We start from the raw sequence: 143,580 nt of genomic DNA, 5'->3' as shown, positions 1-143,580 counted from the left end.
TAGCTGTTGCCTCAGTTGTAGCTGTTCTGGCCTGAGCAGCCAGATCCCGGAATCCGGGGCAACCACAGCCTCTGAAAAGTGAGGGAGGAATCCAAAAGGGGGGCCTTCAAACTCGGCCCCAACCCCCACCAGCCCCTGCAGAGGCAAGTGCAAGGCTCAGAGCAGCCCCACCGAGGATGAGCTCCTGAACTGGGTTCGGAGCTGCCACCCCTGGGGCAGGGTTTGTAGTCTGAGGTCAACCCTTGAGCTGCTGCTGAAACCAATGAACAGGAACATGAAACCCAGAGTCTCCGGCTGGGCGGGCACCTGGCCGGCCTTCGTGAGGTCCTCCACCACGAGGAAGCAGCAGGGGTGACACTGGAGGCCACGTGACTTCTGCCTGCTCCTCTGCCTCACGTGGTCACCCACAGACCCAGTCACTGTGTGTGCGGGGGTCCAGGCCACGGGAGCCCACGCATGGGTGACACGCCATTCGCCCATCCAGACCCCGGCCCACAGCCATCACTGCTGGCCAGGCGTGCGGGGAAGGCATCTCAGATCAGTCCAGCCTCCGTCTTCCAGCTGAAGCGCCGGACGCCATGGAGAGAGGCAAGTGGTCCCCGCAGTACCCTGTGTAAACTGCTCACCCACAGAAACCGTGCAGACATAATAACTCACTACAATTATTGTGGTTTTTCAATTGAAGTGTAGCTGATTTACAATGTTGTGTTAGTTTCAGGTGTACAGCAAAGTGATTCAGTTATACATATACACGTATATATATTCTTTTTCAGATTCTTCTCCATTATAGGTTATTACAAGGCATTGAATATAGTCCCCTGTGCTGTACAGTAGTTTATCTATTTTATATACAGTAGTGTGTATATGTTAATCCCAAACTCCTAAGGTATCCCTCCCCCGTTGTTTTAATCTATCAATACCACATTTGGGGGTGATTTGTCATGAGGAAGAAGAAAATGACAAAGAACCTCAGGAACCTGCAAGACCATATCACAGGGTCAAACATTCATGCGATTGGAGTGCCAGACAAAGAGGAGAGAGACAAGGGGGCAAAAAATATTTGAAGATCAATAGTAAAAAGATTCCAAAATTTGATGAAAGACATAATTTTACAGTTTCAAGAAACTCAAGGAGCCCCAAGCTGGACAAATGCAAAGAAGAACTTGACCGGGTGAATTACAGTCAACCTGCCGAAATACCTTGAACATGTCTAGTGAGAATGACCCACTCTGGAGAGGGAAGCGGGTTCAACCTGCCACCTCCTTGCAGCCCCACTGCTGCTGTGGGTCCCAGGGACCCGGACGGTCACAGGCACTTTGAGGGCCAGGCCTGGAAGTGGCCTCCAGGACTTGGGTCCGCCTTCTAGAGGCCAGAGGTCAGGGCCGGGCCCCACCCAAAGCCCTGGGGAGGCGGGGGAGGCGGGAGGCTGTGGGAAGATGTGGGCTCCCTGAGCGCCCAGAGCAGGACCCGGCGGTGAACTCAGCTGAGAAGAGGCATCCTTTGCTGGCTGTCTCTACAGCCACAACTTCCTAATCACACCTGCCCTTCTGATCTGACCTCTGCACTCAGGGAAATCTCCGTCCACACGAGTTGCTCCATTTCATTCTCCCCTTTCATCCCCTTTGAAAATTAAAAACCTCTCTAATTTTTGCTGAAAAGCTAAAGATTATTTACACAGAGCAGAGTTAAGCCATAAATCTGAAGGTGCGCCAGGCTTGTCCATGGTTCGGGGACTTGCCCCTCAAAAGCCCTTTGCTTCCAGACTGCCCTGCAGCATTGCCCAGCCCTCGCCCCGCAGACCCCTAACCCAACATCCTTCCTTTGCCCACCAGGGATCAAAATAATTTTTAAAAATCTCATGCTACACCGCGGGTTTTGGCTTTGTCCAATTCCTGATATCTCAGCAGTGTTGTTTTCTGCCACTAAAGGTGTTTTCGAGCCAGCAACACCATAGGTGACATTGAAGGAAATACATTCTGAATTTCAAACAACTGACTTATTAAGACATTTGCGGTTTGGAAATAAGGCACCAGCTGCATTTTAACTCTTTGGAGACTTGTGCTCCACGTATAGTAAATGCAGTAACTTCCAGGTCCCCAAGCTGTTCATTTCACCAAAACGACCCATTTCCTGACCATTTCACTCAATAGAAGCTACTGCTGCCAAGGCCTCCAGGCCTCCAAGGCAGAGGTGTGAAGCCATGAGGTAGCAACTTGCAGGTGTCCTCCATCGCCTGGCACCGTCTCAGGCCCCACGGCTCCCTCGGAAGTCACAGCCTGGGGTCAGAAGCAGCCAAGTCAGTAAATGACCGAATTATGGGGAAGTCCCTGTAAACCACACAGTGCGGAACCGATGCGAGGCCACTGATAGTAAACAACTTGCCATGATCATCACATGTTGGTCCCAAAGCAACAGCAGGACCAAGGCTGCGGCAGCTTTTAAAAATAGAATCCGAGGGCCTAGCAGTCGCCAGATGCCGTCCGCTGGAATGAAGGAAGCACATTTGCCAAGGCCACCGGAGGGCATCTTGCAACTGGCATACACACGTGTGCACACTGGTGCACAAATACATACGCACTGCGCACACACACGTCTACATACGTGTATTCACATATAGGCATGTACTTTCATGTGCACACACACACCCATACATGCACCATGAGGCGCATGCACACACGTCACACGCACACGAGGACATAGGGCCCAAAGGGACTGCATGAGTTCCTAGGTTAAAGCATAGGCAACATCTGGGAAAAGAGAGAGAACATTTCTAGAAATACGTTAGAATCCCGTAGTCTTTGACTTCATACGATTTCTCACTTGGCCTGCAGCTCCCTTTCCCAACATGGAAGCTCCCCAGGAGGAGGGCTGGCGGGTCAATGACATGTCTACACAGGAGAGAGTCAGCTGTCAATTCTGCGGTGAAATCAGCTGTATGGGCCAGCCAGTGGGAGCGACTCTGACCCTGCGAGGCCCCCAGACGGCCTGTGGGGCCAGTCACCGCTCAGGAGAGGTTGGGACGTCCACCGGACACAGAGGAAGCGGCTCTCATTCTGCACACGCAGGGTCCGCCGTGCAGTGCACCCTGCATTTCTCCCACGGCCACGGCAGGCGGAGGCTCCGACAGGCGGGTGCAGGCCCTGCCCCGTCACAGAGGTGGCCAAGCACACACCACGGCTGGACCCAGGCGCGCCCGCTTCAGAGCCTGCTGCTGGTGACCTGATGCTGGGAGGAGCAGAGATCTGGGTGGCTCCCCGGATCACTTCCGGCTACATCTCTGCACCAGGTGCTGAGTCACAGCTAGTCTGCCCCACGTGCATTGACTCGGTAAAAGCATTTTTATCCAGATCCCTCCGGCTCCCAGGCCTTGTAGACAGAGCCAGCGACGAAGGCTGTGTAGACTGACCCAGGCAGGCCGTGGTCTCCTGGCCCAGCACAACCACACTGGGGGCCGGGTCTTTTCCTTTAGGGGAAGCTCACAGGTGCCTCGTTTGCTCACGTCCTCAGGGGGCTTGGTCTGATTTTGTGCAGAATCAAACCTCCAGGACTTCTGAGGGCCTAAGGCTTCTGCTGTCCCAGGACACGGAAAATCTGACCTGGAGCCTGGCCACACTTGCTCTTCTGTCAGAAAGAAAACTAGGAACGTCGGCCTCCATTTCCAGGAGCCCGAGGACACCAGCGTGTGGAGCCGCCCCTGCTCACCCTCAGCCCGGATCACACACGGACCAAGGCCAAGGCCACCATGTCCCCCCGCTGTGCCAGCTCACACTGCACAGGAATTCCATTCTGCTGGGTGTCAGCTGCTGGAAGCCTCCCCCATTGGACTCTGAGGGTCACTTCCAGCGGAGGTCCAGGAGGACCCCAGCCATTACTAATATTCTATGCAGTTTTTTTTGTTTTTCTGCTGCGGTTTTGCATGGATCTGGTCAGGCCAGGGCTGGGGGCCGAGCCAGGGTGGGCACGGCTGCAAGAGTGACCTCTGCACTCCCCGAGTCTGGGTTCTCTGGCAGGTGAGTCAGACGTGATGGTTTTCAACGGCCACTGATCTTTCCTAATTCTATAGACTGTTTTGGGTTCATACAGGCCAGTGATTGCTCTCAGGGTCAAAGATGCGAGTCGATACCATAAACTGTGCCCATGAGGGATTCTCCCCCCTTCCCCCCAACCCTCCCCACAGACCCCGTGTGGACCTCCCTTCTGTTTTCCCAACAGCATAAACAGCGAGCAAGGGGACACTGCCGCCAGTATTTTCTGAGCTGCAAAGGCGCTTTCCAAGCGCAAGCCTGGGAGCCGCTGGGAGCCGGGCCTCTGGAGAGGCTGGGAAGAACCCCGGGGCTCACTCAGGCCGCCAAACCCTGGCTGGGTTGAGGGGTGCAGATACGCCCGCAGGAGGGAGGAGTTCATCCTGTCGGGTGGAGAAGACATCCCTCTCCCAGCCCCTGCCCTGCCCGCGGAGCCCGCCAGCCAGTCCTCATTAGTACACCCATCTCTCATCCAAGCTTCTGGGTGTGATAAAGAATTAGGGTTAGCAAACTAGGTGAGGAGAGGGCGTTTGGAAGTGACACCATGGTGATTGATGCTGCTAATAAGCCTTCAGCCGGGAGAGTTCCAGCCCCCGTCCAACGCATCCCTCCCGCACCCGCCGGCAGCTGCAAGGCCCACCTACCTGCATTCCTTCCCCAGCCCAGGCAGGGGGCACCCAGCCCGGCCTGTGCCCAGAGGCAGCGTGGCCCCGTGTCTCTTGAGGGCAGCTGCAGGCTGCCTTCCAAGACTGGGTCTTTCTCCTCCCATCCTTCCCTCGTCCCTCCTTCTCCCCAAACACTCACACATCCTTAAATCAAAGGAAAAGGAGTGCAACTGCCCCTCATGCAAACCTCTCGAACGCGACCCCATCTGCCTCCGTCTGCGGCTGCGGGGTTTCCTTTCCACTTTTCCTTCCCCTCTGGGAACCGCAGAAGGCGCGTCCATGGCGGTAGATGGCGGGGCAGTGGTGGCGTGGCCCCGCTGAGGCTGCTCCGCGGTGCAGACCCAGCGGCCACGCTGCTCGTGACTCGGTCCCCATTTGTCCCGTGAGCGTCGGTAAAAGCCGCCCCACTTTAGAGTCGTTCCCGTTAAGACACAGCACATTTCATTCTAGGAGGGAAATGTGTCCAAACGGCTAAAGGGTTTTTTCTTTTTAATTCATTGTAGGTAAAGCACCTTCTCAGAGCAAAACTCTGGCCTGGGTGTCGTGAGAACTCAAAGTGAAACAAACAGTTCCTGCCTTGCAGAAAGTGACGGCAGAGGCCACAGAGCAGGTCACCCAAGTGTCCTAAAGAGTAAGGTGGGGGTTGGGCAGCGAAAGCGCAGGAGTCCAGCCAGGGCGGTGCTCACCTGGGGACAGGTTCAAGCTGTTCCGGCAGCAGGGACACGGGGGATGTGGGCAGACCTGTGGGTCAGAGCAGGGCACCGGCTCCAACAGGGAACAGGCTGGAGGGGAGCTTGAACCCGCGTGCAGGCTTGGCATCAGGCAAAGGACTTAGAGTTTTCCTGGAGGCATCGGGAGCGGTTAAGGGGTCTACCCAGAGACAACTAAGACAGTAAACAGAGCGGCCTTGTTGGGCTGAGCCATCGTGACGAAGAAGAAGCAACGCGGGTGGCCAGGTGGCCCACAGCTGGAAGGCTGGCGTGTCCCTCCCGCGAGCCACCGGCCCCCCAAGCTGGGCAGTCCTCTCTTGACTGCCTCCCTCTGGGCCACCGAGACCCCCAAAGCCTTCACACGTCTACCCTGCCTGGGATGCCCTTGATGTCTACTGACTTATCTTCCTTTGCTCCAACATCGTTCCGGATAACAGCACAAACGGAATTATTTCACTGTACTGACAGCCTCTGCTCCCGGACTCACAGCAAGGCATCTACCCCTGGTTCCTGGAAGGGTGGTCGAGTCTTGGGAAGCTCCTGGGGATCCAGGCAGGGAGACTCATCTTCACTCGTGTGAGAAGTCTTGTCAAGTGTGGTCCTTTCACGCAGAGGGGCTGGTGGGAGATGGATGGATCGTGCTACGGGAAAGACGCAAACACATCTGTCGATCGAATTACAACGACAAATAAAACAATGTGTGCGGGACCCTGTGCAGAGTGAACAGCGTTACCTGCGTCTACGGGGTGTTGTGAGGTGGCTAGAGATTCTGGGAACAGCTTCAGGCATCCAACACAGGCACCGTTTCCCTTTCCAAATTGGCTACGTTTTACCCAGAAAGCCTCCGCATCAGCTTCTGACCCTACACACACGCTGGCCGAGCGTCCGGCCTCGCCCGAACTTGCCCCCAACTGGCAGCCACACATGACTTTTCCCCCTAAAACCCCCCACACCCCCGACTCTATGTGGCAAAACTGAGCATCTTCCCCGTGAGCCCCCTGTTTGCCTCCAAAGTGGAGGACACCCACAGAAAGTCTTCCTGGACTTTCCTCTCTGTCCCCACATCCTCTTCATTGCCCCCCATCCTAGATTCCTCCAGACCCCCTCCCTCCATCCGCACGCCGTCTCCTGGGGCCACCCTCTCGCTGCTTCTCCTGTGTTTACGGGACAGCCCACCCCTCACCGTCTCCCTCGGCCCCTCATCCACGTCCATGCCGCCATGGCTCCATCTTTCCAAGGGCAAATCTGATGGTGTCACTTCAGCCGTCAGCGGCTCCCCGTCCCCTGATAAATGCATCCAAGGCCCTCCACACCCTTCCCGCCAGCCTTCTGCCAGCCCTCCCCCCTCCCCGGTGCAGGCTGTGCTCTGGTCGCGCTCCACTCCTGCAGCTCACGGACCCCCGCTTCTTCCACACTGCTTCCACGACGGCAGCGCACCCCGCTCCCTCCAGGAACCCCTTGCTGATCCTTAAAGATGGGCTCAGTGTGGGGACTTCAGCCCCCCAGCCCCTGACGCTCGCCAGCCGACCACTCGTGCATCCCTCCCCACAGCACTGTCCCGGGATTTCTTTACACCTCTCCCCACATGAGACTGTAAACTGCCTCATGGCAGGATTTTCCCGTTCTTCTTGGCATCCTCAGAGCCTTCACGTGTGTCAGGCTGTTAGTGAATGTCTGTTGAATGGGGGAACCACGAGCTCCTCCTCTTCCCCTGGCTCTGACATCCACCGTCTTTACAATTCTTATTATTTCTATCCTGCCTTGTTCCAGAGGGATCTAAGGATACTTTGATCAACTTCACAAAGAACCATTTCCCAGGACTCCTGGATTAGCTAAGAGATCCAGAGGCTTAAAATTATAAATTCATCCATTCAACCAACAAATAGGTATTCAGCTCTAAGTGCTGGGAATGCATTCAGCTCCACGTCCAGCTTCACCCAAGACATCCTCAGGAAGCTCAGGTTTTCTCATTGATTATGGGAGGTTTGGGTATGAGCAAAAACTACCCACGGTTTATACATGATCCCAGGAGGAAGGTGGCAAGAAGTCTCTTATCCGTTCCTTGAAGAAGAGCTGCTGAAGACACCAGTTCTGTTTATCCCCACCTTGAACCCTGAGAACGCTGTCCAAGGAGTTAGTCCATCCCAGACGGCAAACTTCCACAGAGACTTCAGCAACTCCAGCCAAGCGGGAGTGATGGGAGGGTCCTGGCGACCACCCGCCAGCTCCAGCATCCAGGACTCAGATTTATCCCCAGTGAAAAGAAGACCTGGATGTGATGCCATCAAAGATCTTCCCATCTCTGGAATTCCAGGATTCTGAAACTCTGTTCCACAGGAGAGGGCAGGGGAGCCCATTTGGGTGGAGCTGCTTGTCTTAAATTTAGAAAACCAGCTAAGCGGGATGGGCGTGGCCTCTTTGAAGAGATCGCCGAACAGGAGGGTCCAGGGAGAGGGTTGTGGAAGCAGAGGTCTCGAAGGACCCCGCTGACAGTTTCTGCTTCGTCCGTCCACTCATTCAGCAAGCGTTTGTTGGGATCCTTACTTGAAAGACACTGTATGGACAGGGGGGCACAGCAGCCGTCAGCAAGGTGGGCAAAATCCTGCCGTGTCACACTCAAGCACGGGGCAGGAGTCCTTTACGAGGCTGTGACGAAGCTGTGGAGGGGCCGAAGCGGGTGGGGAGGCTGGTGCGATGGTGGACGAGGAGGAAGGATGCGGCCAAGCCCACCTGGGGAACAGGGACAGCTTCTCAGACGGAGGACGGGCCAGGTGTCAGGACCCAGAGGTGGGACGGGAGGTGGCCCCTGAAGGGGACGGTGCAGGTGCTGGGAAGTGGTCAGGCCCAGGACCACCCTGACCGTGGAGCTGCCGGCCAGGCGGTGGACGCGGTGAGCAGGGCTGTGGCTCGCGGTGGGAGAGCGACGAGCAGGAGATTCCACATGAATGTCAGTGTCCTGGCTTCAGCAGCTCAGCGGACGGGGTGGGGCTGCTGCGGGGTGCCAGGTCCTAGAACAGTCTAGGAGGCGACTTATCTCAGAGACAAAGAGCCTCCTCAGGCGCTTTATGTGTTTTCATTTTAAAGACAACCCAATTTTAAAAAAAATATTTATTTGTTTATTTGCCTGCGCCGGGTGTCAGTTGCGGCATGTGGGCTCCAGTTCCCTGAGCAGGGATGGAAACCCGGGCCCCCTGCATTGGGAGCGCAGTGTCTCACCCACTGGACCAGCAGGGAAGTCCCCCCAGGGTCTTTTCCCACGAAAAGGCTGCCATATTCCCAGCTTTTTTCTCTGTGTGGGATCCACCCTCGAGGAGAAAATCAGGCAAGGTTGGTGTTGGGTGGCCACCTCTTCCTCCTGTGCTGGATGTACAGACAACACAGGGAAGGCAGGAAGCCGGGACAAGCTGGAACCAGTCAGCCAGTCCTGCTCGCCCCGTCTCGTCCCAGGTTGCACCCTGCGTCCCGGGTTCTCCACCGTCAGGACCCTGGAGGCTCTGGCTCCAGCGTGTCCCTGCAGCTGCTTGGCCTTTTCCTAACAGGGTTGTGGTTGCACCTGGAGGGACGCCCACATGGGACCAGCCCTGACAGGAGAGAAACAGGGCATCTCTGGGCTGGAGCACCGTGAGCAGGCAGCACGTTCCCGTGGACCCGAGGCCGCCCCCACGAGCAGGGGCGAGCCAGGACCACAGAGCCAGGGGGGGCCCGCAGTCCCACACCGGGCGCCCTCTCAGGTGGACCATTTCTGCCGTGAGACATCAGCTGACCATTGCCTTAACACACCTCCAGGACACCTCCAAGCTCATCTTCTGACCCCGGTCCCAAGACTGGAGGCTCAGCAACTGCAGTACTAGCAAATTTCATGTTGATCCTTAGCAAACTTCTAAAGCACGTTATTAAATGACAGACTGGGAGTATTCATGTTATTGAAGAATATGCAGCATTTTATGAGCCCAGTGTTGCCTGACACCAGAACCAGGCAAAGACACCACAAGACAAGAAAACTACACAGCAATGTCTCGTGTGAATATGGACGCACAAATTCTGAACAGAACACCAGCAGACTGAAACCAGCAACATATAAGAATTATGCACCATGACCAAGTGGGATTTATCCCAGGGACGCAAGAGTGGTTGAAATCTGAAAATCAATTAAGGTAATACATCAAATCAATAGAATAAAAAGTAAAAACGACACGATCATCTCAACACATACAGAAGGAGCACTTGACAGACCCAAGATCTTTTCATGATAAAAACACTCAGCAAACCAGGAATAGAAGGGAAATCCCTCAACCTGACAAAGGGCATCTAAAGGAAAACCCACAGCTAATGTCACACTTCATCGTGCAAGTCTGAATGCTTTCCCCATAAGATCATGAAGACATAAATGTCGACTCTCACCTGCCCATTCATAAATGTGCTGGGAGTTCTACCCAGGGCAGTAAGGCAGGAAAAGGAAATAAAAGACGTCCACGTGGGAAAGGTGACATGATACGGTATGTACCAAATCCCAAGGAATCTGCTAAAAAACTATCACACTTAATAAGTTAGTTCAGCAAAAGAGTAGGATACAGATCAATGTATAAAAATCAATTATATTTCTATACACTTGCAATGAGCAATCTAAAACATGAAATTATGAAAACAGTTACATTCACAATAACATCAAGAAAAGTAAATTACTTATAATAAATTTAACAGATGAAACATAGACTCTGAAAACAACAAAGTATTGTTGAGAGAAATGAAGCTCTAAATAAATGGAAAGACATCCCATGTTCATGAATTGGAAGACATAACACCGGTAAGACGGAAGTATTCCCCAGGCTGATCGGCAGATTCACCTCAATCCCTACCAGAATCCCAGCTGACTTCCTTACGGATATTGAGATCCTGCTGTAGCAAGGGTTGTACTGGGGTGCACACAGAGTCCCGCACAGCTCTGAGGCCAGAAGTCTGCGGTCGGGTGGGTGAGTCGCACTCCCTCTGCAGCTCTGAGGGGAGAGGCTTCCTTGCCTCTGTGGTCATGGCGGGCTCACAGATGCATCTCCCCGGTCCCTGCCCCCATTGCCAGGTGTCCCCTACAGGTCTGCATCTCCACTTTCCTCTATGGATGACTGTATCGGACTGGGTCCCTCCTGGGCCCCTCCTCCAGGATGCCCCCCTCTTAAGTCAGTGATAACTGCAGGGACCCTGCTTCCCAGTACAGGGTCAGGACTTTAACATATATTGGGGGGGGCACAAAATTCAGCCCCCAACTGGCCACAGGAATTTACCTTTACAATGCGTTTTACTGAATTCTCCTCCTTTGTCCTCGCAGGCACCAGTGGGATGGAGGCTGCGTCACCACTAAGCGCCCGCCCTTCCACTGGCTGTGGTCCTGCCGTGTCCTGCTTTGTTTGCTTTGCCTTTGCGGATCTCTTTGTCCTTAACTTTTCAAGTTTTTCTTTTTTTTTTTTTCGTCAAACAATGTTCATTGTACCAACATCGAGCATCACACATGCATTCTGAAGGGTCTACTCCCTACTTTGTATTGGAACTTGGACCTGGAATGTGCCCTAGGACAGATGTTTCAAGAATTAAGTGCCACCCTAAGGTGGAGGGAAGACGCCACTCCTCCCGCCGTGGCCAGAGCAGCGAGGGCGTCAGGAGCACCCGGGTGTTTGGATAAGCGCGGGGATGCTCAGTTCTATCAGCCCTCTGGGAGGTCTTCAGTAGAGGCGGTGCCTCCCCACTCTGGTCACCTCGTTTTGCTGCCTTTATTGCTCTGTCTGCTGTCCTGGGGAGGGGGGACCCTGCCCACATCACCTGCGCACTTCCTGCCCCCAGCACACACCAGGAACATTTATAGATGCTCCATAAAAGTATCTGTGGACTGAGAGCTCTCAGTGGGCTCTCCGCCCCCCCACCGAGAACCTGTGCTTCTCCAGAAGCCGGTTCAGCCCCACCCCTCCTGGCATTCACCTTGCCCCGGTAGGGGGTGGGGTGAGCTTCGGGTTCCTCTCAGGCTCCAGAGCAGCTGAGACTGACCTCCGTGAGCTCCTCTCTGGTTCGCAGGCAGCTGCGAGCTCTCCCCAGGGAGAGTCTAGAATGGGCCTTCCCCCCCCCACACCGTGTCCCGAGATGCTGGGACCACAGGTGACACCGGTTTGGGCCCTGAGAACAGCCAGCCCCAGGGAACAGAAGGGGACAGCCCTCCAGGACTGTCCACCCTGGAGCTCGGACAGGAGGGTGTGGTGGGGAAAATGGGGCAAAAGGACCTATGACAAAGGCTAGGACGCTGGCCCCAAATGTGGAGGGGACGTGAGCCCCCAGCTCGACTAGGGAGCTACATAGAACAGGAGCTTTAAGAGTGAAAAGGTTTAAAGGTCATTATGCGTATATATCAGTAAAAAGCGATAGGAATTTGTAAGCAGCCACAGCTGGAAGGAGCAGAAAAAACCCTCCTCAATCACCATGGAAATCTCTGCTCACCACACACCATCGTATTTAGTTATTAATAGACGTCGGCTAGGCTGACATTTTGCACATTCATCCCAATATGCATCGGGGCCACTTCTGGCATTTAGTTTATCATTTTCATCAGTGTCTTCCACGGATTGACCGGCCCGACCCCAAAATCTCACACTGTCACTCATCATAAGTGAATTTATCAACATGTACAGAATCAGAATACACATGAGAGTTTTGACTGTTTGCATATGAAATTACTTCATTCTCCACGCTTCAAAAAATTCAATTTTGCATAATAAATGATGATAAGGGCCAGTTGACAATTATATAGGTGGGAAGAGTAGGAAGGAGTGATTGGAATTTCAATGGGTCCGCGGATGCATCTGGGGCTTGGCTAAGTAATCAGCACCCAGGCTGACTCTCCATTGTTGGGGGTTAGTACAAAGCCTTCAGCTCCTATTAGAGGCACCCTTTACTTAAACTGCAAATTGGCACAAAGCCTGTTAGTGCTTTCCTCTTGAGACACATCTCCAACTGACTTAGATGCACCGTCAGCCGGATATTAAAATTAATCAGGCTAGTATCTGAATGCAGAGAAACAGCAGCCTGTCTCAGGAAAATCTTGCAGGGACACACACACACACACACAGACACACACACACACTCCACGGCCAGCCTTGCACAAAACACAAAGTCTGCCGTCACCTGCCGGTAGACCCTGCCCATAACACCCTGAGTGATCGGATGTGGACGCATCACATCAAAGGAGGAGGACCAGAGCTCGTTCTGGGTTTTTCCGGGGCAGCCAGTCTCCCACCACAGGACACGGTTGTGCTCAGAGGAAATGGGATTTTACATCTGATCACAACGGTTTCGGGACAGTATTGCAATTTGGTTCATTAGGTAGGTGTATCCCTCGTGTTCTAACCTAGTTATTGTATCCGTCGAAGGGCCCACAAAAAGTTCGCTGTCCCCCTGCTGCGCTGCACCCCCTCCGCCCACGTCAGGATGAGGCACAAACACGGTAGATCCTCAACAGCCGCCAGAGGTTCCCATCCTGACGGCGGGCGTCTGCCTGCTGGTCCCTTGGACCACGGGGCACATGCAACATCCACAGCTGTCGTACGGAGAGGGCTTTGGGAAAAAACTAGCTTCAACTGCGATTAAAAAACAAATCCAGGGCCTCCCTTGTGGTGCAGTGGTTGGGAGTCCGCCTGCTGATGCAGGGGACACGGGTTTGTGCCCCGGTCCGGGAAGATCCCACATGCCGCGGAGCGGCTGGGCCCGTGAGCCATGGCAGCTCAGCATGTTCGGAGCCTGTCCTCCGCAACGGGAGAGACCACAACAGTGAGAGGCCCGCGTACCGCAAAAAAAAAACAAAAAACAAATCCACACACACCATATGTGACCCTAAGCTGTCCTTCCCACTGAACGCGTGTCGTCTGCAGAATTGAGTTGTATGTTCTTGCCTAAAAAAATTCCTGTGTTTTTCCCACTGATGCGTCTGCACATTGCAGCCCCTCAAAATGTGTGGCACTTTCTCAGCCGTGATGTTGCAGAGAGCGCTGGGTGTCTATGCACCGTGCATGACCTCAACCCCACCATCGGAGGGCCTCTTCCCTTTGGGTCTGCGCTCTGGCATCCGTGCTTGATGCCTGCCCTCCTGATTCCTCCCACATCCTGTGTGGAGTGACCGCCACTGTCATTCTCCACCGAGGGAAGTGGGAAATGAAGATTCTGGGAGAGGAAGCCCCCCACCGCCATCCCCTGATGGTCCGCGTGAACCTGCCACCGTCACCCCTCCCACCTCCGGGCGCTCGAGAGACTCCATCCCGAAGGGCGCACCCACCTGGCACACCTGCAACCTTGGTTTAAAAGGGGGCAAGGCTGGTTTAAACCACCTGCATCTCCTTGGATGTGGGCGGATCGTCACCAAGCTCGCCTGATCCGAAAATCTCCCCGGAGAAGGGGGGGGACACACCCACCTTCAGGATTTGGCTCTAGATTCATGAAAAAGAAAATGCTACCATTTAAACCCTAAAGAACAAGATGGAATTTATTGGAAACATGGATGACTTCTTAACAACTGGGTGTAATTCCAGGAACATGGCACAGAACGAGGTGAGGCAAACACAGAACATGATGGAACGTCTCAGGGGGCTTGGGTCTAATCCAGCCTGAGGAAGGGGGTCCCATCTCCAGGCACCTGTCAAACCCGAAGGGGCTGAGATAGTCCCGGTGGCCCTGCAGCAGCTGTCCCACCCTGCACACCAGCCTGGGAAAGGGCGGGCCCCGGCCCCACTGCTGGACAGCCGAGAATCTGGGTAAACCCAAGTTCCTGCTCCGGGGGAAGACCGGTCCCAAGACACTGGACTCCACTGTGACCCCCTCCCTGCCACCCCTGCCCTGTGAGCCCCTCCCAGTTACCCCCTGCGACCCCCTCCCAGGGACCACTCCCGGTGACCCCTTGGGCACAAGCCCGGAGTCTGGGGCTGTGTCTCCAGGGTGAACGCCGCTATCCGTCTCCCACCCGTGTCCGTCTACACAGCACCAAACACCACAACAACCGGAGAGTCTCGCCTTCCATCCTGCACCGCCCTCAGTTGTGGGTTGCAGTGCCCGGCACCCCTAGTTCCCAAACCTCATGACCCTCAAAGTTACCCGGGGTGAATTGTGGTGAATTCTGGAGAAACGTGAATTGGGTAACTCAGGACAGCACTGGAAGAGCACTAGGGCTCTTGTAAGGGTTTAATCCAGGAGGAGAGGAGAAGACAATTGGACACAGAGGAGGAGGAACTTCTGGAAGCTGGAAAGCTCATCCACTCGTCCGAATGGACTCATCAGAGCAATGCCTGCAGAAGGCGACTCCCTCAGTGGGTGCAGTTGGTACAGAGGGGTGCATTGGGTGTCAGGGTCTCTGGTGGGGTGCAGGGGTGCAGTGGGTGCAGTGCAGTTGTTTTCAAATCACAGACACTGGAAGTCTCGGGACTGAAGGCTGGGGGAAGGGCTGGAAGGCGGGGGCAGGGTGCTGCCCACTGGATTCCCCAGGGAGCCGAGCAGGCAGGACATGTACGGGGGTGACCGTGGGGCCAGTGACCCTGAAAGGCAAGGGAGAGGCCGGCTACGTGCAGTCTCACTGGAGCCCCCGCCGGCCCAGCAGAGACCGATGGAGCCAGATGGCCCTGCAGAGCTGACGGGCTGGGCCGAGAGGGCGGGGCCGCACACACACGTGTGCACACACACACGCACACAGCTGCGGCCCTGAGGGACTGAGAACATTCCAGATGGGGCTGGGACACGCCTGCCTTCCCCAGCGCTTCCTGGGCAGCAGCCCTCCACTCAGTAGGGGATCCCCGCAGCCCCCCGGTCCAGCTGCACAGCTAAGAGCCCACCCTCCCCGACCCAGCTCAAGACAGCGTCACCCCGGGGAGGGCTACCCAGAGGTCTCTGGCCTGAGACATCAGGACCAGCTGAGGGCAGGGGCCAGCCCTGATGAAGGGGGCCGTCCACAAAAGCCTGCACACTGAGATATGAAAGGCCTGGCCCTCAGCATCCAGACACAGAGCAGCAAGGCTCATACACCGAGCAAGACCAGGGCCCCTCTGCAAGGGCGCCGGCCTCCCGAGAAGGAGTTTGTAGGGATGGAGGCGGAGGCCCCGCTGTGAGATGGCCGGGACCTGCCCAAGTCAGCTGCGAAGAGCCTGACTCTAAAAACCAACGCACATCCAGAGATGCCCAAGCTTGGGGGATTTATTTATGGAACAAAAACTACAGGCAAAAGAAAACTTCATAGAAAATATAATTAGAGTGTCCAGAGAGATAAGGGAAAATATCACAGCCATGGGGGGAAAAAGAGCAAGATGCTATTTAAAACAAAAAAGAACAAAGAGTCGAAAAGAACTCCTGTGAAATAAAAATTTTAATAGAATGTTTGGAAGAAAAAGCTGAGGAAGTAAAACTAAGAGCTGAGAACAGGCGGAAAGGGGTAGGCAGAGCACAGCCTCAGTCGGGGTCTCAGGCGTGAGGAGGGAGGGCCGCTGCGGAATGAGGCCCTGGGGCCCCAGAGCAGGTCCCCCCCCCGCTCCACCACGGGGCTGCACCCCTGCCCGCACCAGGCGCCACCTGAGCGAGACCCACGACAAAGTCATTGTCTGAGCCTCCCTCCGAGACGGCAGGTGTGCAGTGGACTCGGAGGGTGTTCTCGGCAGGGCCAAGCAGCCTTCCTCTTGCTTCTTTGTGCTCCAGTGCGCGGTGGTAGAGGTCGTGACAAACGAACCCTGAGTTAGCAGTGGTTGCACGCGGCAGCTGAGGACACTTGTGACATCATGTCACTCTCAGCTTTGAATACGTGTGCAGTTCTAGACCTACCGTGTGTGAACTGCCAGGTCCCTCACGCTGGTAGCCAGACGGCCGTCGGGCAAAAATCGAGAAGAGCCGTATCTTTACAACAATGTTGAATGACATTTAATTGATTGAAGTGTTTTAAAATTAAATAAAATTCGAGATTTTTAAAAATAATTTTGATTTAAAGTTTTTTATATTTATTAATTCTAGTTTGCATGGAGCCTTTCAGATTTAAGAGAGAATTTTAACACTCTGGAACAAAAAGCTTTTTAGAAAACATGTATAATCTTAATACTTTAATTTTTACATTTACTTTCATTTACACTTTTAATTCAAATTTTATACACTGAACTATAACTACATTTTATGTTTCAGTTCTTTAAATCATAACTGTCAATAGACTGTAAGCACTGTGAAAAATATTATGAAATGATAATTCCTTATTCTGCTGAAATAAAGGGAAGAAAAATAACTCTGTGGAATAAATATGTAACAATTTATAAATGATACTTGCCTCCTAAGTCTCACCTAGAGAGCTCTGGCCCATCAACAGATCATCAGACACACTAAGTAGTAACGATTCATCCCTGACGTTTGCAAACTTCAGTTACAAAAAGCTGAACTGTTGATGTACCCCTTTGGTTTCGGCCAAGATGAAGGTGCATCTGTCAGGCGGGAGGAGGGAGGATGCTCGGGTCTGTCGGTGTGTGTGGGTCCCCCTCCCTGGCACCCACCCGAATCCCACACTCGGGAGGGGCAGGTCTCAGCTCTGGGCCTGCAGAGGCACAGCCGGGCAGCGGCTGCCCCGTCTCCTTGGAGACCCTGGGGAGGCCTCGCCCACCAGAGGTCCGGCCTCGGGTCTCAGACACCACCCACGTGTTCCTATTTCTCCCCTTCCCTCCTTCCTGCTTTTGTGACACCTGCAGACGCCAAGGGAGCCGACCCAGGGCCTCTGCAAAGCCCTCCAGGAAATGCTCCCTCAGGGGCTCTTGGGGGCCACAGAAGTGTCAGGAGCCTCGGCTACTCCTGTCGGACCTTGGGGGCACTCCCAGCGGGGTCGTGGGCCCTGCCCTCCCCCACCCCAAGCCTCAGGTGGAGATGGCCTGGAAGTCACCTCCTGGGGGTCAGTGCGCTGACCGCTGCGTCCTGGGGGAGGGGAAGGGGAGGGGCAGGCTGCTCTTCCGGCTAAAGCAGCAGAAGGGCCCAGGCGCTTCCCTGGACAAACGCGGGGCTGGGACTTGTGTTTCTCTATAGAACCGGCGATCCACCAGCTGGCGGGGGGGTGCCGGAGACGCCAGCCCTCCCCGACCCCCGGCAGGCGCGGGGCTGCGGGGTATCCGCGTCCGTGATGAAGCGGCAGCGGCCTCCGCAGCCAGGCTGCCCAAGTCGGCTCCCTGCGTCCACAGGAGGGCACGGCCCCGCCAGGCGGGCTCCCTAGGGGGAAGGAGGGTGCTCCGCTCCGAAGCCGCCCTTGGGCCTCAGGAGGCCCGGCACCCAGGGAAGCTGTGGGGGCGGGGGGCGGAGATGCGAGAGCCCCACCCGGCGGCGTGGCCGCTGGAAACCCCGGAGGGCTGAGGGGAGGAGCGGGGAGGCTTGTGCCCGTTAGAGGCTGAGCTGTGTCCCCTCGGAGTCGCGTGCTGGGGTCCTGACCCCAGGACCTCAGGATGTGACTGCGTTCGGAGACGGGGGTCTTTAAAGAGGTGATTAAGGTAAAACCGCGGGTCATGGGTGGGCCCTGATCCCATACGATGGGCGCCCTTATAAGGAGATCAAGACGCAGGCGCGCACAGGGGGACGGCGGGGTGAGGACCCGGGGAGAAGACGGCGCCTACACGGCAAGGAGAGAGGCTCAGGGTGGCACCCGGCGTCCCCTGCAGTCACAGGCCAGTGTGAGAGCAGCACAGGGCTGACCCGGGGCCTGGACGTCACTGCCTGGTCCCAGCGGAAAAGGACTTGGACGGGGACCCAGGCCAGGTACCCCGGTCCTGGCGAGAACAGGACTTACACCAGGGAGTCTCACAAAACCAATTGAGTTTAACTCCCATTTTGTGAAAACAGAAGTTCTGGAAAGCTCTTCTGCTAACAAATGCCTAGAAAGGTGTTTAAAATGATACAAGCAGGGCTTCCCTGGTGGCGCAGTGGTTGAGAGTCTGCCTGCCAGTGCAGGGGACACAGGTTCGTGCCCCTGTCGGGGAAGATCCCACATGCTGCGGAGCAGCTGGGCCCGTGAGCCATGGCCGTTGAGCCTGCGCGTCCGGAGCCTGTGCTCCGCAACGGGAGAGGCCACAGCAGTGAGAGGCCCGCGTACCACACACACAAAAAAAGATACAAGCATTACTCAGTGTTCTGCTGAGACACGAATGAGGTGAGGACACCCGCAGCGGAGGGAGAGCAATGCAGGAGGTGAGCCGCGCTGAGCCGAGTGCACCTGCCAGCCGGGCCCCTCCTGCACCGGCCACTCCCGGCCAGAACACGGGCCCGGGCCCTGAAAGACGGAGAGGCCAGGGCGTGAGGTCAAGTTGAGGGGATGCTCTAGAAAACGTGCCTGAGCCTCTCCAAATGTAACTGTCATCGAAGGCAGGAAAACAAGCCTGAATGAACTGTTCCAGAAGAAAGGAACCAAAGTGCTGATTAGGCGTGAAAACTAAGCAAGGATTCATTGAATCTTTGATTTTAAACAGAACTGCAAGGAAGTTATTGAGATAATTGCACAACTTAAGCTGTGGCTGGATGGCAAGTGTGTTGTAAAATTTTAGATTTCCTGCACGCGATAATTTTATTGCAGTTCCGCAGCACCTTGTCTTAAGAGATACATATTCCAGTATTTAGAAGTGTCATAATGTCCACATCTCACGAATGGTTTAGCCAATTAAAAACTACACACCTAAAAAAATGGTACAAATGAACATATTTACAAAAGAAATAGAGTCACAGATGTAGAAAACAAAGTTATGGTTACCGGGGTGGGGGGGGAACGGATGGAGGGATAAATTGGGAGATTGAGATTGACACATACACACGACTACATATAAAATAGATAACTAATAGGACCTGCTGTACAGCACAGGGAACTCTGCTCAATGCTCTGTAGTGACCTATATGGGAAAAGAATTAAAAAAAAAAAAAGAGTGGACATATGTATGTGTATTACTGATTCACTTTGATGAACACTTGAAACTATTATAACTCAACATTGTAAATCAACTATACTCCAACACAAATTTAAAAAATAAAGACAAATGAGAGTTAAGCATAAAAAAATAATAAAATATAGGGCATCTTTTATAATTCTTTAAAAACTACACACCTGTGAGTAAACACACACATTAGGAAGCCAGAGAATGGAGAGAGAGGTGAAACCAACAGAGTTAGAGCCCAGGCGAAGGTCATGGTCTCTCTGCTATCGGGCAGCTTCCCTGTGGGTCTGCAATGTTTCCAAGTTAAAAAATGGAATAAGAGAATACAAACAAATAAATAAGATTTAAAAGGAAGAAAGCACTTCGGTAGGAGACAGTGAAAAGCCAAAGAGACAGAGAAGCAGAAGCCACGGGAACCTTGGTAAAAACCAGGAGGAACTCAGAGAGACTTGACTGTAAAAAGCAATGATCATAATGACCAACTTTTAGGGTTAAGCTTGTAAACAAAACGGAATTAAAATGTCAGATGAACATAACATGGGAGAAGGGCAGGGGCCGTCAAAGTGAAGCATCCCGAGGCCTGTGCGTTCAGAGGAGGGGGGCGTCACAGCAGGCGTGTGGGTCAGGCGTCCTATTACCATGAAGGTAGCTCCGGAAGAACAGGAGTCCCGGAGGGGATAAAAAGAATAAAGGAACTTGATGGATCCAACAGCAAATAGTGCGGGAGGGGGAAAAAGCAATGAAAGAAACATGATAAATAACACAAAATAAGATTGTAGGGAGAAATCCCAAATCTCAAATTGGAGCTTAAAGAAAACAGATACAGTTTATAAGAACATGTCTAAAATGAAATGGTTTGAAAACCGAAAGTAAAGAAACGCAAACACTAAACCAGGCATGTCCTGCACAGTGAAGACCAGGGATAAGAACCCCAAGTTTAGAACACGTGTTGCCCAGTCCCCCAAAAAGCACAGAGCCAGAGGGAGATCAGGGCCATTCCCAGAAGAGAGTAAGTTACTAAATCCCCCAAGACCACAGATGGGGGATCGGGTCGTAAACGCTGACAGCACCCACTCCACGAGGGATGGAAAGGGGACGGAGGAAGGGACCCCATCTGCACAGACACCAGCTCTCGTCCCTCCGTCCACACTGCACTCCTCTGCCAGCTTTGTCCACCCACCGCAGGGACTGCAGGCCGGATGCCAGGCCTTCCTCCTGGTGCAGCAGTGGGACGTCCCCCCCCCAGCTGGGTGTGTCCCGGGCCCTTCTCAACACGCGCAGGACCGGCTCTTGTGTCCCCCGCCAAGGCCACGGCAGCCACCGAGCTGCTCAGAGCCTGGCCCATGTCTTGGTCCCCGCGGCCCCGGGGGCGCTGGGCTGGGCCCGCCTGCAGTCGGACAGGAACCCACGTTCTACGAGAACATCCACAGCAGCTCCACACCTTCAACCACCGGGTCTGACGCTGGCTCCTGAAACTTGCATGGAGGGGGTGTCAGCCCCGGGGGCCTCCACTCTCCATGGCGTCCATGCCTCGCCTCCAGCCTGCAGTCTGTGCTCTGCATGGCCAGAGGCAGCAAGGCGAGCATCACTTCTCCAGGCCACAGAGCAGAGAGGCTAACACAAGACCGACCACACACTTCCCACCCTCGTCTCCATGGTGGCCTACGACACCCACTGGCTGCTCAGGCACCGGGACGTCCCCTTGACCCCCTCCACCCTCAGAGGCCGCTTGCCTGGCCCGGGGCCGGCAGCTCCCACGGCAGCCCCCCACTGCCCCCGGACACTAGCTCCACCACCAGGGCCCTGTAACCCCCCCGAGGCTGGAGGTGCAGGTAGCGTGAGCACTGGGCTGCACGCCCCACAGACGGGGCACAGCCGTCCAGCTTTCACGGATGAACACCTGCCTCCTAAACATCCTGGGGGCTCTGGGGGCGAGAACTTCTGTCCTGGAATTTGGACTGAGGTGGACAAGCCAGTGGGAAGCAGGAGACCGAGAACCCGAACCACAGTGGATGGTCCCAGGGGCAGCTGTCCCCGGAGGGGTCGTCACCCCGCACCCCGTGTTCTGAGAGCAGCTCCACTCCAGCCGCGACGGAGGGACGGGGAGGCGAGAAGCCACCGCGGGCTCTTCCATCGGGGTTTTGCACGGCCGTCTGTCTTCTGGTCTGGAGAATTTCTGAGGATCCTGTAGACATCCTTCTATTGAAAATCTTCTGTGACACGCAGAGGTGACTCCGTGTTGAGGGGGGAAGAGGAAAGAGTGCCGCCTGCGTGTCAGGGCGGAAAACGCCGAGAAGGAGACGAAGGTGAGTGGTGTGGAGGACGTTCTCCTGGCCCCGCGGCTCCGGAGGGGAACTCGGCGGGACGGCCCACAGGGGACGTGGCGGGGGTAGCACGCGCCTGCCGGCCCTACTCCCACGGGGTCTTCGGTCCAAGTGGAGGGCGAGACACACCCTGCTCAGAAAGACCACCCCCCGGGGAAGAGAAGTGACAGGACACGCCCTGGGGGTCAGAGAAGGGACCACAGACTGAGAGGAGTCATGCTGAAGATGGAGAGTCCGGCGGGTCCTAGAAGATGAGCAGGGTTGGGGTCAACGAAGACAAGGCCAAGGCGCTAAACAGAGCGTGGGCAGGAGGAAGGGGCCTTCAGGAAGGCAGGAAGTGAGCCTGTGAGCTGGTGGGAGAGAGAGCCGGGCAAGTCAGGCCGGACGTCCCAGGACTTCAGCATGGCCGCTCCCCACAAGGGCCAGGCCGGCCTCTGGGAACGATGGCGCCGTGTCAGGGGGCTCAGCTTTGCTGTCGGTAGTGGCCAGACGGCCTTGGCTATTTGGAGTCCACGCTGTGAGACCCGTGGACACTTCATTCACATACCCATCCCCGTGGGCACTTCATTCACATACCCATCCCCGTGGGCACTTCACATACCCACCCCCGTGGGCACTTCATTCACATACCCACCCCCGTGGGCACTTCATGCACATACCCATCCCCGCGGGCACTTCATGCACATACCCATCCCCGCGGGCACTTCATTCACATACCCATCCCCGCGGGCACTTCATTCACATACCCACCCCCGCGGGCACTTCATTCACATACCCACCCCCGCGGGCACTTCATTCACATACCCACCCCCGTGGGCACTTCATGCACATACCCATCCCCGCGGGCACTTCATTCACATACCCACCCCCGCGGGCACTTCATTCACATACCCACCCCCGCGGGCACTTCATTCACATACCCACCCCCGCGGGCACTTCATTCACATACCCACCCCCGCGGGCACTTCATTCACATACCCACCCCCGCGGGCACTTCATTCCAGGGCCCACTGTGCGGGCGACTCTCAGAGGCCACTGCTGGCAGGTCGTCTGGGCTGCTTGGTCCTCCTCCCTTGGGGGATGCTGTCCAGCGGCTGTTCCTCTGTGGCAGGGGGATCACACCTGCGGTCCACTCACACGTGTCCAGCCACCTTCCCAGCCCAGACTCCTTTCCCAATTTCCTGACCTGCCGCCCGTGGTCTCCGCACATTCAAACCTTAGGCTGCCTCCCCAGCAGATGCTAACAGGTGCACGGGGGAAGCTCTACCGTCGGCAGGAGTTCTCCTCCAGGTGGTCTCTGGAGGCCACCTCTGAGTCGGGCTGTTTGCAGATGTCCCTTTGGGGCCGGGACCCACAAGCCACGCAGAAGCATCCAGAACACGCCCACTTTTTCTTCCTCCTACCAGACAAGAGCCTACGCTGGACCTTGGCCTGTGTGGCTGAGACCCACTGTGTGTGTGGGGTCGGGGTAGAGGGCAGCCTCTGAAGCCAGCAGGAGTCGAGAGCAAGGTCAGTGCAAGGGGGTAGGTCAGCACCACCCTCGAGATCAAGGGGCAAGTCGGTCCCCACCCTCTCTCCCCGGGTTCCCAGTCTGGCCCCTACTAGAAGCAGAGGGGCTCTGGACAGGGACGGTCAGCAGTGCGCACGGTCGCTCAGGAAGCGCAGAGCAGGCTGGGGCTTCCGGACTTCAATTTCCTTTGCTCGTTTGTGTCTGTGCTCTCATGCAGGGGCCACGCGGCCCGTCTCCGCTCGGCCCACTCCCCTTTAAGACACTCCCCTTTAGGACACTCCCCTTTAAGACACTCCCCTTTAAGACGTGCTTGCGAGTCCTTGCTCTTCCCTGATGGAGGCAACGCAGCCGAGCAGGCGGGATGCAGGTCCTGGAGCTTCCCTGGTGACCATCTGTGTGTCCTTGGGCAAGTTACTCCACCTCTCTGTGCTTCAGTTCCTCATGGGCAAAATGGGGATAAGGGTGCTGGGAAGATTAAATAAAATATGCAAGTAACGCGGCAGTCAGGGCTCGACTCCAGGTGTCTGTGTCGAACTCTCAGCTGTCCTGAGCCCCCCTGACGGAGGGCTGTCCTGGGAGATGACAAAGCACCGTGTCACTAGTAGGGCCGCGTCCTGTGAGAACAGGAAGGGTGGGCTCAGCAAGAGCTGGCTGAGGACACGCCCCGGGGCTGAGCCCCTCGGAGGGACGAGGTGAAACCCAGGTGACCCTCGAGGGCGCCCCAGTGCGGAGAGTGGACCCAGAGAGCCGGAGCGTGGACGGGGCTGAGGGAAGCAGGGGCCGGCGTGGAAAATTAGACCAAGTAATTGTCCCGTCGTGTCCTGAAAGCTGGGCATCTTCGTGACTCCAGCCTCCAGGCAGAACCTCGGCGGCCGCGGGGGCTCTGGCCTCCCCTCCGCTAACCCTGTTCCTCGAACACACTTCCTCGACGTGAAACGCCCACACAGGTGGCTACCTCGGGTCCCCAGGTGTCCAGAAGTCCCTGTGAACAGCATGTGGGTAGCTGGCAAATATCTCAGTCATCACTTGGATGTTTAGCTTCATCGATTCAACCAGAAGTGGCCCCGGATGCAGGCTCCTCTGCAGCCAGCCAGAGTCTCTGTCCGAAAGCCTCCCTTTCCTTGTGTCATCAGCTCTGCTAAGAAGACCCTTGGCTGTTCGGGCCACATGCATAAGCCCGCCACACCCAGCCCGTCCTCATCCTCCGGGCGTTTCCTGCGTGCTCCCCTCGTCTGGGTTGTGACGTGAGGTGCGATGACCCCGCCCTCTCGGCAATTACCCCGCTGCTCAGTGGCCCCGACAAGCCAGAGTGTCCACGGAATCAATAAAGCATTAAAAACCACTAGGATCTGGTCAACCAAAGAGAATCACTAGTTCCTGGAAGTGGCATTGAGTTCACGTCATACAGAAGTGGAGGCACTTCTGGCTTTGTTTCTGTTTCAGCTGAAGTGTCACCTCTCTGCTAGCAGATGGCTCGAGTCTCCGTCCTGGGTGAATTCTCCTTGGCATTTGTTTATTTGTCTGGTTTTTTGGGGTTTTTTTTCTTGTAAAGAAACTGGATGGCACAAAACGTATTCTTTAAAACACCATTTCCCTACAAGCCGCATCTGCATTAAATGTCCCCAAATAGAACCCTTGACGTTCCTCCAGCTCCGGGTGCTGTCAGCCCATCACACAAGCTCTGTGAGCTGCAGGAACCCCTGGAGACTTCTGTCCTGCCTCCACCTTCCTGGGGGGAGGCCAGGCCGGCTGCACACGCACAGCGAAGGGAACTGGTTGGAGGATTCGGTGGGGGAGGGGAAGCCACCTGCACGTTTGCCTCCGTCACCTGGGATTTTGCTGGCGTCTTCTGATTAACCGCCTCCGTTTTCCCACCATCTCTGTAGGTGGACGGGGGTGAGATCCAAGTCCCCCTGGCTTTTCTACTTTGCTGTCTTTTCAATTCTTAGACAATTGCTATTACCAGTGATTGTCTCTAGGTGACCCTGAACAGAATAGGTGACCCATGGCTCTTCATTAAAACCGTCCCCGAAATTCTGAAAACCACACACACACACCATTCGCTCAACAAGAAGACAGAACAGATCAAACTTCAGACACACGACGTTCGGGAAGGGGTCTCAGTCGATGGTGCCGCTGGTCTTCGGGGCCCTGCATCTCTTGGAAATTCCTGGGCCGAGCCAGGCCTCGCTCAATAAACACTAATACGGGGGTGACGAATGTAATTTTCACCTAAACCGCTTTTCCATCACTCTGGAATAAAGGCTTTGCCTCTTGGAAATAAAGTTCTTTCTCTCTCCTTTCTTCCTTGTAATAATTGTGGGTCTCTCTGCGGTGGTGAGAGATGACCTGCTGGCCGAGGCAGGTAATAACAGGTATTTTCGCTGAGTTCAGTGCCTCTCCAGAAAATTGGCTTCTTGTTTTCAGTGCTGAGCCCCGACGCCCGCATGCCTCGCCTCCTGTGTCTGTGAGTCCATCTGTCCTCGAGGGCCTCACCTCCCGCCTCCGAGGAAGAGCCTGGGCAGGGGAGCCGTGGGAACGTGGCGGGAACGTGAGTCTGGAGCGCAGGGTTCCCGGTGGACCCGTCCCTCCCCGGGCAGGAGGGGTATCTAACCCTGAGGTGTTTACTCTGGAACACTCCCCTTCTTTATCATGGAGCGCGCGGCCTCTAGATGCTGCTCAGAGCACCAGTGCCTGAGCGGGGCGGCAGGAAGGGGGCAGGCGGGGCCCCAGCCCTCTGTCCACTACAGGCCAGGCCGTGGGCAGCACAGAGACCACCAAGCAGACAGCATCTCAGCAACACAGGCCCCTGTGAAGGCAACAGCCTCCGAAAAGGGCGCGAGGACCCTCTCCAACCCAAGCGGATGGAGGGCGGGCCACGACAGAGGCGTTCACCATGCACGCCCTGCGGAGAAGAGAAAGGCCTGGGTCTCCTCTGACTCTGGGGCGGGGGTCCAGCGAGAGGGCTGGGGCGGGGGGGGGGGAGATGAGTCTTAACTGCTCTGCCAGTCCCGGCACCGCAGGCCCAGAGGAAAAGTGTCTCATATTCAGAAAATGCCACTTCTGGTGTTTATATCCCATTTTTGTCTCTGATCACACACACACAAAAGGATGCCCCCAAAGGGTCACAGAGTTCAGTGAAAATCCTACAAGCTTTTCCAGAACAAATAACAGACACTGACCCCTGGCCCTCTCTTTGCATAAGAATTAACATCGGCAGCCCAGCCTCTCTAGTGGCAACTGGGACTTCGTGAAAGCCAGCTTCTGATTTAAAACGCTGATTTCTTTTTTTCCTTAAGAAGCCAGAAGAAAAGGGGTGACTTGGAGCTCATCTGCATTACAGATCAGGCCTCTCCGAGAAAACCAACCATCCATAATTCATTACGTGTTCCCTGCAGGCCTGGAGGCTGCACCATCCTAGCAACGGAGTCATGGCAACGCGGGTGCAGCCAATCCGGGCCGGGCTCCCCGCCCGCGGGAGAAGGGGACACTGACAGGACGTGGGCCTGCGACTGGCACACGTCTGCATCGGCTTTTTATGAACTATTACTCGGGAGGGAGCAGCACGGGCTCGGGCTCAAGCAGAATTGGAGCTGCATAAAATATCAGCGAAAATCCGGGCAAGACCTGGGCTTTCCGAAGAGCCGCGGTAGCTGCCACTCTAGCTGGTGGACGCGAAAGCCCGCGTTGCTAAATTTAAAACAACACCATCTCTCACTAGCAAGCAGTTTTCACGAAAATAATGTGACTTGCGACAAAGGCTCCCGAGTGCCGATCTGAGAGAGAGCTCTGTTGGCACCGGGGGACTACTGTGGGAAAATAGCTTAGTTTGACCCTCCGTCTTTATCTTCAAATCACAGTCTGGTTTCAGAACACTGCTGAGAAGTGCTCTTGGCCCCTTAACTGTTTGATACCCACCCCCAAGCCAGAACCACTCAATGCTGACCCCTCATCTGGGCTGGGCCTGCACCAACACACGATGTGGTACTACGCGCTCCCTGGGCCAGGAGAAACGCAGGTAAGGAGCCCCCACTAAATCCAGAAGGTGGGAGTCTCGCCGTGGAGGTGATGGGCTCGTTTTGTCTTTTAGGCCGACGCCCTCGCCGCAGCAGTGACTGTCTGGTGTCTAGCCGGCTCGCGGTGGAGTACCAACTAAGCTCACACCATGCAGTCCGCAATGGTTCTCTGGAAAGCAGGAAGGGTTCTGTTTCAGCGTCAGCTCCGGACCTGGCAGCAGAACCTGGCTGTCGAGTCTTGCAGCTCCGAGCTTCCGAATCACATGCACGGACACCTTTTCTTCCTTCCCCTCGAAGGCATTACGAGGATGTGTTGTCTACCATGGCGGAGCATTCAGTGTGCCCGTCCCACGTGAAGACACCCAAAGAAGCTGACCCAGCAGCCTCATGCCATAAACACCACTTTTCCAAGGGGCCCATCTGATGCCCTCCAGACGGGCATGCTGGCCGTAGAATAGGCTCAGGGGAAACCTTCTGCGTTTATCTTCCACCTGAATGAAGAGCTCATTGATCTGCACCGGATCTGGGGACAGCCCAGAGCCCCTCACCGGCAGGCCTCTGTGTCCCGTGGGCCTGTGTGCATAGCTCAGGTGCTGGGAGCGACGAAAAAATCTCTTGCGGATGCTCCAAGCCGTATCTGGGGACCCCTTGCCCTACGTTGAACTCTAGTGAATTGAATAAATTAGCAAGAGCCTGGGCAATCTGCCAGGAACAAGGAACCCGCAAGATGCTCAAAGAGTCCACGTCCCACTAGAAAGCCCCTCTGGAAGGTGGGAGGGTCTCTCCTTTGAAACTGTCCTGAGAGTAGATCTCATGAGAGGTGATCCCCTCCCTCAATTCATGCCGATGGGTCTTCGAATATTACTGCAAAAATTATTCATCTCTGAAAAATGAGTGGTATTTTTTTCTTTGTTGAAATGGGTGGTTTCCCATCAAGTCAAATGAAAACGTCACCTTCAGTAATGATTTAGATTTAAAGCCACACTTACATTTCTGCAGAGTTCAAGTGGGCTCCACGAAGCTCATCACGCTTTAAAGAAAAAAGCACACAAACACACTCAGAGACATTCATTGCAGTGGAAACGCAAGAGGCTGCAGGGGACATCGGTATACGGGACATGTAGCTATCTTTTCTGCCCTGCAATTAGTCACAAAGGAAGGAAGATTGTGTACAGCAGATCTGACCTTTTATTAACGTAACCCCAGGACCCTCTGGTCCGCGTGGCTGGAGGAGACACCGGCTTCCAAGGATTCTCTCACCGCACCTGCTTCCCGCAGGCGTCCTCTGGGGAAAAGCACCGGCTTTTAAAGAGCCGCTAGGAGCTCAAAATTCAAGTTAGGCCATTTGTTTTCCTCTCATATTGGTAAAAACTTATAGTAGGAATCCAAAGATACCTGTTATTTTAAATAACTTTACACACTTCTCATTAATCACAATGTGTTCCCTAAAAAAGAAACAAAGACCCTGAAAGTTGGGCAGCAACATAATGCTCACCAGCCACCTGTCATTATGAGATCATACAGTGAGCAGAGAGTTCAGACGTGCTTAGTCCGTGACAAAACGTGGTGAAGGCAACCATTCAAAGACAGGCCACAGCTCCCCAGAAAGGGTGAGCCTCACACTGGAAACTGCTCGCAGCCAAAGTCGCCACTGCCCCCTTCCACCCGGTGATGGCAAACGGCAAACAGCAGGGCTCCTGCTGCCCAGTTCGTGTTTCTCATCCACGGTCTGCAGGCGTGGCAGCCATGGCACGGCCCCCGGCCCTTCCCAGCTCAGCCGCGCCCGGTGACCTCCATCCCAAGGGGACTCTGTGGCCCACGTGTATCACCTCCGTCGGCTTTTAGTGGCTGTGACGTGTGTCCAGACAAGCCTGGACCCTCCTGCCCCCAGAGAGAACCAGGCAAGGACTTCTGTGTCACCAGCTCTGCGCCCGCGTCTGATCTCAGGCACGCGAGCACATGCACACACGCACACACACCACGTACAGGCACACACACGCAGATACACACACGCATGCACACACATCTAGTGCCTCGAGATGATCACGTCTGCAGCCTCATGGGCCAGAGAGGGGCCAACAGGGCATGTAGCTCCTGTCTTGGAAGTACGTTGCCGGGAGAACTGGCCATGTTCAGAGTTGTTTCCATGTTGAGCCTTAACAAGAGCAAAAGCACAAATGAACTTACATACAAACAAGGGGCAGAGTCACAGATAGAAAACAAACGTGGTTACCAAAGGGGAAGCGGGGGAGGGGTAAACCTGGCGTTTGGAATTAACAGATACACACTCCTATATATAAAATAGATAACCAGCAAGGTCCTACTGTATAACACAAGGAACTATACTCAATATTTAGTAATAACCTATAAGGGCGAAGAATCTGAAAAAGTATTTATATGTATGTATCTGTATATGTATAACTGAATCACTGTGCTGTACACCTGAAACTAACACATTGTAAATCAACTATCCTCAAATATAAAAATTTTAAAATAAAAAAAACAAGAACCAAGCACACTGTGACACCTCCAAAGGATGAAAGGCTCGATAGCTATTTCAATGATGTCTTGAAAAGTGTTGACGATGTGAAAAATGACCAGGACACATACTATTAAGTGGGAAGGAGGGACTCAAAACTGTGCCTATGTGAGGATTTCACTTTTGTTTCTAATGAAAGCCGTACGCACTCAAAATCCGTGAACTAGTCAGAGAACAGGAAGGAAATATTCTAAAGCTTTTACGACGCTGATCTCTCAGTGATGGGAGATTAATGATCCTTACAGCCTTCCTCCAACTTTCCTGCGCTTTCCAGCTTCTCCTGAACGAGCATTTGTGTGATGGGGGGTGTGCCATTAACCAAGGGGTGGGTGTGAGGGAACTTGCCTCGGTCAGAAAGTTCCAGAGATTATGGCCTGGTAGGGGGGTGGCGAGAGCAGCTCTGGCGGATGCTGGGACTTGCAGAAGGACTGGGGACCAGCGGGGCGGGGGCTGTGGCAGAAGGAGGAAAGCGGGCCACCGGGGCCTGGATCTCGGCACGGGCCCTCCAAGCACCCCGCGGCCTTACCACCCCTCAGATTTTGCTAAGGAACAGCAGCCTTGGGGTAATATCCCTGTCGGAGAAAGAGGCTGGTGGTGACCCCCCATCAGCGCCTCCCCCAGAAGGAGAGGAAAAGGGTGTCAGACAACACCGTCCCCCCACCCGAGAGGAGGAGTGACCCTCGCTGACCCTGCTCACGGGCGGCAATGTGACCGGTGATGCAGACACTGATTTCTTCCTTCAAAGGCACAAAGGGGGAAGCACCGCCCAGGACAGTCCGGGGTCTTGTCCTCTCTCTCCTCCCGCTTCCCTCAGAGCTGACCCCGGGGGCACAGGAGGAAGACTTCCTGCATCAGGACTGGAGGCCCCAGGAGCCTTTCCTCCCAAGACAGGCGGATGCTGGGATCCTAGACCCCACTTCCCACAGCCGCCTGGGACAGTGCCGTGTAAAGGACCTCCCAGCATCCTGGGTGAGCCTGGCTGGGCCAGGGAAGCTGAGAACATGACCCCTAGCCCTTGGCTTGGCAGGGGTTAGGGTTCAAGAGAGGTCAAGGAGGGACTTCCCTGGTGGCGCAGTGGTTAAGAATCCGCCTGCCAATGCAGGGGACGCGGGTTCGAGCCCTGGTCCGGGAGGATTCCACATGCCGTGGAGCAACTAAGCCCGTGTGCCGCAACTGCTGAGTCTGCGCTCTGGAGCCCTCAAGCCACAGCTACCAAGCCCACGTGCCACAACTACTGAGCCCGCGCGCCTAAAGCCCGTGCTCCACAAGAGAAGCCACGGCAGTGAGAAGCCCACGCATCGCAATGAAGAGTAGCCCCCGCTCGCCGCAACTAGAGAAAGCCCACGCACAGCAACAAAGACCCAACGCAGCCAAAAATAAAAATACATAAATTTATTTAAAAAAAGAGAGAGAGAGGTCAAGGAGGACAGCGCCTGGGCCCCTGGCCTGCGCTGCAGGGGCCGCCCACTGCCCCTCTGGACACCTCCGTCCCCCACCCTCATGAACAAGCTCATGCCGGGCAGAATCGCCAAGCCCACTTGAAGCAAGAATGAGTCTCAAAGTCTCTGACCTAGAAATCAGAACGAAGAGTGGGAAAAAATTAAATAAAAAATCAAGGATGAGGCAGGGAATCAGGGGTGCCCGCAGGAGAGGCGTAATCAAGATGGAGCTGCAAATTGTGATGGTTTTGATTAAAGAACAAATTGCCAAGGAAGCCTCAGTAGCATCCGTGCTTCCTCCTCCTTAAGGGACATGGTCGTCCTCCGGCGGCTCAGAGCTCTGAGCAGAGCAGGCAGAGGGGTGAGTGATGAGGGTGGAGACGGGGGCAGCTGTGGGCCAGCCCCAGCTGAGTGCAGACCATCCAGCATGTCTCCCCCAACCCGATGTCACAGGGGCGGTGGCAGGTCACCTGCCATCTCCAGTTTCCTTGTCCAGAAAACGGAGGCAGTGAAAGTGCGCCTGCAGAGGTTTTTGTGAAGATCAAATGAGGTCACGTGTGCAAGACGTTTACAGGCAGCAAGTGCTGAGTGACCACGAGGCATTAGTAGTAGCACTAAAAGCGTGAAAAACAGGCATCTAGCAGACACGGAATTTCAGTTTGGGAGAAGTCCCAAAAAGTTGGGAGAGTGAATGGAGTTCTGACCACCCTGGAATTTGCAGAGGAGGGTAGGGAGCTCGTTCATTCATTAATTAAATATTTCACTGGACATGAGGTGAACTGTAGCACCTCCAACGGTCAAAGTTCTAATATTTCAGTCTAAATTCACTCTGGAAGTCTTTGCAAGGTGACAAAGCTAATCTGCAAATCGAAACTCAAAGCCAAAAAGCTGGCTTGAAGATTCTAGGACCTGCACACTTCATGTCGACCCCCCAGCAAAATTCTAGACACTTCACAGATTGGGAGACTTATTTTATGAGTATGCCTCATTTTATGAAGTCAGTATTACCCTGATACCAAAACCAGACAAAGATATCACGAGAAAACTACAAATCAATATCTCTTCTGAATATGGACAACAAAATCCTCAACAAAATACTAGTAAACCACAACCAGGAACATAGAAAAAGAATCATATCCCATGACCATGTGGAGTTTATCCCAGGAACACAGGATTGGTTTAACATCCGAAAATCAATTAATGTAACACATCAGAATTAAAAACAAAAATCACATGATCATCTTATTTACTGAAAAAGCATTTGACAAAAATCAACACCCTTTCATGATAAAAATACGCAAAAAAACAACAACAACAACAACTAGGAATGCAAGGGAACTTCCTCCACTTGATTAAGGGCATCTAGAAAAAACCCACAGCTGATATCACACATGGTGAAAGGCTGCAGGCTCCCCTCCTAAGATCAGGATGAAACGTGGGAGTCTGCTCTCACCACCACTACTGAATGTCCTGCTGGAGGGTCAGGCCAGGGCAATATGACAAGAAAAGAAATAAGAGGCATCCAAACTGGAAAGGAAGAAATAAAACTCTATTTGCAAATGACATAATCTTGAACATAGAAAACCCTAAGGAATCACTCAAAAAGTATGACAACTAATGAATGAGTTCAACAAGGTTGTAGGATGCAAGATCAATATGCAAAAATCAATTGTATTTCTGTACAACTGCAATGAGCAATCTGAAAATGAAATTAAGAAAACGATTCCATTCATAATAGCATTAAAAGAATAAAATACTTAGGAATACATTTAACAAAAAAATTCAAAACTTACACTCTGAAACTACAAAACATTGTTGCAGGAAACTAAAGGTCTAAATAAATGGAAAGCATCCCACGTTCATGGATCAGAAGACATAATATTGTTATAATGACAATTCTCCCCAAACTCATCTACAGATTTGATGCAAAATCCCTGTAAGAGGGCTTCCCTGGTGGTGCAGTGGTTGAGAGTCCGCCTGCCGATGCGGGGGACGTGGGTTCGTGCCCCGGTCCGGGAGGATCCCACATGCCACGGAGTAGCTGGGCCCGTGGGCCATGGCCACTGAGCCTGTGCATCTGGAGCCTGTGCTCCGCAACGGGAGAGGCCACAGTGGTGAGAGGCCCGCGTACCGCAAAAAAAAAAAAAATCCCTGTAAGAATCCCAGCTGATATCTTTGTAGAAAATGAGAAGCTGACTTAATATTCATATGAAATTTCAAGAGACCCAAAATAGCCAAAACAGTTTCATTCCTCCCACTAGAACACAAGCAGCAGGGGATGAGCTTTCCCTGTGTGCCAGCACGGGCAGGGGTGCCCAAACCAGCAGGAACCAGCAGGAACCAGCGCCCTTTTGTCACATGACTGGGAAGCCTCAGGCTTGGTTGGACTCACCTCTGCCTTCCTGGCAGGTGGAGCTAGATTGGATTTATGGGCAGGGACAACGTGCCCTGTAGCCAACGTCCTGCTCATCTAAACTGTCAGGGACTTCGAAGGAGGTACGAGGTGTGTGGACGTGGAGAGACCGAGGCCCGAAAGGACAGAGGAGGCCTCAGCAGAAAGGCTGGGCTCCAGGCCAAGAGGTCGGCCTTCGGTCTGGACACACCGAGGTTGGATCAAGTGGCCATCCAGATTCCACCTGCTTTGGGGAATTCCCGGCAGTCCAGGGGTTGGGAATCCGCGCTTCCAAGGCAGGGTCCTAGCTTCGATCCCTGGTCAGGGAGCTAAGATCCCGCAAGCCACGCGGCGCTGCCAGAAAAAGAAAAAGATTCCATCTGCTTTACCTCTGGTGTGGACACAAGGGCAGGTCTCTGGTGTCCAAACACTCATTAAAACCCCTGCTCTGGGCCAGCTCCGTGCCAGATGCTGAAATGAGTGGTCGGCCGTCAGCAGGGAGCTGCCAGCTACTGATCTCCATGTGCCCGGGGGCTTTCTCTGCTTCCCCGAGGGCCAACCCCCACCCCACCCCCGGCTAGAGCCCTGCAATCTGAGGTCTGGGTGTGAAGGCACAAGGTCCAGGCGGCGCAACCTGGGCAGAGCACGTCCAGGGCAGGTGTCCACCCAGAGTGGATGTCCCAGGGGACCAGGGCCTGGGACCCGATGGGGGAGCCTCGCTCGGGTCACATGGAGGGGGCTCGCTGGATGGGTCTCATTGTTGCTGATTTTGCTTTCTTTTCAACACTTTTTTTGGCCTCTAATTTTCCATGTAGGAAACAGCGGGATCTAGATAAAGTTAATTATTGAACAGCATCAGCTTTTAAAAAGAAAATTTTAAATAATTAGAAATACTCTAATCTCTCCTGGGGCTTCAGCATAAGAAGTGGGAAGAACCCAGATGGAGTCAAAGTTTGAACTAGTTCCTTCCGACAGCACCTGCCGGGGCCTCAGCCACGGCCCCGGGCTCTTACATCAGCCGGCAAGGGCTGCCCTAATGCACCCCATGGGCCAGGCGGCCGGAAGGACAGGACCGGCATCTCCCGTCTAGTGCCCGGCTGCCCCCCGAGGGCTCTCCCTTGGGCTCGCAGACGGCCACCCTCCCTGGTCCCCATGTGGTCATCCCTGCGTGCACACAGTGGCGTCTCTCTTCTCAGGAGGACACCAACTCTGTGGGATCAGGCCCCAGCCTACAAGCCCACTTCACCTTCATTACCTCCCTACAGGCCCGCTGGGGGTCAGGGCCTCGACACAGAAACTGGGGGACGTGGTACAGCCAGAGCACTCTCCAGGCCCCCCTGCTTAGAACCCGCTCACGGGGATGGCTGTGCTGGCCCGTGTCCTCGGGTGGGTTCCAGGGGCCCGGTCTCCTCACAGACGTACCCTGCTGGCTTCACCAACGACCAGGTCACCTTCATCTGAAGTTCGGGACAGCCTCCTTCAAGCTCTGACCTGTGTGCAAGCTCTCGCTCTCAGGGCACCCATGAATCCAGGGGAAGGCAGCACCCGTGGAAAGGGGGCTGCCAGCGGGCGCACCCCTACAGGACACCTGCTGATGACACTGCTCCCCGAAAGGTGTGGGTATCTCCACCAGGGGATGCTGGGTGCCCCCTTGGTGGCATCCACAGTTCATGAGCAAAGAGGGGTGCAGAGGCTTCTTCCCTGCCACCGGACCCACCAAGCCCAGCCTCGGGTCCTGCAGTCACCCCTCTCTGCCCCCCCCACTCTCCCCCCACCTCCATCTCCCTCTCTCTCCCTCCCTCTCTCCCTCCCTCTCTTCCTCTGTCTCTGTCTCTGTCTCTGTCTCTGTCTCTGTCTCTCTCATTACTCTTTCCAAAGTGTCAGAAGGAGAGTGCAGGGCTGCCCCCAGGCAGGTGACGAAGGCCACACGTGGGTCCCTCAGGAACCCGGCTGTGGCCACAGGCCTGGCCCCCCGCCCCCCGCCCCTCTGCCTCACCCGTCCGGCACCCACGCTGCTCCCTCCGGGCTCCCCACTTCCCCACTGAAGTGACTGCCCAGGACGGGGGACGGGCCGCCCACCCCCAGGCGACGCCCGGCAGGAGTCCCGTCTCCACCAAGTGACACCTGGGAACGTGTGCAGCGCCCACTGGCGGTGACCGAACACGGGGACATAGCGGTGGGGATGGAATAGCGCCCCCAGGGACGTCCACCCCTGAGCGCTGGAGCCTGCGGACCCCAGACCAAGGGCCTCTGCTCTGCGGACGGGAGGGGCCGCGGACGCTGCCCTGGAAGGCCGACGGCCTCCTCGGGCTAAGGTGGGGGGACGCAGGAGTAAAGGCCGGGAGGTTGAGGCCAGCTTGCTGGGGGCCGCGGGGAAGCGCTAGGAGGAACCGGGCAGCCTCTGGGGGCAAAGTGGGACCCCCGTTCTGGGGCTGCGGGACGGGGCCAGCCACAGCCTTGGCGTCCTCCTCCTGGAGACCTAGACTCCACGCGCCCGGGGGGCCAGCCGAGCCCCGACCCCTCACCCACAGGCCTGCGTGGGGCACACGTGTGGGTGTGAGCGCGAGCTTCACGCAGCAAAGGGCGCGGGCAGACGTCAGAAGGCAGTCCCACGGGAGCCGGGCAGCGTGGCCGGGTGCTGGCTGTGCGGGCGTGAAAAGTCACCGTAACACCCTTGCTGAGGGCGCTTCTGGTGTGGGCATCGCTCCTCCATGAACAGGGTTTTAAACCCCTGGGCCAAGCCCCGCTCCAAGGCCAGCCAGCGGCCACCTGGTTTCCCAGCTGCCGTGAGCCTGGGGCGCCCGGGGCGCTGGCCGCTGGCCATGGCACCCCACCTGTCCCCCCCACCAGGGTCTGGAGGCCTGGCCAGCATCCAGCCCTGCAGTCACTTCCCCCGGGGGGCCCTGCCGGGGGCTCTTCTCACCTGTCTTTGGCCCGGACCGTCTGTGAAGGTAAATGAGGACTCAGGAAGGTTGGGACGAGTGAAGCTGAGCTGGTCTCCGGACAGGATGCTGTGATGGGGGTTCCCTGGTGGGCAGCGCTGCTCCAGACCCTGTACGGGGAGAAGATTCAGAGTCACCAGGAGTGAGAGCACGTGTGTGTGTGTGTGTGTGCGCACAAGCGTGTGGCTGAACTTTTGAGCCACGACTGTGACACATCAAGTGAACGTCTGACCCCTGTTGGTGCTCACCAGGATGTGCTCTCCTGCACAAGTGGCCCCTCGTGGCGGATGGTGGACACGGGACACAAGGCCCTTGTGGGCTCCCACTTCAGGGACCATCTTGGAGAAGCCAGTGTCGTGGCTGATCAGGTCGGGTCAGATCTCTGCTTCCCCCTCACGCGTCCCCCTAACCGAGCGCCCACGGCATCAGCAGCTCAACCGGACGTGATACCCCAGCCACTTCCCAGACGTGATCCGGCCGCACCCTCCCCTCCACATGCCAGGCTCCCCTGATGAGCTCCTGGCTGTTCCCAGGACCAAACACTCTCAGCAAAGCACAGAGACCCCCCCATGTCATCCCAAAGCATTTTCCCTGATGCATCATCGGGTAAACATCCCCTCCCAAGGTGGCGGCTTTGAGAGCAGCACGTCTGGATGTGTAACATGTGTGACTGCGTGTGCGTGCATGAGACATGCGCACATGGGCTGGGACCGGCAGGAGCTGTGGGCGCCTCTCGTCCAGGCAGCAGCGCAGCGAAAGATGCCGCAGTAAACCCAGGGCATCCTGCTGCTCCATCTGAGAGAGAAGCCTCCGGAAGCATCCAGCAGTGACCGCACCGGGACCACGGCTCCCTATGGCAACGGCGTGTTGTCTGCACTGCGTTTCCCCCACCTGCTCACGTCACGCAGCCAAAGGCCAGTGTCGGGTTGACCCCCGAGGAGCGTGAGAACTTCGTACGTGAAAGTGGACTGAGGGCTTCCCTGGTGGCGCAGTGGTTAAGCATCCGCCTGCCAATGCAGGGGACATGGGTTCGAGCCCTGGTTCGGGAAGATCCTATATGCCGCAGAGCAACTAAGCCCGTGCGCCACAACTACTGAGCCTGCGCTCTAGAACCCGCGAGCCACAACTGCTGAGCCTGTGTGCCACAACTACTGAGCCTGTGTGCCACAACTACTGAAGCCTGCGTGCCACAACTACTGAAGCCTGTGCACAACTACTGAGCCCACGTGCCACAACTACTGAAGCCCACGTGCCACAACTACTGAAGCCCACGCACCTAGAGCCCATGCTCCGCAACAAGAGAAGCCACCGCAGTGAGGAGCCCGTGCACCACAACGAAGAGTAGCCCCTGCTCGCCACAACTAGAGAAAGCCCGCGTGGAAACAACGAAGACCCAATGCAGCCCAAAATAAATAAATAAATACATAATTTAAAAAAAGAAAGAAAGAAAGTGGACTGATTTCAGCTGCGGCCGTCGGCTCGGACCAACCAGACAGAATTGATCACAGACATGATTGCACACCAGGGCTTTACGGTCTCCACGTAGAAGTCTTCATGCTGTCCCCCAGGGACAGAAGTTCTCCCTCTGACCGTGAGGAGGGTTTCTTGGCTTCAGCCTCGTCTGTCTGCATTTCTGTGAAAAGCCTCGGGGCCCCTGCCACCCCCGGACCGTGTGCACCCTCCAGCAAACATTCACGTCCTGGCTCCCGGCCTCAAGAGCAGCAGACGCTTTTACAGATGCTGTGGCTGTTCGTACCTCCTTACCAGCTCCTTCCACACTGAAAAAAATAAGTGTTTTCAACAAAAACAACCAGAAAAAAAAGAGAAAAATCGTGAGTGCTCCCCGACAGACTCATTTGTCACAGCTTGTTCGCTGTGAGTAACATCAACTCATCGAAACAGAAACTGTTTCTGTGTCATCAGAACCACATTTAGGAAGGAGACAAGATTCTCAGTTTGGGGGAATTTCTGAAGTTGTTGGTACCCGTGGTCCTCATTAGTCACCACAGATGGCATGTGACAAAGGCGAGGCAGCCGGTGTACAGGCAGCGTCCCTCCTGCTGAACGCCCCAGGTCCCCTCCCAGCAGCTTGATCATTTGTTTCAAAGAAGATTCCTGTATTTGTTAACTTCAGCTGTCAATATTTTCTACGTTATCTATCATTCTGAGCGCTTTGTAAATGACTTTTAAAATGCAAAGAACAACCGGCAGGTGCCCCCCCCCACGCACACACACCCTTAACTACGCCACGTCTTGATTGAATACGTCCTCAAGTCTCTGGTGATGTCGTGGCAGCTATAATACATCACTATTCGTATCAAATGTAAAACTCTCGGATTGTTGATCCGTGTCCCTAAAAGTGGTGATAAAACTATATATTTCAGAGCAATGGCCGTTTCATTCCAGGGATCTTATTTTATGAAATACTTGCTTGCCAAAGAGCACAATTTACTTTTTACAGTTTCATTTAACGATTTAACATTTGAAACATTCCCTGATTAATTCCAACTCTTTCTAAACTGGCTGTGATATAGAAACGGTGCTGAGGAGATCATAATGTTAGTTCTGGCAAACCCAGAGCACAGCCGAGGGTTAGACCCACACGCGAGGAAACTCACTTCCACAGGGTAATCAGCACCGGGTCAGTCCTGTTATTCTGGTCTGACAACAGACACTGCATTAAAACCATGTAAGCGGTGGAGGTTGTATATAAAACGTAGACTTCCAGAAATCTGCAGGCAGCCTCTTACTCTGAAACGAAATTGCTTGCCTGGCTCTAATGAGAGGTATTTAGCTGGCAGATCTGACTAATATTTATATTCTCCCAAGAAGCTTGGACTTCCAGTGAAGTATTTGTCAATGCAGCTAAAAATGAAAAGAAAGTAGATTTAAGAGCACATAAAAGGGGCGGAGAGATGAATTTTTCTAGACCATGCCTGTATTTCCTAGTTCCTAGATCTGGACGATAGGGCAGTGTAACTGTTACAGCCGCCCTCTAAACGTCTGATTGGAGCCTCAGCTGGGGTGTGGTGTCCGTAAAGTCTCCCAGCCCCCGACTGACGCGAGGTTTTTTACAGCTACACGGAAGGACACTTGAAAGCCCACGCTTACTGTCATACGCCGTCCTTCCAACGCAAACAATAAACCCTTTAAGCCTAAGACTGAAGCTCACAAAGGAGTCACATAAATCAATTGACTTGCATCAAAATGGAAGCCAGACTATTAGAAGGATGTCGTTTCCTAGACTGGCTGGTGACCCCGGAGGTTTTCTTAGGTCCGAGGTTGGATCACGGGGGTCGTTTTGAGGAAGACGCTGCAGCAGGCATGTCAGAGCACCCCACGTATTTCAAATTCCCCCCTGTGCGATTTAAATGGGGACCGACGGGGAGGGGCGATGACTTCTCATGGGTATTAGGACTGGGGCAGTTCGGGTTTGGCCGCTGCCTTCTTCCTCTTTATTTCTTCCGTCAGCTTGTTTTTCACCTCGGTTTCAATAATAGTCTGGTAGGGAGTAGAGGACGAGAGACACTAGATGTCACCCTCTTTGACGTCACAAAGTGTTACATCACACTTAGGGGACAGGAAGACTTCCACTAGATATTAGAAAGTTAAACCACAACTTGGAGAAATGACTCATTGTAAAAGTCAGGATTAATGAAACAGCTGCATGTTTGCACCAAGAGCTTCAAAAACAATTCTCCATCATCAAAAAATCTATGAACAATAAATGCTGGAGAGGGCGTGGAGAAAAGGGAACCCTCCTGCACTGTTGGTGGGAATGTAAATTGATACAGCCACTCTGGAGAACAGCATGGAGGTTCCTTAAAAAACTAAAAATAGAACTACCATACGACCCAGCAATCCCACTCCTGGGCATATACCCTGAGAAAACCATAATTCAAAAAGACACATGCACCCCAGTGTTCATTGCAGCACTATTTACAATAGCCAGGACATGGAAGCAACCTAAATGTCCATCGACAGATGAATGGATAAAGAAGATGTGGTACGTATATACAATGGAATACTACTCAGCTATAAAAAGGAACGAAAGTGGGTCATTTGTAGAGACCTGGATAGACCTAGAGACTGTCATACAGAGTGAAGTAAGTCAGAAAGAGAAAAACAAATATCGTATATGAACACATATATGTGGAATCTGAAAAAATTGGATAAACGATCTTATTTACAAAGCAGAAACAGAGACACAGAGAGAACAAACGTATGGATACCAAGTGGGAAGGGGGGGTGGGATGAATTGGGAGATTGGGATTGACATATATACACTATGTACATATATATTATGTATAAAATAGATTAACTAATGAGAACCTATTGCATAGCTCAGGGAACTCTACTCAATACTCTGTGGTGACCTAAATGGGAAGAAAATCCAAAAAAGAGGGGATTTATGTATATGTAGAGCTGATTCATTTTGCTGTACAGCAGAAACTAACACAACATTGTAAAGTAACTATGCTCCAATAAAAAAAATTTTTTTTTATTCCAAGGCGGTTTTTTTTCAAGGGCAGAGATGCAATGCCTCCCATTTGCTTCCAGGCAGCCGGGGCGGCGGGGCTCTGGTGCAAGTTTGGGCAGGCTTGACGTTTCCTCCCCATCACCTACCAGTGGGGGATCAGTGCAGGCTTCAGCAGGTCGTGGGATTATTTTAGCCAGAAGGTGCTAGAAATATTAACAACAGATTTTGTTTTTCTCTATTAGCCCAGGAAACTAAATTGCCGTTTGTCAGATGTTATTTGAGTGAAAGATGTAGAAATGTTCCTGGCGTGTGAGTGTAGGAAAAAAATCTGGAGCTATTGGTAGAGCCTAATTTTATCTTTTAAAGTTGTGTTCTTGTGAATCCTTTGACGTGTTATTTATAACATGATGAGACTAGATGGTAAATGTTGAACAAGAAAAGCTTCCAGCTCTCCAGTAAAGCTACTTTACTCCACCGAGGAGACAGGAAACCACTCTGGTCCCCTCCCCGCCAACTCACTTTAGCCTTGATTAACTTCGACATTATTAAAAGTTTAAGGATGACTGATTTACTTTACCATGTGTGCCTGTGTGCACGTGTGTGCAGGTATGCGTGTGTGTGTGCAGGCGTGTGCAGGTGCATGTGGGAGGGGGCGGAGGTGGGGCTCCTGCCCACAGTCCTGTTTTCCTTTATGGAGTCGCCCTCCTGTGGCCACAGAAAATATTGCGCCATAAAAGGCCATCTTGCCACGCGGACCTTTCTCCTTGAAGACCCTGGATAAGGAAAAATTCCCTCCAAACTGCACAGACACACGGGAATCTTCAGAAAATATTTGATGTGGGTTTTTTACGTTGAGATGCTGAAGTGCTACATCACAGAAACCGCATCCTAAGCTGAATCTCCCAGAGCAGTACCCGCAGGCGATGGATGGATGGACAGATGGATGGATGGACGGATGGATGGATGGACTGATGTATGGATGGGGCCACGGTGTGACCCAGGCTGTGGTGGCCACGCCCCCAGCTCCCGCCTGGGCTCCTCCCAGCATGTCTGAGCCTCAGGCATCCTCCTCGTCTTACAGGACGCCAACCCCTGCACTGGAGCCACCCTAGCCCGCAAGACCAGGTCCTTAGCTAGATGGACGGCATCTGCAAAGACCTAATTTCCTCACAGGCTCCGGGCTGGGACGTGGACCCCCTTGCCAGGACGTGGGGTCTCCGGGAGTTGGGCGGCGGGGCCGGGCAATCAGCTGTGGCCATGGGCCGCAGGATGCTCGTGGCCTGACTGGTCCCGTGCCCGGGCTGCTCTGCCCGGGGGTCGTCCTCGGTACGGCCCCACATCCCAGTTCTCCCTCTGGACTCCTCTCCTGTGCAAGCGTCCTCCAGGCCTGCTCGGCGCCGCTCGAGGGTGGACGAGACGGTGGGGCGAGGGCACCTCTAGCAGCATCCAGGAAGGACGGCCGAGCAGAGGGGGCAGGACCCGCCCCTGGAGCCAGGGGAGAGCTGCCAGGAGACAGGTGAACCTGTCAGGTGAGAAGTGATCCCTGTCAAGTGACAAATGATCTGTCAAGTGACAGGTGGCAACTTCAAGGCTGCCAGAAGACACAGATGGCGCCAGTGCTGAAGCAGCGGCCATTTCCTGCAAGAGCGAGTGGGCACCTGGGAAGTCACCCTGTCGCCGCTCCCCTCCATCCCCAGACCTGGTTCCTGCTGCTTCCATGGCCCAAACTCAGGCCTGAGCTCAAAGGACCTGCTCTGACGTTGGGAGGGGCTTTCATGGGGCAAGCCTGCCCTGCCCACCATGGGCGGACGTGGTCCTCAGGGCAGGCCCATCGCTGGCCCATCGACAGGGAGCCTGAAGCAGGCGGCATCAGTCAGCCCGGCGCCCTCTCCTCCGGCCGGCCGTGTTCAGGCCAGGCCTGCTCTGCTGGGCTCAGTGCCAAGGCCAGACTCTGCTTGTCGTGGAAGCTGCACCGACCTGGCTCCTCCACCCCACTGCTCCCCGTCCTACTTGGCCCAGACCCTCCTTCCCACGAGTTCTCCTCACCGGGACCATCTGCCCGCCTCCACACACCGACACCCCCCGGCAGCAGATGCCCCTCCACGGAGCTCCTCTTGCACTGCCTGAGCCCCCTGCCAGGATGGGGCCTGAGAAGGCAGGACCGGGGGTGACTCCTCCTGCCTGTGCACAGTGTATGTGGTCCCACCTGCAGGGCAGGCTGCAGCTCATACAGCTGTGCCCCCAACAAGCCTGCACACACCAGACGCATGACTGGTATGCCCTGGATGGATGATGGATGATGGGTGGATGGATGGATGATGGATGGATGATGGAAGGTAGACGGATGGATGGATGATGGATGGATGGAAGATGGATGGATGGATGATGGGTGGATGGATGGATGATGGGGGTGGGTGGGTGGACCAATCACCATTGGTGGCCTCTCCTCCACGACCAACAGCCGTGGTAATCTGGAAGGAGCTGGTGGCAGAAGCCGGCCCAGGAAGGAAGAAGAGTAGCCTTGGGCCTGGCCTCTGCTGGTCACTGGAAGTTAGGCCTGCAATCCCTCCCACCTGGGCTACTCGGGGTCACGGGAGAGGTCGTGCTGTCTTCCCATCCCATCCGTTCAGCCCTGTAAGCTTTTCCCAAAGGATTTTAACATCTCAGGGCCCTGACAACAAATGGACTTCCCTCTCACAGCACAGCACCCCAGCCCTCTGCGGTGTCTGCAGGGGGCCACGGTGCCCTCCTGAGGAAGGCAGTCCACAGGCCAGAGCTTCCTGCGGCATCTCTGCCTCAGTCTCTGTCTCTGTCACTCTCACACACACACACACACACACACACCAGGCCTAGCCCAGCACCCCAGGGTTACTCTGAGTCCTGGGATGACCCTTGGTTAAATGCACATACCCCTCACAATCACCCAGAGCGCCCTGGGATGTGGCTTCAATGGACAAAACACAGGAAAGATATCTGAGACTAAAAAGAGAAAGTAACTGGTCCCCTTGGGTGTCCGAGGAGGAAGTCAGAAAACAAGCGTTATTCTGAGGACTGAAAAATAGGGAAAAGACACCGCACTTATCAGGCCTTTTCTGTACAAACTGCACTTCAGGGTCCCAGAGTGGGCTCGGGAAAATCCGCCTTCACAGAATTCCAGCTGAGAACACAGAGAGAGACCGTGGTGGATACTCAGAGGCAAAAGGAGAGGATGTCCAGGCTGTGAAGGGAGGATCTGGACCAGACAGACCGACAGGCGCCATGTGCTCCGTCCGTTCAAATATACACTGCACGTGATGAAGACTTCTCATCGTAAAAGGTAAGAATGCAGAGTTAGGCAACATACCCACAAAGGAGGAGGTGGTCCTGAGTGAAGCATCGTTTTAAAACATCATAAAAATCATTTTGAAAGTGCCTGGGAGTTTGGTGGCACTGGGGAATTACTGTTAATTTTCTGAGGCTGTGCAAAGAGTGATATTTTTGGAGACGCGTATGACGTATTTAAGAACAAAGTGTTTGATTTACTTTAAAATGGTCTGCAAATCACACACCCACACACGACTGTCAAATCTAGCTACTTTTCTGTAGGAAAATCTCCCTACTACCAAGTTAAAAAAGTAAAAGCCGAATAGAACTCAGGATGCTCAGCTCCCTGGCAACTGGTACGTGAGGCGCCTGGAACCAAGCACACACGCCCGACAGCCTGGCAAAGTTAGTCCTGAGCCCTTTTCACCCTCAAAGCACCTGAGTTGGGTTGATAAAGCCCAGGCCGTCTATCCGGGCATCACCCATTGGGGAGGCTCAGTGGGCGGCATCAGAGGCAGGGCAGGTGGCTCAAGACCCCCAGGACCACTCCCACCAGGAAGGGAACCGTAAAGAGATGACGATGCTTCGGGGAGGCTGTCTCCCCAGCCACCCTGAAGACAGGCGAGTTGGCCCAGCTTTGCACGAAACACCTCTGGCCTTGGCTGAGCATGACCAGGTAGGTCGGGGCATAAACCTCACGTCAAACAGACATAGCTCAGAGCCCACCTCTCCTCTCTCTGGGGACATCAGGGACCATACTTGACATCCTGGAGCCTGTGGTCTCCTTTGTAAAAGGACAGGGACACAGCCAGGCGCCTGACGGCCAGGAGTCCAGAGCACCTGGGTGTCCCATCCCGGGGGCATCGCAGTGCCAGCCCTGGGAAGCCACACGCTCCCCCTCTGGGCAGGCGGACCCTGACCTGGGTTCAAGGGAGAACAAGGAAAGAGGCAGGGGGGCCTGGTGAGTGCCGCCCCAGGGACGGGCAGTGTTTCGGCGGCCTGGCCGGTGGACTGAGGGGCTCACCGCTTCCCGCAGCCCTGCCCTCTCCTGCCAGGGTTTCTGCTAGGCCTGCCTCCACTCCAGACCCAGACGCCTGGCCGACACCCACGCACATCAGCTTTCTCAGGAACGGGCAGATTCATCGTCCTGGTCACCCAGGGCCACCCAGTCACTGTTTAAACGGCTACTTGGCCAGAGAAACAATAATTTCTAAGCCACAAAACTGAATTCTGTTTGTCCACTAAGAATGAATGCTGTTGATCAAGCGAAACCTATGAAAACCCCAGAGACAGAGGCAAGGAATCCGCTGATTCAGCAGCTGCCGACAGGCCCTGATAAGCGGCATCCGCCGCCCCGCGTCGGGGAGCCACGTCGGGGAGCCGCAGCGGCGAGGGCCGCGCCAGGCGGGGGGCACGCGGCGCCGGCGTCTCCTCCAGACCCAGCCCAGCGCCCGGCACCCGCCAGCCATCCACACCGGCTGCTGGAAACGCGGCCTCACCCGTCAACCTGCCCCCGCCGCAGGGCTCGGCTCAGAGTTGCTGGACCCGCTTGTCGATGACGCCACGTCTTCCTGGGGAAGAAGCGGGGAATTCGGATGAAACAAACACTGAGCCATTTTCTGACAAATATTCACGGCGTTGGCTCAATCTGAGAAGCTGGGCGCCCTCCCGGCAGTGGGGTCCGAGGCAGCGGCCTGGTCCAGGCGCCGAGCTGGACTATCCCTCTGCCCTCACGTTGCCTCTACCAAGAATGGGTCTCTAGTTGGGCTGGGGGCCTCGGCCCTGGGCGGTAACCATGCCTGCTGAGACCTTAACACCCACCCCAGGGCCTGTCCCGCAGCCACCCAACACTGGGGCGCCTTTGGTGTCCACACCCATCACTCCCACCCCAGGCAGACTCAGCTGAGAGCCAGGTGGATGCAGCAGGTGTGGGGAGGGGCCCGGGTGGCCCAGGCACGGGCAAGACTGAGCGGAAAACCCAGGGGCGCCTCCGAGGGGGGTCAGTGGCCACGGGGCCCGTGCGAGCTGCAGGAGGCAGGGAGGCGGGCCCAGGAAGGGGCCTGGTGCCACACGTCCACCCAGAGCCACCTGGCTGCGGGCCCGGGACGCCCTCCCCGCCCCGCCCCGCCGTTTTCAGCAGCTCCAGGTGGGCAGCGGGAAGTCGGGGGCCTGCCGTGAGGACCGCCCGCAACTGGGAGGCAGCGGCCCCGGGCAGGCCCTGAGCCACAGCGGCAGGGAAGGCTCTGCCGGCTGCGCCCAGGCAGGAGCCCCGTGTCTCCGGCTCCTGCCAAGCCTCGGGCTCGCTTGGTGCCCGAGACGCTCCATGGGCCCGTCCACTCCTGCTGCCCCCCGACCCACAGACAGCAAAACAGCCCTGCCATGCACCGAGCGGGGCGGGAGCTGACACAGCACACGGCTCGCCAGAGGACGGGACGTTTCCCGAAGGGTTGGACCCTCTGCTGCTTATACATCAGGGCGCAGGCTGGATGCGGCACAGCGGCAGCGACCCAAGTGTCCACCCCTCCGGGGACCGTGGTCACCCACCACGGAATGTGATTCAGCCGAGAAATCTGGGTGGTTTTTTTTTTGCGGTACGCGGGCCTCTCACTGTTGTGGCCTCTCCCGTCGCGGAGCACAGGCTTCAGACGCGCAGGCTCAGCGGCCATGGCTCACGCGCCCAGCCGCTTCGCGGTATGTGGGATCCTCCCGGACCGGGGCACGAACCCGTGTCCCCTGCATCGGCAGGCGGACTCCCAACCACTGCGCCACCAGGGAAGCCCCCAGCCGAGAAATCTGATGCCCACGGCAACGTGGATGCTGGGCGAGACAAGCCAGTCACAGGAGGACGAACCCTGTGTGACCCCACTCACACGAGGTCCTGGAGTCACCGAATCAGAGACAGAAAGAAGGACCCGGGCGGGCAGCGGGGACAGGAGTCATGTTGCACGGGGACACAGTTTGGGAAGATTAGATCAAGTGCTGGAAATGATGGTGGTGTTGTTGTTAGAACAGTGTGACTGTGCTGAATGCCCCTGAGCTGTACAATGAAAAATGTTTAAAATGGTCCATTTTATGTTCTCTGTATTTCACCAGGACTAAAAAACATGGCATCTTCAGCAGCTCATAGCAGAGCTGTGGACAGGCGGTAACGGGGCCACGGCAGCCTCCCGTGACTTTGCTCCTCCAAAGGCTGGGACCCCGGGCGCCCCCTCCTCAGCCTCTTCATTCGTTCACTTCTTCAAAATACGCATATTCAGCAGCCTCCCTGCAAAGCACTGGGCTGGACGCTGGTGGCTGGGGAGAGTCCCCGGGCCAGGCCCCCCCCCGCCCCGCCGTCTCCGCGATAAAGGCAGGGCTGTCGTGGTCTCCAGTTGTCGGCCAAGGCCGGTGAGGGGGAGGCCAGCGGGTCCCGTGCATCTTCTGCACGCTCCAGGCTTCAACCCAAGCGGGAGCGGCTCCCGGGGGTGGGGGAAGAGTCCCAAGGGACACCCCCTCTCTGTAGGGGCGAAAGGCCTCTGGGCAGGCCCTGCGGGGCGGGGGCCGGCAGCCCGGACTTCTGCGTGGGACACGGGCCCCTGCTCTCAACCCGGGGTGACACGCCTGCGGCGTCCCCGAAGCTCATGGCAGTCACCTGGCTGAGAACACTGGCCGCCTCCCCTGGACAGCCCGCAATCCCGCGGGTCTGTCCCCAGGTCCCAGGCCAGGCAAGCACAGCGGGCTCTGCGGGGGCCCAGCGGGAGGCGGGCCCCGGGGAAACCTGCCCCCGAGCGAGCCGGGCTCTTCCCTGAGGTGGCTGGGCGCCGAGCACCAGGTGGACCGTCCTTGGGCCGAGGGAGCAGCCGCAGGGTGAGGGAGGGACCCCCCAGAGGGCAGCACGATGACAAGAAAACACCGCACTCTCCAGAACCCGGTCTCGTCTCTGCGCACCAGGCGGGGGAAGGGCCCATCCACCAGCAGGACCAAGCGGGCCGCCACCTGCCCTCCTGGGCAGACACAGCTCCGCAGCCGCCCTTGCCTCCTGCCCACCTGGAGCCACGGCCGTCCGCGGGGCTGCCCTGCCCGGCCCTTCCCGACCCCCGGCACCCGCGTCCCGCGGCCGGGCCTCCGTCAGCTCAGCGGTGCCGTCTGCTCTTCTGTCCGCGAGGAGGGGGGCGCACCGCCTCTCACGCGTCACCTCCGGTGTGGTGTTCAGAGCTGCCCGGCTGCTCAGTGCCGGATGGAGGGGGCGATGTGGCAGGGCCAGAGCCACAGGCCCAGCGGTCCTCGTCCACTCTGGCCCCACGCCATCCTCAGGTTCCCAGGACGACACCTGTGAGGACCAGAGGGCGCTGCACACAGGGGTGCGCCCGGAGGGGTCCTCCAAGTGGGCAACTGCAGACCAAACGACCCGAAAGGATGGCCTCTGCGTGGCAGACTCAGATGGCGAGGAAGGAGGGAGGGGCAGTTTCTGCTCCTAGTGGTGCAGAAGCTCCGCGGAGGCAACCAGGGTGACCAGGACCTCCGGCGTGAGCAGAGCCGTGACCTGGATTCCGAGCCCGGTGAATCCTAGGTCTCCCTACTGTCAAACAACCTTCAAAATAAAACCTCATTTTGGCAAAAGTGAAAGAAAAAAAAATCAGGCGTGATTATTAATGTTATATGGCCCACTTTTTGAAGGCCCCAAACAAGAGTCTGGAAGAGTTTCCCTGTGGATGTTTCCACAGCATTTTCCTGGTTCAATGCTGCCCCATCAGACTGGGGACGGGACACGGCAGGTCCTATGAAAGCGTATGCATTTCAAACTGAATGTTTCTTACGTGAGCTTTGCAGCCCTTAACCCTCCTAACACAGGGGAAGAGGTGGCTCCAGCCCCACAAGCTCTGTGCCCACCCCTGGGCTGGTTTCGTTCTGCCCCCCTCCCTCCCCTCTCCTCTGAAGCGGGACCCACCTGTGGGCCTGCCCTCCAGGGGCCTCCCTTCTTCACTCAGGAGCGGCCTGCAGCAGGGTTGTGTGAAGATGGACGTGGGGTCCCCAGCAGCTTGATGACCACCGGGGCTCTGCCCCATGGCACGGACACTGTGTCTGTCCTAACCTGGGGGACCGGCCTTGAGGACCTGAAACCTTCCTCGCGTCGGGCCAGCCCTCCCCCTGGGTGCCCACAGCAGGGAAGCTCTGGGCTGAGAGCAGCTGAGGAGAACCACGTCAGGGCGTCGTGCGTGGTGATCCCCACTCGGAGAGGCTCCAAGTCCTAGGAGTGAGCCTCCTTCACGGCCCCGGGACGTGACCACTGTCCTCGGCCAAGACAGAGTGTGGAGGAATGGCCGGCTCATCTCCGTGCTTCCCATGGTGTCAGCAAGGCCGCTGGTTTCATACATGGTACATTCAGTGGCAACGTCATCTTTAAAACAACATCTCCACCCTACAGTAAATGCATCTCAGAACCGACTTCTGCCCTTCTGCCCCCAGAACATCACTTGATCTCTCATAACTGAAATGACAGAGAAGAGCCGCTTTTCTTTTTAATTACTAACAACTGACGTTTATAAACGATGGCAGGTGCGTGTTAGTCAGTAACGCTCACAGTTTATTCATGTGGGCAGCGCTTCAAACCCGTTACGCTTTCATGGTTACATTGTCCACACTAAGCATCAAACACCAGTTCACTCTTCACCCAGGAGTCCGCACCACCTTCCACCACAACCAGGTACATGGAGCAAACTGCACAGTCACCAGAGAACCACACGTGTCACACTCGCTCCCGGCGCCCAAGCCCGCGGCTCGGCCATGAAAGCTGTGCCCCCAGGGCCCGGGCTCCCAACACTGCCGGGTGAAAGCTGCTGGCGTTTGAAAATCCCATCCAAGCTTTTCACGATGCCCTCGGTGCCCGGGGGCAAAGGGCAAGGGGACTCAGGCGGGTGCGGGATAGAGAGGAGGGGCCCTGACGGCGGGCGGGGAGGGGGTTGGGGGCCTCGATCCTGCGGAGGAGTCGCTGCAGGAAGCTGGGAGAGCCCGGCCCAAGGGAAGCGCTTCTTTTGAAGGAGCCGGTGCTGGAGCCCGTACCCAGCTCCGCGCCTGTGCTCAGGACCTCACGAGCTGCACGTGGGAGGGGCTCGTCTGCTTCCCCCCAGCCTGAGCCTAAGCTGAGAGCCAGAGGCGCTACTACTGAACAGAAGTTTGTAGACTCCTGTGTCCCTGCCAAAACAACTACGGACCCAAGGAAAGACAGGCTATTCGAGAAGATGAGAAGTAAAACCATAAACGTGAGGGGGCTCCACACCTCGAGCGGCCAGGTCACCGTGAAGGCCTGGCTCCCCCGAAACTGAAGAGAAGGTCACCCGGGGTCAGGAGTCACCTTTACGTCGCCCTGTGCTTCACTTGAGTCTAGATTCACACACTCAGCGGAGGAGCGAAGGTCGTGCCGCAAGCATGCACGCGCCGTCGGGAGCCCCACACGGCCAAAGCTGCAAGCATCTCCGCAGGTGTGCGCCAGGCAAGCAGGGGTGGCCTCAGCCGCCCGGGGGGGTGCGCGGGCGCAGAGCTGGAGCAGCAGGGACGGTCCGGCGGCTCCGCGTTCCCGCCCCCCGGGCCCTGACCGGTGCGCCCCCAGCGTCCCCAGCGCCGAGCAGGTGCGGTCTCAGGGCGGTGGAGAAGCAGGTACGGCACCTAGCGCGTGTGTGCAGCCCCTCGGCCGGCCGCCCGCTGCTCCACCGCGGCCCGTCTATGGGCGGCCCTTGGTCGACTTCTTCTTCTTCGACTCTTCTCTCTGCTTCTGCTTCTTCCTCTTGCCACCTTCTTTAAATCCTAAGGAAACAGGCGTGTGAAACACTGCAGAGGAGCAGCTGTGGCCCCACCAAGAGGCAAACGTGTCTCTAGATATCCCCCCGTTAAAACCAACCAACCTCGCGATAGTTATGTGTCCTCACTCCTATCTGCTCCATATCTAAGGCTCAACAAAAACACGGACGGACTTCAAACTTGGCGATGTAAAGCTCTAACGTGATCCAACCAGCATCCCAGCCCCGCGGGCCCGCCCATCATCTGTCCCCACGACCCAGCCCCAGGTCACCTGGAGACAAGGCAGGGCAGGCTCCGCCTCAGGGGATGGGCCTCCCCGGGGCCCCCTCTGCAGGGAGAAGCCCAGTTGTTACAGGGTCCGGGGCTCAACCAATGCCCCACGCCAACCTTTTCCCCTGTGCCGTGTGCTTACCCGAAGCCGGGGGAGAAAGAGGCGGGTGTGACCTGCTCACCCTCCTGAGATTTTGTGCAAAGAGCCAGAAGAGCTCCGGGTTATTTCTGCAAAAACAGCTCAGGACCTTGTGCTGCGTTAGTCCACACACATGTGGGCAGAGTGGGATGCTGAATTTGGTAACAAAGGATCGTTCTGAACAGTCAGCCTAGAACCAGGCCGGGGTCACTGCAGGCCTGTGACCTAATGCACGTGGGCCCCTAAGCCTGCTGGGAAGAGCACATAAAAGCATCCTCGAGACTTTAATTTATGAGGCAGGTGCCATTTTAGAACACAATCTCTTTCCAGACGGAACCCAGACCCAGTCTGTTCACGACACGCATGTGTCCACACAGAACCACCCCTGGGAGGGCCAGGCCCGGGGGTCAGTTAGGTGGGTGCCGACAGCCAACCGGGACCTGATCACGATGCCCGCTGCAGGGCGGTGGGGAAGCTGAGGACACACATGTGCCTCCAACAGGACGAGGCTGCCGGGGCTTCCCGGCCTCACCACCGACTCAGACGCCCCTGGAATCTGCTCGCAGAGGGTGGAGGCTGGAGGCTGGTCCCCAGGGCTCTGCGGCCTGTGTCCTGCCTGCCCTCCCATCAGCACAGCCGTCCAGGTCACGTGCTGTACGGAAGTGGCCCTGACACGGGGGCCGCGGCAGGGGCCCTGGAGGTCCTCACGCCCAGCGTCCTCTTGCCTGACTCAGCTACCTGCATGATAAGCCAAAAGGAAGGAAAAGAAACACCCGCTAACCCACCGCCAACGCACAGCAGCCCCGTCCCTGTGACCAGGCTGCTCCGGCCAAAGTCGCTCCTCTCAGTTGTCCCTTCCACACTCGACCACGTCGACAGACCGACGGGGCCACGGGCCCCGGCCCCGTCTCCACTCATGAATCCCCTAAGCCAGAAGGGGTCCCGGGCACACACCGGGCAGAGCTAGGAAGTTAAAGGATCAATGTTATCCTTTCATTTGTGAATTTCTTTTTCACGCTGAATAATTTTAATTTTCCTTTTTCACAGTTACACATTCTCGGTAGACCTCCGGCGTGTGTGGAACCCGTCAATGAGAAACACTAAACCTTTATCCACATCTCGCCGTCTAATTTACGGGCTCCAAGAGGCGTGCGATGTGTCCTCTGAAATAAAGCCAGGGCGGTCACCCCGTCTCACAGCAGGTTCACAACACAGTGAATGCCGGTAAGGCGGCACCGTCGGGCTGAACACAGAACCGCCCCCCGCAGACGGGCCGAGGCTCCCCTAGCCGCACCCTGACCCTGAACCACAGGGGCCGCACCGTCAACACGGGAGATCCTCCCAGGAGCCATCAAGCCCATGTTCTGCGGCCTGAGCGCATCGCAAGCGAGAGCTCATTTTCAGCCTAAAATCATCAGAACCCGCCAGGCCACTGCCCACCCCGCCAGCCCTGGGGGCACTTAGCCCGGCGATTGCTCAAATGGCTGAAGCACCAAGTGGGGGCACTGGACACTTTGTAGGGAACCAAGCCCTTCACCACATGCTTCTAAGAAAGCTGCCCGCAATGTGAAAGCCTGGCAGGAAGTCACCGCGGGAGCCTCCAGACCACGCGGAGCGTGCCCGCTGGAGGGGCAGGCAGGGCGGGGCAGGACAGGGGCAGCAGAGCGGCCCGGCGGGTGCCCATCACTCTGCTCCCTGGAGGCCCTGACCCGCTGGGCACCTAGCTTTGCCCTGTTACCCCAGCAGCCTTTTCCACTGTCCCGGTTTTGGAGTCTTCCTCCGGAGTAGCTCTATCGTCTCTCAATAAGAAGTCAAACGAGCTCACTACAGTCATGTAAAAAGCATATCTTTAATTCTTTGGTGATTCACTCTGACACTCTTTTGAAGGCCTCGTAGTTTGATTTGAAAGAAGGAAACAAACCACAAAATAAAAAAAAGAGGTGTGCTCCGCAGCGCCCAGCACCTGCTGGGCCGAGCCCTGGCCGCCCGCCATCGCTGTGGAACACGGGCAGGAAGCACTCAGCAAAAGCACAAGGCCACTGCTCATCCTTGTGTGTAAGCATGTGCGGGGTTCGTAAGTCAACGGTTTCCCCACCTGGAAACACCACCTGGGAGGGACCTAATGGTAAAAACTGACAAAGCGCAAGATTTCACCAAGAATTATTTTCTGATGATTCCCCAGCAGTGGCTACTCTCCTTCCGTCCACAGCCCTCGTCTCTGGCGCTCAGAGGCAGCACGGGCCTCACTGTGACCCCAGGTCCACTTCCTGTTCAGGAAGCCAGCTAGATGTCTAAACAAGGCTCCTCCAGGCAGGCCTGAGCCCACACACCTCACCCTTGGGAACTGGGATATTCCCACCCAGTTTAGACACCCAGGTTTACGGTGACCTTCCAACCAAAGGGACAGCCCGTAAAGTCCCTGTTCAAATCGTATTTGTTCAGGGAAACTGCATCCACAACCCTGCGCCTCGCCAAGTCCAGCCAACGAGCGGTCAGGACCAGGAGATGACGATAAATCTGGGGAAAACATCCACACGCCCATTCAAGGCAGAACGAGTTTGTTCTGAATTCACACAGCCCTTCCAATCACCTCTATTTTTCTTTCAATTACCCAGGAAGAGGCTAACACTCCCAAATGGCCCATCTTCCTTGGGTGGCACTGCTCCCTGGCAGCCGGTGCCAAGTCCACACGGTCCCGCGGGGCTCTGCACCTGGCTGGGAACCCAGGACACCGGCCTTCCGGTGGGTGGATGGGTCAAATCCCTGTCCTCCTCAAGACCCACACACACCCCCGGCTCCACATAAAAAGGGCCAGAAGGGGACTGGAGGGACAGAGCTCCCCGCAGAACGTTCTGGGAGAAGAAAGGGACGGACCTCATCCTCATCCGTTCAGTTCCCTGCGCAGACCATGCTCTCGTGCCCTAGGTTCACAGAATTAACCTCACGACGTACACAGAGACACCACCCTGAAACAAGGGACCAAGGATCCATCTCTTCCTCCACACAACCTGCTGTGGTCAACCTGGCGACTTCCAGTGCTGAGAACCAAGACGGGCACAAACGCTTCAAACTGATGAGTAATTCAAACTAGATTTTCATCGGTCTTTAGACTCAGCCAGGGTCCACGTGCATGCACAGCCATGCTGTCAGAAGTAATCCAGAACTTTCTACAGGGAACACACTTCAAAGACCCATCTGGGCTCTCTAAGAAATTACAGGTCAAGAAGCTGGAAGAGGGCAGAGCGGGGTCTGGAGAAAGGGGGTCACAAAACCTCAGTGCATCCAGAGGTGGGACACCTCCCCTGGGGTAAGGGTGGGTCAGCACCCATCCACCTGACCACAGGACCCCTGGGGGCGGGTGTCAGGTTCTGCCTGTAACTCAACAGCAGTCAACAGCAAGGCAGGGAGGCATGGCTGAAGCCGCAGGGCCCCCAGGAGAGGCTGGGCAGGCGGCCGCTCTGCGGGACCAGACCCCCAGCATGAAGCTGAAAGTTACACAAAGGGGCTCAGCTGCTGCCCACAACAACACACGGCATGCCGTGGTGGGAGACCGGCACCCCGCTTTAGTGTGGGCTCCACGCGGCCTCCCCGCACCCGCCCGTCCGTCCGTCAGGCCAGGACGCAGCAACACAGGTGCCATCTCGGTCCTCGGGGGCCCCGGGAGGCAGCCCCGCGGGGAGGCTCCGCGGCGGACCCCCCGTGCACACCTGCGGGGAACGCGGCAGGGGGCTCCCAGCTGCTGCCGGCCCGGTGCCGGCCTGGCTGGTCCTCGTCCTCACCCGGGGGGTGGGGTGCGTGTTTGGGCACAGAGGCTGGCCGGTGGGACTTCAGAGGGCGGGCACTGGTGCTGGCGGGCTGGCCGGGCAGCGCGTGCTGGCCTCGTCGCCGGCACTCCTCCGCGAAGGCGTCCTCGTCGGCCACACCTGAAAGCACAGGACGGAGACGGGCATGAGCCGCGCGGCGGGAGGTCCTGGTGCCGGAGGAGGAGGCCCTTATCGAGCCCGGCCTCAACCGGATCTTCCGAGAGAGAACGGAAGAAACCAAAGTAGCGCGGAAATCCAGTGACAGCGGCAGCTTCTCACCCCGCCCCCAGGGGGCCGGCAGTGAGTCCCGATCTGAAAGCAAACCCGCCCTTCAAGAGGGAGGGCGGGGCTCCCGGGGCAAAGTCACCCTCAGAACATAGGCACAAGGGTGTCACCCCGGGGAGTGGGCTCCGGGCCAGCCATCCGTCTCTCTCTCAGGCGGCTGTAATGCCAGGACCTGCACAGACCTGCGGTGATGGAGGCGGCGGCCACCCTGCTTCCCGCCCGCTCGTGCCACAGGGCGGCTCCGAGCTCTGGGCCGGGGACCCGCACGCACGGTCACCTGTCACCAGAGGCACAGCCAAGAACATTTCTCATTGCTCTCCAGGTTGTGTTTCTCTTGGTCTTTTCAAAAACAGAAGTTTTGCACATTAGGTGGATACTAGCAATAAAATTAAAAAACGAATGGTAACAGTCACCGAATAACTTCAAATTTCATTCTCTGGGGGGTTTTCATCAGCAGTCACACGGGGGCTTGGCGGGGCCTAAGGGAAAGGCTGTCAGAAACCCGGTAACAACGCAGGACACAACGCGTCTGACGGGAACAGTGACACCAGGCAGTAGCCTTCTTGTGCCTCAACAACTCTGCTCCCTGGAGGGTGGGTAGGCCCGTCACACAAACCACGACATCCAGGGCACACACCGCTGAGCCCCAAGCAGGTGACAGCCACCGTGATCCGAGGCGCTCACCCACTCGAGCTCTTCCCCAGGCAGACCCTCCCTCCATCGCTGCCGGCCCCCACCACCCCGCCAACACGGAGGACGACGGGCCTGCAGAGACGCTCCCTGTAACAAAGAACTGCTCTCTCAGGGAGGTGCGCGATTACAATCATTTCCGCACCATTACACGACCCAGAGCGCCAAGTTCAGTACTGGGTACAGGCGTGGGGCCTCCCCTCCATTTCCTCCAGACGCCTGAGCTCAAGTACTGGCCCGGACCAGCTCTCACCCCACCCCCGCTCACTGCACCCCTGCTCACCGCACCCCGCTCACCGCACCCCCGCTCACCCCACCCGAGCTCACCCCACCCGAGCTCACCGCACCCCCGCTCACTGCACCCCCATTCACCCCACCCGAGCTCATCCCACCCGAGCTCACCGCACCCCACTCACCCCACCCGAGCTCACCGCACCCCCGCTCACCCAACCCGAGCTCAACGCACCCGCGCTCACCACACCCGAGCTCACCGCACCCCCACTCACCCCACCCGAGCTCACCGCACCCCCGGCTCACCGCACCCCGCTCACCACACCCCTGGCTCACCCCACCCGAGCTCACCCCACCCGAGCTCACCGCACCCCCGCTCACCGCACCCCGCTCACCGCACCCCCGCTCACCCAACCCGAGCTCACCGCACCCCCGGCTCACCGCACCCCGCTCACCACACCCCTGGCTCACCCCACCCGAGCTCACCCCACCCGAGCTCACCGCACCCCCGGCTCACCGCACCCCGCTCACCACACCCCTGGCTCACCCCACCCGAGCTCACCCAACCCGAGCTCACCGCACCCCCGCTCACCGCACCCCCACTCATCCCACCCGAGCTCACCCCACCCCCGCTCACCCCATCCGAGCTCAACGCACCCCCGCTCACCGCACCCGAGCTCACCGCACCCCCACTCACCCCACCCGAGCTCACCGCACCCCCGGCTCACCACACCCCGCTCACCACACACCCGGCTCACCGCACCCGAGCTCACCCCACCCGAGCTCACCGAACCCCCGCTCGCCGCACTCGAGTTCATCGCTCACCCCACCCACAGTCACCCACGCCGGCCCCACCCCACCCCCGCACTCACGGCGCCCCCACTCCGCAGAGGATACCTCCTCTGACACCGCCAAGAAGTATGGTGACCCCGGGCGTGCATTTTAAGGCTCTCCACGCCCTACAGGGCCTCTGACATTCCCAGCACGGGCTTGGCAGGGCGCCCTGGGCTCATAGTCTCTCCCAACAGCACATCCCCTCCCTCCAAGGGACACATCCCCTCCCTCCAAGGGACGTGCGCGAGCCGCTTGTGCCGCCAGCTATCCAAGCGCTCTCCGAGAGAGCACCTGGCAGTCGGCGCACGTGGCCTTGACCACCGTCACACCAGATGCCACCGCTAGCAGTCCCCTGGGGACCTATGGCCACCGTCACGGCGGCTTCTCAGAGTCGAGCAGACCACTGAGCTGAGGAAGCAGGCCCTGGGCACGGCCGTCACATCTGCTCCCCGTCCCTCGAGCAGGGGCGGCCAGGTGCCCGCCGAGGGGCGTCGTCAGGCACCGACTGGACGCAGGCCTCACTGGAGGGCAGAGCGCCCCCAGAACACGCCCGTCTGAAGGAGGAACGTGCGCGAGCGAGGGTCCCGGGGCAGGGCCAGGGCTGGGAGCACTCAGGGCCATTCCACCCCCCGGGGGCTCTGCGGGGTCCAGACACAGGTATGACTCCCAAATCCACAAAGCCCTCCCAGGGGAGGGGGCCCTACGGAACTGTGGCTAATAAACCACCACCATGGCGACTTGACCTCAGGATCTGCACTGGACGTGGCAGGCGGGGCAGCATGGGCAGCCCCAGCATGGCCACAGGGTCTTGCAGGCTCGCAGCCCCTGTGGTCAGGGAGCTTGGCACCCAGCAGCCCAGCCACAGGCTCGGCTTGTGGCCTGGGGAGGCGGCGGCGGCCTGGGCAGGCCTCTGGGGTGAGCAGCCGGCCCCTCCCCGGCTCCAGACGCAACCGCACCCGGTGGCTTTGATGTGACCTTAAGGATAACACGTCGCCCACAGGTGTAGCCTGAGCATCCCAGGTACTGGACAACACACATCACCGTGTTCACTCTGAGTGGCTGCGTGACCGTGACGGGCCTGGACGTGGCAGGGGTGGGCGTCCCAGGAGGTCCGGGCACCCCGGGGGCCGGCCCGCCGCTACGTTACTCACCTCAGGTCAGCTCAAACCCACTGGGTCCCTGTCGGCCGCTCAGAAGAGGTGGTGCTCCCCCTGCCCCATTCCGCTCAGGGAAACCCCACCTGCAGGACCGCACGGCCGTGGGCACAGACGACACTTACCTGCCAGGCCGGGCGCGGGAGGCCCGGTGAGCGGACAGCGCCGGCTGTGTCCCGCGCACGCACGGCCGCCTGCCCTGCTCCCTGACCGTCTTCAGTGGCGCCAGCGCACAGGCCGGGAGGCTCCCGCAGGACCCGCCTCCGCCCGGCGTGCCCCCTCAGCCGTGCTGTCACCCCGGGCCCCGGCTGCACACACCAGCCCGTCCCTAGCCCCCGGCCACCCCAGCTCTCAGGGCCGCTGGGCACGCTCTGTGCCTGCCGTCTGGTTAGAGGATGAGACGGTCACTAAGACGTCACTCCTGGCGTTCCGGAACAAATCCCAGCACACAGCACAGAACACACTCCAGGCCTTCAGGATCTGGTGACTTTCCCGAAGACCGGGACCCGCTGTGGGCGAAGGTGGGGACACTCTTGGGTCCTGGGGACCCCCTCCCCCAGCAGCCGTGCCTCTGCCTTCTCCCCGCCCGCCCTGGGCACGGCCGGCTCTGGCGAGGGGCTCGCACTGACCTGGTCGGCCCCCTGCACCCTCCTCCCAGGCAAATCCTGGCGCCCTCCCACTTCCGGCCTCGCCTCTGTGAAGCCGCCTGAGAGCCCAGCCGTACCGTCTCTGGACCAGGGACTGTCCAGGGGTGGACGCAGGGGCCACAGCTGAGAGCTGGACTCTCGGGCTTGGGCTCCGAGGCGAGCCCTTCAGAAGCTGCGATGGACACACAGCTGGGCGCCTCACTGCTGCACGAGCCGGCCCTGGTAGACACCGTCACCTCTGTGCCCCAGGCCCGCCTCCAACATCATGAGCCCCAGAGGCCCTGGGTCTGGAGCAGGGTGGTCAAGCCACACCCCACAAGGTCCCCATAAAGCTCTTCCATGTCTCAAGTACCGGGAAAAGGATTTGGGGGAAAGAAATAAAGGTGGATGTTGAGAAGCTTATCTGAGTGTTTCCGCTGGACACTTTCTGGAAGGAATCCCTCGACGTGTTCATTCAAGCGCTCATTCTGAACCCACCGCACTACACGGAGAGTAACAGTAGGCACTGACGGACTGACACAAGAGGCGGCCACCACACCCACAAGTGCAGTCAGCTGTGGGCGACACGGGACCCCCTTGTCTGAGAAGACGGCCCGCTGCTGCTGCTGCTCTGAATAAGGGCCATCCGCACAGTCAACTCGCGCCACTTCACGTGTCCAAGACGGTGCCTGCCCTGCAGGGGCCTGGCCTCACTGCACACAAGGGGGAGTGAGCGGACCCGTGCTGCTCGCTGTGTCCCACGGCTCCTGAGCAAGAGAGACGAGAAGCCGAAGGGCACAGGAGGCTCGGCAGACGTGCGGCGTGCAAAGGAAAGTGGGCAGCCCCAGAGGGCAGGGAGGAGGCCGTCCTGCCCCGACGCCAGCGCCCCCGTTTTCCCCGGGCCCAGCTGACGTCTCAGAACCGACACAGGCCTCTATCGCGTCTCCCCACACGGCAGCCCAGCTCGCCCCAGGAGCTGCCCTAACTGTTCCAGGATACAGATGGCAGAGATCTGGAAACGGCCCCCAGCGACTGTCGTGTGCACCCCGAAGCCAGGCCCTGGAGACGCCCCTAGGACAGGTTTGTCCAGGGCAGAGGTGGCTCTGCCTTCAGGACAGGCGGGGCCGGGGGACGCCAGTGCCCCGCCCTCCCCCGCCCAGCACCTGGGTGGAGGGGGAGCCCCTCTCCCGGAAGGCAGGCGTCTCAAGGGGACGTGAGAGGCCCCGGGAAAAGCAGCACCGGGAGCTCCAGAGGCAGACGCGGTAAGAGCCGATGCCTGGGCAAGGGCTCCGCAGAGGCCTTGCTGGCAGCCTCTCCCGCATCCGCTCTGACGGCTCCAGTGCGTCCCAGTCTGTTCCAGGGCTTCCCCGTCGTGCCGCCTGGGGCTCCTCGTTCTCACAGCGTCCCTCACGCCCCGAGTCCTCCCACAAGACCCGCCCCAGCTCCAAGGGCTTCGTCCATCCATCCCGCGTCGGGGAGGCCCAGGGGGCTGGACCACGTGACCCACGACAAGGAACCACCAGGCCTCTCCCTGAAGGCAGAGTGGAGCCCAGGATCTCCCACCCCTGCAGGTGTGGGCGTGGGGAGGGCCGAGCAGGCCTGTGCCACACTCTGCCCTCAGGCCCCCTTCCTCCCCAGCCCCCAGCAAGGCACCCTCGGCTGTGGGACATAACCGCTGAAGCAGCAGAGACACCTCGGGCCTCGAGGGCGTGGCAGGGAGGCCGGGCCTCGGGCGAGGGGGTCCTGGATGCGGAGAGGGAAGAGGCGGCCCCGTCCTCTGAGGCCCAGCTGCCCTGGCTGAGCATGTGGGGCCCTGATTTCAGACGGCAGGAGGGAGGGACTCACGCCACCGACCCAGCTCCATCCCAGGTTCAGAGGATGGGCTGTGAGTCCAGCTGCGTGAGGAGACACCGTCGCCCCTAAGCCCCGTCGCCACAACAACTCCTGAGCCTGTGGTTCCTGACGCGGAGAGGAAGGTTCCCGGATGGTGTCTAGCACGGTGGACGCTGCCCGGGAGGCCCACAGAGGCTCTCCTCGGCGAGACACTCTGCCCTAAAGACAGGATCCCTCTGACACCCAGACGACAGCCCAGGTGCCTCCACCACCCGCTCCAGAAAACGCCTGCAGCCAAAGCTCCTCCCCTTTAAAGAAGGAGCCTTGGGCTCTGCGATGCTCAGTTGCTAAACCCAGCATCGGCCAGCACCCACTTTCAGGGAGGGGCGGGGGGCTTAGCACTCACTGGACCCCTGGTGCCTCCAGACCCCCCCAGGCCCCATGTGGATGGTGGAATGGGCGTCCCAGGGCTGGCTGTTCTCTGAAAAACCTTCTCCAAAAAAAGCGCACTGCCCACCAAGGGTCATGGGACACAAAGTGCCACCACAGGCCCCCCTCATGAGAAGAGAAGGCCCCCACGCAGGCCACCCGCACCCGCCCTCAGAGATCCACGTGGTGCCTCTTGGTACAACCTGAACTTCCAAGAGTTACCACCAAGAAGTGATGACCGCCACTCCCATCCCACCCCCCACTCCCAACATCACGCTTTCTGAAAGCCAACCACATTCTGGGTTTCTTTCTACAGCCTCTTCCAAAATTTCCATACGTTTCTGTTAACTGCTGAAACATTCCTCTTCTACGGAAACTCACTAATTGTTTCAGCAATTTACTATATAAAGGCGAAACACATTACTTGAAGAAAAATAAATAAGTCACATCCACTCTTACAACCCAAACAATTTACTGTTTTGGCATAATTTCTGCTAACCTTTTCCTCTGCAGAAATTAGCTATTAACGCACATGAATTAACTAAAGTTTACGTGGGATACAATTCAAGCATCCTTTTCATTTGGGAAACAGAAAACATCCTGCCTTGTAGCACCAAGTTAGATGAAATTTCAAAACAAAGCACAACCTGCCAGTGCCCCTGGGGCAAAGCTCCCTGCAGTCACAGAGGAACTATGAGCGGAATGTTCCAGCCGCTGTCCCACGGGCACAACCACCAAGCCAAGTGCTCCACTTTGTTCCCCAAATGGAGTCCAAATATGCAGTAGGAATCTGGCTGATAACATGCAAATGAAAGCAAACGTCCTTATATAAAAACAGAATCCCTTGTTTCCAAATACGTACAGTCCAACAGGCCTCGGGTGTGGCTGCTGTTTTCTTTCTTTGAGGGGTCGGGGCAGGGGTTAATCCCATACTTCTTCCTATCGTGCATACCACTGACACACACGTAGATGACTCAGACACCCAAAAATGCATCGCTGGCCCAAGAGAGGATTCAAATATTTAGGGCCTGATAAGTGCCTGGCACATGTGATGCTGGCTTGCTCTCAGGGACTCAGTGCTGGACACACGCAAACAGAAAACCATGACTCGATGAGGCCCACGCAGATCAACGGCCCGAGGACGCAGAGACAAAAGCAGGGGCAGAGGGGAGGAACAGCAGGCGAGCCGTTCCCAGGATGGGGAGGAAAGCTCGGGAGGCGGCACAGACCACGCTGTGACTTGGGTGCAGCAGCGCAGGCGTCAAGGATGGGACAGGAGGCAGGAAGCGCGGGCCACGGCCAAGTCGAAAGCACCTCGCAGGCGATTCTAGGCAGGGAGCGACTTAATTTTCGCTGCCAGATAGCGGGCAGGCGACACGGTGGCGATGCATTAGACAGACCATCAGGCGGACCGAGAAGGCAGTCACGTGAAGGGGGACCGAGTCAGGAGGGGCCCAGGCTCTGGCAGGAGGGGGGCGGTGGTGCTGGCTGCAGCTGTGCGGACACGGGAGGAACGCGGACCGAGGGTAAAGGTCAAGGAGACGCCAGCAGGGACTCTCCTGTCCGAGCCCCTCTGAACTCAAGTCCTGCACAGAATCCACACCAAGGGTCCAAAGCTCCCGTGAAGGGCCGGTGGGGTCGGCCTCCCCACCAGCACCATGGCTTAGAGCGTCCTTTGTGTTAATATCACAGAGGGTGGAGCCCCTTAACCTGCCCTGAGGCATCCGCCAGCCCCGCGTGGGTTAAGACACCACCCATCACTCATGTGTCTGTGGAGACAGCTGCGGGGCAGGGCAGTTCAGCAACCTGCTCCTCGGAGGGGAGTTCCTGAGGCACCACGGACCCCGGGATGGAGGGCATGGCCGGCCGGGCTCAGGCGGATGGGGCCCCGCACTCACCCGGAAAGCAGGGGTGTCACAGCTCTGGCCAACAGTGCCTGGAGCTCGGATCTCAGCACCACACACCCCCGGGGGTTGTACGCTTGGAGAACAATCACGACACGGAAACCCAGGGAGGCAGGCAGCAGCACAGCCAGCCTCCGCCCCCCACCCCCCCACACCGGCCTCCCGACCCCAGCACGTCACTCTGCTCAGGAGCCGCCAAGCCCCAGGCACAAGGGGGAGCGGCAGAGGGAGGAGGAACCCAGCAGGCCACACCCGCAGAGCCCCAGGCCCACACTCCTCCAGTGGAGAGCCCTGTCTCTGGGGCCACGTGCCCGCTTGGCTGAAAAAGGCCCCGAGAGCAGCAGGGTAAGGGTCAGAGCCTACGGAGGGGAAGGAGGGACGAGGGCTGTGTGCTGTCGGGGGCACTCCTACCACCCGCTCCGTAAAGGACAAAGTAATGCTCTGATGCCCTGGGCACCCGCGGGACATAGGCCGGCCCTGAGGGGCAAGCCACCAGGCTTTCCTGCTCAGTCCTCACTCAGGCTACAGGGACTGGACCGTGCAGCTGAAGCACGACTTCCATCAAGATGACCGAAGGGGCTTCCCTGGTGGCGCAGTGGTTAGGAATCCGCCTGCCGATGCAGGGGACACAGGTTCGAGCCCTGGTCCGGGAAGATCCCGCATGCCGCAGAGCAACTAAGCCCGTGCACCACAACTACCCAAGCCCATGCGCCTAGAGCCCATGCTCCACAGCAAGAGAAGCCGCTGCAATGAGGAGCCCGCGCACCGCAACAGAGACCCAACGCAGCCAAAAAAACAATGACCCAAGGCTGTCGTAATAAATAATAACTGAAATAAATCATCAAAAAGAATAAACATTCTAATTTGGGTAGGGTCTTATATTCACAAAATCTTATTTTCCTAAAGACACAGTTTAATCCACATAAAAATCTCAAGTGATTCTAGTTTCTTCTCAATATTGACATCCGTTAAAGACTTATTAAAAAACCATATTACGTAGACTAAGCGGCCATGTGCCATGAACTCGCAGTTGTTTCATCAAAGCACTCCACCAGCAGAAACCACATGACAGAGTGCAACCCGGGCCGAAAAGAAGACCCAAAGGACAAGAGAACACAAGTCCTGAACAGTCGCGTGCTGAATGAGATTTAGTAGGTATTAGCACTGGCAAGAAATCTGGGAGAAAGTTGGGTGTTTTTAACACATACAAACGTTCCAGGTAAATTAAAGAAGCAAAGACATACAAGTGAAAGTACATGAAAAAAATATGAAAAATTTTTAGTTGTGGAACATGTAGGACATTAAACAAAAGGCCACCCCAAAAAACCACACAGTACGTCAAATGAACACATGACAACTGAAAAGGAAAATCACTTTAACAGAGCAGGCGAAGGACTCATAAAACAATGATGTAAGAGGGCCCTGTGAAATCAGGGAACAACTGCAGAAAAACAGGGATACCCGCCAACAACAACCAAGAGGCTCCACCTCATCCAGTAACCAGAAATATGAATTTTAACAATTGTTATCAGACAGTACTGACAAGCACGTTGGTAGGCACATACTCTCTTTGTGGAAAGCAATTCATGGCTACCAGCTTTAGATGCACACATTTCTCCACCCGACTAGTCAACTTCTTCTAGGCGCCCGACTCAACACAACTCCTCCTCCAAGGACACGCGCGCCACGCCAACACCTCAACAACCACGGGAACAAAGGAGCGCCGAGGCTCCCCAGGCTGCACTAGACTCTCAGGCCAGAGCTGCGACGGGCGCCAACAGCCCCAAGCACAGACCACGGGCAGGACAGCTGCCCCAGCCAGGCGCACGGGACCACAGCCGTTCCAGAAGCAGCTGGAACCGAGACCCTGCCCGGCAGGCGGCCAGCAGCCAGTTCCGGGCCTCCACAGGACCCTTCCGCCACGCTCCTCCAACACATGAGCACGGGCCGACTGCGCACGGTCCCCTCAGGCGGCCCACGGGAAGGGGAAGCACAGGTATCACGCGTGGAGACCGCCTCGCCTGCCCGCCCGGTCCTGGATCCCGCCTGGATCCCATGCTACCAGAGGCCTGGGATCCCCTCCGGCGCGCCATGTGTCAGGTGAGACCCCTCGGCCTCGGCTTGGGGCCGACAGCAGCAAGCGCAGCCCAGCTGGGTGAAGGCTCCGGGCACCTCCTCACTGCCGCTGACCGAGGGCTGGCGGAGCGGAAAATGTTCCCCCAAAGTGGAAAGACAGCAGCAGGAAAGGGTGACTCTTCCCCGGAAGCAAACGCAAACCAGAGGGAGAGGGAGGTGTAAAGCCCAGTGGACAAAGGGGCTCACCAGGAAGCTCGGGGGTCTGGCTGCATTGGGCTGGGAGGGGCACAGCCGCGCCCCGTGGGTGGTCCCCATCTTCCCCCTTGTGCAATCGCAGGGGAGCATTTATCACCTCTTCGGTAAATGCAAGATTTTTTTAGGAGCTCCAGAAACATTTTTAATTAGGAGGAATTCCCACGTCATCCCATTTTTAAGTATAAACGACTTGAAGAGGGGAAATCATTTGGCGGTATCTTTCTGGTACAACCAGAAAAGAGTGGTTTCTGAATGGGTGTCTGCTAACACTCCGAAGACACCGGGGGTGGTCTCCATACGCTGTAGTACACGGCACATCACACGGCAACTGGATACAACCCACTCATACAGTTCACGTGTCTCGAATATCCTAAATGACTTCTTTTCCCCGCTGGCTTCTGCCCGATGCTGGCCATCCCAGTCAGAACTCAGTGCCCTCGGACACCTGTGCTGGTGGTCGTCCAACCAGGTTCCCTAGTGAGTCGGCTAACATATGTATGTATGTAGGTACAGTGTGTATGATAGCAAATTGTGCAACAGTGGACCTCGGGGTGTAACAGCTTGTCCACATTTGAAGATACTGGTACTTGACATCCTCTTAAGGAAATGCTACCTCCAGAATTTAAGCTGGAAAGTCACTGGAATTACTGTTTCAAGAAGAATAATATCTACGTGACTTTTTAGATTTTTGGTACATACATCAAGAACTGTGTGCAAACTGGAATGTCCTGTGTACTGATCCTCAAAACAACCAATAAATCTCAATTACTGAAAAAAAATTAGGGGAACAAGCCTAATATTAGTCTCTTAAGACCGTGGTCATGCTGTGCCCACCCGCTGCGCCCACCTGGGGTGGAGGGATGGCCACCAGAACGTTGGGACGGCCCCTGGAAGGACCAAAGTCTGACCACTACACTTCCAGGAAGGCCTCAAAGAGGCCACCTCTCCCTCCCGGCTTCACTGCCTGCAGTACTCTCATGCACGTCCACACCCTGCCCGTGGGCTCACGCTGCCATCCAGCTGAGTGGAGCTCCGCAAGGGCAGGGAACTCCCCGCATCACACGGTAAGGAAATGTGGTCTTCTCTACGAGACAACGGGAGAAAGGATGCGACACTGCTTCTGCTATAGCATGCCCAGCTCTGGGTCCTACAGTCCTGGGACACGCTCCACGTAAGAAAGTCCTGTTCTCGTGATGCCCTACCGATGCCTCGAATGCCTTCGGGGACCAGGACAGGATGAGGGAAGGGGTGGGGAGAACAGCACGATGCTGCTGTGCTCTGTTTTCCTTTCAAGAAGCAAATCAATCCTATTGGGATAGAAAAGGACAAGTAATAAGCTGCTACACTTAGTAGACTGTGAAACGTACCACCACCATGGACTATCCAGTGGTCCAAAGAACAGAGAAATGTCATAAACCAACATGCACCCCCCAGTCCTCCCAAACCAGACCTGGTGGTCACTTGGTACACTCGGACTGGGAGATACGGTGCTCCCAGGGCAGCACTCCAGGGGCCCAGTGGAAATGAGTGCCATGGGATGATTTATGCAACAGATTAGGGAATGCTTCCAGCACCACGGGCTAGGGAGAAGCTGCAAGAAAATGGGCAAATCCTGCCCTCGTGGGGTCTGTATTCCTATGGAGGCTGGACTACAGAAGAGGAGTCTTTGTTCCCTGAATGCTGGGGCCAGAGGGAAAAGGAGAAATAGTCACGGCTCTCCACAAAGCGCAGAACTCGCCCGGGTCCAAAAGCTCAGTTAATGCCTCTGTATGCAGTCTGGTAAGAACAACTTACAGAGGGCACGAAGCAAGGAGCCAAGATTCACCTGAGCAAAGAGCAAGCGCCGGGTCTTCTGACGCCCAATTCCACTTCTAACAAACAGGACTCTCTCCAAAGTCCCAGCCAGGTCTAGTCTGTGGAAATCCATGATCACCATGATTTCTAGATTTCTGACTGACAGAGAAACAGCTATTGTAACCTTCCCTCCTCTGACCTTTTCAAGTAGCAAGATGAAATAACTAATTTAGTCACCAAAAAAAAAGAAAGAAAAAAAGTTGTCTTATCCCATTTTAACCACTAGTCATACTCAGTACTAAATCTCCATCTAATTAACCCAATTCATTAGAATTATAAGGAACAGCAGATTCAAAGGTGCTGAGACAAAAATCAAAAGTCACCCATGTGACCAGCTCTAAAAGCAGAAGCCTTAGACTGACTTCAAGGACGCAAGATACGGTGACTGAGGAAGAATCTAATTATTTAAGCAAACGTTTCTAGACTCGCAGCATTAAACCACCCACCCACTCTGAAAGTACCAACCACCTTGAAAATAACTCAAAGGGAGGCAGAATCTCGTACCTCATTTAAAAGAAAAAAGGAAAAAAAAAGGCCACTGGGTCATATAGTTCAACCTCCACTTGACCATATCAAGTGCTCAAACTCACTCCACAATTCTGTGCTTGAAAACCTCCTGAAACAGTAATAATTATCCCATTACTGAACTTGCTGATGGCTAACCACTGAGAAGCAATAGCAGAGACAATTAAATGAATTACAAATTACTGTTGGATTCTCTAAAAATAAAAATATTTTCATGTGATTACGTAGTGCTGAAAGGAGAAACAAGAGCAGTCCCTGAAGAGGCTGAGGATAGCTAGTGTGTAATCAAGCAGGAATGGTGAGGCTTTAGTAGACAATAAACAAAGTGAAAACTGACTGGAAAGATGCTGTCCCACAAATCATGTCCCTGGAGCTTCCCCACATCTGTACTGAAGACTCCAGCAGGCCAGATACACAGGTTACAAGAGTAACCTCAGGCAAGTCTAAAGCTGTCTCTGCGAACTTCTACAAGGTGCCCTTTGTGGACCCTCAAGAGGAAGAAAGAGGAGCTACCGGGGCAGGTGTGACCAGTGGTATCTACCTGTATCACAAAGAAGCAGTAACTGGGCTGCTAAAAGCAAACCTGGAACCTTTGGAACCTGAACCAAAAAGGCAGGAATGAGGCAACCAGCCATCACTGAACTACATCCAAGCAACGGAGGTGCAAAGTACAGTGAGCAAGAAAACAAAGCGTTAAGTGAGAAAAGCCCAGCACACTGCTGCCCCCTTAAGACTGTGCTCCGGGGAACTAAACAGAAGACCTCCATCCTGAGCGACTATTACGATAAACCCGAGCATGGAGAAAACGAGCGCACACACAACGCGACAGCCCCGGCGGCGGGCTCACCCCGACAGTGGGCACCAGCCGTTTGTGGGGAGCTCAGTCTCCCGCTGCAAAGGCATTCGGGGCTACAGGAAGATTTTTGTTTTAAATCGGAAAGTACAGGGACTAACAAATGACCAGACCTGTAACGTAAATTAAATGCTCTTGCTCCAAGTCCCTCCGTATGTGGGTGATACTACCAGCGCTGCAAACAACACTCACCTAACCGTTCACAGCTGGTTCACAGCACGCTGGACTCAAGGCTGCAGGAAGGAACCTGACTGCGTCCAAATACTCAGGGAACAAGACCCGAGAGCAACAAGTGCCCTTTCCTATTTAATTAACGTTCCCATCAACAGACGTGCAGAATGATGGCAACTGTCCCGAGTGGGAGTGGTGAACGTGTGACTGTGATGCTCCCCTCCAAAACACGTCACCAGAAGAGGTTCATCTTCCACCTGCGCCCTCAAGTGGAGCGACGTGCTCACCACCGGGGCCGCACTAAACCCGACCGTCTCGGGACATGCACACGTGTAAAGCTAAGGTTCCGATAAAACGCTTCCTGGGACACCAACAACTGTGGGCTGGATGAGACTTCTCTTCATTTCCCTGGTGTCCTGAGGGGGCCATCGAGCCTGTTCTACCGAATGGTTCGTTCCACCCATCAATGAAAAATATAATCTCCAAGTCAGGGAACTGGCAGCTGTTCCTGTGAGCTTCTCACTTAGTAACAGAGAAACCACCTATCCTGACAGCAACAACGAAAGCAGACGTTCTGGTACTAACTAGGGTTTTAGTTTGTGAAAGTAGATTCTACAATGTGGTTTCCCAGCGTGTGGTGTGCCTACACCTTCTCCACAGGCTCCGCGAGCTAAGACGGCGCGGGCACACGGAAGCCCCTTTCCTTGTCTTCCCGGGTCCAGCTGTCTTCCAATACTTACATTCAAGTTTGCAATGTCTTTTTTAACACCTTCTTCTAGCAGTTTCACACTGCTTAGTCCCCAAACAAACTCGAGTGGGGCAGTATAAATACAATCAAACTCTTGTTTAATATTCCTCTGGCTGGAATTCTAGTTATCAGTGGTTATCGGGACAGATTATACTGATGGAGAAACAAACACCTTTATATTTGCCCACACCTGTATCGTTCCATGACTTTACTATGCATGTTATCTTTAAATGCGCTGGCATCAAACATAACCTAGAAAACTACAACATACTCTGAAGAATGGAAAACTGGACAGCCGTTTCCTCCCTCACCAAAGAAATGTTCAACAAATTGCTCATCATTATTCAACACTGATAGGAAAATTTTCATACGCACTCCAAATACACCAAAGAACACACATAACTGAAGTCCAGCATCGGCCTTAGTGACCAGACACAGCAGGAAGGAAAGGACACCCTGGGAGCCCAGGCACAAAGTCACACACACACACACAGGAGGCCTCGCCCCACTCAGGAAAGAATGCACCAAACACATTTGCATTTATTTTCTTTTTTTTTTTTAAGCAAATGACAAAGACCCAGTTTACCAGCTTAACTTTTTAAACCTAGGCTTAACACGTTACATATTTAAACAATTGTCAAAACTTACTAAGTTGCCAGCATTCATGCACAACTAGAAAACATCCTCAATTTATATTAAACCAGAAATGTATTACCATTAATGCATTAATATCTTTCACTACTAAATACTGAAAAAAATTAGAATTACTTTTGTGGAAGATTCACCCTGGTGATGTCAACTTCACAGCAGGCTGACGCTACTTGGCTCATGTTTCAAACACAATGGAAAAGCAGGTCCGTGCTGGTGTTAGTGTACGGAAGAGTCACGGCCACCTTGGATTACGTTTAATAAAAAAGCAAAGTGCATACAGAGATTTACAACAATTTTAAAGACAAAAAAAAAAATGGTCCTATCGTGTGGTCCCAACAATAAACTCAAAAGTCTATGACAAGTAGGGCTCCGATGAGCTGTGTATAAATACTTTAGATTAAGTACAGTTACACTGAGAGTCGAGTTCATGTGAAATCTTCAAAAAAATGTTCCTGTCAATCCTCCCATGGCGCGCGCCAGAGGGAACGCTCTGCTGCGCACGTGCGGCGAGCTACTTGTTATCCAAGCGCAGCAGCTGCTCCTTACCATTTATCGTCAAGGACTTCAGCTGGCCGTCTTCTTCGACTTCCACTCTCTCTTGACCATTCTCGACAATCCTGGTGGGGGGGGAATAAGAGGCATTTTACAATCTTGTTATCAAATAAGTAAACATGTATGTGAATATAAATGCATATTTTTACAGGACTTGACACAGATATACGTGCAATTACTAATTTTGTGGATGAAGCCACCATGCTGAGGACAGAAGTTCCTTAAAATCTGACACTGAACACGGGCACAGGCACTAGCAGTCAAAACGGTCACGGTTTCACTATGAATGGTTTCCATTTTACCATTCCAACACACTATTACCCATGAACATGGCTCTAAGTAAGGGTGATGTCTGATATGTAACACTGAGCAAAAATTCAGAAGGAAGAGCTCTGAATCGGAGATTAAGATTCTCATGGCACCAGAGAGACTTCACATACAACCCGTATGTCACACACTGGAGGGTGTGCAAAGAAAATGTGGCACCACTGAAACACCAACCACACCTACTTATTAGAAATATCAACGAGAGAAGATCACTGTACCTCTTTGTAGTGATTTTTCTGCCATTAACCACTTTAGTAGAAGTTGATATAGATTTGTAGTTGCCCATCCCACTGCCACCAAATGCCGTGGAAGAGAATGAAGTGAGGCCCCCATGACCTAGTGAACCAAAGGAAGTGAATCCTGCAGGAAAACAGGAAAGAAAGATTAGAGGCTCGTATGTCCACTGTTGATTTAATGCCCACATTTCCATCAGAGCCACAGGGCAGGAGGGACCCTCCCCCCTCACAAAGGGCCCTGCTGAAGCGGAGCGACTCGGTGCCGTGCATCTCACGGGAACGGGGCGAGTTTCCCGCCACAGGGGGGCCAAACCCAACTTGCTTCTGACTCGCTCCTTGTAACTGTGACCACAGGGAATAAAAATCTTAATTACTAAAAAAGCTGAAATAATTTTAGAAAGAATACCACAAAGAATTATCTGGAAAAGCATGGGTCTGCAGTTCACGGACTAATTCTCAATTACATGGTGATCGACTACGGACACTGACTTCCACAGCCACACCAAAGCAAGCCAACTTCGAGGCTGAGACTGCTTGCTTGTTGAAAGAACTTACCTACCCGTCCCACTCCAAAAGGCCCACATCACAGCACACGTCGCACACTCCCTAACAACTCTTCCTGAGGCTCCTTAAAGGTAAGGACTGTGTCCCACACACGTGTCTTAAATGAAGTCCTGTTGTGATATTTTTAACCAGCTCTATTTTACTCTCCCTTTCACTTGAGCAGGCTACATGGCATCTAGCGAAAGGATCTGCTGGACGGAAGTGCACCAACACCTGCCCTGTGTAATCAAGTCCTGTTGGCATCTGAGGAGAAGAGCCCTCGCAGGTACATTGTGCGGGGTGGCCTGTACAAGGAGCACAGCCAGTTCTCACCACAGAGCATTTAAACAAAAATGAGCACCAGAAACACAGCAGCTCCTCTGTTAAGAGGAACTGGGTGAGCTTCAAAGAAAAGCTAAGATTACAGTTCTTCAGGTGAAACACAGGGTTGCATCAGGCCGTGTGCATGTGACTGCAGCTGGTGCAACAGCTAAGCTCCGTGCGGCAGGGCGAACACAAGTGACCACGCCTCACCTGGGGACTCAGCTTGGCTCTGGTCACACAGAGACCTCATTAAAGCCCCACCTCCTGACCCCATCAACCTGGACTCTCCTAAGATACTGGAATTTTTTTTTAACTGCTGAGGTTAGATAAAAAAGGATTTAGTGAGATTGTCTAAGTGGGTTATTTCACAGTTCTTTATCTCAAAACACCTTACTCCTTTTAACCAGAAATTTCATTAAATGCTGGCCACCTTTAACAGTTAAGATCAGAAGTAGGTTTTCAAGTATAACATTCTTGGGAAGATTAGGAAAAAAATGTAGGTTACTAAGCACAGCTTTGTACACATAAAAAATACTGGCAAATCTATTAAGCTGTTCTACCAAAAGGCATACACGTACTGCAAAGTGCCCTAACTAAAAGAGCACTACACTGATGTCTGATCAGACATTTAGTACCTGTATCAAAAGAAGAAAATCCCCCTCCGAAAGAGGGAAATCCACCGAAAGTGGAGAAAAACGACCCCGTGCCTCGGTTCCGGCTTCCGCGGGGGCCCCTTCGATTCCCAAAGAAGTCCTCAAACGGGTCTTCTAAAAACAAACAAAAGTGCTTTGTGAAATCTTGATTCAATTTTGCTTTTTCACAGGAGAGCTTCAATAAGCGTTAATGCCTTATGATACACTGTTCCATTAGGAGCAAAAAAACTTACCAAGAAATTACAACAATGTAGCGTATCTACAGAGCAGCCAAAAGTCCATCTAACCAACAGTTTTCCTTACTTGTTTAATGCAACTAAAGCTAGAATACATCGGGGATTTACAACAAACAAACAAAAAAACACAACACTATATATATAAATATAAAACTCAAGGTCATTAATCTGCACTACAGACTTGGACAGAGAGCTGTTTTAACACAGCCTTTTACTCAAAGTTCTGGTAGACACTGTCCCAGCTGACGCCATTTAAAAGGTTAGGATGATTTCACACCTAAGTAGTCGTACTGCATGGAGTCTGGGTAGCCTTCTCCAAAGTCATTCAGGAATAAAAACAAAAATGGATTTTTCTAATGTATTTACTTATAATGCAAGAGAACGCTGTAGCAAAGTGAGGCAAAATTTAACAGCTGGTGATTCTGAGCCAAGTGCTAAGGAATCCCTTTTACTTTTCTGTAAGCCTGACATCTCAAAAAAATTTGAGAAAGGATTTGCTGAAGTCAAATCTGAATAAATGTTAATTGGCAGACAGTACATTATACTTTAATAGAAAATTATTAACGTGAATAGGTATCATATTACTACTGGAGATACCAAAATGCTCCTGAAAATAAAAATAAGATTAGCCTTGACAGTTTAGGGGCTTTTTATGGTTGTTATTATCAAACAGTGAGCACCTACTGAAAACATGAATTATACAAACTTAAAAAAATTCACTGAGGTTCTATGAAATTAATCAGCACTATACTTTTTTTTCCGAGGAAATGGGAATTCTTTAAGAAATAAAAACAAGGACTCCTGGAATCCAAATTGGAAAAGAAGAAGTAAAGCTGTCACTGTTTGCAGATGACATGATACTATACATAGAGAATCCTAAAGATGCTACCGAAAAACTACTAGAGCTAATCAATGAATTTGGTAAAGTAGCAGGATATAAAATTAATGTACAGAAATCTCTGGCATTCCTGTACACTAATGATGAAAAATCTGAAAATGAAATCAAGAAAACACTCCCATTTACCACTGCAACAAAAAGAATAAAATATCTAGGAATAAACCTACCTAAGGAGACAAAAGACCTGTATGCAGAAAACTATAAGACACTGATGAAAGAAATTAAAGATGATACAAATAGATGGAGAGATATACCATGCTCCTGGATTGGAAGAATCAATATTGTGAAAATGACTCTACTACCGAAAGCAATCTACAGATTCAATGCAATCCCTATCAAACTACCAATGGCATTTTTCACAGAACTAGAACAAAAAATTTCAAAATTTGTTTGGAAAAACAAAAGGCCCCGAATAGCTAAAGCAATCTTGAGAACGAAAAACGGAGCTGGAGGAATCAGGCTCCCTGACTTCAGACTATACTACAAAGCTACAGTAATTAAGACAGTCTGGTACTGGCATAAAAACAGAAAGATAGATCAGTGGATCAGGATAGAAAGCCCAGAGATAAACCCACGCACATATGGCCAACTTATCTTTGATAAAGGAGGCAGGAATGTACAGTGGAGAAAGGACAGCCTCTTCAATAAGTGGTGCTGGGAAAACTGGACAGGGACATGTAAAAGTTTGAGATTAGATCATTCCCTAGCACCATACACAAAAATAAGCTCAAAATGGATTAAAGACTTAAATGTAAGGCCAGAAACTATCAAACTCTTAGAGGAAAACATAGGTAGAACACTCTATGACATAAATCACAGCAAGATCCTTTTGGACCCACCTCCTAGAGAAATGGAAATAAAAACAAAGATAAACAAATGGGACCTAATGAAACTTCAAAGCTTTTGCACAGCAAAGGAAACCATAAAGAAGACCAAAAGACAACCCTCAGAATGGGAGAAAATATTTGCAAATGAAGCAACTGACAAAGGATTAATCTCCAAAATTTATAAACAGCTCATGCAGCTCAATAGCAAAAAAACAGACAACCCAATCCAAAAATGGGCAGAAGACTTAAATAGGCATTTCTCCAAAGAAGATATACAGACTGCCAACAAACACATGAAAGAATGCTCAACATCATTAATCATTAGAGAAATGCAAATCAAAACTACAATGAGATATCATCTCACACCAGTCAGAATGGCCATCATCAAGAAATCTAGAAACAATAAATGCTGGAGAGGGTGTGGAGAAAAGGGAACACTCTTGCACTGCTGGTGGGAATGTGAATTGGTACAGCCACTATGGAGAACGGTATGGAGGTTCCTTAAAAAACTACAAATAGAACTACCATATGACCCAGCAATCCCACTACTGGGCATATACCCTGAGAAAACCATAATTCAAAAAGAGACATGTACCAAAATGTTCATTGCAGCTCTATTCACAATAGCCCGGAGCTGGAAACAACCTAAGTGTCCATCATCGGATGAATGGATAAAGAAGATGTGGCACATATATACAATGGAATATTACTCAGCCATAAAAAGAAACGAAACTGAGCTATTTGTAATGAGGTGGATAGACCTAGAGTCTGTCATACAGAGTGAAGTTAGTCAGAAAGAGAAAGACAAATACCGTATGCTAACACATATATACGGAATTTAAAAAAAAAAATGTTATGAAGAACCTAGGGGCAAAACGGGAATGAAGACGCAGACCTACTTGAGAATGGACTTGAGGATATGGGGAGGGGGAAGGGTGGACTGTGACAAGGCGAAAGAGAGGCATGGACGTGTATACACTACCAAACGTAAGGTAGATAGATAGTGGGAAGCAGCCGCAGAGCACAGGGAGATCAGCTCGGTGCTTTGTGACCGCCTGGAGGGGTGGGATGGGGAGGGTGGGAGGGAGGGAGATGCATGAGGGAAGGGATGTGGGAACAGATGTATATGTATGACTGATTCACTTTGTTATAAAGCAGAAACTAATTAAAAAAATAAATAAATAAACTTTAAAAAAAAAAAAAAACAAGGACTCCTGATGGATGAGTAAGCTAGAAATGCATGTCGGGGAAAAAGAAAAGCAACCCATGACACACAAACTACAGAATTAGCACGGCATATTTTTAAGACAAGGCAAGAGTGACCAAAGCAGGAAGTTAATGCATCTGAGTAGTGAAATGAAAGAAATAAAAGTAAACAGAAAAGTTAACACACAGTGAGCACGAAACCAAGTAGAAACTGAGATTCATGGCGCACTCATGTTTACAGACAAATGTGACCTGAGCAGCGTGCCACACCCCCAGGGTAACTGGCAGTGACCTGAAAGGATGTGTGAGAGCGCTGTTGCTCATAGACCCTGAGGAATGACCAAGGGCCAGGCACGGCCAAGGCAGCTTAAGGGATACTCAGGACGGGGGCGAGGAGAGGGGTGGCGAAACAACACGGCCGCACGCTCCTAGAGCCCACGCTCTGCACCAAGAGCAGCCCCCGCCCGCCGCAGCTTCAGAAAGCCTGTGCTCAGCAATGAAGACCCAACGCGGCCAAAAATAAATAAAATTTTTTAAAAAAGCAAAAATAAAACCCAACCTACAAGGCCTCTCTTAAATAAGAGAGCTATGCAAAGTACACGAAAACAGACCTGAAGAAGCAAACATTTAGAAAACCTGGTCACTGGTGGCCTGTTGAAAGACCAAAAAGAAGGAATGCTACAGGGAGAAGGAGTGAACATGTGCACAGAGACCAGGTCCACCGCCCCAAAGGGGACCCGAACCCCGCGCAGCACTGGGCAAGGGCTGCTGCTGTTAACAAGAAAGCCCCAGGGCCTGCTGGTCTTGCATTTAATTCCCACGTTCCACAGTAAACGCCACCGTTTTCAAACACAACTTTAAGAAATTCATTTACCAGCTACCTTGTCAACAGGGCTTACTTACAGTCCCATTATTACCATATTTAGAAGTGTAAGTAGAAAATGAACCATAAACTTTATCTAGAGCTGGAGACATTTTGTAAATTTCTTCAGCGACTTCATCCTGTTCAAATAAAATACAAGCATTCTATTTACTAAGTCACCTTTTACCTTATTATCATGGCCTACACACCTTCAGTGACACGTTCTCTATAGATCCGATCTACAAGATGGCAGATAATTAACATTCTTACCTTACAACCACCCACGTTAAGCACACGTAATGTAACACGTACAGTTTAAACTCACAGCGCAGTAATTTTCTCTTTCAAGCAGTAGCCGTTAAGAAGAATCTACAGGACCAGCTTTAGATATTCACTATCCATATATGCATTCCTAAACGACGTGGTGTTCTGCATGCTCTAAAATTTTATTTTACTCTGAATCATGTTGTTTGTGTCCTTCTGTAATGTTCCTTTTATTACTGCTATAACAGTTATGTTACAATTTAAGGTTTATACAGTAACTAAATCTTTAAAGGTTGTTCACAAGGCTTTTGAGACCAACTTAAACTAGTGTCCATGTGATACCACCACTAAACAAACGGTTTTAATTTGTTTACATGAAGCTAAATTAAGCCTTTCATAATTATAAAATCACCTTCTTCAGAAGCTACTTCAAAAGATGGTTGAGTAGTATGTTGTAAGAATAAGGCCAGCTAGCTTTTCAATGACATTTTCTTGTACTTTTGTATTCTTTTCTCTTTTAAATCTTTTATCTTGCATTTTTCTATTATACAGCCTAAATATGACTTTCTACAATTCAAGTAGTCACCGTATTTTAACGTGTAATTTCAGATATTACAGTTAACGCAAAAAATGAGAAGTCTCATTTGTCACAGTCATGGTGACACCAAAAAACACATTAAAAAAAAAAAGTCATGATTAGAATGATGTGTTGTTAACAGGCGCCGCCACTGTGAGATCAGGCAAACCCTTATTGAGAGCTTCCCATCGCTGGCTGCTGCTGGTTTGGGGAGTACGGATCATGAGCTTCTACGATCCTCAGCCCCCAAGCTAAATACAATTTTTAAAAGACCCTTCAAATCCAGCAATTCAATTCTACTTCAGGGAAATCAACTCATCAAACATGGAAATAACTTACTATACTAAAGGAGTCCAAAGCATTTATAGTGAAAACTGAAACTTACCTAATTTTCCAAAAGAGTAAATGAATGGAGAGCATGTTAAATGCAAGTATTTGAATGGTCATCAAGTCTACGTTTTAGAAAAAGGCAGAAGAGAACACACACACACACACACACATATATATATATATATATACACACATCCCAACATAATATCTGAAAAATGTTGACAGTGGACTTTCAATTGGTGGTAAGACAAAGGTTGATTGCCCTCCCTCCTTTTATCTCATTTACAGTTGCCAGTTTCTTACGTTGAGTCTGTGTTATATTATTATTTTTGAGGTCAGAAGGGGCAAATACTGCATTTACTTCAGAAATAAGTTTTAATAAGACACGTCAACATAACCAAATATTCTACCAAGTACTTTTTTACTTTCACTCCCCCAGGGATACAGAACCACACAACCAGCCGAGGTGCCTGCTGGGCAAAGGGAATATGGACCAGGTGGAAGAAGGAGGTAGTTACAAACAGCAGCTACGACCACAGACCCTGTTACAGAAACAAGGGTTGGAACTGCCGGGTGCATTTCCTCCTTATTTCGTTACGAATACTTTGTGCATACATGTTATTCATAAATACTAAGCACAGCTTTGTCTTCTTGCCTCTTTTACCCCCTTATCACATCACACCACATCACATCAAGTGCAGGCTTTGTATGTATCACAGTGTTTCAGCTATGGGACAACAAGGATAATGGGAAGTTCAAGGACCTCACCTCCTATTTGGGAGAAAGGTTAGCGCATTCTCAATTACATGCAGGACAGCCATCGCGTGAGGCACGATTATGATCTTGCTATTGTCTCTATTTGGAGATCAGCATGGTTTAAGGAGATAACGAGTGTGGGTGCCGAGTTGGGACAGCACACAGCTTCTGTGTGTCAACTTGAAGGGGCCACAGCACCCAGCTATTGGGGGCGTCTCCGAGGGTGTTCTCGGGTGAGATGACGGTTCACATCAGTAGGCTGAGTAGAGCAGACTGGCCTCCCCAATGTGGGCGGGCCCCATCCCAGCAGCTAAAGGGCTGAATAGACCAAAAGGCCAACCCTCCCCACCCCGCCCCCCCAGCCAAACACAAGAGAATTCTCCTGCCTGATGGCTTCTGAACCAGAACACGGATGGCACTTCTAGCCTGATGGAGTCATACTGGGACATCAGCTCTGCAGATTTTGAAAGTGTCCATCTTCATAATCAAATGAGCCAATTCCTTATACTAAATTTCTTCAGAGAGAGAGAGATAGAGATACACACCCTGTTGGATCTGTCTCTCTGGACAACCTAAATACATTTCTAAAAGACCTTCCTGAATTCTGTATCCTTGGTCATTTTAGAAGGGTCTTTAGCCAGGTCTTTATCCCGTAACAATGCTGTGCTGTGAGATACAAACACTACAGGAAACATGCACATGCCTATCCTATGATTTAACTCTTTCTTTTCAGTGTCTTGGGCATCCTGGATCAAACACACCTCTACAACCCGGTAAGATCCTGCTCTTCTCTCAGAAGTACTAAACGCAATCCGTGAAGGTGATATTTGCAAAACACTAAACCGATCAACACCCTAAGTAACGATGTCAAACTTAGGACAAAAAGTACACTGCACTGAATGCTGTGAAAAAATTAAGCGCAAAACGGGACAAATGTTTACACGCATACATACATAGAGGAAGACTTAAGGAAAAAACTAAGTGCAAAGATGTTTAGAGACATACATTTTCTTAAATTTTACCAAAATTCAGTATCTGACAGAACAGTAACCACACCACAATGGTTGGCTGAAACCAACTCAAGCCAAATACTGAAGTCCACACCAAACGCCGCCAGCAGCACAGCCAAGTGCCATGATTATGAGCACTCTTCCCTCTGTCCTGAAGGACACATTTCAGGGAACACAAAACCCAAGCAAGGGAGAGGCCTGCACTGGTGACTTAGGGCAGCAGCCGGCCCCTTCCTTATGGCCGCACACCATCAAGCTCCCAGGCACACACAAAAAACTGCACAAAAAAGGATAACACCATAAACTCGAAAAAGCATCCTGGGCATTTCAAACAAAGGAAAATCACACTGGACTACAGTTTCAAAGCTCAACTACAGCAACCCTTAGGAAAGGGGAAACACTTGAAATTCAAAGGCCGAGGGGAGCAGACAGATTTCAACGTGACCATCTCCCAGCTGATCCCAACACCACAGACAGAAACCAAAACGCTCCTTTCACGACAACTCCAAGTTTTAAAATGTTTTTTTCTCACATATCCAGAAGTAGAAAATAACATATTTGAAAAGAATCTGAAACAGAAACGGGAACAAATCAGAAACACAGCCATAGCGTAATACAAGATCGGAACCCTGGGGAGGATGGTTTTGGGACACCTTCGAGGCTGAACCAGCATCTGGGTGGTCCCTGGCACTAAACAGTACGCAGATAATAAATATATGCCAAATGAACATCATACTTTCAACTTTGCATACAACTATTTTGTTACAAAATGCCATTTCTAGTTACACCACAGTCTCATGGAGGAGCACTGTATTTTCTAATGATTACAAAAAGCTGTCCAAGCCAAGGATCCCAAGTACACACACTGGACCCAAACCGTCCTATTTCAGACGCCAGCAGAGGTCTGGGGCTCCCTGAGCCTCTCTGACCCTCACAGAAGGAGTCTGTGAGGGTCAGCGTGTGGCCCGTCTCGCCCCGTCTCGCCGGGGTCCCTTCTCTCTCTTGGTGCCACGCGTCCCCTCACAAACCACTAGGGAGCCACCGGCCCAGCACCCTGCCCTCGCCCTGCACCTGAGGCCGGAGGAGCACAACTCCAGGAGGAAGAGAAGGTGAGCAAGCCCTACATGGACTCGGGGAGCTCTGCCCTGGGTGGCACCGGGAGCTCCGTTAAACCCTCAAAATCAACTCGTGGCAGGTGCAGGCTTCCCCGGGGGAGATGATCCGAACCTCAGGGCTGCCGCTCTTGTGGCCCAGAACACCACCGAGCATGACCTTTTCAGGAAACCCTTTCCCCTCCCGCTGGGGCGGGACGGGGCGGGGCTGGGCTGGGGTCTGGGTCAGAGGAACACGAGGCCCGCCGGCACGGCACCCGCCCTCGCCCAACTATCTTCGAACGCCTGCTGCCCGTTCCAACGGAAGACTTCCCAAACACGGACAGAGCCACCCTCCTGTCCTCTTGTCCTCCTGGCCACAGCACCCCTCCCCCAGCGTGGGGGACCAGGGGCTCAACAGGGGCTTCGTAGTCATTTTAAGTCTCGTGAAAAGTGTTTTTCTTTTAACTCCTTTAGCAGGAAACTCCACACGCTGTCTGGTGTGGACCTGAAGCCTTACTCCTTGCCACCTTTCCAATTCCACGCGTGCAGGTCTGTGCAGGCGGAGCCTGGGCGCTCGGGGACGGGGGCACGCTGGCAGCCGGGTCTCAGGCCCGCCGGGGGGTCACCACCCGGCCCTGCCTCTCCCAAGGGCCCCTCCCACCGCCGCGGCTGTGCTCTCCCACATCCGGCTCTTCTCGGCGCGCCTGACCTCAAAGGCTTCCCCTCTCAAAATGTGCTGCTCCTAAATCGCAGGACAAGTCTTCACACATAGGGTCAACTGGGCCCCCATCGATGCGGCCTTCCTAACCCCCAGGCCAGTGACCGTGACCTCATGTGGGAAGTAAGGCCTCTGCAGACGATCCAGTTACAAGGAGCTCTCTCGGTGGCCCTGATCCCATGTCACTAGTGTCCCTATAAAAAGGGACATTTGGACACGCAGACGGAACACGATGTGAAGACACAAAGGACCATCTGAGGCCACCAGAAGCTGGAAGAGGCCTGGGGAGAGACCCAGCCAGGCCGCACCCTGTCTCAGGCTCTCCAAGCTCGGGGTCTGCTGTTCCCGCCGCTTGGACACTAGCACAGGCGCTGCCTCGGCTGTGACACGGCTTCCCCGCGGAGGGTGGCCTGCAGGGCGTCCCAGGCCCCTGTGCGGCTCCACTCACCTCCACAACGGCCGCGGGGAGCTGCCCAAGGACCGCCAGGCACTAGCAGCAGGAAGTCTTTATTCCAGACACACTGTGGGCAGAGAGTCAGCCCCCTGCTCACCGCACAGCCCAGCGGGGCAGGAGAGGGGCCTCGGGCTCGGGCCCGCGTCCTCAAACCCCTCGGGCCCCCGGGGGCCCGTCCTCACTGGAGGTGACCCCCAGGCCCTTGCTGGGGAGCCCGCCCCCGCCCCTGCCCCACCCCGCCGGGCTCGGCCTCACTAAAGGGCTCCAGCTCCTCGCCGGCCGCCTCCTCGACCCTGGAGGAGGACAAAACGACTGGCTCACGACCCCCCACGCCTGGCCGCGCCCCCCCCTCCGCAGCCCCGCCTGCCTGCGCTGCACCCACGCCCCCTCCTCTCCCCTCCTCGGCCGGGTGGCCACGCAGGACCCGAGCCCATAGGGGTGGGACACGAGCGAAGTGAACGCACTCTCGCTCTCCGGAAGAGGTTTCAGTTTCAGAGCTTGGTTCTGGCTACCGAACCAGAGGGTACAAGTCAGGAGGAGTGTCTCCCGGACAGCATTTCCTGCCAGGCCTGTAACGGTCAAAGCTTTTCTATCTTAGAACATCATTCTACCGAGTAACGGCACCCTTCAATAATAAACAAATGAAGGGATCATCCTAATTCACATTAGTATAATCCCTACTCATTAATTTTTTCCAATTAACATGCTCCTAAGGCTAGTTTTGTGCATGCTCTACATTCGGGAAAGTCAGCCTTGAAAGGTCGGCCTGCATCCTCCACTGCAGAGCCAGTCTTCAGTGTCTGAGAAATGGCTTCCCCTCCCTCTCGGGGAAGGCGTCTGTCGAGGAGGCTTGCGTCTACCTGCAGGCCCACGTCCTCTTCCCACCACAAACACTCCTTGCAGCGTGGCAGTCTGTGCAGCACCCCTCAGGCCTCAATCCTTCCCACCAGCTCTGGTTCTTCAAGTCTCCTCCCCTTTCACCTGGGGAGTCTGAAGTCAGAGGGTTTTATACTCTGATAAACGCAAAGCGAAGCTCAGAAGGTCTTTTAACAGGTTTTGAGCTACTCTTTTTGTTTTTTTGGGAAAACGGGAGTGGAAAAAGTTGGTTGTGTGAAAAATTAAGATGAAAAAATAACACACTGCTATAAATGGACGTTATAACCGGGTTGATGTGGATACTGAGAAACATCAACCAAATCACTGCCAAAGCAGAAAACCCCCAACCCTACGTTCACTCAGATCTGCACTGAACATACCGCCATCGGGCCGCACTGTTACTTCATACATGCAGTAGCCGTGGCGCAGATTCTCTTCCTATGTGTAAACCCTGAGAGCCTGAAAATGGAAGTCACCTAGAACACCTACAAGAATGGACTGGACAAGTTATCACTGCCACACTAATCATGAGAAACATATGGGAAATGCCTAGTGCTAAAACATGAGCAATGCAGTATCTCAAACAGAGGGCCTGAGAGTCTAGATCTACAGGAAGACTAGGTCTCTCCTAAACTGGACTCTGAATCCAACAGAAGAAATTTCCACCGCACGTCCTGCAATCTGTAACTCTTCTAAGTGAATTACACATGCACATAAAGATTTCTTTATATACACAAATCTCAATTTAGAAGATGTAAAAATCAGCACTCATAATGGGTAAAAACCACGTTACTTAACTCATCCACATCTGATTATCATCTCTATCCCTTCTTTACTCTAGAAAGAGCAGCTCAAGGAAAATCATTTTTAATGAGAAAGCCTGGCCTGTCGGATTTCTTTCCCAAGGAAAACAAAACCTGGCTACTGTTCAAGCACTAAGGGACTCTTCCCTTGAGAAGCCCTGTAAGTGACAAAGAAGCTTGTATGAGCCGCCAGCCACAGTCCTGGCAAGGGCAGCCTGCTCTGCCTTCTCTGCCACCCCCCTCACAGCTCGACGTGGCAGAGACCGGGCCAGTTTCACCCAGCACTGCCCTGCTCCCCCAAAATAACGCATCTGGAGCTCGCTAAAGGTTGTAATGAGACACAAGGTTAATTTTAAGACGGGAAAGATCACTAAAACTGTTTGTGTTTTTCTTACAGTAAGATATCTTACCAACATAAGGGACAATTAATAAAGGACATAATTACGTTTCATGTCATATTTACAGGGAGCCTTCCCAGTACATATTTCTGCTTATGGTAATTAATGCAAAAAATAAAGTCTTCAGAACAGATGACACAGTCTCCTCCCCCATCCCATGGAACACTCCCCTGCTTAGCTTTTGTTGTTACATTTGTCCGTGAAAACGCTAATACACACTAGTATACATACACACCTTTCCTCCATAAGCTACTTTCTTAAAAAGCCATACAATAGTAAAAAAAAAAAAAGGAAACGCAGAAACTAACACACCGTTGTAAAGCAATTATACTCCAATAAAGATGTTAAAATAAATAAATAAGGACAGTCTCTCTGAATCCCCATCTGAAATAAACTGAAGGACTGCGCCACGTAAAAGGCCCAACACCTACCAGACACGGCCGCGCCTTCCTCCTCTTCGTGGCTGCCACGGGCAGGATCCACTGGTCCCCGTGTCAGCTGCAGACAGAACTGCTGTTCTTGTCTCCCTCCTGAGGGGCTGCAGGTGGCGTTCAGTCTTCTCAACCAGGCTCCAGGCAATGAAGGGAGCAAACACAGGGTATGTCTCCCCCTCCAGGAGCCAAAGACAACAGTGGCCTCAGCAGCACACGCTGAATGAACCCTGACCTCTCGAGTCGCCCAGCACACCAGACGTTCCCGACACCAGACCCTAACATGAGTTCCCGACACTCTGCCTCTAGTCGGGCACCGGGACCAAGAGGTGCAGCGGATGGGAAAAAGTCTCCTACAATGAAACAGCAGCCAGAGCAGGACGGTCTCCTTTGGCAAAGCTATTCTCTCAAAGATAAACATCTGTGATGCCTTGCTCTAGAGGTGTCCTTTCTTTCCAAAAACTGCAAACTCAATAGTCCTAACACCACAATCAGAAAAACAAAAACAAGTTTATAGATCAAAGGTCTTCCGAACAATATCTGCCTCGATGCTTAGTGTTTTTAACCAGACTATTACACAGCAAATTCACATAGAATTTATTGTCCGACCAGGAAGAGCATTTCAGAGCCCCCAGCGTCCACATCCTTCCCGCTGCAGAGGTAGTTCATCACAGCCAAACACAGCCAAGGAAATGAGCACATTAAAGCCTTTATTATGTAAACACGCAAGATGTAAAATTCAGAAAAGTGCTCTGAAGGGAGAAGGAAAAGGGGGTTCGTTAAACTCCTGCACTGCTCAGACAGCAACTTTAAGGACAAGCTACAACTGTGATTAAACAGAACGGGTATGTCTGTCTTCGTGAGTCATGGACACATTACGTAACCAACGACCCAGATGATGAACTTACCGAAGAAGTCGAATGAAAATGGGTCCCTTCCACCAAAAAATTCCCTGAAGACATCGTCTGGATTTCGGAATGTGAAGCCAAACTCAAACGGACCGTCGAAATGACTTCCACCTACAGAAGCAAGCACAGCTCTGTTACGGATTCCTGCTCGCAGCTGACACACAATCACTTGTCTACAGAACATCCTATTTCAATATAAATCACGATCTAAAAAAGGAAAATGTTTCATAAACCTGAGGCTCTCTCAAGCCCTACCGAGATCAAAACCACCTGAGCCCAGAGCTGGGAAATGTGCTGGGACGTCAGCGTTCCTGAGCGGCATGCACACAGCACCCGAGGACTGTCTCACCATCTCTAAGTGTGTCATCAGCACACAATATTACACTATTTTTATTCTTTGTTGTGAAACTTCATGTAAGCCAAGCACATAAACATTCACTCATACGTGTGTACGGTCAGTTTGGAGCGTGAATGTCCAAATGCCCACTGTGGAGCCAGCAGGACAGCAGACCACTGCAGGAACTTTTCATCAAAAATACACATGTCTAGGGCTTCCCTGGTGGCGCAGTGGTTGAGAGTCCGCCTGCCGATGCAGGGGACACGGGTTCGTGCCCCGGTCCGGGAGGATCCCGCATGCCGCGGAGCGGCTGGGCCCGTGAGCCATGGCCGCTGGGCCTGTGCGTCCGGAGCCTGTGCTCCGCAACGGGAGAGGCCACAACAGTGAGAGGCCCACATACCGCAAAAAAAAAAAAAAAAAAAAAAAAAAAATACACATGTCTAGGCCTCACCACCGGAGGCGATTACTTTGGTGGTTATTTAGTTTTTGGAAAGAATCTATCTGGTTTTTTTAAACCCTGAGGATATTTTGACACATTAGGTACTGCTCTCAGGGTACAAACTCATGATGTGAGGTTTTACAGCATTTCCTATCTACAAAATGTACACCAATATACACTTCCTAGTGTAACAAGAGATTTTTAATAGGCTTTTTCCGTGTTATCAATTTCTCCTCCCTTCCGCCATCCAGCCCACCCTCCAGACTGCATCTGTATTTACTGAAACATGAGTGTCCAAGAGAAATAACACACTGAACCCCCATAAGACCCTTTGCCATCAGACCACCTCCTCTTGTCACTACAAGGCCAAGAGAAAGACCAACGTGTACACACATACCTCCACCACCACCGTTTAATCCTTCTTTGCCGTATTTGTCATAGATGTCCCGTTTTTTAGCTATAAATTTAAAAAGACAAGTCAGTAAAGACCAAGTTGTTCTTTTCCCTCAAAATTCAATAAAGTGTTTCCAAAGTTGTAAACCCAAAGACCCGCTGTGGTTCTCAATTTCCACGATCAGTTTTAAAGAGCTAGGCCTCCCTTGCTGTAGATGAAAAGGCAAAAAAGGGAACATCTAAGTGCTTCTCTCCCTTAAAAACAACTCGAAACGTTTTTAAGTACTGTAAAGTTTAAAACATTTATTTCACTCTACTGCTCACTGCGCCCGTGCATACTACCATCAAAACCCCACTAGGAAGTTGCAAAACGATTCCAACCCTAGAAATTACCTTCTTACTACAAAGTCCAACTAGGGGATAAGACATGTGGCACAAAGAGAAAGAGGACAGGGTCCTGGTGAGGGCAGTAAGGAGACGAACTAAACAACAGCCAGAGCAAGGGCCAACCCAAAGCCTACAGCTGAATCACCCTGGTTTAAGGCAAGAGCCCACCCAAGCCTTGAGGATGGTCTACTATCCCTGGTCATCTTATCAGTTACGTTCTAGAATAAAAACAACTACGATGCAGCCCTGTTCAGATATACAGGTTCTTTTGATACACAATGTATGTTCCCCTAAAATCTCATGTTCTACAAAATCGTGTGGTAAAATAACAGGGGTTTATGGGGGAAACAAGTGTAGAAGCAAATCATTTACAGCCAGTTTTTGGTAATCAGAGACTTGTAAGAACAGTAACTGTGTATCTGTGAAGGTAACTCCTGGGATTGAAGGCTGAGTAAGAGAACGTGAAAAATACACTCCCCCTCACCAAACAAACAAAAACAAAAAAACAGCATTTTTATGGGAGTTTAAAGGTTCTCTTTCTACCAAAAATCAAGCTTGACTTTAGTCCTCCATTTTTCTAATGTTCCTGGTCCGTGAAATCCACAAATCTGGGAGTGCTGGATCAGCACACAAACACCAGGACAATGACAATGATAACAAAGACAAAAGTTACTTGTGAAATAAGACGACTAGTCCTTCCTTCAAAATAAAGGGGGAGGGGTTGTTAGGACATAAGCAAGATGGTCCCATGTTAACACGGGTGTCAACACAGGATGAGATGGTCAGCTGTCAACACGGGTGATGGTCACATGGAGCTGGTTCTAAAATCAGAACTCTCTTTTAACAGTGAACCTGGCCACATGTAGCACACTTGGAGCCAAGGGGCCAGTCCCTGTGGTCGGTGAGTCCGCCTCTCAGCTTTTACATGTCTCCACCTCGACTCATACCAGGCCCTCCAGTACCGCTTCCTGGCAAGGTGGTGTCAGCAGTTCTCCAGTTTTCTCACAAGGTTCCACAGTCTTCTCCCTACCACACGGCCCACACACAACACTTCTCTTACCAAGAAGCCGGGGAATCTATCTGGCTGACAGCTACCTTCCGCCTGACCCCGGGAACTAAGCCAGCAGATCTGACTTTCAGTTCCATTCAATACCTAAGCTCTAGACCTGGGGAGGGAAACCTACAAGCTGCGAAGTCTGAACCTCAGCTGTACGCGCCTGTACGCGCGATGCCTGATTTCCTGACACTCAGGAGACCCTTTCAAGCAGAAGCCAGCACATTCACACAGGGTGTTCAGTAGGGCAACGGGGATGAGAGATCACGACACCAACTACACAGGTGGCCTCCACTGCACCCACAGTGACCCAGATGCCCGCGACCTGACCTGTCCCGTCAGTCCCCAGACCGGGGGTTAGGACTGCTTTAAAAGAGCCACCCTAGGAGAAGTCTAGAGGCCAGGGTGCCTCACAGCACTCACGGCTGACCTACCAAGTGGCTGCCAGGAACAGGAGTGTCAAATGTGCACAAGAAAGACCTCCCTCTCACTGTCCCACACCTCACTCAGCCACCCCTCCCTCTGCAGGCCCTGGGGAGGGCAGAGCCCCATGCTGGGCTACTCACCATCTGATAACACCTCATACGCCTCAGCTACTTGTTTGAATTTTCTCTCCGCTTCTTCTTTGTTCTCAGGATTTTTATCTGGATGCCACTTCAGTGCCAGTTTCCTATATCTTAAAAGGAGTAAAAGGGTACTGATCAATCCAATGTCCAGAAAGCCAGTGGGCTTTGAAACATAAGCAAAAAAGTGGGAGCTGCAAACTAGTGAGATTAACCTTAGTCTCTATTGTAACATCTCCCTTTCTGCCAGAATGAAAAGAAAGGTTCTAAAATCAACAGCATAATACAAACCCACCTCTAGAGATAAAAAAACGTTTTTAAAACGTGTGAGGACCAAAGTATGGGCAGCATATGCACTCACGGTGCTAAGGCTGAGAAAATGGAGCGCGTGCAGACAAAGGCCTTGCTCCCTGAGGACGGAGCCAACGTGACTGTCCCTGTCCCTGCGTCCCATCGCCTGGCCAGCTTTCACATCAGTGGGCGAAGGTGGGCCACTGGCCACAGCACGGTGGAATATTCCAGCATCTTTCACAACGTGAGATTTGAATTCAAGATTCACTTAAAGATTCCATGACCAAGGTCGGTCTGCTCCATGATTCCAATTAACATCAACAAGTACATGCTTTCCAAGTAACAAAAAAAATCCTCTTTTCTAATTAGCTCCACATGAGCGGTGCACATTTGGGGGGGGGCACGAGACAGGGAGAGGGCGTGCTCCGTAGAAATCTAAGACTAGACTACGAACCGAACGGTCCTTCTAACACTTGGCAAGCTATTAATGTAAGGCTGCTGTGGTTCAATTTAATTTAAGCATCTTAATCAAAAACCTCAGCTTAGTTTATTAAAATCGGATTAAAGCTGGAATCTAATGATAAAACAGTACTTTATTATTAAATCACTGTGGACCTAACCATGCAGTAGCAGAACAAAACCCCTCAAGAGCTACAAACCCTCCATTTAAAAAAAGACAAACCCTACCAAAGGATAACGAGAGAAAAAACAACTGGTTTGCACTAGCATGCTTGTGTGAAAGTGAAGAAATGTATGAGCATCCGGAATAAGGTTCAATTATCTACACCTTGTGAAGACTGCTCGAGTTCTTTAGCTTCAAGGTATCACACAGTGAGGTAAGGGGTACCATGCGTTCGCCTCTCCACCCCACTGCTTTAGCCACCCGGAGACACCGTGCTCTAATTGTGTCTGGCACAACACAGCCATGATTTTCCGTCAGTTAACACATGTACTGTGCACATATTACACTTGTGTAAGAACAGTACAATTACCTCCAACTGTACCACACTGCTCCTGCTTGTAACCGTGCGCGAGTGTGAGAAACCCCACAGCCCACTGGGGACACGGCTCTAAGGTACGTCCTTGGCTGCCTGGTCCCCAGTGTTTCCTGGCCAAGGTCTGACACAGGGATATTCTGCAAGCAGCTTCAGGTATGCCCAACAGCAGTCAACCAGCTGAACTAGTTGGGCGTTTTTAAAAGAACGACCTGGTTCAAAAATCCTTCATTTCCATCTGCACACCTACTGAGTCTAGTAGTATGGACTTCACTAAGCCCTTAAAAAGCTAGTTCCTGCAACACAAACCTGAACCTGATTCCCTATTATTCCAGGCTTATGCATTAGTCTGGAGCTAGGCTAAAAATCTATCAACCTTCTGCTGTACGTTAACACTGAATTAAATCGATCCCCATTTACCTTGAGAGCTGCCCGTGACCTGAGACCTGCCTCGGATGCTTCCCGTGGGCCAGGCCCTGGTCACAAAGGTTCAGCAAGGACAGACAGTAGTGCTGGGCTCACGCGTGAACGTGGACCAAGACAGGGTCACGCAACGGGGATCTTTAAGCAACTATACCAAGGACGTCATGGCGACAACCCTACGAGCGCCAAGGCAGCTCCACTTCCAAGTCCAGCGTCAAAGTTCTTTGGGCTGATTTCACATCCTCAGTAAGTTTTTGATCTAATTCCAGCAGAAATGGAATCCACTGTCCCAAGACAAAGTGACAGAGGAAACCAAGTGCCCTCTTCTCCCTGAATGGCAGGTGGTAAGGTGGGCCTAGGTCTGAGGCAAAAGCTAACTTGTTAAATGCTGTCTAAATTTCACACTAGACTGCAGCAGTCAGAGACTCACACCACCTGAAGTGCCGTTTCTAGGGGTGATATAAAGTTACACTGCAAATGACCAGCATACAAGTGCACAGACTTAACTCATTCAGAAATACGATTACTTACGCCTTTTTAATATCCTCGGCTGAGGCATGTCTCTGCACGCCTAGAACTTCATAGTAATCCACCATGTTTCAACCGGCTGTTGGAAACGAGTCCTGCAATCAGAAATCCATGGTCAGTGGCAAGATTGCCAAGGCTGGTCTCATCTTGGGGGTAGGGGCGGACAGAGCAGGGGTGAGGGGTGTCTCCTTGCCTGGGCACTAACCACCAGCCTGTTGGGCCGGGGCCTTGTCTGGGAGCTGATTCCAAGGCTCAAACCCTAAGACCCTTCCCAACGTAGGAAAAAACGCTCTGAAATGAGCTAAGAATAGTCTCAACTAAATAAAACCGACAGGTGACTCTGCACCAGCCTTGGGGCCCGCCGGTCACCAGCTGCCAGGCCCCTGTTGAGCAGCCCAGTGCATCGGTCCCCTCCTCACGCCCTGCACTCCTGTGCCAGGCACTGGGCAAGCCCGCGGCCACCTGACAAACATGCTGTCCCTGCCCTGGGGACGCTACACAGGAACGGCAGACACCTTCCACAGCCAGGCAGCCCTCGCTAGTGACCAGGCAACACCCTTCCACAGTCCCTGGCTCTGACTCAGGGCTATTCCTGTGACTGCCCCTCCGGCCTCCCGTGCCCATCCATTAGACATGAAAACAAACACACTGTCCCCCTGCTGGCAGTCCTAGTGAGAGGGCACCCAAAAAGCAGGCCTTCAGGGGACACCTGCAGTGCGTTCTCCCCATCACTACACAACGCAGGATGACGAATCCCTGCTGCTTCCACCACCAACCACTACGAGGATCGAGCCTCAGGTCCCACAAACCGAACACAACCTACACATCTGCTCCCTCTTAAGATGTGAAATCCAATGAATTTACCTCTTTACATTTGACTAAGTCACCTCATCAAGCCAGTGACCAAAAACTTACATGAAACAGGCCTACTGCACACGAGTACAAAGTAACTTCACCCAATAAAGCAAAGTTCTTCTGTCCAGCAGCTGTGCTCAAAACTGAAGCTAGGGGACTTCCCTGGTGGTCCAGTGGGTAAGACTCCGCACTCCCAATGCAGGGGGCCCGGGTTCCATCCCTGGTCGGGGAACTAGATCCTGCATGGCGCAACTGGCAGTCTGCATGCCGCAACTAGGACCTGGCGCAGCCTAAATAAATAAATATTAAACAAAACCAAACAAAAAAACATTAGCGTAGTTAAAAAAAAAAAAAAACTGAAGCTAGGCTTTCAGTAGCCTTCCCCCAAATTCTAGGATCAGATTTTCAAATGAAATGTTCTGACTGTAAACAAATACATGAGATCACAACCTCCGTGAGGCCACTTTGCTGGGGTTAAAGAAGGTCACAACTGGGAACTATGCCCATCTCAAACAGGATGCACAGTTGTATTATACTTCTACTTTTCAACACGGGGGAGCAACCCATGGTAAAAAAAATCTGTTGCATCATGACTCAGCATGTAGGTGCGCACATCAGCCTGAGCAGCCCTCATCAGACATTTACAGAGAACTCCACATACAAGGGTCAGGAAGAAGCACACACAAAGGAAAAAGCCCCTCCATACCAGTCCAGGGACTTTGTGCAAAAAACAACTCAAAGCTATCACAGGACAATCAAAAATAGAAACCCCTCCTACTACCTCAAAATCTCTAGAAATGTTAGATAAAAATCCAACAAACACATCTGAAGAGCCAGCTAAGCTGAAGCAGTTAAAGTGCCAGAAACAGAGAATTAATTACACCAAGAACGGTGATCCCGAGGGGGGCGGGGCTGTTGTTGTGCTTTCAGGACGGGACTTGCTTCTGTAGCACTAATGGCTGCAATGAAAATCCACAATTCAGGCTCCTCAAAGGCTGTAACTGCAAGAGAGGGAGACGAGAAAAACTGTCCACTGAACTGCAAGGGAGAGGAAAGGGAACACCCGAGAATCGAAGCCTCAAGCCTTGGAACTGCAGAATGGAATCCCATTACCTTCATTAGCGCGCAATGCTCCATGCTCTCCAAAACCACCAAACACTATTGCAGGGTGGGGAGGCAAAAAGAGCTGTGCTGGAGAAACAAGTATCTCTACAACCCACGTTGTGTATGTCTGACCGGCGTGGAGATTTTTCAATGCGTTATGGAGATCTAATGCCCAGCGTGACTACCGCCAACAATACTGTGTCATATATTCAGAGGTGCTGAGAGACTAGATCTTAAACGTTCTCACCGCAAAAAAAAAAAAAAGTTAATTTCATAACACAAGAGGTGTTAGCTAACTCAGGTGGCAATCACGTTGCAAGACAAATGATTCAAATCAACATGTCTCAAATCAATTATATCTCATTTTTTAAAATAAAAATTTAAAAATAAAATGTAACCTTATCAATGAGAGGGAGGAGTGCCCAGGCACCTTTGTGAGAAAGCACAAAACAGGACTTTAAAATTTTTTTTAATTTAACAAAACAGGTATAGTGGGCATAATTCTAAATGTTTAAATTCTAAGTATTCTATAAACATTAACTCATTTAATTCAAATATTTTAGTAAAACAATAAGAAAATTAAGATCAACGATATCCTAAAATTGAATCTGGTTTGTTTTTCCAGCTTTATCCAGATACACCTGACATATAACCTTGTGTAAGTTTAAGATGTGCATCGTGCACCTTAATTTTATTAAAATTGAATTAAAAAAAAACTACAAATGACCTTTGAATAACATGGGTTTGAGCTGCACAAGTCCACTTCTATGCAGATTTTTTTCAATAAACATTGGTAAATTTTGGAGATTTGAAACAATCTGAAAAAACTCACAGAAGAACCATGCAGCCTAGAAATATGGAAAAAATTAAGAAAAAGTCAGGTAAACCACGAACGCAAAAGATATAATGTAGATATATACCAGTCCATCCTTACATAGGTATAAGGTGAGTGATATTTAATACAAAATTAGTAACATTTTAGTTTTTGTTCTATATCTTTGCTTTCAAAGAATTACACAACCACACAGTATGTCTCTCCCTCCAGTATCAGCTTATCACAAGTGGTTTTTTTAAAATGTATCAATGTTTCCAATACTGTATTATGAATGAGTGTAATACTGTATGTCATAAAAATTTTATGGTTCATTCATTAGCATATAGGTGGCTATCGTGAAGCAATCATACTGCTGCTGTTTCATTAGCGATGTACAAATTATCATACCTATAAACAAACGTGAATTTCATTCACATTATCTTTTCAGTTTTGTCACGTAGATAATGACAATTTATGTTGTAAAAATATGATGTAAACTTATGTTATCAATAAATACAATACTGTGAATGCAATTTCTTTTTTATGATTTTAATATTTTCTCTAGTTTACTGTAAGAATACAGCAATATAATACATATAACATACAAAGTACATACCAATCAACTTTGTTATCGGTAAGGCTTCTGGACAACAATGGACTACTAGTTAACTTTGGGGGAGTCAAGAGTCATACACAGATTTTCAACTGCGAGGGGTCAGCACCCTTAAGCCCCACGTTGCTCAGGGATCAACTGTACACTCTTTCGAGAGACAAAAAAAAATTCAAAGGGCTTCCCTGGTGGCACAGTCGTTGAGAGTCCGCCTGCCGAGGCAGGGAACACAGGTTCGTGCCCTGGTCCGGGAACATCCCACATGCCGCGGAGCGGCTAGGCCCGTGAGTCATGGCCGCTGAGCCTGCACGTCCGGAGCCTGTGCTCCGCACCGGGAGAGGCCACAGCAGTGAGAGGCCCGCGTAACGCAAAAAAAAAAAAAAAAAAAGAAAAGAAACACAATTTTGGGCTTCCCTGGTGGCACAGTGGTTGAGAGTCCGCCTGCCGATGCAGGGGACACGGGTTCGTGCCCCGGTCTGGGAAGATCCCATATGCCACGGAGCGGCTGGGCCCGTGAGCCACGGCAGCTGAGCCTGTGTGTCCGGAGCCTGTGCTCCACAACGGGAGAGGCCACAACAGTGAGAGGCCCGCATACTGCAAAAAAAAAAAAAAAAAAAAAAAAAAAAAAAAAAATTCAAACTCCTGGGCCAGGCAAGATGCACAAGGCAAATTTAGCGTGGAAATTACTACCCAGAAGAGATGGCCCATAGGAGCACAGCAACCTCACAACTTCCGGAACCAAAAACCTGACCACTGGCAAGAACCTCCACAAAGCAGCAGGCAATCAGCCTCCCTCCACCTGTACTTCAGAGGACCGGTAATGAACTCTCTGCGGGTGTTTTCACTTTTGAGCTCCCGTTACCGCTGCATGGAGACATCTTAGTGCCCAGCAGTGACAAAAACGCGGGGAAACCTTACCAGACCACTGTCACCAATGGGACAAGGAGAGAAGTCTCAGGATGAAGCCGCCCTCTCCTAACAGTTGAACCACTGCCTGAGCCACATGTGACCAGAGGTCACCGGTGTGTCAGATGTCACTGCCTAGACATCTTTGGTCCCAGTTCAAAGCTCATGTTGTCCTAAGTCCAATCGATCTGTCCTGTATTTGCAATAACGTGCCAGTGTCTGTGCAGACAATGGTGGCGAAGAGCAAGACCCTCCACGCCATCGGCGCAGACGCGGCAAGACGGGCCTAGACTCGGCCGTGCCCGCCAAGCGGTGAACGCTGTGACCGCTTAACCACCTAACACATCCCCCGGGAAGATTCATCTGTCCCACAGGACCGTCACAGGGACTGAGGGAGCACATGAGCGTCATCAATGGACAGCGCCTGGGACGCAAGCCACACTCGGATGCTGGCTATTTTCTTCCTTTCTAAATGGAGACTAACCCCAAGAAGGAAATGCAGATGAACTGAGTGAGGCCCATCAGACGCCCGGTCTGCAGCCACCTCTGGATACAAACGCTGCCTTCGCTACAGTCCTGTCCAGCCCCAGCCAGCCCACCGCTTGAAGCTGACTCTGACTTAACGTCAAGAGGAAAAGCTTCCCCAATTAACGCCCAACGCACACATTCAGGGCTCATGCTGTTTGACTTCCCAAAGCCCTAAGCACCCACGGGCTTTCCGGCTGTGGAGTCTCCTGGTTTGCATACCTCTTGCCCGCCTGCCCGCCTGCCCCCCTCGATCAGCCTCTGAATAAACAGTGGGAACGCCGGGGGCTCAAAGCCCCCTTCTCACCCTACTCCTGTGTTTTCATCCACTCTGCTATATAAATACCGATTATGTAGCAATGATTCCCTAATGTTAGCTCCAATCGTAGATCTCACTTTGGCATTCAGACACAAACAGACAGATGGCTACTGACGTAGCCACTTGGACGTCTGACAAGACATCCCAAATAGAACATGACCAAATTTAACTCTCGGTCCTCCCCGCGCCCACACCTGGCCTTGCCCTATTAATTCTGCCCCAAGCTGCTTGGCTGGAAACCTTCACCATCACCGACACTGCCACGCCACGACATACACACAACAAACTAATCCACGGTTCTGCCTGGTTTACCTGCAAAATACCTCAAACCCCTTCACTTCTCTTGATCTTCAGTGGCACCAGATACCCTACCCTGAAATACCTCCTCACAGCCAAGGTGAGCCGTAAATATGCAGGTGCTACCACAACAGACACTGCCTAGTGTCCAGCAGCAAACACACCAGCTCTAAAGGACGTTGTCAGCTCCCCTGGGGGGTCACGGCATGACACTTCACTGCGCTGGCTAACGCTAGGGCTGGGACAGCAAAGAAAGGTACCAGATGCGCCTAAAATACGCTGTCAATCAAGAAAGGAAAGATGCCAGCAGAAAGCACAGGCCCGGTCAAGAAAAACACGCGTGTGGAACTGTGCCAGCTTGGAAGTGACCAGGAATAAACGGTAACTAAGTGCCATCTGGGCTCCAGGACTGGTGTCTGTGGCAAGAAAAGAACTTTGGGGGGAAAACTGGTGGGATGCGAATAAAGTCTGTAGTTAACAGTACTGTACCAGCCTCATTTTTTAGTTTTGATAAACACCAGGGTTACATTTGTTACGTTAAGCTAGGTAAGAGGTATACAGGAAAACTCCTGTACTACCTTCACAACTCTTCTGTAAATATACAGTAGTTCCAAAGTAAAAAGTTCAAAAGTCACTGAAAAAGAGAAAAATGTGCAAAATTGATGAAACATCCACAGATCAGAAGGGATTCTGAGTTTCAAAAAGAATGGCTGCCATGCATTTTTTCCCTCCAGTTTTACTGAGATATAATTGACATCGAGCACTATGCATGTCTAAGGTGTGCGTATGACAATGACCTACACACATCGTGAACCGATTATGACAATCAGCCCAGAGAACATCTATCAAATCACCTCACAGAGAGACAAAAGAAAAGACACAGGAAAAGTATTTTTCCCTTGCAATGAAAACTCTTAGGATTTACTCTTAACTTTCACATATAACACACAGCAGTGTTAATTATCTTTCTCACATTGTACATCAAATCCCTACTACTTATTTCTCTTATGACTGGAACGACTACTGTGCATTTCAAGTACACATACCAAGGACTTCCCTGGGGGTCCAGTGATTAGGACTCCGAGCTTCCACTGTAGGGAACTAAGATCCTGCATAGCCACAAGGCGGAGCCAAAAAAAATAAATTTTTAAAAGCATATGTAACAACAATAAAAAAAAAAATTTAAGCCTTTATTGCACTGCCTTTCCTATGCAAACTACATGTGAAACCAAATAGCTGATGAGGCAACCTTCTTTTTATAGATGAATTCCAGCAGACAAATGCAGAAGAAATGCTGGAATTTGAAAACACTATTATCTTGAAACCCCCCAACACAGTGATTCTCAAAGTACAGACTTGTTGGCCCAGCAGCATCAACCCGGTCTTGTTAAAAAAAAAAAAATGACCTTTTAAGAAATCGAGTTCAAACCACCGCATAAAGCCTTCCCACTACAATAAACACTAGCGAGTCCACACTCTCTCTGCCCCAACAGACTCTGGGAGCAGCCCTTAGTGCTGGACGGCTACCTTCTTTCTGAACAGTGGAGCCTTCAGGGAACTGTCCCTCTAGGTCCTTGTTCAGGTTACATAAGGCATTTGAATTTCTCTTCCACACAGATGTCCTCAAACATTCAAGGGCTTTATCTTCATGCAGTTTTCACTCTCTAGGCTAATACAGCCTCACATTTCTTTGCAGTTAACTCCTAAGAACACTACCCTGGTCCCGGCCGAGAGCAAGCTCCAAAGCTGCCATTCCTTGGTACCCAGAACCCAACACTGACCATGAGGACACGCTCCAGCCGTCACCAACAAAAAGTAAGACCACCGCTGCCCCACTTCCCTCTCAACTCCCCTAGGAAACACCAGAGCCCGATGACCAGCACAGACCTGGCTACGCCGTGCTCTTTCTGAGCCTGCGGTCACGGTCCTGCCTCCTACTACTCACTTTGTACGACTCTGGCTCTTCAGACAAGTGAAGTTCACAGCTTCTGCCCATAAATCCCACCTCGGATATGGCGGCCCATCGTCCCAAATGATCACCCCTTTTGGATAGCAATTACACCATCAACGCATGCACTCTCAGTAAAAACAATGACGTAATTCTGAGTGAATTTCACTATGTAAATTTAATATTGAAAACAATCATGATACTCTTGGGACCAGGTCACCAAGTTGAGGAAAAGACAAACCTGTAAACAAGCGAGGCATATACAATTAAGAAAGTATGAACAGAGTGTTGGGGAGAGGCTATGGAGTCAGCCTGCACCATCACGCCCTGCTGCGAGGGCTCAAGTGCTCGATGCTACGGACACTCTCCCTTATCCACACTATCTTTTTAGTATTCAACCAGTGCCAATAAGATTAACAAATTTTAATACAAACTCAAAACGTACTCTAGAGACAATAAAGTGACAATACCCCAAGGTCTAGAAACAGAGGACCAAATGAGGTCCCTTATCCCGAGGATACCTCCTTGGAAACCTGACAAGTTGGCTTCAGTACTGATCCCACAACCACCACCCTGCAGGGTCAGCCACAGATTAATTCACTTCTTGCTGCTTCAGAATAATCAGGCATAAAAGAAACCATCTAAGTTTTGACAAAATCCATAGAAGGTTAATTGCATTCAAATTACTTTCGACTACCCCTGGAGTTTTACACAAAATAAAAAGCCACTAATGGCAATTCCCTGACAGTCCAGTGGTTTAGCACTCCGTGCTTTCACTGGTGGCCTGGGCTCAACCCCTGGTCGGGGAACTAAGATCCCGCAAACGAAAAAAAACAATACAAAACAAAAAAGCCACTTACACACTTGTATCAGGAACTTCTCTATAGAATTCAGTATTTCTAAATATTTTAAGTGGCCGTCACCTAGCCCCTAAGACCGGCCAAGTGTCCTCCTCCCCAGAGAAAACTGTAAGCCTGGAGAATGAGTGAGAACCTGGACTCCCCAAACACTTCCAGTGCCCACCCCCACCCGTCATCTCCGTGCTCAGCTGGCACTACAGGGGACAGCAAACACCAGAACACACGGGCCCTTGGGGGACTGAGACCACTCGACCTGCCTTCTCTTCTCAATCGCCCCTGGATGGAGGGAGCAGCGTGCTTCCACACCCCGCACCCGGGGCTCAGCGCATCTCCCCCTCAGCCGCGGAAAACGAGTCACGGTTTCTGTGACAGAACGCTGCGTGGAAACGCAGACACAGACTTTTTAAAAGCAGTGTCCACGAGGACTTCAGGCAGGTGGGAAGTGCTGCTGGCAAACACCACCTCAAACCGAGCTGCCTGACCCGCAAGCCAAACACAGTCACTTACACCTACAGTCACTAAAAGTAAACAGCACTGGAAACTCAGCCCCTCTGTCGCACGAGCCCCATTTCCAGTGCTCAGCCCCCAGTGTGACAACTGGCACCCACCCTGGAAAGGACCAGTGTGGAACAGGAGTTCTCAGACAGACAGGGATGGTCCTAACAAAAATCGATTCAGACTTAAAGGGAATCTGGGTGAGGAGTGGGAAGATGCTCGTTTCTAACAGCAATTGTCAAAGTTCCTAACTTCCCACTGACACCATCTACTGTATGTTAAGGAAGCTGGAGAAAACCAATGCTTTAGATTTTCAATTAAGAAAAAAAAAACAACGTTTCTTAGGACTAGTTTGTTAATCTATGCAATTTCCAAGAAAACAGGCCTCACCAAGTAAAAAAATTTTCACTCTGCCTCTTTAGTAAAGCCACTAACTAGCCTAATACCCATTAACCAAAAATAACTGCTGCTTGGGACTTCCCTGGCAGTCCAGCGGTTGAGACTCCGCGCTTCCACTGTCGAGGGCATGGGTTCAATCCCTGGTCGGGGAACTAAGATCCCCGCAAGCCATGCAACGCGGCCAAAAAAAACAAAACAAAAACAAACCCTGCCTCTTCCAATAAATGTACTCGCCTTCAGTGCTGGGCGTTTCAGAACACACACTGAAGTCTCCTGGTACTAAACTCACGTGCGGACCACCTGAGTAGAAAAGCGTACACCTCCCCGGGACATGTGCACATACTTATACATTATATACAGGCACCTCTGAGATATTGTGGGTTCGGCTCCAGACCACAATAAAGCCAATTAAATGAGTCACACAAAGTTTTCTGGCTTCCCAGTGCATATAAAAGGTTACTTTACATTATACCTGTTAAGTGTGCAATAGTATTATGTCGAAAATAACAATGTACATACCTTAATTTTTTGAAAATCTTTATTGCTAAAAAAAATGCTACGCATCATCTGAGCTCTCAGTATCTTTCTGCTGGTGGAGGACCTTGCCTCCATGTTGGTGGCTACATGGCCGTGGCAATTTCTTAGAACGAAGCCATGAAGTGTGCCGCGTCGACTGACTCTTCCTGGCACGAATGATTTCTCTGCAGCGTGCCGTGCTGTTTGGTAGCGTTTTACCGATGGTAGAACTTCTTTCAGACTTGGACTCAGTCCTCGCAGACCCTGCCGCTGCCTCATCAACTCAGCTCATGTCCTATTCTAAACCCTGGGTTGTCATTTCCCCAATCTTCACAGCATCTTCACCAGCAGCAGATTCCACCTCCAGAAACCACTTTCTTCTGCTCATCCGTAAGCAGCAGTGCGTTTCTGTGCAAGGTTATCCTGAAATGACAGCAATTCAGTCACATCTCAGGCTCCACTTCTGATTCTAGTTCTCCTGCTGTTTCCACCACGTCTGCTGTTACCTCCTCCACTGAAGTCTGGAACCCCTCGAAGTCATCCATGAAGGTTAGAATCAACTTCTCCCAAACTCCTGTGAATGTTGGTATTCTGACCTCTTCCCATGAATCACAAACGTTCTTAAAGGCATTTAGAATGGTGAGTCCTTTCCAGAGGGTTTTCAAGTGACTTCGCCCAGGTCATCAGAGGAATCGCTATCTATGGCAGCTACAGCCGTACGAAATGTATTTCTTAAATATGACTTGAAAGTCAAAATTACTCCTTGATTCATGGGTGGCAGAACGGTTGTCGTGTTGGCAGGTATGAAAACAACATGAATCTCGTTGTACATCTCCATCAGAGCTGTTGGGTGACCAGGTGCATTGTCAGTGAGCAGTAGTTTTTGAAAGGAATCTTTTTTTCTGAGCAGTGGATCTCAGCAGTGGGTGTAAAATATCCAGTAAACCATGTTGTAAACAGATGTGCTATCATCCAGGCTTTGTTGCTTTTACAGAGCACAGGCAGCGTAGATTTAGCATAATTCTTAAGGGCCCTAGGATTTTTGGAATGGTTAATGAGCCCTGGCTTCAACTTAGTCACCAGCTGCATTAGCCCCTATCAAGAGTCAGTCTGTCAGTAGCCAGGACATGGAAGCAACCTAAGTGTCCATCAACAGATGAATGGATAAAGAAGATGTGGCACATATATACAATGGAGTATTACTCAGCCATAAAAAGAAACGAAATTGAGTTATTTGTAGTGAGGTGGATGGATCTAGAGACTGTCATACAGAGTGAAGTAAGTCAGAAAGAGAAGGACAAATACCATATGCTAACGCATATATATGGAATTTAAAAAAAAATGTCATGAAGAACCTAGGGGTAAAACGGGAATAAAGACACAGACCTAATTGAGAATGGACCTGAGGATATGGGGAGGGGGAAGGGTAAGCTGTGACAAAGCGAAAGAGAGGCATGGACATATATACACTACCAAACGCAAGGTAGATAGATAGTGGGAAGCAGCCGCAGAGCCCAGGGAGATCAGCTCGGTGTTTTGTGACCGCCTGGAGGGGTGGATGGGGAGGGTGCGAGGGAGGGAGATGCATGAGGGAAGGGATGTGGGAACAGATGTATATGTATGACTGATTCACTTTGTTATACAGCAGAAACTGACACACCATTGTAAAGCAATTGTACTCCAATAAAGATGTTAAAAAAAAAAAAGTCAGCCTGTCCTTTGAAGCTTTGAAGCCAGGCATTGACTTCTCTCTACTGTGAAAGTCCTAGATGGCACCTTCTTCCAACATAAGGCTGTTTCATCTGCAATGAAAATCTGTTGTTTCGTGTAGCCGCTTTCGTTAATGATCTCAGCTAGATCTGCTGGATAACTTGCTGCGGCTTCTACATCAGCACTTGCTGCTTCGCCTTGCACTTCTATGTTATGGAGGCGGCTTCTTTCCTTAAACCTCGTGAGCCAACGTCTGCTGGCTTCAAGCTTTTCTTCTGCAGCTTCCTCACCTGTCTCAGCCTTCACAGACTTGAAGAGAGTCAGGGCCTTGCCTGCATTAGGCTTTGGCTTCAGGCAGTGTCGTGGCTGGTTTGATCGTCTATTCAGACCACTAAAACTTTCTCCTCAACAGCGATAAGGCTGTGTTGCTTCCTTACCATTCGTGTGCTCACTGGAGCAGCACCTTCATCTCCTTCAAGAACGTTCCTTTGCCTTCACGACTTGGCTGTTTGGAGCAAGAGGCCCAGCCTTCAGCCCGTCAGCTTTCCATACGCCTTCCTCTCTCAGCTTCAGCATTTCTAGCTTTTGATTTAAACTGAGAGACATGCGACTCTTCCCTCACTTGAATGCTTGGACGCCACTGAGAGTTATTAACTGGCCTAATTTCAATACTGTTGTGTCTCAGGAACAGGGAGGCCAGAGGAGGGCGAGAGAGGTGGCGGGTCGGTGGAGTCTTGTCTGGGCGGGGTTTTTAGGGCCCCAAGACAATTACAACAGTAACACCAGAGATGACTGATCACCATTACATAATAATGAAAAAATCTGAACTACTGCGAGAATTACCAAAATGTGACCCAGAGATACAAAGTGAGCAAAAGCTGTTGGAAAAATGGCACCAAGAGACTTGATCGATGCAGGGTTGCCACAAACCTTCAATTTGTAAAAAAGGCAGTACCTAAGAAGTGCAATAAAGGGAAGCGCTGTAAAACGAGGTCTGCCTGTACCTGAACTACTTCTATGTATATCAAAACCAAAAATAAAATTATAAATGATGAAACTAAGAATACCTGTTATGTACTTACCAAGCATTACGGTTTCACATCATAATTAGCTAACATCTCAAGGTACACTGGAAGGAGAGAGCCTAGACAGTTTTCTTCACAACTGACAAAGAGGTGGTCGTTAAGTGTAAACATCATCTCTAACATGCAGTCGTTGCATAGTCTTTTACCCCTTAACCAGTTTACTAATACAGGTGTCCCCTGCTTTTCCAGAGTTCTCTTTACAACACTTCACCTTTAAGAAAGATCCACATTAATACCTTGTTTTTGCCAGCCCAAGAAATCCGAACAGGATTTTCACTTCTACAAAAAAAAGGAAGAATTACAGGTGGCGCCCACCCCATGGAGCGTGTCAGGATGGACGTGTGAAGTCAACTGAAAATGGCCAACTCAGTAGAAGCATTTACTTCCCCTCCTCCTGAAATATTCATAGAAGATTTTAAACAAGCACCTCAGGTAACAGACACAAATACCCATCTAGAGTGTGAGGTGCTCCACGATGAGTCAGCTCTAAGAACCCAAGTTTTCTGAACAGCTTAACTGGCCCCTTTTTTAAGTTATAAAATTTTGACTTTAATGAGTTATCTAAAGGAGAATTTCCAAGTCATTACACATGCCCCACGTTCTTAACAACACAAAGGATATATGTTCTCTGTATAAAAAAAATTAAATTAAAAAATTAAAAAAAAAAGAATATATGGGCCCAACATGATTGTTGTGATTCTGAGACCTTCGGCTACTCTGTCCCAAATCTTGCCCATCCACACAAATAAGCTGTGTAACTGGGCTAAACTGACCATCTTGGGACTTCCCTGGTGGTCCAGTGGTTGTTAAAACTCCATGCTTCTACTGCAGGGGGCATGGGTTCGATCCCTGGTGGAGGAACTAAGATTCCCGCATGCCACACAGTGCAGCCAAATAAAAGATTTAAAAATAGGGACTTCCCTGATGGCTCAGTGAAGACTCCACGCTCCCAAGGCAGGGGGCCCGGGTTTGATCCTGGTCAGGGAACGAGATCCCACACGCATCCCATAACCAAGAGTTCGCAAGCCACAACCAAGGAGCCCAGTTGCTGCAACCGAGGAGCCCTCGAGCCGCAACTAAGACCCGGCGCAACCAAATAAGTATTTTTAAAAGATTGAAAAATTTAAAAAATAACCATCTTTCCACCCAAGAGTCTGTTCTCAAATTATCTCTCCATCTAACATCTAAGAAACCTTGCTCTGCTTGCAATAAAAATCCTCCTTCATTCCTTCCCAATCCAAGAGACTCCATATTGAAAATGGAGCTGAAGGGCGAAAAACAACCTTCCTCCTTCCAGAAATCTTTTCATTATTATCCACCCCATAGATCGCTATTTATATTGCACACGGTTTTACATAATGCAATTTGTCCATTGAAGACATTCCGTCTTTAGCTTAAAAAAACAGCAAATCAAAATACTCATTACTTCTAACTTAGAAAAGGACAAATCAAAGTAAACATCTTCGTTTAAATGTTGAATTCATGTTGTGTCATGAAACTAATTTTCTGCAGTACTACTGCTTAATGGAATGGAAGTAGGCAAGTTTAAAAAAAAAAAGATAAATGTGGCCAAGTTTCCTACACGTCATTTCATTATCTGATGAATTCCCAGCACACACAGAGGTAGAGAAACAGAGGTGAAGTACCAATTCTTATCACATGAACTGTAAGTCATCTACTTACAGTTTGTTCTTACTCAATACGCCTTAAAGCATTCCTGAAACAAACAAGGGGGGGACTTCCCTGGTGGTGCAGTGGTTTAGAACCCGCCTGCTAATGCAGGGGACATAGATTTGAGCCCTGGTCCGGGAAGATCCCACATGACGCGGAGCAACTACTAAGTCCGTGCACAACTACTGAGCCTGCCCGCCACAACTACTGACCCCAAGTGCCTAGAGCCCGTGCTCCGCAACAAGAGAAGCCACCGCAATGAGAAGCCCACGCACCGCAACAAAGAGTAGCCCCCACTCGCCACAACTAGAGAAAGCCCGCGCGCAGCAACGAAGACCCAACGCAGACAAAAATAAATTAAAAAAAAAAAAAAAAACCAAGGGAAGTTATTTCCTCTATAACTCAGGATCCAAGACCATTCTTTCAACTGGCAATCATCACCTATTAGACACGAGGAGGCATGACTGACTTCATTTCATTAAAATAAGATAATACATAACAAGTACTCAGTCCTGGTACTTGTGAACTGAATTTGTATGCTATCTGTATTTTTGTCCAACCTTCCTAAACTCTGGATTCCATTATTAACCACAGAGGGTAATCAGGGAACAGACAAACCGGGAAAAAGGATCCAATTCAACCAATATTTTCGGAGTACTCTGGGTCCAGGACAATGCCATAGTCACAAAGGAACACAATTAAAATTCCAGGCCTGCCCAAAGGACCTCACAGGAAGACCCCAGTGCGCCATCACACGCACAAGGCAAGCTCTAAATGTCTTTCTTGGTAAAAGGCGGGATGAAAACTTCAGAGTGCATAGAATCACATGCTGCACGAGGAAATCACCATCCCAGGGACAACTGATCCTTGCACCTGAGCTTAGGAACCTGAAATACCAGGAGCATTCGGACATACAGCTAGTACTTCTACTGCCTGACGGCCATACGCAATGGTTGGTGCTTTTGACTGAAAAAGGCCGTGAGTCCTTACAAAGTTTATACAGAACAACAATTGTAAGCGAAAACCAAACTATGCCTAAATAACATAACTGCTGAAATAAGGTGAGGGATAGAAATTAGAACCTTTTCTACTCTGATGTACATTACAACCCTTCTAACTACTTTGTTTTTTTCAGAAATTTCCCCCACCTTAAAAGTCACGTATTTTTTTAAAAGATTTACTCAGTTCAGAAACAAAAGTTTTATCCTCTGATCAAAGAATGGAGAGGCGCGAGCTCACACTCTAGAGCACACTCTCCAAAATTTACTTCTCTCTTAAGTAGGATATTGAAACAAAAAGAATCAACTGTTTTTTGTATGTCTCCCTAAAAATATAAAAGTTTGAAAAACACGTATCTACAATAAAAGCATCAAATTTTTTTCTAGCTGACATATCCAGGAAGCCATTTTCTCCAATGAGGCTTCAAAACTGTCTTTCTAGGGCTTCCCTGGTGGCGCAGTGGTTGAGAATCTGCCTGCCAATGCAGGGGACACAGGTTCGAGCCCTGGTCTGAGAAGATCCCACATGCCGCGGAGCAACTGGGCCCGTGAGCCACAACTACTGAGCCTGCGCGTCTGGAGCCTGTGCTCCGCAACAAGAGAGACCGCGATAGTGAGAGGCCGGCCCGCGCACGGCAATGAAGAATGGCCCCCGCTTGCCGCAACTAGAGAAAGCCCTCGCACAGAAACGAAGACCCAACACAGCTAAAAATAAATAAATAAATTTATTTTTTTAAACTGTCTTTCTATACACTATTCCTACCTTCACCAACTTCACTTTTCATTTGCCTTACTTTTTTCAAGTTTGAAGTTCTCTCAAATTCTGTTCACCCAAGAGAAACTACAGCCCTTCTTAAATCCTGCCACTGATCCTGTCCTAATTCACTAATAAGCCTGCAGTTAACCTGCTCTCGCCACTGGGTGGTGTCCTGGACAAATTTTAAGCAAAAAAGATTTTTAACACAGAACACGGTCCTAAATTCTAGATCATTTCCAACGAAGTGAAAAGGCCAAAAAAAAAAAAAAAAAAGTTTTCTAAAGATTCTTTAAAATATCAAAAGACTGACTGCATTCACTCAATCCTTACCAACAGACACCAGAAGTGACATTTAATCCTCCTTTAAGCGTTAACCAAGGTAGCAGCTGACCTTGAACACACAGTCATAGACTGCAGCCCAGTAGAAAGCAAGAGGTAACATCAATGTCACCAAGATGACACGCTCAGGATTACACTGCGATGCTGAAAAGCCGGACTGAAAATAACCGGGCCCGCTTTAAAACTAAGAAATGCACAGACCATTCCACCCCAAACTCGGTATTTGAGTTTGCTAGGCTGAAAACTGTCGTTGTTGTGAGGAGTACAATTATATTTGTCTGGAACTGTGTCCAAAATAGAGCTGATACAAGGGGAAATGGTTCTAACACCTAAAAAAGTAATAGGTTTTGCTTGAAGAGGAAAGCGATTGCATGCCACTGGTTGCAGGTATCACACCACAATGCCCTACGCTTAGTATTCAGAGTATTACTCAAATAATACTCTCCACCCAGCCCTCCAGGTGTCCTGCAGCCAGAAATACTTTCCAAATCTACCACTTTGAGGTCATGAAAAATTTAAAACACTGATATTTTGAAGAGGATGCTGAACACATGTCCAAGCCCTTAAATTCCCAACTTCCTAGTCTTGCACAGCACCACACAAAGCCTGCTTAGACAAATCTCAAAAACCAACTTCTCATCCCCTTTTGTTCTCCTCCCACTTCCTGTCAAGTCATTCACACCTAGACCGAGCCAATCCACTCCCCGAATTCATGACTCTGCATAACCCCCAGAATTCCACAGCTCCCTGGATAGTATGCACAAAGGGCACTCCTATTTCTACTACAGCCCGTACAAATACTCAACTCCTAAAGGTCTCTGGAAACAGGAACAGTCTGGATTAAACTTCCCAGACGGAATCCGGGGAGGGTGTGGCCTAGGGAGAGGGCGGAGGAAAGAAGTACAAAATGCCTTTCAGATATCGTGAAAACATCCCGATGTGCCTAACTGTAAGAACAAGAGTAAAACCTGAACGAGCATCACACAAGTGCAAATGCTAAGAGTTTGTTTCTCTTTCCTTTTTTGGTCATTCGGTCGAACTCTTCCACTAAGTCAATTATCTGCCTTAAAAGATTCTAGCCATAGTGTCTTACTGCGAATCCACAACGGAACTAAAAACGCTGAGAATACAAAGGGCGCCGCTCAGTCCACCCTTCCCAGGCAGCCCCCCGGGTGGTGGTGAGATCTTTTCACCACCGCCGTGTCCCTTCCGCGTAGCCGGGAGAGGTACGCGTCCGACAAGCGACCCACACGCTCTGAAAACGTTTCGCGAGACAACACAAGTTTGCAACTTCCACTTCTTGCGTCAGTTCTTCCCTTACTTGGGCAAAAGTTGATAGAAACTTCAGCTATATAAACTGCGGTGCACCCCGAGGCGAAACCCAGCAAACTGGCTTTTTAAGTAAGCCGAAAGCCAGGCGTTTCATTTCCATCTCCGACACACTTCGGAGAAGCCAGCGGGGAGTTCCCGACACGCGGCCTCGCGTCCCCCGCCCGCTTCCCGGTCTCCGCACTAGGCAGCGCGGCCTCCCACGAGCCTCTACTCTTCCTGCACACCTACCTCCTCCTGGCTTCAGACCTGTCTATGTGGGGCCCTAAATCCGAGTGAAACCCCAGCCTCCCACGCGGCAGCGCCGCCCCGCCCCCGCCCGCAACAACCGGCGCGCGGCCCCCAGGACGCGGGGAGGAGAGAACCCCCCAGGACAGGCTGAGGGGCCCGGGGAAAGGGACCGCGAAGAGCGAGCTGGACCCCGGCCCCACACGCGGCCCCCGGCCTGCCCCCCGCCTGCCCCCCGCGCCCCCGACCCCGGTCTCACACCAAGCCCGGCCCCCGGCCCGCCGCGGCCAGGGCCAGCGTCAGGTGGGCCGCCGGGCCCGCCCCACCGGCCGCTGGAGGCCCTCACCGAGGACGCAGGAGCCGGCGGCGGAAGACGCAGCGGAGCGGCGACCGGGGCTCCTCGACTCCGACACGGCGGCTCGGCTGGCGGTTGCGGCTGGGCTGCGACGGTCCTCGCGCTTTCCTTTCTCTCCTTTCTCCAACAACAAACAGGAAGTGCGTCACGCGGCGGCCGCGCGGTGACGACACTTCCGCCCGGCCCTGACGCCGCGCATGCGCCCTGCCCCGACCGCCCCCTCCGCCCCCGCCTTCCCGAAGGTTCTGCGCGGCCCGGGATGCGGCGGGCAGTGCGCGTGCGCAGTCGAGGCCCCGTCGCCGGCTCCCGACGGCGGCGCGCGTGGGGTTTTGTCGGTGGGTGTGCGCGGCCGGCGTGTGTACCCGGGGCCCAAGGGGTGGGCCGCTGACCGCCATTTGCCTGGGCCCCTGGAGGGCCGGGGGGGCCGTGGGCCTTGTTCTTCCTACTTGAGATCAGAGACCGTATTTTGAGGAGCGGTTTCTTGTGTAAACCCTCCCTGTGTTACGCACCTACTTCTTAGCAGGTGACCAGCACGTGACCAGTTAGCAAAAGAAAACTGTTTTATTCGGAGTCAATTCTCCATTCCCTCCTTTGGTAGGTTATAGAAATCCCTGGTCAGGGGAGGCACAGCGGTGTTGGGTGTTAGCAACTTCTGGTGAAGCTGAGATGACCTCGGCGGGGCTGGAATTTCCTTCAGCGCCTGCGCACCTGGCTCTGCCGCACGCAACCCTACCTGCCAGCCGGTCCCCGGGGTTTTCTTTCCCTCCCTGGGTTGACAGTACTGTCGTGTGACAGCTCACATTTAAATGAGTCCCTACTTAACGCAATTGGGAGCTAAGCTCGGAATGCAGGCAGCACAGAGACGAGGAGTCTAAATAGTAGGCTAGCCACAAATAGCTTGGTCTTCCTCCAACAACTAAGTAAATATTTACTTATTAAAACGTCTGCCAGTGCAGTGAGTTAACTGTGTCAGGAGAAAAACCAGCCGGTACCAACAAGGCATCTCTCGGCGTTCCGGGGGAACAAACACCCTGAAAATTAGATAATACTCCATGTTTAAGGAGCTCTTTGCGGACAACAGAGAAGATCTTCAAAGATTAAAGACTTATTCCAAAATTAGCGTTAGCCCAGATAGCGGTGCTGCCGGAAACTCTACTGCAATGGAAGTCGCTTCAACATGGAACCGCAAGGATCTGATCTGGAGTGGAAGGCCTTGGCAGAGGCGTGGGGAGGCTGGTTGGCCTCAGAAGACAGTTGGAAAGGCCTTGGGCTGTTACCTGGCAGGCAAGGGAAGCCAGGCGGTGATGAATCTGTGGTTTGCAGGCGGTCTGGAAGAGGAGGGAGGCTCTGTGACTTTGTTTCCTCATGTGTAAAATGGGGATAAAGACTTCATGTGAAGGTTAATTGTATGTGTTTGGCTCCATGTTTGGCACATAGAGATACTCAGTAAATCACAGCTCTTCTGTGTCATGGCCTCTCGGAGAAACTGATAAAAGGCATGGACTTCTCCCCAGCAAAATGTGCAAGTGATAGGAGAAAATTTGTAGACACAGGCGTGCGCGCACACACATCCTGCCAAGCCCACCTATGAGTCCAGGAACCAAAGGTGAAGGTCCCGAATAACTGTAAACTGAGACAGTTTAACAATTATTGCTCTGCTGCGAAATGTATCTTTGATCGAAGAATAACATTTGTAAAAATTTGCCCTGAGGCAATAATGCAAGAACAGAGAGTGAACGAAAAAAGTACATGCAAGGTTATTGATCACAACTTTGCAGGTAATCATTTCCTCCTTATCAGGAATACTCTGCAGGCCATAAAAATAATAATGTAGTTATACTTATTAACATCAAATGTATCCAAGATGCATTATTGATATAGTGATCCCATTTTTGTAAAATCGTATTCGTGTGTGTGTGTGTGTGTGTGTGTGAACATATACATATTTTTCCCTCTTTGCTTTTGAGTTCTTAGCTAAGACTCCCTATAATAAAAGACAGATACAGGAAAAAAAACAAATGCAAGTTTATTAACATGTATACCTCAGGTATACATGGGAGACACCAGGAAAATTTAGTAAACTCCAGGAGGTATCCAAGCCATCATTTTTTTTTTTTTTTGTGGTACGCAGGCCTCTCACCGCTGTGGCCTCTCCCGTTGCGGAGCACAGGCTCCGAACGCGCAGGCTCAGTAGCCATGGCTCACGGGCCCAGCCGCTCCGCGGCATGTGGGATCTTCCCGGACCGGGTCACGAACCCGTGTCCCCTGCATCAACAGGTGGACTCTCAACCACTGCGCCACCAGGGAAGCCCCCAAGCCATCATTTTAAACACCATCTTCAAATAAAGATGTTGGGGGAGGGGGGAGGGGGAGGAGAGCCAGTTAAGGGAGGTTACAAGGAAAAGCACAGTAAACGAGGATAAGGTTGTTATGCAGATTTCAGTCTGCTGCCTTCTCCATGGATAAGCGATTCTGTGATTTAGAATCATCCTCCCTTTCCGGGTACAGAGGGGGAGATGTGTTAGAAATGGAGATTTCCCTTATAAATGTAAATTTCCCTACAAAAGGGTAAATTTCTACTCTGTTCTCAGTTTCTCCTGCTCCTGCAGTTTCTCAAAAAAAAAAAAAAAAAGAATGGCTGAAAGTAATCCTTATACCAAAGAGGCATATTCTGGGATGGCATATTCTGCTACTTCAACCTAGACACACAGAAAACTGGAAGAATACTCAATAATGAGTATTTCACGTAATTCTCACTTTCTTCTTTCTGATTTTAAGTATTGTTTGAACTTTTGCGTTACATATAAAACATTTTAATTTTATTTATTATTACCTTTCAAAACTAATAAAATCAGGTTTATGAAGTTGAAACCATGAGTCCTCCAGAACTCCGTAGTAGTGTGGCGTGAAGTGGTGAGAGATTGAAATACAGCGGTGAGATAAGCATGAGTGTATTTTCATTTCCCCATTTCGTGCGCATACGTTGAACACCTACTGTATACCAGCTCTATGCTGTTCCCCAGGCGCACGTAAAAGAAGGTAGGACTCTTTCTGTCCAGGACCTTCCCGTCCAGTAAGGAAGACAGGTCCATAAACCGGAGGTTCCAGGGTGGTGTAGCCAGAGCTCTTAAGATCTAAGATTATAGCCTCCAGGCCCAGAGGAGAGACATCCAAACCAGGATGGGAATGAGGGCTGCGGGGAGGGGGGGACTGATCAAGAAAAGCATCTCAGAAGAGGCCAATCTTGAGTGAGTTTTGAAAGATAGGTAGGAATTAATATTTGAAGCCCTGCGTGGATGGAGAGAGTTCCAGACAGAGGAAACATTTCCAAGGGTAGCCAAGAACATAAATGAATGAATAAATAAGTAAATAGTACTATTTTCAAAACTAAAGCTGTTCCACGTTGTAGGAATGGCAACAGGAGTCTTCAGAAGGAAAAAGCTCTTTTTCGGTTATGCGAAGGTAAGGATATCAACAAGGTCTAGAGGAAAGAGAGGCAGACTGAGGGGCCGTGTGACGGGTGAGACTTCTTTGTGGAGAAGAGCATCTTTGCAAAAGTTGTGACAGTTTTAACTGAAGAAGGTGGACAAGACCGAAGCACTGGGGGTGGGGCAGTAGAGGCCTGAGAAGGGAGGACGGCTGGAAGGGGCAGCCTTGCAGGAAGGGCCCAGCCTGAGGCCCAGGGACCTGAGAAGCAGTGATCGCTGATGTCCAATTATAAAGCAGTTTCCAAGCTTTTTCATTCCTTTTGTAACATCTCAGGTCTTCAGAAATGCTTATCAAGCTTTACAGTCTGGTGGTATCTTTGTGTGTGTGAAAGGCACCCTTGAGAAATGAAGGAGGGGGCGGGGCCTGTGTGCAGTGACCACTGAACGGGTCTCAGCCTGGGGACCCTGGAAGAGGAGCCCTGTGAGGGGACGGGTTCTGGACTTCTTGCGGTCACTTTAGAGGGAGACTCAAATTATTTAATTGGACAATGAAAGGAAATGGTGACTGTGAAGCCTTGGAAGTGTTTCCGGGTTATAGAAGAAAAATCTTGAGCATCTGTGTTTGACTAGGTGTGGTGGGGTGAAGGAAAGGCGAAAGGAAAACTCAGTTCCACCACCTGCGAAGGTTTTAACCAGGAGGAAGAGCCGGTCTGGGCGGAGAAGAGAGAGCGAGGACGCTGGCCGTGGGGAGAAAGGTGACAATGGGGATCTGCTGAAAGTACCCAGCAGACACTGTCACCGGTTACCTGGGACTTCAAAGACCTATCAAAGCTGCAAATCAAGGTTTAAGAGCCTCGTTGCTGTGGGAAAAGAAAGAGAAGCTGAGAGAACAGCAGGCAGTAGAGAGCCCTAGAAAATGGTGTGTGCTGCGCTAGGAGAAGAAGGAATTTCCGAAAAAAGCTTAGTTAACATCATCAAGTTAAAAAAAAAAAAAAAAAGGACGAGAGCTGAGAAACATTCATGGTTCAAGTGTTGGTGGCCTTTGATGGAGTAATTGCAGGAGACTGGATTACAGAGGGGTGCTTTATGGGGAACCCAGGCAGCAGTCAGAAAGATGTGTCCCCAACAAAGAAGGGAAGAAAGACAATACCCAGAAAGGGAAAGTCAAGTGAAGCCTTGGTGTTTATCTGGTTTTGTTGTGTTTGTTTCTGGTTGTTACCTTGAGGACACTCCTGCATGTTTCTAATCAAAGAGCTCATGGACAGAAAAGGAATTGATGATGCTGGAGAGAAAGAGACGGTTAAAGTCATTCTCGAGGAGTCTGGAGGATTGGAACCCAGCATAAAGGTAGAGGAACTCACCTCGAATAGGAGGGATTTATACCTTCCCTTAAAAACAGACGGGAGGGTCTTCCCTGGTGACGCAGTGGTTGAGAGTCCGCCTGCCGATGCAGGGGACACGGGTTCGTGCCCCGGTCCGGGAAGATCCCACATGCCGCGGAGCGGCTGGGCCCGTGAGCCGTGGCCGCTGAGCCTGCACGTCCAGAGCCTGTGCTCCGCAACGGGAGAGGCCACAACAGTGAGAGGCCCGCGTAGCGCAAAAAAAAAAAGGATTAAAAAAAAGAACCCAGCATTTTAAGTAGCATGCTCCCCTTGCAGGTGACAACACTGGTCGCCTAGTGGCTTTGGTCCTACGGAGGAAAGGAGAGCAGAAGGCCGTCCGTGAAGGGAGCTGCAGACTCAGGACGTGCGTGTTCGTATGTATGGGGAGAGGCAAAGGAGCCGTGGTGAAATGGTAAGAACCGACGCATCTAAGTGAAAAGTATAAAATATTCCTCCTACTGTTTTTTTTTTTTAACTTTTCTGTAGCTTATAAATTTTGCACAAGATCAGCGTGCGGGGGAGGCGAGGGCGGAGGAGGGGTGCACAGGAGGAGGAAACGACTGGAGGTTGGCCCTGGGAAGCAGAAGACCTGAGAGGCAATCCGTCCACCTGGTTGTCTGCATCTTGGGCAGTGAGAATGGATTCACGTCGAGGATAAACAGACCTGGGAAAAGAGGAGTCCCTGTAACTACCAGGCCCCGCGTCCGCACATGTCTCACTTGCGAAATGTCTGCTGTCAGGGGTGACGTACTTCCTGATTCAGGCGACAAAGCATGCTTTGTCTGCCGACCTTGAAAGTGGGCCAGGCCCGCTCATGGCGCCCGTGCTGTGCAGCTTTGCGCTGACTCAGGGCTCTTTTAACCCGGATAAGCCACACTCTGCTCATCGTGAAATGAGCCGTGACGTTGCTTCTCAGGCCTTGCCTTCCCTGACATCCTCACAGACAGGCCTGTTCCACCTGAGCAGGTTTCTTGAACATGAAACACGCAGGGGGCCAGCTCCCATGAACCAGGACCCCACGTCCACGCTCAGCCCCTGTGGCAGGTAACGCCCCCCTCCCTCCCTCATGGAGAGACTGGAGCTCCTGCCAGGAAGGAGCCACCGGGCCTGTGTCCCTGGACTCCCCAGAGTCCACTCCCCGGCTCAGAGCACCTGCCCAGCATGGAGACCAGGTGCGATGAGGTAAGGATCATAGTAAGCGATGCCTTCACAAAACGATTCCACGCTGACCCGGAAACGTCTTCCACTCACTGCAGGCATCACTCAGCATCGCTGTGAAGAGCCACAGAAAGACACTACACCCCAAACCTAGAAACAAAAGCCAGCCGATGCTACACCTTCTCTTTAGGTTCTTATTAATACCAATGGCTGAAGATGTGGTACATACACACAATGCAATATCACTCAGCCGTAAAAAGAAATGAAATAATGCCATTTTCAACAACATGGATAGACCTAGAGTTTTTTGTTTTGTTTTGTTTTGTTTGTTTTTTGCCACACTGTGAGGCTTGTGGGATCTTAGTTCCCTGACAGGGATTGAACCCGGGCCCTTGGCAGTGGTCGCACCGAGTCCAAACCACTGGACCACCAGGGAATTCCCTGGACGTAGATATTATCATACACTAAGCAAAGTAAGTCAGAGAGAGACAGACAAATACCAGATGATATCACTTATATGTGGAATCTAAAATACAACACAAATGAGCTTATTTACAAAGCGGAAACAGACAGACCTAGAAAACAAACTTATGGTTACAAAAGGGGAAAGGGGGAGATAAATTAGGAATTCGGGATTAACAGATAAACACTACTGTATATAAAATAGGTAAACAGCAAGGACCTACTATGTAGCACAGGGAACTATACTCAATATCTTTTTTTTAAATACATTTATTTATTTTATTTATTTATTATTTTTGGCTGTGTTGGGTCTTCGTTGCAGCACGTGAGCTTTCTCTAGTTGCAGCAAGCAGGGGCCACTCTTTGTTGCAGTGTGCGGGCTTCTCATTGCGGTGGCCTCTCTCATTGCAGAGCACAGGCTCTAGGCGCGCGGGCCTCAGTAGTTGTGGTGCACAGGCTCTAAAGTGCAGGCTCAGTAGTTGTGGCACACGGGCTTAGCTGCTCCGTGGCATGTGGGATCTTCCTGTACCAGGGCTCGAACCCGTGTCCTCTGCATTGGCAGATGGATTCTTAACCATTGCGCCACCAGGGAAGCCCTCAATACCTTTTTTTTTTAAGTCTTTATTGAATTTATTACAATATTGCTTCTGTTTTATGTTTTGTTTTTTTGGCCGCGAGGCATGTGGGATCTTAGCTCCCCAACCAGGGATCGAACCCGAACCCCCTGCATTGGAAGGCAAAGTCTGCACCACCGGACCGCCAGGGAAGTCCCTGTACTCAATATCTTGTAATAGCCTATAATGGCAAAGAATCTGAAAAGTATATATATGCATATATATATGTATAACTGAATCACTTTTCTGTACACCTGAAACATTGTAAATCAGCTATACTTCAAATTTTTTTAAAAAGATTAAAAAAAAAACAGTGGCTTTTCTTTCATCCCTATCTGGCTGACCAATACCATGGCAGTCAGAAATGATGCATTAGAGTAATTTAAGTAACAAAATACCCATAAGTGGTTTGTTATTTAGTTCATCGTGCTCAGCAACTGACCCGCATGCCCTTCGCAGCTCCAGTGACATTCTTGGCAGGTGCTCAATAAATAGCCACCAGTTAGCGAATCCCGGAGTTCTGGGGCAGGGGGTGCCATCCTGGAGAGCTTCAACCCTGAGGTGAGATGCAGCTGGAGCTGCAGGAACACTCAGGCTCATCCCCCGCCACTACTTACAACTTCAGAACTGTCACTATTTGTAAACTGCTGAGCTAACGCACAGTAGGCTCCATGATCCATTGTAGGAATCCACTCCCCTTCCTCAAGCCCTGAAGGGTACGCTTTACAGATAAATTATACCTTATATATAAATTAACTCCTTCTGTGTTTGTAGTTTGCAAATGGATTTCTCTAGAATCAATGCAGCCAACTACACAGAGCAATAAACAGAGTAACCACAATTTAAACCCACTTGAATTATGTGAATTTGAAATAGTGATGTGATATATGGTCAGTTTATTTTCTACAAAGGTGCTGGGATAAATCAATAGGCAGAGGAGAGACTTTTAACAAATATTGGAACTGGATAGGCACTGAAAACAACCAAAACTTATCTCACACCAAACACAAAAATGAACCCAAAAGATGTCACAGACCCAAATGTCAACCTAAAACTATAAAACTTCTAGAAGAAAACACAGGTGAAAATCTTTGAGACTTTCATAGGCAGAGATTATTTGTACAGACACAAAAAGCATTTGCCATAAAAGAAAAAAATTGATAAATTGGATTCATTAAAAGTAAAAACTTTTGTTTTTCAAAAAACACAGTTATGAAAGTGAAAAGACAAGCCAGGGTGAGAGGATTCCAGCTCTGGGACAAAAATCCCCTGTTCACTGTTTACCACCTCACACCCTTTGGGATGGCTAAGTAGCCACTGGGGAAAATGGTATTCTAGGTCCTCAAAAAATTAAAAACAGAACTACCATGTGATCCAGCAGCTCTAACTTGTGGGTATATACACAAAAGAATGGGAAGCACACACCGGTTAGGATGGGCATCAATAGAAAATCTACAAACAACAAGTGCTGGAGAGGGTGTATTCTAGAAATAGAATTACCATATGACCCAGCAATCCCACTCTGGGCACATACCCAGAGAAAACCATAATTCAAAGAGTCATGTACCACAATGTTCACTGCAGCTCTATTTACAATAGCCAGGTCACAGAAGCAACCTAAATGCCCATCAACAGATGAATGGATAAAGAAGGTGTGGTACATATATACAATGGAATATTACTCAGCTATAAAAAGGAACGAAATTGGGTCATTGTAGAGACGTGGATGGACCTAGAGACTGTCACACAGAGTGAAGTAAGTCAGAAAAACAAATATCATATATATATATATATTTTATAATTTTATTTATTTATTTATTTATTTATTTTTGGCTGTGTTGGGTCTTTGTTGCTATGCTCGGGCTTTCTCTAGTTGTGGTGAGCGGGGGTTAGTCTTCGTTGCGGCATGCAGGCTTCTCATCGCGGTAGCTTCTCTTGTTGCGGAGCATGGGCTCTAGGTGCGTGGGCTTCAGTAGTTGCGGCTCGTGGGCTCAGTAGTTGTGGCTCATGGGCTTAGTTGCTCCGCGGCATGTGGGATCTTCCTGGACCAGGGCTCGAACCTGTGTCCCCTGCATTGGCAGGTGGATTCTTAACCACTGCGCCACCAGGGAAGGCCCACAAATATCATATATTAACACGTATATGTGGAACCTAGAAAAATGGTACAGATGAACTGGTTTGCAAGGCAGAAATAGAGACACAGATGTAGAGAACAAACGTGTGGACACCAAGGGGGGAAAATGGGGGGCTGGTGGTGGGATGAATTGGGAGAATGGGACTGATATATATACACTAATATATATAAAATAGATAACTAATAAGAACCCGCTATATAAAAATAAATAAATTAAATTTAAAAAAAAAGACTGGTAAGAATCTGAAAAAGAAGAAAAAAAAACTGGAAAGCAGGGTCTCAGGAGATGTTTGTGCACCACGTTCGTGCAGCATTGTTCACACTAGCCCAGAAGTGGAAGCAACCCCGTATCCATCGATAGATGAATGGATAAACAAAATGTGGTCCGTCCACACAATGGAATATGATTCAGTCCTAAAAAGGAAGGACATTCTGTCACCTGCTACAACAGGGATGGACCTTGAGGACATTATGCTCAGGGAAATGAGCCAGTCCCAAAAGACAAACACTATATGATTCACTTATATGAGGTCCCTGGGGTCGTCAAGTTCATAGACAGAAAGGAGATGGTGGGGGCCGGGGGCTGGGGGAGGGGGAGGGGGAGTGAGTGTTTAATGGGGACAGTTTCCGTTTTACAAGGTGAGTTATGGAGATGATGGTGGTGAATGTATTTACCGCTCCTGAGCTGTACACTTAGAAATGGTTAACATGATAAAGTTTATGTTAAGTGTATTTTACCACAATAAAAAAGATGGGAGGGAAAGACGTCTGACCTGTGATCTTTCAGGCAGACGGGAGGCAGTCACGAGACTTGTCCTAGGCTTGGACCCACCCTCTGTGCCTCTCGCTGGCCTTCCACCCTCGCTCCCGAGCTGCCACTGCCGGCAGCCCGCCGATCCCTGCCCGGCCCCTGGGCAGCGCTGGACAGGACTGGGGCAGGAGGCGGTGAGCCTGAAACAAAAGCCATCAGAGCTTCCCAAAAGGGCCGAGCTCCTGCAGGGTAACGAGACTGGAAGCGCTCTGTCAACTAATGTCGTCAGGGTATCTGGGAGGAGGTGCAAGCGATAAAGTTTTCTCTGGAGGAGAACCGGCCACCTGGGTGACTCAGAAGCCTATGGGGCGACAGGACCGGTGGGGGGGTCCCACAGCCCAGGGTGCAGCCAGCCGGGCTCCTCTTCCTTTCAGTCACGTATCTGTTCCTTTATTTAACCAACACTTACCGAACATTTATTATTTCCCATGTGTGGCAAGAAATGCAGAGCCAATGACCAGCAGACCCGGCCAAGTGATAAGACGTGCACGCAGTTCATTTTCTCCTACAGCTTCTAGCGAGCGGCCTCTGTCGTAGGTGGAGAATCTCAGTGTTTGGACTGAGCCCCTGATTAAGCTCAAGCACCACTCCCATCACCAAGGACGCACTCCTCATCCTGCCCGCTGGATGTGTTACGTCTCCTCTTTGGAAGTAACTCTCGAAGAATGCATGCAACTTAGGCAGCTGGGGGTTTAATCTGCTAACTTGTGCTTTGTTTTTATTTTAATTCATCTGATAAATGTTCTCTCTCTCTCTCTTTTTTTTCCTTTTGGCCATGCTGTGCAGCATGTGGGATCTTACAAACGCACACCCCCCCGCCTTGGAAGTGCAGAGTGTTGAGCCCCTGCAGCTTCGGTGGAAGCGCTAAAAGCGGACAAAGTCCCTGGCCAGCCCCTCCACTCTCCTCTGTCACAGCGCTGCTCCACCCGGGACCGGACCGGGTCCCTCGGACTCCCAGGCGAGGAAACTGAGGCTCAGAGGCACAGGAGAGGGGCGCCCCAGGCAGTCTCGGGTCCCGAGGACTGGAAAGAAGGCAGTGGGCTCCTGGAGGCGAGGCCTCGTCCAATGGAAGGTCGCCCCAAAGGAGTGGGATCAAGGACAGCAGCTCTGCCCCGACACCTCAGAGCTCAGACCGGCTGCCGTAACTGAGAACACCCAGCCGAGCAGAAGAACAAAAGTGGAATCTGCTGGTCTCAGAAAACCGCTGCCTTAGTCACGGTCCTTCTTAAACTCTGAGAAGGAAAAGCAGAGTGAAAGAACGCGCAGACTCTGTAACTGAAACTAGCCCGGATCCTCTGCTGCTCTTGAAAGCTTCTCCAACGCACGGCCTCTCCAGCAAAATCCCCTGCAGAGTGGCAGGGGTTTCCAGCAAGCTAGCGTATTTCCCCTCACTCCCCCTACTATTTTGAAGCCCAGATGAACCCAGAACAGGGCTGTCTAGGGTTGAAATGGAATCTATAGCCACAGGACAGAGCTTCTGCTTCCCCCGTATGCGGCCACCCAGCAAACGGAGCCCCCAAAACGGAGCCAAGTCTCCTGGGTCCCCCAAGGTTCAGGCAAGCAAACCGGGGCAGGCCCCCGGCACCCTCCCCCGTGCTCTAATGGACTGTCCCTTCAACACAGACCCTTCCCCACCGTCCTGAGTTCTTAGTTAATCTTTCAGACCTATGGGAAAAGTGAAAAATTAGTCAAAAGCACACATAAACACTTCACCTCCATTCACCAGTCGCTGCCATTTCCCCATAGCTTGGTCTCTCTTTCCTTTTTCAGTTTTTGATGAACCATTTGAAAGCAGGTTACAGACACCCTGACATTTTGCCCCTAACTATTTTAGCATGTATGACCTCATAAGGAAAGTTTTCTCTGTAACCTCAATACTGTCCTCACTTGTAAGAAAAGAGACATGTATTCAAGAATATAATCTAATATGTAATTGAGGGGGACCAGAATAAGCCACCCCAAAATGTGCCACTTCGCATGTGGATTGTTTGAGCCAAGGGCAATTAAGATCCAGCAGTCTCAGGAAAAACTTGTTACCGCTCCCTTAACTGCCTGAAAGAATTTAGATGGGGCCCGGCCCAGGAAAAGCACTCTTACCGGAGATAACTTTCCTATCAGAAAGGCTCATCTGCACAGCAGGGCAGACACCTGTTCACCAAACACCTGCTCCCCTCCCCTTCCTGTGCCTCATCGTCCTCCTCGTTGAAGCTGGACTCCTGGGTGTAGACGCCTCAGCTGCCTGACTGCCTTGGAGTCTCTTATTTTTGTGGGACTCCCACATGGATGAAATCTGTTCATCTGTTAATTCTTGTTAATCTGTTTTATGTCAGTTTAATTATTAGACCAGCCAATGAACCTAGCAAAGAAGGGAAAGATGTTCCCCCCAACAGAAGCCATTTTTAAACACCCCCAGCTGCCTCCAAAATGCCTTTCACTTTGTTTTTACATCAAGGAGGAAGATGAACCTCCGTCTGTCCAGGCAGGGCCCAGCGTGGGGCAGGGTGGGCATGCGTGGAGGGGCAGAGGGCATTCTGGTGCCGGTGCCCACGTGGGGGTCACCTCGGATCAGCTCGAATAGGACAGAAGGCCTATTCCCTCTCGTTCCCTGGTTCGTCCCTGTGTCCTCGGGGCTGGATGGGAGGTAACTGTGCAGCTGCTCCCCAGCACCTGTGTCTCCTGCACCCGGTACCCTGGAAATCAGTCCCTTTGCGAAGTCAACCCTCCCAGGCTTCTCCTTCCTTGGGGACCTCCATCGGCATCTCTGTGCCTGAACTCTCCCGGTGCTGGCCGCCCCTCCAGCCAGCACCTGCGGGCCGTGTCCAATCCCCAGTGCCTTCCATGGTCTGAAGCACGTAGTAGGTCTCAGCGAACACTTATGGACTAAGTGGGTGAATGAGTGCTGAACACATTCCTGGACCCAGAGGCTGGAGATAGTTGTACAAATGAACCACAGGCTCAGGGGGCACATCCCAGCCTGAGAGATGCTGACAGCCAGCCTGGGGCCCAAGAGAGCAACCCAGGTGGCAGGGGGTGTGCAGTGCTGCCCAGACAGCAGGTCAGCAAGGGGCAGCTGACGGGCAGCCTGCCGACCGGGCGGGGAAGGTCCCGGGGCAGCTGACGGGCAGCCTGCCGACCGGGCGGGGAAGGTCCCAGGGCAGCGGGTTTGAGGCCCATAGTCATGCTGGCCCTTGGGGGGTCAGGCTCACAATGCCAAGCCCCCACGGGGAATGCAGGGGCTGGCTGGGGGCACCTGCAACCCTGTCCACTGCCAGCCAGTCCCCTGTGTGGGCACAGAAGGGAGAGCCCAGCCACACAGACTTCCCTAGTGCCTGTGTCCAGGGCTCGTTCGTTTCTGTGTTCTCTCCCTCGTCCTGTCTCCGGGTCATCCTCCAGTGGACTCAGGGGACTGTCGGGTCACCAGCTGGCTCGCCTGCACGGTGCCACTGTCCTGGAAGGAGAGGTTTCCCTCTGCTCCCAGGGATCCTGGGGGGGTGGGGGGTGGGGGGGCGGGGGGAGGATGCAAGCAGATGGTCAGCCTCCAGCAGCTCAAAGGTGTTTAGAGGGCTTCCCTGGTGGCGCAGTGGTTGAGAATCCGCTTGCCGATGCAGGGGACACGGGTTCATGCCCCGGTCCGGGAAGATCCCACATGCCACAGAGCGGCTGGGCCCGTGAGCCATGGCCGCTGAGCCTGTGCATCCAGAGCCTGTGCTCCGCAACGGGAGAGGCCACAACAGTGAGAGGCCCGCGTACCGCAAAAAAAAAACAAAAAACCACCCCCCCCAAAAAAAACAAACAAAAAAGATATTTAGAAATCAAGCTTCTCTGGCTGGGGTCGCAGGAGCCCCCCCAGCGCTTGGACAGCTGGGCCCAAAAAGCCCGCCAAAGGGACCCCAGCGTGGGTGAGGGCACGTCCCCAAGCTCGATGACATCTTGTGCACCTGTGGAGTGTCGTCATCGTTGGCCATTGACACAGGCCTGTGTTTTCTAGAAAGGGGGAAGGGCTGGGAAGCCCACATCCACCTGGCTTCCTCACTGAACACTGTCCAGCTCGCAGAGCCGTTCTGGAAAGATGGGACCCGTGGCCGTCACCAAGCTGACATGGGGAAACCTCACGCTGTGGAATAGTGACAGCACGGGACAGCCGTACGCTCAGGGTGAAGGTAGGCGGAGCTCCCGTTTGTCTTAAGCTGCAACTTGTTTATCTTCAGGGTAAAAATAGCTGCGGAGTTGGAAAGTCCTGACCATCATGGTCATACTGCTCTCGTTGTGATTTTGCCAGAGGCCAGGTGGCTCTCTGTCCAGAGAAGGAAGCTGTAACAAGGCCGCCCTTCTCTCGGCATCAGGTGACAGACTGACGTCACAATTACCTGACCTGACAGGCGAGAGAGCCCAGTGCGTCCGTCCCCAGCTCTCCTGACCCCCAGCCGCCCGCTGGACTCGGTCCACATTCCTTTCCTTTCTGTGTACAACGCACGTGGCTCTCAGCCGCTCTTACGGCAGCTGTGCCCCTCATCTTCCTAGGCCTCCCTTCACTTGGCAGATATGGTATTAGCAGGGTTTGTGGGTCAGAACGATACAGTCCGAGAAACAAAAACCAACTGGACAACATTTAAGTACCTCCAGAGCCAAAGAGCTGCCGCTGCGTCTGGAGCAGCGATGTCAGCCACAGCCTCTGCGGGGCTGGCGTTCCAGGGACCTTTGGAAGAGCTGAGATCCTCCTCCCCACCTGCATCAGCTGGTGGGTCCCTCCCCTGCCCTGACCGGGGGGATTCCTGGTGCTTGGAGAACCCAGGGGTCTGGGATGGAGAGCTCAGCCCAGCTGGGTTAGAAGATAATTGTCTCCAAGTGGATTTGTTCGAAACTGCAGTGCCCCAGTGACACTTTTTCCCCTTTGTTCCGTAGAATTAAACCTCGAGTTCCAGGTTCTTGGCCATTTAGGATGAAGACCACATCCCAGCCTGGCTCAGGCCAGTGGGGCAAGGTGCAGGGTAACACGGCAGATTTGCAGCCCTTTCTTTAAGATGCCCGAGACTCCATGAGCAGGGCCTGGACTCCTGCCTCCGCCGCCCCCGGCTGTGGGCTGCACCAGTACCTGAGTCCCTCCTGCTCTCAGCTGACTCGGTCCCCATCAACACAGCAGGAAGTACCTCAGAATCCCAAGAAAAGTCCCGATCAAGCGTAGAAATGGCAGAGGGACGCAAAGCCCCCAGGGCGGCCGGGCACAGGTGACAAGTGCTGGGGAGAAAGGACTGAAAACACCCTCCTGCCAACCCAGGAAATTAACCGGACAAGTGAACAAGCATTAAATCAGAAGGGGATGTGCATCACAAGGGACACACAAGCCACCCTTTGGGGGCCGCAGGGACCCAGCCCTCCCTCGGGCAGGCTCTGCAGTTCGGAGTCAGAGACGCTCAAGGCAGCCCAGCTCCTCCCCAGCCTCCCTGAGCTGCACCCTCCCTTCCCGGGTGGCTCCCTTTCCAAGAGGTGCTCCCAGGCCCTTGAGGAGTCGCCCCACAGCCGTGAGACTGCAAGAGGCTCACCGGCCCTTGAAAGATTTACAAACCTTTGAAAGGCCAGAGAAAGAGCTTCTGAGAGAGTCTTGCACGTCAGGGGACGATGTCAGGTTGGCAACTATATGTTTGGATCTGGAGATGGACCTGAGAATGGAATCGTCAGCGTGCAGGGCGGCAGAAGCCTTGGGCCTGGACGGCCCACCTGAGCCAAGCCCTCCTCCTCGTTTAGACGCTGACAAAGGAGGAGAGGCAGGAAGGCCTCCTGGGCAGGAGGCTGAAGGGATAGACCAGGAGGGGGAGGGACTCCCCCTGCGCTGGGCAGCCTGGGCTCAGAGACCAATCCTCTGAGGGGCCTGTCCTCTGGCATCAAAGGGTGAGGGCACATTGCTCCCCGAGGGGACACGCAGAGCACAGCAGAGCGGTTACAGGGCGCCGGACACCAAGGGCTTGCCTCATGGAGATGGGGGCTCCAGCAGGAGGCGCCAGTGGCAGGAGGAAGGACGTGACTGGTTTCTAGGACCATCAGCGACATTCCGGAACACAGGCAGCGGGTGTCCCTGACCGAGATGAGCGTGTGGCCAAGTGACACTCCTGTCCGCTTAAGCCCAGGCCACCCGGAGCAGGAAAACAGCCGTCCATGGCAGGGAACAGCTTCAGAGAACTCCCTCAGGGGGTGCCGTGACCGTATCATGTCCTCAAAAAGACACATGGGGGGACTTCCCTGGTGGTGCAGTGGTTAAGAATCCGCCTGCCAGTGCAGGGGACACGGGTTCGAGCCCTGGTCTGGGAAGATTCCACATGCCGCGGAGCAACTAAGCCCGTGCGCCACAACTACTGAGCCTGCGCTCTAGAGCCCGCGAGCCACAACTACTGAGCCCACGTGCCACAACTACTGAAGCCCATGCACCTAGAGCCCGTGCTCCGCAACAAGAGAAGCCACCACAATGAGAAGCTTGCGCACTGCAATGAAGAGTAGCCCCCACTCGCTGCAACTAGAGAAAGCCGGCGCACAGCAACGAAGACCCAATGCAGCCAAAAATAAATAAATAAAATAATTAATTAATTTTAAAAAAAAGACACGTGGGAGTCCTAACCCCTAGAACCTCCGAATGTGACCTTATTGGAAGACAAATGTGCTGCCGACGACTAATTGTTGGTTAAGATGAGGTCATCGTGGAGAAGGACGGGTCCAGCCCAGTGACTGGAAGAGACGCAGACACACAGGTGACAACAGAGGCAGAGACAGGAGGGGTTCGGCCAGAGCTGAGGGCTGCCCAGGATGGTCTGCGACCCCCAGGCTGGAGGAGGCGGGGCAGGGCTCCACCCGGACACTCAGAGGGACCGCGGCCCAGCGAGCGCCCTGAACTCGGACTTCTGGCCCCACAACTGTGGGAAAATGAATCTCTGTTGCTCAGGCCACCCTGGTTGTGGGCCTCTGTGATAGCAGCCCTGGAAAGGAAGACAGAAGGTCAGGGAGCCGGGTCTCTGGTCTGGACGGTTGGGCCCAGGGGTGACAAACCTCCTGGTGACGGTCGTAACATCTGCCCTAAGCCAAGGAGCTTTACACCCCTGACCCACGGCTGGTGCCCCGTCCCTGGTCAAGGGCCGGGACTGAGTTCTGAGAGTTTCCTTTGTGTATCGGATGGTCGAGGCAGAAGGAATTTTATCCAGACCATGAAGCACAAGTGCGTTGATTTCTCGGTTTTCTGGTCTTATATCTGTTCAGTCCCACCCAGGTGCAAGGTCAGGGAACCTTTCCACTGGGACAGCCAGCACCGTAGGGGGTACCTTTCCCATCCCATCGTCTCCCCCACTTCACATGCGGGGCCCGCCACCTGACATAAACACAGACAGGAGATTTTCAGACAAGTGAGTCAGGTTAAACCATGTGAAGTTGCTATTAGGTCAAAAGCTGTCAAATGTTGGTCAAAATCCGTGAAATAAATTCGCCATTTTATAGACCAAAACCTGCCCAAGGTCGGCAATTCCGTCTTGTTCCATCTAATAAAGTGACTAAAATCTAAGCATGATTCAAAAAAGCAAAACAAAAACTTTAAATAATACACCCTTGGGAAGTCCCTGGCAGTCCAGAGGTTAGGACGCTGTGCTTCCCCTGCTGAGGGCGCGGGTTCAATCCGGAGTCCAGAACTAAGATCCTGCAAGACGCGCGGTGCGACCAAAAAAGAATACACACGTTACAGCAAGGCATGAAACACATAAGGTCGCTGACCCGCTCGGTCTGACGCTCCTAACCCAGCCCTTCGCCTCTGCAGGTCCTGACTCCGGACCCTGCACTGAGACACCTGCAGAGACCTCAGGGGAAGAACTGGTGTCCCTTCACGTCTGACAGTTAATCTTTAAAATCCAAACAATACCAAGAATACAAAGAGGGGAGCCAAGAGGAAGCCAGTGATCAGCCTATCCCTCCTTCTACCAAACAAAACTGCAGTCAACACTTTGAGGAACATTCCTCCTGCTCTCTCTGTGCTTACAAAACAAATACTTCATGTCAAGGAAGAAAAACTTTTCCTCTCCCCTCTTAGGTTCTGCCATCGGACTCCTGTGAATTAAAGTGACAAGAGACAAATTAGCAAGAGAAAAGATAGGTTTTCATTTGTCTAAGTACCTGCGGGAGAGTTCGCAGAATAATGTGATTTAAGGAGATAGAATCTGGGACTTGTTTACTATCTTCACCGCGGAAGGGGAGGGGCAAAGGCCTTTGCGGGGAAAATAAACGATTTGTTGGACGATGAACGAGCCCTGACCCTAGCGCCCTGCCCTCTGACTTCTCTCTGCTGGTGCGAGTCCATCTTCCCTGGTGGCAAAGCTCTGGGGAGGGGATTTATGACAGGTGAATTCTTTTGGGAGGCGCTGCTTTTAGGAAGAGAAGGGGAACTCAGGAAAAGCGAACGGTGGTATGTATATTCTGGATGCCTTCACAGTTTGACACAAATGACCTGCCACCCTGTGACGGTCCCTACATGCTCTCCCATTCAATCCCACATTGTGGACACCCTATCAGTTTCCCAGGGGCTGCTGTAACAAACTACCACAAGCTGGGAGGCCTAAACCAACAGACCCGTATCCTCACACAGTCCTAGAGGCCAGAAGTCCGGAATCGAGGTTGTTTCCTTCTGCAGGCTCTGAGGGAGCCAGTCCCCGCCTCTCTTCCAGCTTCTGGTGGCTGCTGGCCATCCTTGTTATGCCTTCTTCTGTCTGTGTGTCTGTGCGTCTGCACAGGGCCTGCTAAGGACAGCTGTGATTCTGTGATTTATAATAAATACACACGTGATCCTCCTCCATTTCTGGCACAGGCCTCCTGAGACCCTTGGAATTTCCTACGTGATAAGAGGATAAGGGTGTCTTTTGATATTCATAACAGGCCCCTTTCAACCACACCTGGGCTTATGTGAATGAGGTGACTTCTGGAAACTCCCCAAGGATGGCCAGGGGAACCAACCAACTAATTAGGGGTCAGCGCCCCCCCCTCCTGACCTCTGGGGAGTGGAAAGGCGCTGGAGGGTGAGCTCACCGCTAGTGGCCAATCATTTAATCCATCACGCCTATATAGTGAAGCCTCCACAGACACAAAAACCGCTAACTGAAGGGACTCCGAGAGCTTCCAGGTCGGTGAACGCATGGAGGCTCTAGGAGAGTGGGGCACCCTGAGAGGGTGGGCAAGTTCAGTGCCCCTTCCCCAAACCTGGCCTGTGCATCTCTTCCATCTGGCTGTTCCTGACTTGTATCCTTTATGGGAAACAGGTAATCTAGCAAGTCAACTGTTTTCCAGCATTCTGTGACCTGTTCTAGCAAACTACTGAACTGGAGGAGGGGGTCTTGGGACCCTTTGATGTACAGCTGGTTGGTCAGAGGCACAGGTGACAGCCTGGGCTCGAGGCTGGCATGTGGGGTGGGGGCCAGGTTTGAGTTAAACTGTAGGACACCCAGACTGTTGCATCTTCCCACACATAGAAAAGGACTAAAATCTGTAACATGAGATGTATGGTTTTGGGGATTAGCACTAATCTTTTTTTTTTTTTTTTGGACACACTGGGTGGCTTATGGGATCTTAGTTCCCCGACCAGGGATTGAACACAGGCCACGGCAATGAAAGCGCGGAGTCCTAACCACTGGACCACCAAGAAATTCCCATAATGAACATGCATTTCTGTATTATAGGAAATAGATTCAAAACTAGAAATAAAAATCAAAGTCAACACGAGGAAACAAAGACCCACAAGCAGACGAATAAGGAAAACCACTCAGGACGTTCGCCCACCTGTAATGAGAGTGGCGAGAACACATCTCCAGGATCAGAGCGTGACCACTTCCTGGTATCAGGCTTCCCAGAACCCATCTTTGTCACTACCGACGGTTGCTGGGTGAGCACAGCCCCAGGCAAACAGAAGCGTGTGGTCTTGTTGGTTTTGTTCTTGAGTTTGTTTAGTTTCCAGGACAGCAGTTTTCTCTCAGGGCTGTGGAGAGGCTGGTGCGGTATCCCTGCCCCCAAACGGAGCCCACCTCCTTCTCCAGGGGACCGGGCAACACCACCTCCTCGGACAAGGCTGCATCAGCATCGACTACGCTTGCTTGCTCTGACTTCCCCTTGCCTGGCCGCCTCGAAGATATCCCACTTTTCTTCAAAGGCAAAGACTCCTGAACGTTTCCGCTGAGGCTGTGTGTTAGGGGCTGAACTGTGCCCCCAGACCGTGTCACATGCTGGAGCCCTAACCCCCAGCGCCTTGCAGGGGACTGTATTTGGAGACAGGTCTTCACAGGGTGAGCAGGTGCAGAGGCGTCCTCAGGGTCGTTAGGTCAAGGGGGTGACCCTAACCCAACATGGCTGGTGTCCTTATACAAAGGGGAAATTTGAACATGGAGACACAAACTGAGGGAGGGTGACGTGAGGACACGGGGAGAGGACGGCCGTACACAAGCCAGGGTGAGAAGAACGGAGTCTCCCTTCAAGCCTCAACTGGAAGCAGCCCTGCAGACACCTGGATCATCGGGGCTTCTGGCCTCCCGAACCGTGAGACACCCAACCTCTGCTGTTCACGCGGCCTGGCGTGTGGTCCTTTGTTATGGCAGCCCTAGCCCCGCCGCTGTCAGCAAAAAGCATGAGTGCTTTAAGATCTTACGTTGTCCACTGAGTTCACATAGACTTGTATTCTACTCCAGCATATATAGCTCTGTTGTTTTTAAATTAACAGTGATCTGAATCACTTAGTGGTTTGATTTCTCATTGTTTGCCATATGGTTTTGCTAACCCCCTAATACAACGCCCAAACCTGTTAAATATTTTTCTTCAGACACACATCTCTCTGTTATAGTCTAACTTTATTGGATGTGGGTGTTTCCCACATCAGGTAATGACAGACCACCCCTTTCACTGTATCCATCCTTTGTTTTTTTAAATTTTATTTATTTTTGGCTGTGTTGGGTCTTCGTTGCTGCGTGCAGGCTTTCTCTAGTTGCAGTAAGCAGGGGCCATCCAACATTGCGGTGCACGGGCTTCTCATTGTGGTGGCTTCTCTTGTTGTGGAGCACAGGCTTTAGGCATGCAGGCTTCAGTAGTTGTGTCTCGTGGGCTCTAGAGTGCGGGCTCAGTGGTTGTGGTGCATGGGCCCAGCCGCTCCGCGGCATGTGGGATCTTCCCGGACCAGGGCTCGAACCTGTGTCCCCTGCATTGGCAGGTGGATTCTTAACCACTGCACCACTAGGGAAGTCCCATCCTTTGTTAATCTACAAGTTCAACTCTAAGAGAACACGCTTATCTCCACGTCCGAGTGACTCTCTAGCTGTCCCCTACGAGCAGGAGGCAGGGCTTGACCGAGAACATTCAATGAAGGGCCACGTAGTATCTTAGACATTCTGGGCCCACACGTGGTCTCTGTTGTCTATTCTTCCTTGCTTGTTTTTTGCAACCCTTTATAAAAAATATAAAAACTGTTCCTGGTTCCAGGGCCATACAAAAACTGTCTGACTGCATTTGGTCCCAGGGCTGTAGCCACTGTCCCCATGACCAGAAGCAGGATCGTGGAGGTTATTTTTGGGGGGGGGGGCGGCGGGGGACTTGGGATCTTAGTTCCCCGCCCAGGGATCGAACCCATGCCCCATGCGGTGGAAGTGTGGAGCCCTAACCACTGGACAGCCAGGGAAGTCCCCTGGATTGTGGAGTTTTATTTTATTGTATTTTTTCAAATTTAGTTATTTAGTTAGTTAGTTTTGGCTGTGTTGGGTCTTTGTTGCTGCACAGGCTTTCTCTCTAATTGCTGCAAGCAGGGGCTACTCTTCATTGCGGTGCACAGGCTTCTCATTGCGGTGGCTTCTCTTGTTGCAGAGCATGGGTTCTAGGCACGCGGGCTTCAGCAGTTGCAGCACGCGGGCTCAATAGTTGTGGTGCACGGGCTCAGTTGCTCCACGGCATGTGGGATCCTCCCAGGCCAGGGCTTGAACCTGTGTCCCCTGCATTGGCAGGCAGATTCTCAACCACTGTGCCTCCAGGGAAGTCCCAATGGTGGAGTTTTAGTTTCTGAAGGATCCACAAGGATGACACTGAGCAAATGCAATCAGAGAAGCACCCAGTAGAGGTAACTCGAGTGACAGGGACGCAGCCTGACGTGTCAGGGTCCCCCTATATCGGTTGGTCCTTGTCTGGGGAGCCAGGGAGCTTGGATGTAGCTCATCCTCTGGATGCAGCCAGCTCTCTTTCTCTGCAGGTGGAGCTCGGGGGCCTGCACTTAGGGAGCTCGAAGTGACGCTTGTCGAAAGAATGAATGAGTGAAATTCTAGTTGTGCTGCTGAGGACTCTACCAGGGAGGTCCTGCGTGGTTTTCCTCCTTCCCACTCAGTGCTGTGCGTGCCCTGTCCTAAGCAGCTCTTGACGCGTCACCGGCCAGCACCTGCCTCTGTCAGGGTCATGGGGTCCATCCACACAACGGCCAAACCAGGCGGCAAAACGGCAGGTCCAACGCCGCAGGAGCAGCTGACATGGCACCAAATACTTGTAAGAGCCGATATCATTGAGTCAGTTCCTATCTCTCTAACAAATAAATGCTCACCAAGTATTGATGCGTTCAGTGAATTACAAAAGCAAAGCGTCCTGGCATTTGTTTGAGAGAAGGGCTAACTGTTCACAGGGAAACCTGTACACAAATGCTCACAGCACCTTGACTCATCAGAAATACATGCAGCGAACAGGGATCAGCCCAGCTCCTTTCAGCTGGTGACCATTACACTAACTGTGGACACAGCCCAGCAGTAAAAAGAAATGAACCGTGGATCCCGCAGCCCTCGGGTGACTGTGCAGGGACACGGGTTGAGTAGACAGGCCATCCCTATACGTCCACAGCTCCCCAAACCCTCAGAATTTCCGGAAAACACTTCAGGGAAGGTAACTTTTGAATCCCACCCAAGGGTGGGGGCTGGCTGCCCGGAGAACCAGCTCTGTGATTGGAGGGTGGGAATTTCCATCCCACACACCCCACGCCCCGCATGGACAGGGGGAAGGGCCGGAGTGCGAATCCATCACCAATGGCCAAGGATCGAGCCAGTCACGCCTGTGCGATGAGGCCTCCATAAAAACCCTCAAAGGACTGGGCTCCGGTGTCCAGGCTGGCGAGCAGGTGGAGGCTGGGGACAGTGCGTCTGGGTGGCAAGGAAGCTCCGAGCCCTGTGCCCACGCCTGGCCTGGGGGGGGTCTGCATCTGACTGTACCCTTTATAATAAGTTGGAAATCTGGTAAGTGAACAAGTCTTCCTCAGTCCTGTGAGCCTCTCCAGCAAATGAACTGAACCCAAGAAGGGCATCGTGGGGACGTCTGATTTATAGCCAGTTGGACAACCACTACGGAGAACAGTATGGAGGTTCCTTAAAAAAATAAAAATAGAGTTTAAAATGATCCAGCAATTGCACTCCTGGGCATATATCCAGAGAAAACCATAATTCGAAAAGATACACGTACCCCAATGTTCACTGCAGCACTACTTACGATAGCCAAGACGTGGAAGCCACCTAAACGTCCATCAACAGATGAATGGATAGAAAAGATGTGGCACATATATACAATGGAATATTACTCAGCCATAAAAAAGAATGAGATAATGCCATTTGCAGCAACATCAGTGGACCTAGAGATTATCATACTAAGTGAAGTAAGTCAGACAGCGAAAGACAAATACCATATGATATCACTTATATGTGGAATAAGGTACAAGTGAACGTATTTACAAAACAGAAATAGAGTCACAGATGTAAAAAGCAAACTTATGGCTACCAAGGGGTAAGGAGGGGGAAGGGATAAATTGGGAGATTGGGATTGACATATACACACTACTATATATAAAATAAATAACTGGGCTTCCCTGGTGGCACAGTGGTTGGGGGTCCGCCTGGTGATGCAGGGGACGGGGGTTCGTGGCCCGGTCCGGGGGGATCCCACGTGCCACGGGGCGGCTGGGCCCGTGGGCCGTGGCCGCTGGGCCTGCGCGTCCGGAGCCTGTGCTCCGCAACGGGAGAGGCCACAACAGTGAGAGGCCCGTGTACTGGAAAAATAAAAATATAAATAAATAAATAAATAAATAAATAAATAAATAACTAATAAGGACCTACTGTACAGCACAGGGAACTCTACTCAATACTCTGTAATGACCTATGTGGGAAAAGAATCTGAAAAAGAGTGGGTACGGCTTCCCTGGTGGCACAGTGGTTGAGAGTCCGCCTGCCAATGTGGGGGACACAGGTTCGTGCCCTGGTCTGGGAATATCCCATGTGCCGTGGAGTGGCTGGGCCCGTGAGCCGTGTCCGCTGAGGCTGCGCGTCGGAGCCTGTGCTCCGCAACGGGAGAGGCCACAGCAGTGAGAGGCCCGCGTACCACAAAAAAAAAAAAAAAAAAAGAATGGGTATATGTATATGCATAACTGATTCACTTTGCTGTATACCTGAAACTAACACAACATTGTAAATCAACTATACTGCAATAAAAATTATTATATATGTATATATATATATATGTATGTATATATAGCCATTTGGTCAGAAGCACAGGTGACAACTTGAACTTGCAACTGGGTGTCTGACGTGGAGGGTGGTCGTGTGGGGCTGAGCCCTTCGTCAGTGGGGTCTGACTCTATCTCCACGTTGAGTTGGGTTCTCAGACATCCTGCTGGAGTCTGAGAATTGCTTGTTGGTGTGTGGGGAAGCCTACACACACACACACACACACACACACACACACACACACACACACACACACACACACACACACACACACACACACACACACACACACACACACACACACACACACACACACACACACACACACACACACACACACAGGTTGTAATTGGGTCCAGGAACCTAAAAGAGGGAGTATGTGGCCCTTGACTGCCCTCTAGGTTCTGGCCGTGGCCAGCGAGCCTTGGCTCGTAGACGCATCACTGCAATCTCTGCCTCTCATGTGGTCTTCTCCCAGTGTCTCTGAGTCTAAATTTCCCCCTCCTTATAAGGCCACCTGCCATTGGATTAGGCCCATCCTAATCCAGTATGACCTCATCTTGATCACTTCTGCAAAGACCTTATTTCCAAATAAGGCCCCATTCACAAGTCCGGGGGCCTCAACATCTCTTTCTGGGGGGACACAATTCAATCCCCAACAACCAATACCTGGGAAAGATGGCCGGTTTTCCTTCCTGAAGCTGCACCTCCCAGGTCAGGGGCTCCTCCTGGGGGACTGCAGCCCCGGGGCATCGTGCACACAGCAAACTCGGATGTAGATGAAAAGTACGGCTCCTAGAATTGTACGAGACGAAACATGTGTGCGGCTCTGATTAGTGAAATAAGACTCATTGTAAATGCTCCTGAATTTCTCTCCTACAGTAAATAACCAAATTATAATTGCTGCTACTTGAGGGGTCCCGGTCAGGTTTTGATGTCAAACGTGCTTCCCATACTCAGAATATGTACGAGCCAAGCCCGTTGTGTTCAATTTCAAAGGTAAATATTGTTAACAAAACCAAATTCAGCCCAGTAAATTTGAAGATTTCTAACTGGCTTTGTGAAGCGATTCACAGATGGGCAGCACCCCAGCCAGTAAACAGTAGGGCCTCCGAGGGGGGCGCATACAAAATGAAAGGTTTTCTTAGGCAGGAGGGTGGGGCAAGGAGTTATGAGTGAAAGAAAAGCAGGTTAGTTTCAGGCCAGGCATCATCTTTTGGAGGAAGGTCGAGGCTCTATCACACTTTTTCCTCGGGGGATGGAGAGGCCCCCGGGACAGATGACCTCATTGGTGCTAAAGAAAATTCCAGATTGGTGGAAGAATCATTGGTTAAGAATCCACCTGCCAATACAGGGGACACGAGTTCGAGCCCTGGTCCGGGAAGATCCCACATGCCGTGGAGCAACTAAGCCCGTGCGCCACAACTACTGAGCCTGCACTCTAGAGCCCATGAGCCACAACTACTGAAGTCCACACGCCACAACTACTGAAGCCCGTGTGCCTAGAGCCTGCGCTCTGCAACAAGAGAAGCCACCCAATGAGAAGCCCGAGCACCGCAACGAAGAGTAGCCCCTGCTCGCTGCAACTAGAGAAAAGCCCGCGTGCAGCAACAAAGACCCAACACAGCCAAAAAATAAAAATAAATAAATTAAAAAAAAAAAAAGAAAAGGGGGATTGAAACTGAGCAGGATCCTGTGAGGCCCTCCCGGGTACAAAAGCCCCTCCATGATCCCCCGTTTCTTGCTTGTAGAAAAAGGCTTCAGTCTCCTAGGCCTTCCCTGAGTTCCAAAGAGCAGGTTCAAGCAGTTACTAATTACGGAAGTGAGGGAATTCAGATTCAAAGGTAAAGCAGTCAAGCAGGAAAGTAATGATAATAATTCAATGACAAAACAGAGTCCTAGCTCCTCCTCAAGGAATAGACATAACAATCTGAGGCATATCTTTGAGTTGTTCTGCAGAAACAGGTGAAGGATGGTGGTGACCACAAGCTGACCACAAGCACTAGCCCCCAGAGGCTGATGACTGAGATTCCTGAAACACCACCCTGTTACCTCACCACCAACCAATCAGAAGAAGGTGCACGAGCTACAGCCCTCCCCAAAAGTGTTGCCTCTAAAACCCCTTCCCGGAAAGCCACTGGGGAGTTTGGGTCTTTTGGAGCACGAGCTGCCTGTTCTCTGTGCTTGGCACCTACAATAGACGCTGCACTTCCCTTCACCACAACCCGGTGTCAGGAGACTGGCTTTGCTGTGTGTCAGGCGAGCAGACTCAAGTTCGGTCCAGTACAGCTAGGTCCATCCTTACAAGCTGAGACCCATCGGTTTCCTTTGTGGCACCTTCCAGAGCTCTAATTAAAAGCCCGTTGGTGGAACCATGAGCGCAGGGTCTGCCTTTCCCACTGCGCTGTCCTTGCGTGAGGTCAGGGGCTTTGTGTGAACCGTGTGGCGCAGCCGGTACAGGGCAGCACACAGCAGGTGCCCAAGAGGAGGCCATCGCATGGATAAATGATGAACAAGCACTTGAATGTGTGCCCGGGAGATGGCGGGAGCAGTCACCACGCAGCGACTGGGCTACAAACCAGGGGGGCAATTCTTAGGCAGATGACCAAGCGGGAGGGTCACATTGCGATCAATGACTCGTCTTTGCAACTTGGACATTTTTGCCTTTTGTGCCTAAATGTCTTCAGATCTGGAAAGGCGAGTCCTCACAGAAGGGCCCCTGGAGCAGGACAAAACACCCCTCACGAAACGGACTTGAGTTATTTCTGTGACCATGGAAATACGGTGCCCCCGGGGCAGTGGGGACGAATGTCCCTCTTGTGGGAAGGGCTTACCTGCCCTCAGAGCCCAGGTAACAGTGCGCTCGCCTGGGCCCCAGCTCCACCATGGATCAGAACATTTCCAGAAGGTTCCTGCGCTCAGGTGGAGGTCAGGGCCCACTGTGCCCGCGTCAGGGCTCCTGGGGAGGCGCACAGCTTGAAGCAGATGCAGGGCAGGGTCCTGAAAAGACCCCGTGGGCCTCTGTGAGCCTCCAGGACACTGCGCACCTTGGGTTTCACCTGCTGATGGCAGGCCCAGCCACATCCCGTGGACAGGCTGCCCCCTCACCCACGGGGACCTGGGCCACAGTCCAACGCAGGCCCAGAGCTTTCTAGGGCTTGACCTGGAATTAGCCGCCTGGCAGCCCCGCCCTGCCGTCCCCCACCCAGGGCTGAGCCCGCAGGTCACAGCCAGCCTTACTCAGCACTCACCTGTGCCAGGGCTGCAGGTGGTGCTCCGCTGCCTTGACCCAAGGCCTTGCAGCCCTTCCTGCTGGCCCCCCTGTGGGCCTGGCCGAGGCCCCTCTCTCTGCAGCGCGGACCTGGAAGGTCGGAGCTCTGGGCCCAACCACGGGCGAGGGGAAGCAAGCCCCTCTCACAGGCATGAGACCCCCCCATGCCCCGTGGACGATTTTCCTCCAGGCCAGGCCTGGGCCAGTGGTGCTGCAGGACCACAGGTACACACATGCACACTTGCACACACATGTACACACTCTCATTCCTACACACACACACACTCACTCCACACGCATGTTTGCTCACAGTGAATCACATCACCCTTCATTGAAGGTTTGGGGACAAAGAAGATGTTTGACCTGCGGCAATGGGGCATCTTGACCCTGTTTTTTATTTTTTGATGTGGACCTTTTTTTTTTTTTTTGGCTGTGTTGGGTCTTCATTGCTGCACGTGGGCTTTCTCTAGTTGCAGCGAGTGGGGGCTACTCTTTGTTGCAGTGCGCAGGCTTCTCCTTGCAGTGGCTTCTCTTGTTGTAAAGCATGGGCTCTAGGCATGCGGGCTTCAGTAGTTGCAGCAGACGGTCTCAGTAGTTGTGGCTCGCGGGCCCTAGAGCACTTGCGCTTCAGTAGTTGTGGCACACAGGCTCAGTAGTTGTGGCACACGGGCTTAGTTGTTCCTCAGCATGTGGGATCTTCCTGGACCAGGGATTGAACCCGTGTCCCCTGCATTGGCTGGCGGATTCTTAACCACTGCGCCACCAGGGAAGTCCCTGGACCATTTTTGAAGTCTTTATTAAATTTGTTACAATATTGCTTCTGTTTTATATTTTTGCTTTTGTTTGGCTGCAATGGTATGTGGTATCTTAGCTCCCTGACCAGTGATCAAACCTGCCCACCCCCCTGCATTGGAAGGCAAAGTTTTAACCAATGGACCATCAGGGAAGTCCCAGCATCTTAACCTTTAATGTTAGTTATGTCTTTGCTTTAAGTCCCTTTAAAACTAATGCTGGGCTTCCTTGGTGGTGCAGTGGTTGAGAGTCTGCCTGCCGATGCAGGGGACACGGGTTCGTGCCCCGGTACGGGAAGATCCCACATGCCATGGAGCGGCTGGGCCCGTGAGCCATGGCCGCTGAGCCTGCGCATCTGGAGCCTGTGCTCCACAACGGGAGAGGCCACAACAGTGAGAGGCCCGCGTACCTCAAAAAAACAAAAAAAAACAAAAAAAAAACTAATGCTTTAGGGCTTCCCTGGTGGCGCAGTTGTTGAGAGTCCGCCTGCCAATGCAGGGGACACGGGTTCGTGCCCCCGTCTGGGAAGATCCCACATGCTGCAGAGCGGCTGGGCCCGTGAGCCATGGCCACTGAGCCTGAGCGTCCGGAGCCTGTGCTCCGCAACGGGAGAGGCCCGCGTACCGCAAAAAAAAAAAAAAAACCAAAAAAAAACCTAATGCTTTAAATTGTGATATTAACATAAGTCCAAAGTAAATACTCAAACAGCGCGAATGAGTCCTCCACCCCAAAAGCAATCGCTGTCCTTTCCCTTATCTATCAGGGCCACTGACCTCAGGCAGCCCAGCCAGCACCTGCCACGGGAGGACCACTGCCCCTCCTGGAAGGCAGGCTGGCACGGGGCCCAGACCTGCTCATGGCAGGCTCTCTAAAGTGCCATTTCCTGCCCCCCTACTTCCGACTCCCATGTTTGTTCTCATCTGCCCTTGCCTGAAGATATGTTTTTATCTTTACTTTTGGATTTTTTCTTTTCTTCTTTTTCTAATTGCAGTAAAATACTCATTACAAAATTTACCACTGTAACCAGTTTTAAGTGCACAGCTCAGGAGCATTAAGCATATTCACGTTGTTGTGCAACCGTCATCAAATCCAGAATTTCCAGAATTTTCTCATCTTCCCAAATTGAAACTCTGTCCCCATTAAACACGACTCCCCGTCCTCCTCCCCCAGCCCCTGGTGCCCCCGCCATCTACTTTCTGACGACTCTAGGACCGCATATAAGTGGAACCAAACAGTATTTTTCCTTGTGCGTCTGGCTTCTCTCCGTGAGCATCTCGTCCTCATCGTTCATGTACATTGCAGCAGGTGTCAGGACTTCCTCCCTTGCTGAGGCTGAATAATTTAGGAATTATTGTTTAGACTCTTTCCCACGTGGCTCTCGCGACCCCAGGTGGGGCCCTGCTGGCTCCCCTTCTCCTTTACCCCCTGTACGCCCACCTGGTGCAGGGGCCCCCCTCCCAGACACTGCAGAATTCAACTCAGAATTCCCATTCCTGGGCCCCAAACAGGGGTGAGGTGCACTGCAAGGGATGATGAAACAACAAGTGACTCTTATCTGTCGCTCAGCTGCTCTGAGGGCTTTGCAGTTACACCCACTGCTCCCCTCAGCATCCACATCCCAGGGCAGACGTGCTGCAGGGGCCCCTCCCTCACTGGGAGGCTCAAAGGCCAGGAGGCCTGGCCTTTCTCCCGAACTTTCCCTGGGGCACCCAAGCGACGCCCTCCTGGCCACAGGCACCCCAGGTAACCGGCTGGGCCCTGGGCGCTCACCTTTGTTCTGGGAACACATTGCCATTTTCACTGGGAGCCTTTGAGGCCTTGCTCGACAGGACTGACGGGGAGGATGGCAGACATGGAGCCCGCAGATGGGGCGATCGCTGGGGACAGGCGGCCCTGGACTCAAAGGCTAGTTCTGCCAGGAGACACGCCCGTGCCTCTCTGGCCCCTGCCCAACGTCCTGCCTGACTTCCGTCCCTCTCTTGGGCTCCACCCGGCTCTGCCCCACCCACAGGCAGGAGGGCTCCAGCCCCCGAGCCCTCCCCACCCCGGCCCAGGCGGCGACCCACACACACTTTCTCTGGGGGAGAAGCATCCCCTGGGCGCCCCTGGAGGAAACCCTCCAGTGGGGCTGCCTTGCTAGGCCCGAGGCTGCGGCTGGTTACGCATTTGTGCCAATGAGCTGAGTCTGCCGTCTGGCGAGACAGAGGCACCATTCAGGGCCGAGAGACCATTCTTTCCCAGAGAGCGGGGCTGGTAGGGGCCCGGCCCCGAGGCCCCAGGTTCCCAGAGAGAGCCCTGCAGGTGGGGAGAAGAGGCGGGCCGCAGGCAGGGCGGAAGGGCTTCTCAGGATTCCTGCCCTGCTCCGGGCCGCTCCCCGGGCTCGGCACGAGCCGGCAGCAAGGCCTGCTTCCCCCAACTTCGTCCAGGGCCGCCCTGTGACCCGGGACATCATGGTCTCCTCTCCGAGTCTGAGCGAGCCTGGGGGGCGGCGCGGGGGACCAGCCTTGACCGCCCAGCGGGCCTGCCCCCCAAATGGCCTCTCCAGGTGACTGCCTCACAGAAACCTACAGTTCACTTCAATTTCCTGCTTAATCCCCCCGGTTCGTTCTGTCAGTGGCCAGGTCCCGCGTGGGTCTCGGGTTTCTGCCCATTTTGTGAACGGGGACACTGGCTGCCTTTGCTTCCGACCGGCCGTCTTTTCACGGTGCTTGAACAGCGCCAGCCTTGGTGACACAGAAGGACTTGCTGGGCACAAAGGTCTGCTGGCGCCACCCTGGTGCCCCGTGAGCCTGCAGGAGGGTGAAGCCTCAGGCTTGTCCCAGGTCTGGTCACCTGGGTTAAGCACTGTCCTTTTGTTCTAAAACGCGGGCGTGTCCAGGGGAGGAAGCCTCAACAAACAAAAAGCACTTTCTCCTAAGAAGGCCCTTAACAAAAAGAAGGAGGACAGTGTGGTCCCCCGAAGGTTCCAGATGGACCAGCTGCCAGGACAGCAGGAGGGGTAGGGGAGCTCAGGGATGCCCAGAGGAAGGACCAGCCCCGGGATGTCCCTGTCCCCGAGCAGCCTGTAGAGCAGAGCCTCTGAGAGCGTGTCTCAGGGAAATTACATCCACTTCGCACAGCTTCTGTGGGAAGCTGGGTCTTTCGTGAGCACTTTAGTTTCTCTCTGTCAGCCCTGCCTGAGCCCGCTGCCTCAGCAGGACCGGTTGGTGGCCCCAAAGCCAGGGACACCACGCGAGTCCTGGCCAAAACCAACCTGCAAGGCGCCGAGGCCCCAGTACCAGGCCGGGCAGGACCTCGTGGGCCTGAGGTCCCTCGTGGACCCGGCGGCATCCCCCCAGCCCCTGCGCTCTCAAAGCCTCTCAGGCGACGGGCGTGGCTCCTCCTGGGGCCGGGGACAGTGTTCTGCCACTCCTGGTCTGGCCAGTGGTCAAACCTCCAGGGTTGGACACCCCAATGGATAAAAGGGGTGTGCGCGCCATGACGTGCGTCTGTAAAATCTACACTGCATGAAGCCCCATCAAGCTTGGAGCAGACGGGCGTTCCTTGCTGACAATTTCAAAATGTAAGCTAAAGTGTTGCCCCCAAATTAAGAATTAACGTGCTAATAAGTAGCCAAATTTGTTTTTTTTATAAGTCGATCTATATGTGAAATATCAATAAAGCTTACATTTTTAATATTTTTTTAAAAAGTTAAACCTAAATAGAACCTCTCTTTTTTTTTTTTTTTTTTTTTTTTTTTTTGTGATATGTGGGCCTCTCACTGTTGTGACCTCTCCCGTTGCGGAGCACAGGCTCCGGACACGCAGGCTCAGCAGCCATGGCTCACAGGCCCAGCCGCTCCGCGGCATGTGGGATCTTCCCAGACGGGGGCACGAACCCGTGTTCCCTGCATCGGCAGGCAGACTCTCAACCACTGCGCCACCATGGAAGCCCAGGAAATATTTTTTTTTTAAAGTTAAATCTAAATAGAACCTCTCTTTTCTCCCCATGCCAAATAGATGTCTCAGTGCCCACTTCTTTGATTAACCTGAGAGGAGAGCTGTTAGCCCCTGGGCCAGGAGGGACCCAGGTGAAGGGCCCGCCCCCAGCCCCTGTGGCCACTCGGCTGTGCCCCAGCTGCCCGCCCACACGGTGCTGGCCCTGGCGACCTGCTCATCCACTTGAGCCTGGCCGGCTAGTGGCTAAACCTGATCGAGACGTGTTTTCCCGAAGAATTTCCTTCCAGGCAGTTCTCAAGAAATACATATGTATTTCTGAATCCCAAGAGAAAGCAGTCGAGAAACTGGCACGACAGGAAAAAGGACTATAAATCTTCTGCAAGAAATAGAACTTACTAATCAACACAAAGACGCCGCCAGCTGGGGAAGCCCCTGGTGTCCAGTCAGAAGCTGGAAGTGCTGACGGTGGAGCGGCTCGTCTGGGAAACAGGGCTGTGGCTGGCGTGTGGGAGAGATGGGGCGGCGTGGCTCCAAGCTGCTGTCATGGTGTAAGAGGCCAGAGGGCCGGCGCTGCTGGCGGTGAGTCATTCCTGCATATAAAATCCACACCCGTCAGCACACACACACCCCGCGCACTGTTCAAATACTGCCAGATGTGTTGAGGAGTAGTGTACCTGGGAGGCCTTTGGTTCTCGGTCAGTGTCGGGTGTTAACCTCGCTGGCCAATCAAGCATCACATCATCCCAACACTCCCCGAGAATGTTCGAGTGTCTGCTGTGGGCTGTGGACCCTTGTAAGTGCGGCTAAACTTAATATTCCTCATTAAACGGAACTTTTTAGAGACCCGTAACGATGCAGAGAGTCTGAGAAATGGTGCAAGTATTTTAAGAACGATAGAAGAAATCAACTAAATCATAGCATTTATTGTTATATGTTTTCAAAACAGAAAAGGGAATTCCCTGGCTCTTTCACTGCTGAGGGCCTGGAATGATCCCTGGTCGGGGAACTAAGATCCCACAAGCCACGCAGCATGGCCAAAAAAAATAAAATAAAACAGAAAAGCCCCCAAACTTTTAACATGACCCTATCATAAGAAAATGATTCACTCGTTTTAACCAATCAATATCAGAGACATGGAAATAAAGTGTTATAGAACAAATACAGACTAATTCATGATTTCAGGAATTTCTGATACTTATCAGGAATTCTGACTTTCATCCTGGGTCTTTTTTTTTTTTCAATTAATTCTTATTGGAGCATGGTTGCTTTGCAGTGTTGTGTTAGCCTCCACTGAACAACAGAATGACTCAGCCGTACACACACAGATATCCCCTCCCTTTTGGACTTCCCTCCCATTTAGGTCACCACAGTGCATTAGGTAGAGTTCCCTGTGCTGTACAGCGTGTTCCCATCAGTTGTCTATTTTATACATAGTATCAATAATGCAAATGTGTCAATCCCAGTCTCCCAGTTCCTCCCACCCCACTCCTTTCCCCCTTGGTATCCATACATTTGTCCTCTCCGTTTGGCCTCTCCGTGTGCGTCTCATCAAACCCGTCAGGAATTTGGGATGGAGGACGGGCAGCCCGAGTCCACCTCCTGCCCAGCCCCAGCTATATTGGGCCCCTTGTTCATTCAACAAACATTTCTTGAACTCTGACGATGCCCGGGGCAGGGCCCTGGTATGCAGAGTGAGTGGACATGGGCCCTGCCCTCCAGGAGGTCACACAGGCAGGGGTGGCCGTTAACAGGTGTTTAGAGCGGGATGGATTATCTACCGCTGCCCAGAGAACGCCCGCCCCCTGCCCGTGGGCCGGGCTCTGGACGCCCACCCGCGTGCACAGCGCCTGTGCGTGCACAATCAGAGACAACGCCCTTAGGTCATC

At 52.4% G+C, this 143,580-nt stretch overlaps 1 protein-coding gene and 1 long non-coding RNA gene across 6 annotated transcripts; both read right to left on the bottom strand.

Moving 5' to 3' along the window:
• Positions 1–50,841: 50,841 nt before the first annotated feature.
• Positions 50,842–109,324, bottom strand: DNAJB6 (DnaJ heat shock protein family (Hsp40) member B6). Of its 5 annotated transcripts, none has more exons than XM_081244593.1 (10): positions 109,186–109,324; positions 91,078–91,169; positions 88,841–88,950; positions 86,838–86,897; positions 85,665–85,775; positions 72,999–73,130; positions 71,479–71,620; positions 70,928–70,998; positions 55,167–55,382; positions 50,842–51,056 (listed from the first exon to the last, which is right to left on the bottom strand). In XM_081244593.1, the coding sequence occupies exons 2-10, from the start codon at positions 91,140–91,142 to the stop codon at positions 50,974–50,976; spliced, it is 990 nt and encodes a 329-aa protein (XP_081100719.1). In that variant the 5' UTR covers positions 91,143–91,169; positions 109,186–109,324; the 3' UTR covers positions 50,842–50,973. The 5 variants fall into 5 exon arrangements, with proteins under 5 accessions (XP_081100719.1, XP_081100721.1, XP_081100720.1 ...); XM_081244595.1 differs by having other exon boundaries at positions 55,239–55,382; XM_081244594.1 differs by having other exon boundaries at positions 72,999–73,127.
• Positions 109,325–118,182: 8,858 nt separating this feature from the next.
• Positions 118,183–119,941, bottom strand: LOC308622895. Its single transcript, XR_014016702.1, has 3 exons — positions 119,593–119,941; positions 119,146–119,323; positions 118,183–118,389 (listed from the first exon to the last, which is right to left on the bottom strand). It is a non-coding gene; the product is annotated as an uncharacterized lncRNA (long non-coding RNA).
• Positions 119,942–143,580: the final 23,639 nt, after the last annotated feature.

Source organism: Mesoplodon bidens (assembly GCF_964165515.1).
Source record: "Mesoplodon bidens genome assembly, chromosome: 9".
NCBI classification, from domain to species: Eukaryota; Metazoa; Chordata; class Mammalia; order Artiodactyla; family Ziphiidae; genus Mesoplodon; species Mesoplodon bidens.
Note: the sequence above shows the minus strand (reverse complement) of the source record. Positions and strands in the feature narration are given on the sequence as shown.

What these genes read in the sequence shown, in the direction of transcription:
- DNAJB6 (XM_081244593.1), bottom strand. Translation starts at nt 91,142, where the DNA reads ATGGTGGATTACTATGAAGTTCTAGGCGTGCAGAGACATGCCTCAGCC. An exon ending in GAAGTCCTTGACGATAAATG is followed by an intron (nt 55,383 to 70,927) that starts GTAAGGAGCAGC and finishes CTGTGCTTTCAG; the next exon opens with GTGTGGCCGACGAGGACGCC. An exon ending in CCCTGCCGCGTTCCCCGCAG is followed by an intron (nt 51,057 to 55,166) that starts GTGTGCACGGGG and finishes CTGTTTCCTTAG; the next exon opens with GATTTAAAGAAGGTGGCAAG.